The sequence below is a fragment of the Passer domesticus genome, chromosome 3 (assembly GCF_036417665.1).
Source record: "Passer domesticus isolate bPasDom1 chromosome 3, bPasDom1.hap1, whole genome shotgun sequence".
NCBI lineage: Eukaryota > Metazoa > Chordata > Aves > Passeriformes > Passeridae > Passer > Passer domesticus.
Window position 1 is genome coordinate 111,301,204 of NC_087476.1, and position 111,842 is coordinate 111,413,045.

General features: G+C 41.1%; 3 protein-coding genes and 3 long non-coding RNA genes across 9 annotated transcripts; 2 read left to right on the forward strand and 4 right to left on the reverse strand.

The window, feature by feature from the left end:
• Positions 1 to 4,447: 4,447 nt before the first annotated feature.
• LOC135297512 (uncharacterized) lies at positions 4,448 to 7,154 on the reverse strand. The gene is made up of 2 exons (XR_010359484.1): positions 6,673 to 7,154; positions 4,448 to 5,234 (listed from the first exon to the last, which is right to left on the reverse strand). It is a non-coding gene; the product is annotated as an uncharacterized LOC135297512 (long non-coding RNA).
• LOC135297513 (uncharacterized) lies at positions 6,728 to 11,565 on the forward strand. The gene is made up of 3 exons (XR_010359485.1): positions 6,728 to 7,287; positions 7,401 to 7,477; positions 8,274 to 11,565. It is a non-coding gene; the product is annotated as an uncharacterized LOC135297513 (long non-coding RNA).
• Positions 7,468 to 11,588, reverse strand: LOC135297514 (uncharacterized). Its single transcript, XR_010359486.1, has 2 exons — positions 10,327 to 11,588; positions 7,468 to 10,024 (listed from the first exon to the last, which is right to left on the reverse strand). It is a non-coding gene; the product is annotated as an uncharacterized LOC135297514 (long non-coding RNA).
• Positions 11,589 to 11,684: 96 nt separating this feature from the next.
• On the forward strand, positions 11,685 to 25,783 carry MSH6 (mutS homolog 6). Of its 2 annotated transcripts, XM_064415138.1 has the most exons (10): positions 11,685 to 11,912; positions 13,281 to 13,483; positions 15,871 to 16,043; positions 17,185 to 19,729; positions 21,040 to 21,305; positions 21,847 to 21,964; positions 24,108 to 24,197; positions 24,748 to 24,902; positions 25,070 to 25,269; positions 25,627 to 25,783. In XM_064415138.1, exons 1-10 carry the CDS (start codon positions 11,686 to 11,688, stop codon positions 25,706 to 25,708), a joined length of 4,059 nt encoding a protein of 1,352 aa, XP_064271208.1. In that variant the 5' UTR covers position 11,685; the 3' UTR covers positions 25,709 to 25,783. The 2 variants fall into 2 exon arrangements, with proteins under 2 accessions (XP_064271208.1, XP_064271209.1); XM_064415139.1 differs by lacking the exons at positions 11,685 to 11,912; positions 13,281 to 13,483 and adding an exon at positions 15,345 to 15,617.
• FBXO11 (F-box protein 11) lies at positions 25,750 to 96,231 on the reverse strand. 3 transcript variants are annotated; one of them, XM_064415142.1, is made up of 23 exons: positions 95,795 to 96,231; positions 61,250 to 61,377; positions 61,056 to 61,137; positions 55,312 to 55,453; positions 53,958 to 54,087; positions 52,856 to 52,939; positions 52,635 to 52,767; positions 47,634 to 47,740; positions 47,432 to 47,543; positions 42,423 to 42,529; positions 42,200 to 42,337; positions 33,981 to 34,198; positions 33,582 to 33,667; positions 33,406 to 33,500; positions 32,246 to 32,368; positions 32,058 to 32,143; positions 31,606 to 31,682; positions 31,347 to 31,490; positions 30,326 to 30,436; positions 29,068 to 29,175; positions 27,682 to 27,790; positions 27,168 to 27,266; positions 25,750 to 27,087 (listed from the first exon to the last, which is right to left on the reverse strand). In XM_064415142.1, exons 1-23 carry the CDS (start codon positions 95,904 to 95,906, stop codon positions 26,958 to 26,960), a joined length of 2,661 nt encoding a protein of 886 aa, XP_064271212.1. In that variant the 5' UTR covers positions 95,907 to 96,231; the 3' UTR covers positions 25,750 to 26,957. The 3 variants fall into 3 exon arrangements, with proteins under 3 accessions (XP_064271212.1, XP_064271211.1, XP_064271213.1); XM_064415141.1 differs by having other exon boundaries at positions 55,312 to 55,456; positions 95,795 to 96,230; XM_064415143.1 differs by lacking the exon at positions 95,795 to 96,231 and adding an exon at positions 90,101 to 90,265 and having other exon boundaries at positions 55,312 to 55,456.
• A 4,730-nt stretch (positions 96,232 to 100,961) lies between these two features.
• On the reverse strand, positions 100,962 to 109,556 carry LOC135297839 (uncharacterized). The gene is made up of 5 exons (XM_064415793.1): positions 109,549 to 109,556; positions 109,059 to 109,457; positions 107,881 to 107,974; positions 106,816 to 106,896; positions 100,962 to 103,204 (listed from the first exon to the last, which is right to left on the reverse strand). Exons 1-5 carry the CDS (start codon positions 109,554 to 109,556, stop codon positions 103,172 to 103,174), a joined length of 615 nt encoding a protein of 204 aa, XP_064271863.1. The 3' UTR covers positions 100,962 to 103,171.
• Between the last annotated feature and the right edge of the window lie 2,286 nt (positions 109,557 to 111,842).

A 111,842-nucleotide genomic window follows, 5' to 3' on the forward strand; every position in this document is an offset into this window, starting at 1 on the left:
AATAGCTGGCAGTGGAGTTGATCACGTCCGTGTGAAGCAGGAGCAGGAGGTAACAACTATCCAGCTGGGGATGACTGTGAGCACTGAGCCCTCCTGCCCTTCCCAGCCCCTCCATTAGATGATGTGCAGCTCCCCTTCAGGCTCTCCCTGCCTACAGGTACCTCCCACAGCTCGGTGGAGAGTTAATGGAAACAGGCTCTCCTTTGTCCACTGCTGGGAAGTTGATCCCTTTTTGTGAAAGAGAACTTTCTGAATTTAACACCAGGTGTCTGTGTGCACAACACCAACCCACAGGCACACGCAGTAAATGCACCCCAGGAGGGTGCAGGGCTGTCCTGTTGTGCCCTCCCAGCTGCACATCTCCAAGTCTCAGGGCTTTTTTTTCCTTCACAACAGATGACACCTTCTGTGAAACCTCGGTTTTAAAATCTCCAGGATTACCTGGGAATTTATTTGAAAGGAAGGCAAGTTCTTGACTTTCATTTTTCCAGGGAAATATTTGAAAATTAGACCACTCAGCACCTTGGATTGAAAAATCACCAGGCAAATTTAAAAGTTCATTATATTTTAAAGACTTGTTATTTTTTAATGCCCAGAGTTGGCAATGTAGCATAAGTCTGTTGTCAGCTCACAGATTTTACCTAAATTAGATACTAAAGGACTTCAGCAGTCCTTACAAAAAAAAATATGGGGCCATCTGTTACCAAAGAATTTCTTCTAAAATTACAAATCTCTGTTGCAAGTGCTGCCCAGCTGTAATTGGCTGTGAGGCAAGTAAGCCACCACCTGAGGGCAGAGAAAAAGACAGTGAACAAAAACTTCACCCAGAAAATTACCAGATTTTACTGCATCTATTTAGTTATTTTTCCAACACAAAATGCTTCAAACTAAAGACATGCATTTTCCATGCACAGAAAATAGACATGTAAAAATATATGCATTAAAAAGTACCAATTGAATGAGCTCGTTTAAGTGTGAAGCAGGATTTTCTCTAAGAGACCCTGTGTTAAGATTTAAGGAAGAATGTAGGAGGAGACAGCAGATGCTCAGAGACAAGTGAAAATTATTTAGGTGTACTTCTATTAATACAAAACCTGTACTGAATTATTACTATGAACACAGGATGTCCAAGACACGTGGTAACAGACAAGTCAAGCAGTGATGTGGGAGTCTTCCGGCTGAAGTTGCCTTCCTGAAACCAGGAATAAAAGAGAATGTGTCAAACAGAAGACCATTAAATGTGAAGCTGAAAAAAAAATAGTAATGAAAAGGAAGTGTGTAAAAATGAGGCCTTGTTTCCTGGTAACCCCGTGGAAAAGTCAAATTTAGTGATAGAGATTATACCTTAAATTATGCATGAATTAATGTCACAGCTATAAGGTTTAAATTCTGAAGTTCAGGCAGCGCTGACAGCAGCAGACTTGCCATGCAAGTAGTCTAACCTCAAATTTGTGAAAAGGAGAAATACAGATATTTGCTGTCTGGCAGACACATGAACTCCCATTTCTGATGAAAATCACAGTTCACAGGTTATGGAGTCCCATAGACAAGATACTTGTCATTCGTGGCTGCAATAGTTCTGTTCACAGAGAGATAATTATCCCACTACAATTCAGAAAAAATATCTAAAACCCTGCAATTTCTTTTCCCAGAACTATATACTTTGTATATTTTTGTCGCCTGTGTTATACATACAATGAACAGAGGTGGTGCCCATCATTTTATAACACCCAGCAATGCTGTGCCATCAGGGTTAGCTGGAGTGGGTTCTGCAGAGCAATGCAGGAAGCCCATAGAAATTACAGGGACTGCTACTTGGATGAGGAAGAGTGCCAGCAGGGTCATCCAGAATTTGAGGGGCTGAGCAGCCTGTGTGGGGTCTGGATCACACCAAGGGGCTGCCTGAATGTCAGCCTCAAGGTGAGCACGTGAGGACTGGCTGCACATCCCTCTCAAGATTTCACACACACCTGCTCTGTCCTGGCAAAAAGCCTGACACGTCTCTTCCAAATCCTCCACAGGAAAACAGACAAGAAAATACTGCAGTGATCCCAAAAAGGAAGCTTCAAATAACATTTTTGCTCAGTGCAGACCACCAGGGCTGCACCTGTCAGTGCAGAGTTCCATGGCAATACAAAGGCCACTGGATCGTGACTGGATTGTTGGCTTTAGCAGGCAGTTGAAGGAAGGGGTGGATGAGGACACCTTTTCATATTAGCTAATTTTAAATATCAATCAGTCATAAGAGTTTTTAAATAAAAATAGAAACTTGCTTGAGAAAGAAAATATTTTTTAGAGCTGACCTATAGAAAGTATTAATGTATTTGGCACTATCCCTAATTTGTCCTTAAGTTAAATGAATTCAGTTTTAAATTCTCTGCCTCTCCAAGGTGTGGATGCCAGCTGCACAAATAGACCCTGTAATTTGGTACTGTAGGCAAATTGTCCCCATGTCACTCCTTTCCTCACTGCTTCCCCAGCCTGCTAAACTGCCATATCATGAAAGAGCTGCCATCCAGGTACACCTCATGTAATTTTATTCTCTTTTTACCACTACAGTAGGAGATTATGAAACTGACTGCAGGTTGTAATAGGTTGTTACTATGTACCAAAACAATTATACCAGCAACTGTTTTCAATAATAATTAGTAGGAACCCACTAGGAGGGCCAGCTTTAGTATTTGACGCTTTGATATTTTTCCAAATATCAATAATGAGCTGGACTTCATATTCAAATGTGGTGATATTTGTCTGCAGGGTTTGCTGCCATTTCTGTTCAGTTATGGTGGTCAAAACTTTGTGAAAAGTCGGAGGGGAATGAGGACAGATTGATAGCCACCTACAGATCAACACCTTCCAGCATAACATTGTCCTCACGTCTGTGAACAGCAGCTCAGTGGAGAATATAATATCAGCACCCTGCATGGCTTCCTTCTCAATGAGAAGAAAAGAAAAGCAGTTCCAAGCAGAGCTCTTGGCAGAAACTGCAGAAGCTTGTAGAGAAAAGTAAGAGTTACAGGAAAAATTAAATAAAGGGAAACCTCGAGTCTGTAGCATGCGAAGTGAGATAACGGTGTATGCAGCAAATAAAGAGGCAACCACAGAGAGAATCCTGCTCTTGTGAGAGGTGGCAAAAATGGTATGGGCAGGAGCAAGTGAAGTGGCACACAGAGCACTGGCATGTAGAGGAAGAAGAGCAGATTTACCATCATGGGGATGAGCAGGATGAAAGCCCTGGTAATTCCATGGTGACCTCTCAGCCCCCACCTTTGCCCTGGTTTATATTCTACCACACACGCCAGGGAAGGATCCCTGCTCTGCCTTGGGCTAAGCACGACTTGTTTCAAGGACAGGTCATTAGTGCCACCTCAGAGATCTCAAGCCCTGTCTCCCTGGAAGATTTGTGTTTTGTGGCTCCCGAGCCCATCTGCTGAAAGATAACGTGATGGTGAAAACCAAGCTGCATTAAAATAGCAGTGTTATAAAACTGAGAAATCTTACAGAGTGAACTGCTGGTTACAGAAATGAGTATTGAACCAGCTCCCTAGTGCACCTACAAGCACAGTGAATTCCATGAAAACAAACTCCCATTAAGCATTTGAAATCATGTTTTGAGTACCTCTGCCCTTCTGCTTTCTGTGCTGCTTTACAAGCACTAACCTGGCCATTATGCGGAAAATTCATTTCTAGACTCACTTCAATCAGTGAGCTCTTGACTGTCACAAGCTCAGTGTATGCATGCTTAAAAATGAAGTTACATAAATACAAGGCTGCTAACAAAAGAGAAACTTCAGGAAAGAGACCTCTCAGAGCATCTGCACAAAGAAGTCTGCAATAAAGGGCTCAGAGTAGTAGTGCTAACGAGCTACTCATTTCCAGAAGGATGACTGGTTACCATTCCCTTCTAAAAGCATACTCATTCAGAAAAGGCTCACAGTTAAACTCTTTCTCTTGCTAGGAAAACCAGTTATCACCTGAGGTCTGGGTCAGAGGATGGATCTTGTGTGGACAGGGCTCACTGGGCACAGCACTCCCCCAGTGTGAAACTCAGAGCATCAAGTGATAGCAGAACAGGCTATGTCACCTCACCCTTGTCCCAGCCTGCACTCGCATCAGAAAAACAACTTTTGGAAGACATTTCTCCAGATCTAGTGCCAAAGTCACTTGGCAATAGATCAGCTCTACATAAGGAACAAAGTTATAGATTTAAAAAGGAAATAAAGAAGCCTCTTCTTTTTTTTTTTTGCCACATTTTAATTAGTGGGAACCAATCTTCCTTCGGCTCTCGGAGCAGTATCTGGCAGGGATGCAGGAGTGAAGCATTTAATGTGAGCATTCTGGTTCTTCATCACCAGCCTGCTTCCCAGTTGCCTCTCTCATGCATCACCAATGCTGATAGGTGACAACTCTGAAACAAGAGGACATCAGGAATGCAAAATACAAATAATTCCTTTTTGCAACACCAATTTATTGATTCAGTGCTGGGAAAAAGCTTGGAACTGGTTTAACCCTATCCATCCAGCTCAAATTTATGCCCCCTGCCCTGATAGCTGCAAATATCTGCTGGTACTTTATTATCAGACCATTGCCATTACCAGTCTTTGCAAACCTTAAATCAAAACTCTTTGTTTTCCACAAGAGATCATATGATTTAAACAGAGACTGACTCAGGAAAATTCAGTGCCAGGTGCTACACAGGTCAGACTGTTTGATTACAGCTGTTTTTTTCTCTGGATTTGCAAGCTACTTTTTCTTTGAAAATTGAAATTATCAAACTGCATCAGTGAAAAATCCACAAGTGTTCATACTGTTAATAGAAGCACAATAAAACAGAAGGCAGGAAACAGGATAACTGTGGGTGGCTACTACACTTTGAAATAGCAGGAGCATCTTGAACCCAACAAAATCAGCAGACGAATGTTCCTGTTCTGTGGGAGCAGCATGGAATCATGGAGAAGAGTTTGATCATCTTCAGCCCTGGCCCATTTTTATTTTGATTCCTGCCTTTTTTTTTTTCTTCCTTTCTATTTTTTTTAGGACATTCTATTATTATGCACAGATCTATACCATATCACATGAAAAACATCCGAGTTGGAGATGCAGTCTGTCTGCAGTTCTGGTTGAGAATTAACTTCACAGGTTATGTTTAGACTCTTCTTGATTTTTGAACTCCTGTTTCTGGTAGTTCTGCTGCATGCTGTTCCAACAGCTCTCATCTCACTTCAGATCTGCATCTATGAGAAGGCAAATATAAGCAAAGCATCCTAAAATGTCATTTATTCTGAAATCGTACAGTTTCATCTCTTCTTTTTGGTGCTTTGTCATGTTAAAAAAAGCAAAAAAAAACATTTGAAAGGTTTTAGTCATACAATGACACTAAAGGGACCCTAAATGAACATGAAGTTCTTGCTTCATTTCTCACTGCTGTGCAAGCTCTTCTTAAACTAGTGCAAGGAATCTGCCTGTCTGCAGATATGCAAAAAAGCAAGCAAAGAGGAAATTAATCATCCTCTGCTACTAAAATAAGGGTGGTTTCTCAGCCCAATTACAGGACATTGAGTTACTGCATGGACAGTTTCTGATTTACATATGTTGGATGCTGACAAGTGGTAAACTTAGCACTGGGAAAAAATGTCCTTTAAACACACTTTTAAAATAGCCTACATTTTTCCAGGCCTATACAAAATGAGTGTATTACAATATGTGATTTTTAGCAGCCTACCAGACTAATTATATTTAGGTCAGAATGACCTCAGTACTCATAAACATTTTGTCATGGTTATATTTTTCTAAAACTTAACAATTTCACTGGTGGCCTTATTTGCAGTGTTCACCTCATGCTTAAATTCTCCTTTGGAGCAACTTCTGAGGAAGGTCAGTATTGCCTTTAGACCTGTCTGTATCAGCATGATGAAACTGTCCCTGGGAATTGTTCCACCTCACAGTCTAAGGCTGGCCTGGCAGCCTCTGTCACCGAGGTAAGCCCTGCAAAGCCTCTGATCACCTCAGCTCTGTGCAGACCAAAATCAGCCTCAGAGAAAGGACACACATTAATCAAATCGAGCAGTGGACTCCTCTTCCCACTCTCCAGAACCTATTTGCATGCCAGAGTTATTTAACTTTTTTTCCCTAATAGTTAACACGTGTTTGCAACAACTCTATAAAACCAGTTAAATCCCATGATCTTTGTCCACAGTCATTTCTTGCGTCAAAAATGAAAACAAAAGATACAAAACTTTTTGAGAAAATGTGTTTAAAACAAAGGAGAAAAGTGAAAATCATTACATTTTTCACAGTGGGACAACTACAAAATATTGGGATAATGAAATCTTAACAGCTTAGTTCAAAATGAGAAAATTCTACCTATAATAGCTAGGCCTTTGGGATTTTTTCCCTCACTTTAAGAGCTTTCTGTTAGCTCTGGAAGCAAATTTGTCACTCAGCTCAGCAGACACATAAAGAGGGGTAGTGCACATAGCTGGTGCTTCAAACACACACCACAGTGAAGTTTCCCAGACTGCTCTTGACGTTAACTTCACAGATAACACTCTCTTAGCAAATGTCATCTGAAGAGCTATCAAAAGTTTGATATCAACGGTTTTTGTTTGCATTGAGGACCCAGCCCCTGCCTGGGCAGCTGTGCCTGCCTGCATCCCTTCCCCTTGGACTGACCCTGGATCTGATCCATGGCTGCCCCGGCCTGGGGCTGCTCTGGTGGCCGGCCCTGTGTGCTGCTCAGCGTCCATGTGGGAGCCAGGAGGGACTGGTGTCCCCCAGCCTGCCACCAGCGGCATTCACCCTTCACCAGAGACATAGGCAGTGACATGAAGTGCAGCAGCAGCAAATCGGCAGGTGGCACTAGGCCAGGTGGCTCAGCTGATGTCCCTGAGGGACAGGGTGACATCCAGGGGGCCTGGACAGGCTTGAGGCCCACGAGGGTCACACGAAGTTCAACAAGAGCAAGTGCAGGTCCTGCACAGAGGTCAGGGCAAAGGGGGATGAAGGGGTTGAGAGCAGCCCTGCCATGAAGGCCCTGGGGATTCTGGTGCATGAAGAATTGAGTGCTGTCCCTTGCAGCCCAGGCCATGCTGACATTCAGAGGCCGGGGGTCTGCATCAGCTGGGTCAGCAATGGCTCTGCCTCTGCCAGGAGCAGCCTCGCTCCTGCTGCTCCCCAAGCCTCGCCAATTTGCTCTCGACTGCACCTGGCAACTTCAAGGGCAAGACCCCTCACCCAAGGAATGACTTTTCCTTCCTGTTAAATCTATCTTCCAAAGAATATTGAGAGGTAACAAACAGTACAGAAGATAAACAACCAGGCACCCGGCTTCAGGGGCACTTTGCTTTTCTGTTGTAGCTTTTAAGTATCCTTCTTGATATACATGACTTCATTTTTTCCAGAAAGACCCTAAAATTACCTTGTAGCTGTCACTCTAAGACAACAAAAAACACCATGCGAACACGCTGCTGTTCTCAAGGTAAAAAGGGTAGTTTATTTTCTGACTCCAACATTTATAGATTTCCAAAAGTGACAGTGGATTGGGGGGTGAAAGTGCCACCTCTCCAATGACACTGGACAAACCAACAGTCCATCCAATTTCTCCTTCTCCATAAATGAATGCAAAACAATGAGTTATTTACAGAAAGTGTGTGAGGAAGTTCGTTACAAGAATGTAAACATCAGAAGGTTTGGAAAATCTTAAAAAATCAGGGTGACATGTAGCCTTTTCCTTATTCCAGCAACTAACAATATAGAAATGAATTATTCTAAACTCTGGATGAAAGCCTGTGTATAGCAGAGGGTCACTGTATAATCCAGAAAAGCTAGGTATAGCCAAAGTTGTTTCATTTCAAAAATTTTGAGGTATTATCTTGAAAAAAGACAAATCCTTGCCATTTCCACCGTTTCTAGAATGGAAAATGTTCAGAACCACTTCAGGAGCTAAAAATCTTGGCTGAGGGCTGTGTGGGAGTATATGTGTATGCATTGTTAAGGGGAGAGAGAGGAAAAGAATTATGATAAATACAGCATTTTTGGTGTTCAGATGAGTTTTTTGTGAAGTCTGCACTACAGCAACTTCATAATTCCCAATGGCTTTCTCTTCAAAAAATAGGAAATTTTAAGAAAGGGAAGAGGACAAAGTAGTTTGTAGAGTTTTCAGTAATAACACCTTTTGTAACCTCCTATTAAACAGCTTCAGACTTTCATGTTTTAATTATTCTAGAAACTGTTGAAATTGGCAGAACAACAAGTAGAATTATGTATTTTACTAGGGAGAAGATGGAGACCCTGTCCCAAAAACCCCCTCAGCTTGAATTAGCGTGAATGCCTCTACCAGGCACGGGTGTGGATGAGAAATTGGCACCAGGAACAAGCAGGCTGAAGAGAGGGGACGTGTGTGCCAAGCAGTAGCATCCGAGTGTCTGCCAAGAGCTGATAAACTCCAGAGACTTCACAGTCCTGCTGAATCCACAGAAACTGATAAACTGAGCAGAGACACTCTGCCAAATCTGTCCAAATCCACTGGCATCAGCCATGGGTGTTGTACAATGCAGGCTACATCCATGAAGCTGGCTATATGCAAAACTACAAGATTGCCTGTCTATCTACCTATCTGTTCATATGAATATATAAAACACACATATAAGTGACGAAGCAAAATTTTCTGGAGGGACTTCCTGAACATCCTGACACATCAACACACATCTCTGCTTTTAAGTAACCAGCTGGGGTTGGTCTTCCAACTCTTGCTCCACCCGTCAGCGCAGATGTTTGTGAACCACAGGAGGGAATAAATGAATGCAGTGTGCAATGAGTCCCTTGCTATTAATAACAGCATAGCAAAAGGCATCTAATAAATGCTGTTGTGTTCTGTGTTTCCCCCAGCCTGATCCCAGAGAAAAGGGGATATACAGCAACCCATTATTGCAAATTTAAATTTCTACATTTTTGTGGATATCACCTTAGCAAGGGTGTCTGATGTTGGATCCAGACTTTCTAAATGACAGACTTAGGTATGTTTCCAGTGTGATATTTTTCAAGTCACCATAAACGGAGGCATGCCCAGACACAGACACAGGGACACCCCAGGCCTGGAAAACTGGTATGGTGGAATGGCACAAATTAAAAAGTTGCCAGGCTCCTCACCCAAGCTTTTGGACCACATGGTCTGTAAAGTCTAAGGATCACAATCTCTTCTTGAGACATTCACAGAGTTACCAAATCAGTAACCTCTCCCTCTTCTAGCAGAGTCACCAGGACTGACTCGTGCTCCTCCCAGCCTGCAGAAACCCCAGGGCCTCCAAACTCGACCCCAACAATAAAATGACTTCTGTGCCACTCATACCATCTTGGCCCCGGAGGCCACCAAATCCAGATGGCCCTTCATGTTTTCCTGTCATCTCCATTCTTCATATGATCAGACAAGAGTCATCTCCAGGGTGAATCTATCAGGAGTCTGTCCAAAACAGTAATTCTTTTCAAAACTGGGCCTGCTTTCAGCATTTGCCCAAGTTTTCCCCCGTCCTGCTTCATCCCATCTCCCTGCTTCTACCTGCCAGATAGATGACCACCATCATTTTCCAGAAAAAAATTTCAATTGTGTTGTCTATTTACAGGAAAAAATTGACAAAAATGTGCCACCCAAACACTTGTGCAGGTACGGGTCCTGGTGAGTGTTTTTGGTAGGACCAGCCACACCTGCTGAGGGGCTTATCCTGCAGCGTGTACCACTTCCAAGCATCCCACAGGCCACAGGCAGTGGAATCTGCTGCACTTTTCTCAGGAAAATAAATGCCTTTGCTCTTGTGCTTCAGTTTGAGGCAGAGACCACATCAGATTGTTTCTGAATGCAAGAGATGACAAGTTAATTGGAAGTTGTGCTTTGATGTGAAAAGGAAGAAGTTCTTTTAGAAGGAACAGGTTTTCAAAATCCTTCCACATCGGCCGGGTTTGCAGGACCTCTTGTGGTTAAAGCCTTGACTTGCAGTTCCACGTTTCTGCTGTGTGGCTTTTTCTCCTACAGCTGTGCAGAAGGGAAGGAGAGGCTTTGACTCGAAATGTCAAGCAGCAATGTTAGTGAAAGGAAAAGCTGTGCTAACTGGCATCTGGTGACAAATAACAATTTGCAAAATAATAATAATTTTAATAATAATATTTGCAAATATTATTTGGGGTAACACAATTTTTATAATAATATTTGCAAAATAATAATAAGCAAATAATTTTTCTGCGGATTTAAGCTTATAAAGAAAGTTGGTTTTTTTTGGTTGTTGCTGCTGTATCTCAAGCATCCCAGTAAAGAACCATGAAATGGAATTGACTTACAGAGTCACAGAACCACAGATTACTCCAAGCTGGAAGGGACCCACATGGATCATCGAATTCCAGCTCCTGGCCCTGCACAGGACAGCCCCAAGAGTCACACCAAGTGCACCATGTGTTCTAATGCATCAGAAAATTGCTTTTAAAGGACATAGACTCACCAATTAGTATGGAAAAAAACCCAAAACAAAACAAAAAACCAAGCCATGGGAAGAGATTCTGTTATTTTAGCTGCCATTTAGCTCTGCTGTGCATCTGCCACTGAAACTATCAGCTTCTCCTCTTGCCACCACAGTGCTGCAGGGCAGGAAGGATGCTGTCCAAGGCCAGTGCCACAACTTCTCCTTCCCTGAGGATGTTTTTGGGGGGAGGCTCCCGCTCATGCCATCACACCATTGCCCATAACAAGCACTGTGGCCCCATGGCAGGCAGGGAACGGGGTTTGGAGGGCAGTAGCTGTGGTCCCAAAATGGGTTCTTTGACTTGGGATGTGAGAGGCCAAGCCACACACAGAGCTGAGGTATTTGATTTATTCACAGCTCTGCACAGAAAGGGGTGCTGGGTGGCAAAGCCACAATGCCAGCACGACAACTACCAAAACCTTTAAATAGTTATGCATTTTAGTAAACAAAGGCATTATTGTTCACTGGCTAAAAGTTACACAGTTCTCTTGTTAATTAGTATTCTGTCTTCTGCTTATTAATGATACTCTTGCTTCTCCAGCTAATTAGTCCCATACTCAGTCTTTTCCTTCTTTTGGGTCAGTGGGTTTCTTGGGTCAGTGAGTTGGTGAGATGGTGGTCACCATCTCCCCCTGCCAGAATTACATTTTATCCAATTGGAGCTGGTTCAGCACAGTTGCTGAGCTGTGTCTATTCGTTTCTTCCTGATCTTTGGGATCCTACCAAATGTCCTTGCGGCCCATAAATTCTGCATTCTTTGTATCCACTATCAGCTGCACATCCTTCTCCCCAAGCTTTGTTAACCTCCCCCAAAGCGGGAGATCACTGAAACACCTGGAGCCCTAAACCTTCACAGAGTAACCCTACCCACAAGTAATTTGTTTTTTTAACATCTGGACATCACTCAGGGATTGCTCATCAGCTGCTATTTCAGGGGTTAAATCCCCTTTCCTGTTGATTAGGGTTGGAAGCATGCGAAGATCAGACACCACCCAACCTCCCTTCACATGGAAATTTCCAGATATTCCACGTTTTGCACCAATTAGGCACAGCAGGGACGGACGGGCCCGGCCGCTCCCTCAGCGCTTCCCGCCAAATCTGAGGGGGGCGGGGCCGGGGCGGGGCCAGGCGCGCGGGTTTGGCGCGCAGGGCAGGGCGGCGCGCGCTTCCCGCCGCGGCCATGTCTCGGCAGAGCACCCTGCTCCGCTTCTTCTCCAAGGCCGCCCCGCCGGCCCCGCCGGCCGGCAGCGAGCCCCGCAGCGAGCCCCGCCGCAGCCGCGCCTCGGGGGAGCGGAACGGCCTCCAGGCGGCCGGCAGCCCCCCGGGCGGGGCGGGCCGGGCGGCGGCGCGGCGCGGCGAGAACGGCGAGAAGGGCGCGGGGGGCGGCGCGGCCGCCAAGGCCCCCAGGTACCGGCGGGACGGGGGGCGGGAGGGGGAGCGGGACGGAGCTGCAGCCGCCGGCGGTCGGAGCGGAGCCTCGGGGTGCCCGTGTGGTTGTCGGCCCGTGGCTGCCGCCGTGCCCTGGATGTGCCCGCGGGGCCGGCCCGCAGCGGCCCGTGCTCCCGGCGGGACAGTGGGACACCGCGGGCACGGGCCCTGCGGTTCGTGTTGTAAATCTGCTTTGCGTGCTCTGCCATAGAGGGACACTGGGGCATCTGGCCCAGCCTCCCTGCTGAGCAGCGCCATCCCAGAGCACATGGCACGGGATTGTGTTCAGACAGCTTTGAGTGTCCCCAGTGAGGCAGACCCCGCCTGTCCGGACAGTCAGTTCCAGTGCGCGGCCAAAAAGTTCTTCCTTGCGGTCTGGTGGAACTTTCTGCCCTTTGTCTCGTGTCCTTGTGCTTGGTGTTACCAAGGAAAGCCTGGCTCCATCTTCTTGGCCACCCCTCATTTAGGTATTTTTACGTATTGATGAAGTCCCCTCTCAGGGCTGAGCAGGCTCAGCTCCCTCAGCCTTTCCTCAAAAGAGAGATGCTCCTTTCCCATAATCTGTTTTGTTGCCCTCTGCTGGACCCGCTCCAGGAGCTCCATGTCTCTTTTGTGAGCACCATGCTGGCTGGTGTCCCCCATGTCAGCAGACTGAGTGTCCCAGCCATCATCTATGGAAGTGTGGCAGTGGCTGGGGTGAAATCTGTGGGAAGGACGAGAGAGCAAATAAAAGCTGCATCAAGAGCTTTGCAGTGCAGGTAGAGTTTTTTATTTATTCATTTTTTGTAGCCTGAGGGGTTTTAAAGTCTTCCTCTTTTCTTTAGGTGCCTGGTTGAAAATGAGTTCCTGCAGGAAAAGGGCACGTAGTGACAGGGCGAGAGGGAATGGTTTCAAACTGAAAGAGAATAGGTCTAATTAGATATTAGGAAGAAATCCTTCACTGTGAGGTTGGTGAGCCACTGGCACAGGGTGCCCAGAGAAGCTGTGGATGCCTCATCCCTGGAAGTGTTCAAGGCCAGGCTGGATGGGGCTCTGAACAACCCTGGCCTGTGCATGGCAGGGGGCTGGGACCAGGTGAAATTTAGGGTCCCTTTGAACCCAAACCATTCCATGATGAAGTGCTGTATCTTTGGGAATCCAGCAGAACTTGTAGGAGCAAATCAAAACAGTTTAGGAGGAGCATTGATGGTGGCATGGAAGAAGTGTGTAATCCAGGTTGCACCCCCTGGGAGGCTTCCAAAGACCATGAGAGGGCAAAATGCTCAGCAGCAGAGTGCAGTGTCTTCGATGAAGAGAGCTGTTCCAGATGTTTGTGTTCCTTAAATGACACATTTGTCCTCTCTGCAGTGTCTCCTGTGAGTATGCTGCTGGGGACTTGGTGTGGGCCAAGATGGAAGGCTATCCCTGGTGGCCGTGTCTCATATACAACCACCCCACTGAAAGAACCATAGTCAGAGGAAAAGGAAAGTCCACTCGTGTCCACGTGCAGTTCTTTGATGACAGCCCTACAAGGGGTTGGATCAGTGTTAAATACCTGAAGCCATATAAAGGTAAGAGGTAGAAACAAAGCTGTTTGAAATGGAAATATGCCACTTGTTTTGGAATTACAGGAGTATAGGATATATTATTCTCCATAGAGAAGGAGCAGCAAAACCAAGAGTAGAATTGAGCATTATTTGTGCTTTGTGACAAGTTTTTGAGGGTTACAGGTACATTTGTGTTTTTACAATTCTTGAAACATAAAACACTTTCATTTATTATATTAGAACAGCTAAATAAGCAAACTTAAAGCTTGCTAATGTTTGGAGATATTTCCTTTATTTCAGTATAAAAACGATGTAAAAGCTAAATTCAGTATTCCACTTTTAGCCCTGAAATCCCTAAAGTGCTAGGAGTGTCAAACCCAGTTTTTAAGCAGCTATTTAGGAACTGTAGGATGTCCAGAATTAAAAGGCTAGGCCCAGGATATTGGGTAAGTAAAATTAATTCTGCTGCAGTGTTTCTTCTCAGCCATGCAGCACTTTTGTAAATGAAATATACAACTTGAGAATGTTGGTGAGGGCAGTGCTTGTAGTTACAGATCAGAGTTGAAGTTTGTGACACTGAAGATACTAGTGAAAATCAGATGTAATCAAGAGTTAACATTTTGCATGATCTCACCATTTTAATAAACATAATCAGTTTTCCCCTTTTTTCGTAATTTTACTGTTGCTGAAAACTAAATCATTGGCTGTAAACTGTCTTGTTAGTCAAATACTTCATATGTAATAAAGTATTTCTGATGCTCTGTGGGATTTGCTTGTGTCACTGAAAAAACCTAAATTTAAATAGTTTCTCCTTTTTTACAAGTCAGAGTTCCATCTCGTGATCATGTAGCCACATTTTTGTCTCCTCTATACCTCAGTGTGCTGCACTTCAGCCATAGTTTTGAATTAAAGTGGTAATGTTATTGCCAAGAGTGTTAGCATAATTTATTGCAAGTAAATTGCTCCATGATTGTGTGTTTTTCCTAAAAGTATTTGAAAACAATCAAAATATTATGAGAGCTTGTAGTTGCACTTAGAAGCAAATACAGGTAAGGGGAGTTAATCTGTTTACCAAAAGAAAATGGCCAAAGTTTAAGCACAGACCCACAGATCTATCACAGGAGAAGTGTTGAATGCAAAACAGAATAAAAATATTTAAAATGCATTTTGTTTGAATTTAAAGCAGATAGGTGTCTTTATATACAAAGGAAGAGTCTTAGACTCTTAGGGTAAGAAAATGGATAAGTTTCTTGGTTGTGTTATTTTTTTGTACCTGAGCAAATGCAGACAGCACAGGGCCGGACCTGTAACAGGTGGGCATGAAGAAGTGGAGGTGCATAGCAGTTGCTTAGGTGAATGTGCAGGTGTTGCACTCTTGAGTGTGCTGCTCAATTATATGAGAAGATTTTTCTTCTGACGTTGTTCAGTTGCATTTAGTATTAATACAAAATATTTTTAGACTGCCTCATTGCATTTGGAAAACCAAAAGGGAGATCTGGATTGTTAATGTGTTGCCTTTGTGCTCTAGAAGCAGCTACTTGTAACTCTCTGCTTTGCTACTGCAAACTGGGAGTTGATTGTGAGTAAGAATTTAGTTTGAGTTGTTTCTGGGGTATTTGGCCTCCTCCGAGTCCCCTGCCTTTGTCTGCCACTGGTTTAGAGCTGAAGCTTCAGTCGGTAGTGGTGGATGATGGGATTCACAAGAGTGAGGAAAAGGACCTGAAATCAGTCTGTAGATTGGTTGGCTTTGGGTTTGTGTTGTGTGCAGGTGGTGGCAGGAGGGGCTGTGCAGGAGGAGGAGGGAATGGAGCAGTTATTAATAGCAGGCTTTGTTCTCTGCCCTGCAGAGGCAGGCTGAGTGGCCAGCTAATCTGGCTAATGGGCTGGGGCTGGGAGCCTGGCAGCACTCAGGGCAGCAGTTTGGAGGCCAGCAGGCTTTGAGGTCTGTGCCATAGGTGGCTTGTGCCTAGAAAGTGAAGATAACTCTGGTTGAACTTTCCTCTCATTGCTAAAGCAGCCCTGTGGTCTCAGTCAGGTCTGTTTGCTGCTCTTAAATCCAGTACTAACTACAGTCAGTGTGAGTCAGAGCTCAGCACAGGAGTGCTCACATGTGCTAATGAGTACAGAAATAGAAGCAATTCTTCAAGTGTTCATGCAGGTAGGCATTTCATTTGTGAGTGTGTATACTTTCCCCAGGGGCAGTTCATCAGGATGAAGGAGTGATAGGTTGCTGTATTTAAGATGTGCTGGGAATGAGTGGTAGCAGCACAGAAGTTTAGTTATCTGAATATGAATGCTAGTTGTCTGAATGCATTTCAAAGTGAACTAGGAACACTGGCTAAATGCTAGACTTAACAAATGTTAAGTCTAGCATTTAGCATTTGTTCTTAACAAATCTGTGTTTTTTACAGGTTCATCAGATGGGGAGACGATGAAGGGAGGTATGTTTTACAGCACAAAGCCTGAAATTAAAAGAGCCATGGTGCTGGCAGATGATGCCATGACCAAAGATAAAACCAAGAGGCTTGAGCTGGCAGTATGCAATGAGCCTTCAGACACAGAGGAGGAAGAGGAGGAAATGGAGGTAAAATGTTTCTTAATTGCTGTAATTTACAGAAATATTGCTTGAACTTAGAAGCTGTGACTTGGAGCTAAGCGTGGAATGTCCTGCAATTCTCTGGTACAGTAATCACAGCTTATCTCCTCATTAATCTTGCACACATATGTATCCATTTGTCTTTTTTTGTACTGCTTCTGTGTTGTCAGGTCATATGCTGGTCTCTCATCTTTTCTAGTTGGAAAGACAAGTCTCTTTGGTGTTCTGTATGGTAAGAACTGACCTCAGAATCTACTTAACTTCTCTGACTCTCTTCACTCATCACTCCCTGGCGACCTACTTTTTCACCCAGAAATGCTTTTTTCTGATGCATCATTTTATCTTCTCTATCTGCTATTCATAGTCCAAGTTGCCCTAAGATTGATCTGGAGTTTTAGTGTGTCTTTATATATATATTTATAGTTTTTTGAGTGTTCATCTAAGGCATTAAATTGAAATTTTGGAGCTCACCCTCATCTTGTGGAGTAGCATTAAAATATCAGTCCTTGCACTGTTAACAGCAGTCTTGGTGCAGTAACTAAAAGGTGATGATTTATTGTATTGTATTTGTGTTGTGTTAATTCAGCTATTATTTCAGTAGCACCATATGCCTTGGAATAGATTTCTTTGGAGAGGAATGGTGTGAGGAAACTGTCAGTGGCATGGTGGTTTCCCTTAGCTCATCTATTCAGTCTTCTGTGTGACAGTGCTTTGAGGGACAGGTGCCACTCCAGGCATTGTGTTATGTGCAGTGGCACTTTGTACTCGCTACACTGCTGGTTTTCCATTAAAGTTTGAGGCTGAAAAGGCAAATAATGGAGTTGCTTTTCTTTCTCTTACATGTGCCATATTCTTTTTTGTGTAGTCTTTGTTCATCAGCATTATGTATGCACAATAATGAATGAGTCTTTAAAAAACACAAATAAGAGTAATTATGCCACTGGCCAGTAGCAGTTACTTATCCAGAAAAAACCTGAGTTCTGTTAAGGTAGATGGAATTGGCTGTGGCTCTGCTGTCTCTTGCTTGAAGTGTCATAGGTACTGCATTATTACACATTTTTGCACTTCTTTATGCAGCAGTATCTTTGCAGCCAGAATTATCTACAGACAAAATAATTTATTTTTCCAGGAGGTGAGTGAAAATGCATCAGGCAACAGTGAAGACTGCAATAGTGAGGAGGATGTGAAAAGCCATAAGCGAGTGATGAGCAGGGAAAGAGCTGTAAAAGCCAAGAGAAGGAGAGTGTTGGATTCTGACAGTGACCACGATGGCTCTGATGTGGAGTTCAAGCCTGATGGGAAAGAAGCAGCAAGCAGTGAGGAAGCCAGTAGTGGAGTGGATGAGAATGAGTCTTCTGACACAGAGACAGAGGCAGAGAGTGTTGCAGAGAGCCCTGTAAAAGTCCCTTCTAAACGAAAGAGAAGAGAGGTGAAAAAGCCTGCTAAAAGGAGTAGCTTGGGAAATGAATGTTCTGAAACACCCAAAAGAGCAGCAACAGTCTCTTCAGAAGCCAAGTCTAAGCTGACATCCTTTGCAGCACCTGAAAGTTTTGAATCTCAAGCAAATGCTGGCAGTGGAGGCACTGGTGGCTTCTCAGTGTGGGAGCACGAGAAGCTTGACTGGCTGCAAGAAGGGAAGAGGAGAGATGCGCACAGGAGGCGTCAGGGTGACCCTGATTACGACCCCTGTACTCTCTATGTGCCCGAGGATTACCTCAACAAGTGCACGCCGGGCGTGCGGAGGTGGTGGCAGCTCAAAAGCCAAAACTTCGACGCTGTGATTTGCTACAAGGTCGGAAAGTTCTATGAGTTGTATCACATGGATGCAGTGACTGGTGTCAATGAGCTGGGCCTGATCTTTATGAAGGGCACCTGGGCCCACTCAGGTTTTCCAGAAACTGCGTTCGGCCGGTTCTCCGATGTCCTGGTGCAGAAGGGCTACAAGGTGGCGCGCGTGGAGCAGACGGAAACGCCCGAAATGATGGAAGCGCGCTGCAAGTCCGCGGGCCACTCCACCAGGTTTGACAAGGTGGTGCGCCGGGAGATCTGCAGGATCATCACCAAGGGAACCCAGACCTACAGCGTCATGGACTGCGACCCCTCCGAGAACCACAGCAAGTTCCTGCTGTGCGTGAAGGAGAAGGAGGACTCGGCCGGGACGCGCGTCTATGGTGTCTGCTTCGTTGACACCTCCATGGGCAAGTTCCACGTTGGCCAGTTCCCAGATGACCGCCACTGCTCCAGGTTTAGGACTTTGGTAGCTCACTACACCCCTGTGCAGGTGCTGTTTGAGAAGGGCAACCTGTCTGTGGACACGCAGAAGATACTGAAGGGCTCGCTTGTATCTTGCATTCAGGAAGGGCTGACCTCGGGTTCCCAGTTCTGGAATGCATCTAAAACACTAAAAGTCCTTCTTGAGGAAGGATATTTCAAGGAGAAGCAGAATTCTGAAAATGGATGTTCTCTGCCCTCTGTAATCAAATCTCTGACTTCAGAGAGTGACTCCCTGGGATTAACTCCTGGTGAAAACAGTGAGTTAGCTTTGTCAGCTCTTGGGGGATGTGTCTTCTATCTCAAAAAATGTCTCATTGATCAGGAGCTGTTATCACAGGCAAACTTTGAGGAATATGTCCCTGTGGATATTGCTCCTGCCAAAACCATGAATTCAAGTAGTTTGTTTAGCAGAACTGGCCAGCGGATGGTGCTGGATGGAGTCACCCTGATGAACTTGGAAGTCCTGCAGAATGGAACCAATGGAAGCACAGAAGGTACTTTGTTGGAAAGGATTGATTCTTGCTGTACACCATTCGGGAAGCGACTCCTGAAACAGTGGCTCTGCGCTCCGCTTTGTAATCCTAAATCCATCAATGACCGTTTGGATGCTGTCGAGGACCTCTTGGCAGTGCCAGATAAAATGTCTGAAGTCAGTGAGTACCTCAAGAAACTGCCTGACCTTGAAAGACTGCTCAGCAAAATTCATAGCATCGGGTCACCACTCAAAAGTCAGAACCATCCTGACAGCAGGGCCATCTTCTATGAAGAACTCAAATACAGCAAAAAAAAAATTGCTGACTTTCTGTCTACCCTGGAGGGATTCAAAGTAATGAATGAAATTGTCGAATTCATGGAGGAGTTTGCTGGTGACTTCAAATCCAGAGTCCTGAAGCAGCTGGTCACCCGCAAAGCCAAAAATCCCGATGGCCGCTTCCCAGACCTGAGTGCAGAGCTCACAAGGTGGGACACTGCCTTTGATCACAACCAGGCTCGGAAGACAGGAGTGATTACCCCCAAGCTGGGTTTTGACCCCGATTATGACGGGGCACTAGAGGATATCAGAACTCTCGAGGATGATCTTCGGAAGTACCTGGATAAGCAACGCAAGCTGCTTGGGTCCAAATCCGTGCAGTACTGGGGGACAGGCAAGAACCGGTACCAGATGGAGATCCCAGAAAGTGTCATATCCCGTAACCTGCCCGAGGAGTACGAGCTGAGGTCGAGCAGGAAGGGCTACAAGCGCTACTGGACCAAGGAGATCGAGAAGATGCTGGCTGCCATGGTGAACGCCGAGGAGCGCCGCGACGCCGCCCTCAAGGACTGCATGAGGCGCCTCTTCTACAACTTTGACAAGAACAGCAAGGACTGGCAGACAGCTGTGGAGTGCATTGCTGTGCTGGGTAAGAGCTTTGCCTCCTTCTGACACGGTAAAACTACCCCTGTGCTGATGAAATCTGATCTGGGGAAGCTCGGTGCCAGCTCTTGACTTGTTGTTTGAAAGCTCTTGATTGTGGTAAGGGCTTTGATAATTAGCAGTGATTCCCTGTTTCCTTCCTGTTGCTAAATAGCAGGACAGTTGCTGGGCCTTGTGATGTTTGCAAGCTGTTTCTTCATTCCTGTTGCACGGTTGTAGATGTGCAGCCAAGTGTTTCTCCCAGTTCAGTGTAGCCTGGTGGGCCTCACTGCTTCCAGAGCCTCGTGTGGGGATTAGTAGCTTCTTATTAAATGGAGCTATAAAAATCCAACCTGGTAAGTTTTGTTTCCTATCTGAGCAGGATGCTTTCTGATTATCCTTTAAAAACAAAAGTGCTCAGTGTCGAGCCTTGAAGAAGGTAGTCTACTAAGTAGGCTTCCCCAAATTGTCCTTAAAATTCTGGGATAGAACAATCTCCTGTATTCCCTTCTCAGGACTGGCATATTTCTCTCCTGTGGATTTTCTGCTAAGATGATGACTCTGGGATGTCTTTGTTCCCAGGGAAAATGAAAGCACTCTCTGAATGCCACTAGAGCAGAAAAGGGAGGGCAGGCAGGGGGTGTTGGCTGGGAATGGATTTGCTGGGAGAGCTGGGAAGCAGTCACATCAGCTACACCACAGCTCAGGGCAAGTGCTGAATTGATTCCCAGCAGAGAGGAATTCAGTGTCCAGGCTCAGCTGTAATGTGTGTACATAAAGCCTCTAAAATCATGAACAGTCTCATTGTGTGGGTGATCAGCTTTTAGAACCTCGGAGCTCAGCTAACTGAAGGGTCTTGTGCTGCTGTTTCCTGCTGGACACACAGAGTTTTAATATTTATACAGTTTTCCTCTGGCAGCTTTCAAGCACAATTAGGATCCTTCACAAAGTAATTCACTGTCACAGAAGCTGATTTCCTCCTTACTTGTTCTAAATTAAAAAACAGTGCAATAAAGTAGTATTTTATGCATGAACTTCTGAAATGAAATTATGTGGATTTTAAAGACTTTTGAACTAAAAAAAAAGCATAGGGGAGTATTTTTATCGTGATATCTGTAGAAATCTGTAAGGAATGAGGAAAGACACTGTAAATATTCCCACCTTTTACTTGTTCTGGAGTCTTTCATGGGTGTTTCCCTTGTGAGGAAAATGGAATAAAATAGAAAATTGTTTTTACAAAATTGCTGTTCAATGAGTAAACGAATTCCAGTCCATGAAGAAATTTGAAACTGTGACTGACTGGAATTTATTTTCTAGATGTCTTGATGTCCCTTGCTCACTACAGTCAAGGTGGTGATGGACCTCTGTGCCGACCTGTAATCGTGCTGCCTACGGATAATGCTCCTCCCTTCCTGGAACTCAGAAATTCCCGCCATCCATGCATCACAAAAACGTTCTTTGGGGATGATTTTATTCCCAATGACATCGTGATAGGCATCAAGGATGAAGGCAGCAGCAGTGAGGCCTCCTGTGTGCTGGTAACTGGCCCCAACATGGGTGGCAAATCTACGCTCATGAGACAGGTGAGTGTCCTGTGTCCCAGGGCACCTCTGGGGTTTGGCTAAGGGAAATACAGGGCCTGGCTGTCACAGGAGGTCCCAGAAGTGGCCTTCAGGGTGTGCAGCCCTTGCACAGGCTGGTAGAAAGTGCTCATGTTCAGAGAGATTTTCTGCTTTAGGGAGGGATAAGTTTTAGTTGTCCTAGGAGAGTTGGTTGGGAAGAAGTGATGGAGTACTGTTTATCTTTTTCAAGTGACTTACCCAGGACTTGGCATCAGCTGGCAAAAGATGCTTCTGCAGGTTGAACAAGATGAAACCAGAGATCAGTAGGGAGGTTGCTTTATAAACACTGCTTGCTATGATAATTTGTGTTTTGAAGGCTTTCAGAGCAGTTCAGTCCTGCCAGAGATAATGCTGCCGCAGCCTGGAGCTGTTAAAGCAGCGGGAAGCTTTATGTACTCCAGTCCCTGTTGTAGGGGAAGCACAGCATCATGCCCTTGTCGTGTGTGTGGAACTGAAGCTGCAGGCACCAGTGCCAATGTGAATGTCCCTGTTTGCTGTGCAGGCTGGTCTCCTGGTGGTCATGGCCCAGCTGGGGTGCTACGTGCCCGCGGAAGCCTGCAGGCTCACGCCCATCGACCGCGTGTTCACGCGGCTCGGCGCCTCCGACAGGATCATGGCCGGTGAGTGCCTGGCACGCAGCTGCACAGAGGGCTGCTGGCACCAACCTGCTGCTCTTGCTACGAGTAGCAAGCTGGAAAGGGGACGGTATTTTGCAGGGAGGGCTGTGCACTCTTTTCTCTTGTCGTTCAGAGTGGAGACAGGATTGTGCTTAGGCTTTATTTTTTTATGTGTGCGTCCGCTTGATTTTTGACAGACTCCCAGGATCAATTCCTAATTAATTTTAATATTAAAACCTTAACTCCCAGCTGGATGCAAGTCAGAGGAGTATCTTTTTTTAGAATTGATTATATTCTACTCTCACTGACACCTTTTTGTAAGTGTTCTGAAATAGGACAGTGATGCTGGGGCAGCTGTTGCACAGGACTTGTTTTTGTACCTTCCTGCAAGGACTATAGAAGTCCATTGTTTCAATCAGAATGACTTGTGTTTGAAATCTGATTTCTTCTCATGAGCAAGAGAAGCAGATGTCCTTTTTGGAAGCAGTAGTTGACAGTTTTTGGAGTATTTTGTTCCTTTAATGGAGAGGAAGACACAAGTGGAGGATGACACAACAAGTGGAATGGTCAAGTCTGCCAGTGGTGATGGGCAAAGTGCCACTGGGATAGAAAAATAAAAGGATTGTTGTGGTAAGAGTAGTATCACTGCTCATTAAGGAGGGCACAGGTTTTCTGTGATCTCTCTTCTGAAAAATGTGGGTCAGTGAATATGAAAGGAGTTAAGCCCACTGAACTTGTTGCACAGAAGGAATTTGGAAATGAATCATTCCAAGTTCTTAATTAAAAAAAATATTTACACTTCCCCAAATCAAGGCTTTTCTTCTCAGCTAGAGAATGATATTAAGGCTTTCTTTGCCCATTTGTCTCTGTTTTGTTTAATTTCAGTACAAGAAGGAACCAAAAGTGTGGAAGAATACTTAAATGCTTATGGTAGAGATGAGAAGGGCCCTTCCTTTATGAGAGATGGTCTAGCAAAATGTAGCATTTTCAATTTTTTTTTTTAATTAACTGGGGACTGTACTTCTGATTTGATATTTCACATTGTGAGGAGGGTGAACACTGCAAAGAATGAGCTTTGAAATCTGTTCTTGATGCATGTTTGCACACTGTGTAGCAGTGGAAAGCACAGAAAAAGTTGTTCCACAGCAGTCACTTTGTAATGGATGTCAGTAGACTTTTATGAAGTTAATTTTTTCAGTAATAAAATTTTAGGGCTTTATTTTCTGACGAGAATAAATGGTTATTCTTAAATATCATTGAAAACATTAAGTCCTGGTAATTTCTTTAAATAAATGCAGAAAACCAGGATTGGTGGACGCTGCTTAATAATTCATGTTAGAAAACTTAGGTTAGAGCAAAGCAGTGCTCGTGCAGCATGAGTACAGGAAATAAATGCTTGCCTTTAATGGAATAAATTGCATTAATTGCTGCTACTTGTGATTATTTGTAATGATCTCCACAAAGAACAAGTAAATCCTGACTTTGTAAGTGTGGGTTTATCATGTGGAAGGGTATGAGTAATTGTGTACTTCTGTTCATAATCTGCTAAAACCAATTTCAGGTGTAAATTTCAGGCTTTGTATTATCTGGGTTGCTGAAACTCCCATGAGATGCTTGAGCCTTAGCAGCAGAATATTGCTTTTGTCATACTTCATTCAAGGAGAGAACATACAAATAAAGCCTTTATTATCCAAATAGTTCCCTCCTGACATTACACCCAAACCAGTAATTCCAGTCTCTCAGTCTTTGATTTTTTTTTTCTGGAAACCCACACACCTTCAGCCTGTCCTGTGCATTCAGAGCAAGAAAGGGACACAAATTCTCCCCATTGTAGCCTTTGTGCCCCTATTTTTGTCCAGCTGTTACTTTTGATGGTGCTGTTATAAGTAAGTAGGTGTGTCGGCCTGAAAACATAATTAATTGTGCTTGTGTTTATACCTGTACTCTCAAGGAACCAGAACTTGTTTTTTCTGGCAAATGGGAACCTGCTGTTTTCACACTGGAAAAAAAGTGTCATGTTTTTGTTAATCTTCAGTTTGCTGTTGAGTTTCACTTTAGATTCTAGTGCAGATTAAATGAGGTTTTTTAGTTGTGGCTCTCAGATCTTTGACTATTTCCTGGCTTTTTTTTATAATTTCCTTTAAAGGTGAAAGTACCTTCTTTGTTGAATTGAGCGAGACTTCCAGCATTCTGCAGCATGCAACAGAGCATTCCCTTGTTCTCGTGGATGAACTGGGTAATTAGACTGTTTTGTAATAGATGGAAGCTAAATCTGAGGGATCAAAGACTGGCTGCAAGGTTTTTGGGCTGTCTGAATGGCAGCCAAGTACACAGGGCCAGTTTCATTGTAATGATGCTGGTGTTTAACTGGTGCCTCAGCCTCTCTAAAATGAACACATCTTGGGTGCCCTGGGAACTCGTCACCACCTCCCACCCCCAGTCATTATTACCCTATTTCCAGCTGTGGTTTCCTGCTTTTGCTTTGCATAATTACTAGCAGCAAACCTCAGGAGAGCAGAAACATCTTTTTTTCTGCAGTGCAGAAGAGGGTGATTGTTATGGGGCCAACACCCAGGTGACCTTCCCCTAGTGCTGGTGGCTGTCACCCCTCACTGCTGTTTGTTTGTCTTGCACACAGCGGGGAGGGGAACAAACAAACACTACAAATGCATTGCTGCATTTGTCTGTAGGGTGTCTGTCTGTCCAGCAGCACGTGAACTGTGGGTTGACTTTGCTGTGTCCCTTGTGCTCCCGAGTGTGCCAAAGCTGTCCCGTTGTGTCCCCAGGCAGAGGCACGGCCACGTTTGACGGAACAGCCATAGCGAGCGCAGTGGTGCAGGAGCTGGCCGAGAGGATCCGGTGCCGGACGCTGTTCTCCACTCACTACCACTCCCTGGTGGAGGACTATTCCCACTGCGGGGCCGTGCGCCTGGGCCACATGGTAGGGCTGTGGGGATGGGCTTTTCCCTGCTGGCATTTCCCTGCTGGGATTTCCCTGCTCTTCTGCCCCGAGAAATGGGTGTTTTGGGAACAGGACATGATGTCCCATGCATTTCTTAGGCTGCAGGTCAATACTGCAAACTCTAACTTGTGACTTGTTCTTCCCAGGCGTGCATGGTTGAAAATGAGAGTGAGGATCCAAGCCAGGAAACAATCACGTTCCTGTACAAGTTCATTGAAGGAGCCTGCCCAAAGAGCTACGGCTTCAATGCAGCAAGACTTGCAGATATTCCAGAGGAAGTCATTCAGAAGGGGCACAGAAAAGCCAAAGAGTTTGAGAAAACAACCATCTCACTGAGAATATTTAGGTAGGGCCCTGGGTTTCTCTATCTAAGTTGCAAATGGCTTCTAGGAACGCATTTTAATATCTGGGCAGTGGCTTTTGCTCAGTCCAGCACGAGCGGCAGTTACAACTACTTTTGTGAGCCTCAGATGTTCATGGGATGGAGGGAGGTGCTATGGGAGGGCAGAGATGACAAGCAGTATTTTAAGCCTTGGGTCACTGTGCCAGTCTGAATTTGCACACAGACGTGCTGGGGGGGGGGTGCCACTGGCAGCCTTTACACCAGGCCCAGCATCCCTGTCTCCTAAAGCTGTTGCAGGAAGGGCAGTCTTAAGCTCTGGCCCTCCATGTCTCTGGCAGTAAAGGTGGTTATTTCCCTCAGGTACCTGTGCCAGGTGCTGGATGGAGCAGCCTGTGATGCAAACGCGGTTCGGAAACTCACGGCGATGATCGACCGGCTTTAGGAACTCGCACGGGTTTCTCAAGAAGGTGGGAGCAGACAACATTATGATCTAATAAACTTTATTTTTTAAAAATGACCATTTTTCCATTGTCTTTCCTAGGAAATTAAACCCTTTAATTCATACCTACCCTCTACATAATGGTTATTGAGTACTCCACAATATATTAAGTCTAGATGTTATGGTACATGCATACACTTTCAGGCTGTTGATTACCCACTGTCACCAATACACATAAATGGAAAAAAGCTATGAAACTGTATAGGGCTGTATATATACTTGTCTCAGCTTCATTAGAGCAGGAAATTGCTGTGATTTCCAGCAGGTTATGTAAGTAATGTCCAGACTGTTCAAAAAAAACTATGAACAGAGTAAAAGTACAAGACTGTTTTGAGGAGACTTTCTACTGCGTACTTTAAAACATAGTAAAATTTCTTTCACAAAACTTAGTTACATGGGTACTTTGTTTTATAGTGCATTATAGTCTAGGAAGTCTCATTAAAACACTCGCTTTTCTTTCTTTTGTTAGGGTGGTTTGAGTACAGACTATTGCTGGGGCAGGGGAGGAGATTATTCTAACTTCAGAGGACACCAGAAAAATTGCTGGATATAATTTAAGATTAGTGTTTTCTCTTTCATAGAAAGAACGTACATACTGGGACATGAGTACAGTTACAGCAAGTCTAGGTGTGCTAACAAAACAGGACACATTCAAGTACAATAAGATTTTTTGCTTGAAATTAGAAACAAACTACATGAGATTAAAGCATTAAAATCATATTTCTCAATCTGAATAAATGTTAAAAAATCAAAAGAAATGCAGAAGTGCTAGCTCACATTTTTACCATGTTACAAAAGCGATTGGTACCCATGTCCATAAAGGCAGCAACAAAGAATGCTGCTTGTCTACAGAATAGTACTACTGCAAATTGGACTGCGTTTCAATGCTACTTGTAAAAACACCAGCTCTCAGAAGTTGGTATCTGTACAAAATTGCAGCTTATTTTTCTTCACTTCTGTCCCTTCAAAGTCTTTGTTTACACAGTAATGCTAAAACGCCCAGTTCTGTTATCCTGAGTCAACATATTGCCACTTTCTTTTTTGGTAGGTTGAGCTCCATAGTGTCAACACCTCACACATCCGCTTTAATACAGTCTCTTTCTGCAGAAATGGGCAAGTGTAACTTCCTCCAAAAAAAAAGTTTTAATAGTTATGATATTAGAATGGCAGGACTTTGTTTCTGAAAAGGAATTCAGTTGTGCTGCAATGTATTAGATTCTATAGGTGGAGCAGAGTCATATAGTGTATCTGTATCGTGTGTAGGCTCTCCGGCGAGCGTACAAGGATTGGACAGTGTTCCAGCACCACAGTCACAGAAAAACCTACAACACAGAGGAAACAGCTCTTAGTGGCCGTGCCCTCCTGCCCTGGGAGCAGCCCCACGCCCTGGCTGGAAACTCACCTATCATGTCTAATGAATTCTACGTCATGTCCTTGATGGCACTTCTTGATGCAGTTCACACAGATGGCGTTACGGTCTGTGGTGTTGCAGGTGTGACATCTGGAGGGAAAAGGAGCACGTTAGGCAGGAACCAAAACCTGACCAGCTCTCAAGGGAAGTGCTCCAGGAGGACGGAGGGCCAGAAATACACTGAAGGAAAGGGTAGGGTGCCCAGGACTGTCAAGCTTGAGAATTTTACACAAAGTTGGATTTCACAGCACAGTTTTTGTTACTTGTCTCACACAGTCGTGCTGTGCAATGCCCTGGGCTCAGATTCACAGAAACAATCTGTTTTCTTCCAGCCCAAAGTCAATTCCAGAAAATGGGAACTTGATAAATCCTCTTCTGTTTCAGCTGAGGAAGAGCACACATTTGTGTGTTCACCCACATCCAGTAGCTGTTCTAGGGGCCTTGCAGGAAGAGAAAGGGGGTTTATGGAAAGCCGTTCCGTAGGTGATGGGAAAGAAGCTGTTACCTGTAGAAGTCATGCATCGGGTAGCTGGTGTAGCTTGAGATCTTATATAAACACTGGCCTCTACTGACAGCTTTCTCTATGGCATCTTGATTGTTCATTATTTTGTTATCTGTTAGGGGGAAAAAAATCCAGGACTAATCACATCTGGATCATTGACTTTTTTTTTTCCTTGATGCATTGAAGCAAAGGGCCCATTAGGAACAATTAGTTCTATACCTGCGTTTCAGGTCTGGCATTTAAGAATGTAAAATCCTCAATGCCCAAATGCCCAGCTCCTGAAGCAAGTAACACTGTTCCTCTTTGCACACGTGGCACGAAATACCTGAGTCTCCATTTAAATACTATTTTTGAACTTGGCTGTTAATAAATGCTTAGAGACATGCAAGCCTTCCTACCAGCTGTAAGTTTTCTGCTGAGGAGCCTGAAACCCAATGTTTCAAAGCCTCTCATTTACCATAAGGCCTTTTATACATCCCTTAAAAAGAGGAAAAGAATGGCTCTTTCCCCAGGCAAGTTTAGGAATAAAGTACTTTCCAACACAAAGCAAGTGGAAATTAGGTCTGACCAGCTCCAGTACTTCAAAGATGTGTCCAAGGCACAGCAAATTTGATATTCCCCTCTATTACTCAACTACCTGATCTGTCTAGTCCCAAAGTGCACCTCAAAAAGTTTTGCCCACTCCCAGCAGCATCAGAGCACTGAGTGATGTCATCAGGAAGCCCAGGTGCTGGGAAGCAGGGACCCAGAGCCTGTGTTTTAAGAGGAACTAATCTTCCACAGGAAAGGGTTTAACAGCTTTGTGTACAGCAAGTACATAAAACTCCTGCAACATAAACCTTTTTCTTCTGAATAACCTCCTCAAGCTGTCTGGCATTCAAACCATCATTCCCATCTTGTCCAAGAGGATACTGTCTCATGCACACTTCCCCACTATACAAGGGAATTTTATGTATGTGAACTGTTCATATTTTCTGAAAAAACTTGTTTGGGATTGATAATGTTCATGCTTTTAGATCCTAAAAGCCAAGTGAGGCATGTTTCTTTACTGGACACTTGCTCTTGGATATGTGAGAAAAAGACTTTCCATTGTACAAAATCAGAGCTGGAGACTGAGATGGGCCAAAGATCAGGAACTGGTTCAAGTGACTTTGAGACAGAAGAGCTGATCACAGTTTTAATATAACAGCAAAACCTTAAGTTACCTTTGAACCCATCTGTTTGTCTAAAAATCTTAGCACATCTTAATGTGGCTCATAACCTTCAGCTGAAACTTAGTCACAACTCTGCTTAAGGTGGTACCAGCTGTGAGCCACCAAGGGTGCCATAAACCCAAGAGCCAGCAGCACCAAACAAGTGACCAAACAAGCCAGGAGGACTCGGGCTCACCTTTCATCGTGACATTGACACCAGATGCTAGAAATAAACCTCCAAAGCGGTTGTTGAAAATCTGATTGCCTTCTAATGTTGCAGTCGCATGATTTGTTATTTCAATACCTTTAGTGGGTCAGGGGAACAAAGGAGAAAAAAGAGAGTGGCAAAGTTAAATCCCTGGTGGTTATGCATTTGTACATCTCTCATCATCTACAGCTTGGTTGGTTGGTTTTTTTTTTTAAGCCATCATAAACTCAAGGGGAAGAAAGGAAAATGACATAGCTACAAAACTGCACTGTAATTTGTTATAAAACTGAGGTTCAAATGCTGCTGTTGAATCCTTTCAAAGAGCTACAGCTGGCATGCATGGTTTCTGGGAGGAACAACACACTACCAATTTATCTGATATTAAAATGTTACTATGATCATGTTTATTTTCAAAGGGGATAGGATTTTTGGGCACTTAGAGCTGTCATCTTCATGTACATTTGAAAGTTCTTGTGCACATACCTTACCCTTTTTAAAATATCTTTTTAAAAAAGTTCTCAAGATGGGCACCTAAAATTCATTTCTTTAATTCTTAGCTTTTATCAGTAACCCGTGTCTTCCAAGTCATTTGTCCAGGACTGCTCTTGACAGCAACCTATCCTTCCCCCCCACCACACTGAAACAACACCTTTAGAGGCTCTTCTCAGAAAACTTGCTTCTTCTGAAAGAAAGATGGGAGAAAACTCAAGAATGCAATTTTAGTTGAAATGGAATGGAATGCAAGACGTATGAAACTGTGATGATTAAACAGTAAAATTGCAAAAAATCACTGTCAAACATTCTTCATCTCTTTTGGAGAAAGAAACGCTCATTTTTACAATTTTTCAACTTTGTGGAGTGAGAAAGTTGAACTTGAGATGCAATTCAAATCTCTTTAAAACACGTATTTGCTCCATTTCCTAGGTTTTAAAGCAGTGATAAGATATTCATACCAGCATCCAGTACATCAACTATGAATATATCCTAGACAACTTTACCAATTGCTTCTAAAATAAAATAATGAAAAGTATTTCACAAAAAGTGACAAGACAGAATATGTGTCATTTCCCAACATGCTGTAAAATATACCTCGACTACAATTCTGAATTCTCAAATGACTTTTAGAATATACTGAAGGATATCCCAGTCTTTTTAAAACATCTAAATGCCATGGGGTAAAGAAACTCAGAGCAGGCTTTGTCAAGAGCTCACCCAAGCTTCCAAATTTGATTTAAACAGCACAAACCTGCAGCAAAACCATCGAATATTCGGTTTTTCCTTAGCACAGGGTGGCTATTGGTGCTGATAAGAACACCAGCTTGAGCATTCCTGAAGATATCATTCTCTTCCAGAAGACCTATGACAGACCAACAGATGTTACATTTGAGCTTGGGTGCATTTCCTGACCTGTAACCTTTCTGTGAAATATTTTCGAAGGATCTTATGTGTCACAATCCTGTTAATAACTCCCTTTATTTGGAGAATATGCACCAGTAGCACTGACATCAGTGATACCAGTTTAAAATAGTTCTCAGTGTATAATTTTGGAAGTGTATTTTTTCAGTGCACAGCATGGAATTTGTGATCATAGGCACCCGTGCAGAAAACTAAATCTTTCTGCTTTCCAAATTTTTCTTTAATTTTTCCAACACCTCTCTCTTCTTGTCTTTTAAAATGAACAGACTGCCAAAAGCCAAGCATTTTTTTTGTTATAGGACAGGATTACTTTAAAATGCTGAGTTAAAGCTCACTTACAGCAAGTGATTATCTACAGAATATCAGAAGCTGGTATCAGGACACACAACAGCCAGGGGATTTCAGACAGGGAACACTTCTGAATTTACAAGTGTACAAAAGATTCCTTAAAGATTCCTTAAATCTGTGGATTTTTTCCCCCTGAGTCTTGGACACTCTGGCAGAACCTAAACTGCTCAGATGCATGATATTCACTACGTGACTTGAGTCCAACACTGTGTTTCAGCCAAATGGCAAAGCTTAGAAAATCAAATGGGATAAAAGGACTGTCCTTAAGCAGCGATCTAACAGTTATCCTGGATGAGATTAATTACCTCTCTGCCTCCCACAGATTTCAGTATTACTAATGTAATTAAGGCTAAAAAGCATTAGGGTATGTTCACTATAACTATTTTATCACTTCAGAAGACAAGAGCTGTGTTTCTAAATAGCACTTTAAAAAGAACACTGCTTAAACTGAAATTTAACTCTTATCCAGAACATTCAGTGAAAAACACTAAGGGAAAAGTTACCTCTTCCCCCATTAAATATACAGATGCCTCCATCTCTTCCATCATGGATTTTATTTCTCCTTAGTGTAGGATTACTGTCTGTTTTAATCCATACACCAGCCATTGCATTATCAAAAATTTCATTGTCTTCTATAAATCCAAGCCCTAAAATTGAAGGAAGGGTGGAAAAAAAATAAAATCAAAACATATAATAAATGAGAAGATATTGTAACACCACAGAACACAAACGATTCTGGATAAACATGAAAAACAAACCTACCAGAATTATAAACAAGAATACCACCATTCTGACCACCCCAGATCTTGTTGCGTCTGATTTTGGGGTTGCTTCCAGTTCTAGAGTGAAATGTAAACAAGGAAGTAATTTTAAAGTCATTAAAAATAAGTCATTTATAGTCATTTACATATATATCCCAAGGCCAAACATCTCAAATACTTCTTCTAAAGAAGTGCCCCATGGATCTCACTGCTTAACAATCTTAGTAAAATACAGTTCTTTCCAAACATGCAAACATAATTTAGCTTCACAGACTTCAAGGGCCACACATTCCAGTCAATACCCAGGCTGTATTTTTGGTAACTTTCTTGTAGGTTAAAGCAGAGGGTACTGGATTCCAAAAAAGTTATTTTTACAAACAAAATGACAAAAAGACACAATAGAGCACATAACAAGCTATGTCTGTTTTGGCAGAAAATCAGAATAAATGTTACCTTATCTGAACCCCTGAGTACATGTGATTATAGATGTCATTGTCTTCTAACACGCCATGTCCATTGTCATAAAAATAAACTCCAACCTAACACATCAAGAATTATATTATTAGTTCCAAAGTAATGAGGCATAAAACCACAGGACTTCCTTTTCTGTGGCCCCCTTGTAACCACAGAGCAAAACTCACTTGTTTCCCACTGTGTATTCTGTTTCTCCTCAAGACTGGAGTGCTCCCTGTTGTCACCCAGACTCCAGCCAATGTATTGCTGTAAACTTCGTTTTCCTCAATCACACCTTGTCCTTTTTCATGCTAAATACAAGATGGTTTAAGAGTTAAGAAAACCTGCTAAACACCAATACTCTTTTTCCTGCTGTACCCATCCCTCCCACCCCTGGCTTCTTTACTGCAGCAAAGTAATTCCTTTCCATTTGAGTAAGCTTTTTCACCATTTTTTTTTAAATAACAGCATATCATGATTTTGAATATTTGCCATGAAACAAAGAACACCCTGCATGTAAATAATTCTGTTTCAAGGCTCTGCAGTGGTATTTATAAATGTCTGCTGGCTGTTGGTAGGAGAGGTGCCTCCCCAGTGCTGTCCACTCACATGAAAGCCCTGGCTCATGGTTCTTAAACCTACACCCAGCTCTGTCCCCAAGATGGACAAAAAGCTGGCATGGCTCTGAAGGTCACCACATGTCTGGACCCAGAGGTCAAACAATAGTTTTCTCAGTCAGGGGAAAAAGCTGTTCTGCTTAAATTGACTCAATGAAGAGATGAAGCTGCAAACTTGCAGCATTAGCTGGACCTTAGGTAACCTTTGGCAGAAAGACAGACACATATTTCTGAAAATCTGGTACTGCTTAAGTGAACCTGACAGCTCTTTCAGTTCAGTTAGCAGAGCCCTTGCACACGTTGGGAATTGGGCTTTATTTCTCACTTTTTCAATACAACAATTGTAATTTCTACTATCCGGAAGGCAGTAAAAAAAAATCTTCTCTGAGGTTAGTGGTAAACACATCACACTCCAAAACAGCTGAACAGACTTTTTTTTTTAAATTATGACATACTATGATAAAAACTAAGTCTTTTCAAAAAGCTTTCAACCATGCAACAATAAAATTCTGTAATCAATCCCATTTCTAAGATTTTACTCTGCAATAAGAATAATTTATAAAAACCTTCGTCTTTTAAATACCAGCACCAGCTTCAGTCGCTTACCATGAACCTGGTTTCTAACATAAGAAGCTCAAGCATTGTAAGCACAAACATTTCACACAGGGTACTTTCCCCTTTACATTTCTAAAAGAGAACACAAGTCTGTGCCTGTCCTAGGCTGCACTTACTACATAAATTCCTCCATGTTGACCATCATGAATCTTGTTGTGTCGAACGATGGGACAGCTGTTTGTTCGGATCTGTATTCCTGCTAATGCATTACCTGTCAACAAAAGTGTTATTCAATACAACTTACACATTCATTTTTCTCAGAAATCAATATGCAGCAAGCAAATCAGCTTACCATAAATGTCATTTCCTTCAATAAGGCCTCTTCCATCACCAAAGATATAAACACCACCTTGATTTCCATTAAAAATTGCATTGCCCCTAAGAAAAAATTGACATTATGAAATTATTCAAATACATTGTACAATACTACATATGTATGTAGTGGCCAGGACTATACCCCATTCAGATTTAAAATAAAGAACTTATGTTTTGTTAGTTTGAGAAACACCTACCTCTAAGTGCACACACAAATTAAAAATGCAGTTCAACTGAACGCAGACAGAAATTTCATTTCTACAGAAACAGGAATATTTACAGCTCCCCATAATTAAATTAAAGTGCACTTATCCCATCCCTATCAAATATCTTCTTCTTCTTCTATACAGTGAAATAATAATGAGGAAAACAATACCTTATTGTCGGGTCACTGTTTGAGGTAATCCAAACACCTGCAAAATTGTTTGCATAGATTTTGTTCTCTATGAATTGTCCTCTTCCTTTTTCATGCACATAGATTCCTCCAGTCTGGCCGTGATGGATTTCACACCGCACCACTGTTGGGTTGGCATATGCTTTCACTTCGAAGCCTGCTATCCTGTTTCTATGGATGTTGCAGCTTTCAAAATAACCCTTAAGACATAAAACATGCAGTTTCCTGTAGAAGTCCTTTTTTAAATGAAGGTTATTCCCTCCCCTCCCTCCCCTTTAAATTCAATCCTCATTTAAAAGCAAACAGTACCAAAATTGACAACATGTAAGTACTTATATAGCTAATTAAAATAACTACTGACACTATAGAATTTCGTTTTTCCAAAAATAAAATACTGTTTCAAAGCCACTGTGTTTGCACTGCTATTTATGACTACTCATGGAATACCAAGAAAAAATGGCAACTCTAGATATAGCACATTGAACAGGACTCAGTATCAGGTTTCCTCAGCAGCTCCTGAGACTCAGACTCCTTTCAAAGGCCACAAAGCCCACAGGCCCAACACAGAAAGGACAGGGCTATGGAGAAGACTACCTGCTTGTTTTCAGACTAGGAACTATATACATTTGGCAAAAATATGGTTTCTTTAGGAAGAAGTGTGCTAAATTCTTTGAAACAACCGATCAAAATAATACAAATGTAGGAACTCAGCAATTTTTCCAGGGTTGGATTGGTCTGAGTGGCCAAGTGGTGCAATTTTTTCCATTTTCCCTTTTTTAAAATGGTGTACACTGAGACGCTGTAACAGTACCAGCAGACCTACAACAGTACTGTGTTTTAAACAAGAGCATTATAAACAGTATTGCTGTGGGCAGGAAGAAAAAAAGCCACTGCACAAAGCCATGCCAGGCATGCTCCTTCCATGCCAACCATGGAGCAGCACCATGAACTGGCTCACCTGAAAATTCATCTGGCAAAATAACTGTTTCCTGCCCGATGAGTTCTCTGATTCTACTTCCAGGGCCTTGCTAAGTAACTGTGTCACCCCTTTCACAGCATTTTGCTGCCATGGTCCTAGAACATTTTAATATTCAAAAACAACCTAAGGTGAACTTCAATGGCATTTCATGCCCATTTTTTCCAACCAGAAGAATAGAAACTAAACTGAAAGACAGGAAGCATTTCTTATTGGAGATGGCAGACAACCACCAAGTGATGTGCTGTAATTTGTGGATGCCTTAGATGCAAGTTCCTGAAAGCTCTAACCCAAGACTGTCTCCAGCAGGCACCATTTTTCCTGCAGCCACCTAAGTTAGTTATTTAGACCTGCTCATCATGAGACTTGTTATACTTGTGTACTAAAAAACCCCCACCCAAACAACAAACAAACAAACCCCAAAACCAAACCAATAAAAAACCCCCAGAAATAAAACAAACAAACAAACCCCCCCCACACGCACACAAATCCTGCTACTGCTCAGAGTAACCAGATTCCATGCTCACATGATCTACTACCAGGAATGCCTCAGGCCTGGAGCTTCTACTACCTATCACATGGAAATCACTCAATTTACTGCCAGCCTAGGCAGTCAGCACCCTGTTTCACTGTGCCATGAATTGCTACGGGACCCCATCAAACGCTGAGTACAAAAAATCAGAAATACATCAGCTTAATGAGGAAATCAAGGCAGTATGCTCCTCTCCCTACTCTGAGGATTGCAGTCAGGAAAGGCAGTGCATGGATTAAAGATTCTCCAAAAAAGTGCATGTACATGTGTACAGCTTGGTTCCTCAGTCTCCTCTGGGTAACAAATGAAGTCAAATAGAAGATGCTTACATTCTGCAGATATTCACAGCAGAGGATGTTTTTATCAAGAACTTTGAAGAAATCCAATCCTAAGCGAGTCAAAACGGTTTCAGAGTTCTCAAGGAAGCAACACACTAACAGATAGGGGAATCCAAAGATCTCCTCAGAAATATGCCTTCATGCCAACAGGCAGTCTTTTGACTTATCCTGAAAGGAATCACTTCTTTTCCCCCCTAATTTTCACTTAAAATGAAGTTCTCAGAGAAACTTACCTAAAATGACAATTTGGTATATAAAGGCAAGCCTGATTCTCCTGATGGAATACACAATTTCAATTGAAATATTACTAAACATGGCCTGACATACTTTTAATTACTTCACAGATTATTCTCTGAGTGCCAAATGTTTTTTGACTACAGCACCGTGATGAAAGAAAAGGGGTATTTCAGGTCTGCTTCATCACAGTAATTTTGGATTCCAGGTAGAAGTTGCAAACAAACAGAACCTTTCTCATGTGGCCTGCAGGATCTCCATAAGCTTCAGTAAGCACCAGTATTTAACTTGAAAAATGTTGGACTGCTGATTCAGAAGAAAGTGGGAATTTGCTGTAAGAGTCTGTGAAGGAAATGCTCCTTCAAAGAGGGGGGAAAAAACCAGAATAAATCTTTATCTCAGATTCCTTTATAAGCCTGACTAGTGGTTTGGAAAGTCAAGGCTTTCTGCTGAGCAAGATCCTGTAACATTCCATATCCATGAAGACAAACTGCAGTAAAAAGCCCAGTCCACCTTAATCAGTCACCTCAAGCTGAAGGGCTGGCTTTGAGTTGATGCAGTTAAACCCAGCGGGTTTCTACATCTGTTGAGACCAAGTCTGACCATCACCTGTGTGCATCACTGTTAAACTCGAGTCAGCTACATCAACAGAGCTGCTGTTTGTCAGAAACACACACATTTCCACCATCCTGAGAAACCACCTCATCCCAGACTTCCTATTTCCTACGTCTCTGTTTCCTATGCCATTCTCTGTTGATACCAACACCTTTTCTTGGCCCAAATTCACACCCCCTGGGAAGGGCTAATACTGACTTCAGTCTTTAGGATGACCCCAGCAATCCCTGCTATCTTTTCAGCCACCAGAGCCACATCCCTTTGAAAGGCATTACTGTGCCTTTGAACTCCAGCCTCTCAAAGAGGTCTGGTGATGAACTTGTGGATCCCAAAAAATCACATATGGCTTCACGCAACAGTTTTTCTTTGGAACATTAGGGAGTATTTTTTTAAAACGGAAATTGTGTTTCCAAGTGTGCAGTTCCATGACCCGTTATCCACAGGGTCCAGCAACACTGCTAACACAAAGCTTACTGCCAGCTCCAGGTACAACCAGGTACCACCATCAGACACAGCTCCTCCTCTCAGCGCACTCGAGCTGCCCAAACCTTATGCTCTGTCCAGCTGTTGGGCAGCTCAAGCTATTGAGGTCAGGAAGTCTGCACAGAGGGACTGCAAGCCTCATATTGCCTCCACTTCCTTCAAAGAATGGTTTACAAGTGTGCTGGGTGTTTGACTTGGGATTTGTGGGGGTTTCTGGTAATAATTCAACAGCTAATGGAAGAAGAACCTAGAGGGAACAGCACCAGACAGTGCCAGGATTGCTAAGGGAAAAGAGGCCCCAATGATTAGTAAGAAGGAATAGAGGATGCATGTGGAAAAAGTATTACAATCTCACACAAAACTACCAAGTAGCTTTCTGCTTGAAAATCCTAAATATTAAAAAGCAGCTCTGTACATCAAATTTATTTACAATCCCAGGCAGAGCATTAGCTGTGGACACAAAATGACAGCTACACTGACAGCATGTGTGGGCAAGAACACTGCTGCAGCCTGGTAAGATCTGAGCAGGTGAAGGAATCAGAAACAAACACCACAGCAATGATAATGCTGATATTCCCACCTGGCTCACACTGCAAGAAAAAGATGTGATCACAAAGTCCTGCACAGCTGGAAAAACTCAGAAGACTTTTTATATCAAGACTAATTCAGTGATTGAACTTGGATGCTTTTTTCATTCTGCAAGCTGTCTAATCTAATAAACATGGCTCTGAAATGCTTTAGAGTTAAAATTTTTAACTGATGAGATTTTGTTGCTGCTTTTCTTCTCAGAGGATTTCTCCCCCCTTTATTTCTAAAATAACTTTTTCCTTCCTCTATCTTGAAGATTACAACATTACAGAAACACAGAGGCATTTAGTATTACTGTTTGAACCATGCATGTATTACCAGAAAAGAGATATAATTGTGTAAGATTTAACATTTCCTAAATATTTATTGACTCAGGTATTCTCAAAAAAAAAAGAAAATAAAAAAAGAACACAGGAAACCAATACAGAAAAAGAATATCTGCCTGTGCTTATAAAAATTTGCCTTCCAAACCCTGGAAGGGTCCTTATTTGAGAGTTAGTGCATTTTATGAAAATTCAAATGCATCATAAAGAATATCACATCCAAGATGCAAAACAAACCCTTTATTTTTATGCACAGCAAAAGGCAATTGAGTTTTTAATGTAGTCTTACAGAATCTGGCATATGCCTATTTTTTGGGGGGGGACTTTATATACACATTTCTTTAAAGTGGTCTGATTTGTAGTATTTAGAAGACAGAGAAGTAAAATAGGCATGATCACCCAACTTAGACACATGCTGCTACACTTTTATTTCATCAGAAAAAAAACCCAAACAAGCTTCTCATTTAGGGGCAATGAAAATGAAAACTGTTTTGCCTAGAGTTCAGCTTTAAACTGTAAAATTAGGCTTATTCTTATATTAAATTGGAACTTGTCCATTATGTGCATACAACTACAATTTATACAAAATACAATTTATGACAGATGCCTGGTAACCCATCTCAGGCTCCTGAGAAGTCAGGGTAAGGCAACCAGGGCTGTCAATGCCACTCTGTCAGCTTGTTATGTATTTGTCTCATCACTAAGGCAAACATCAGGATTTTGCCAATTTAGAAATAAGAGGTTAAGTTTCTACAAGTATCAAAACACAAAGAACAGTCTGAAAACACGAAACTGAGAAACAAAGCACTCTTGAACCTTTTGAAGACAGCACTCCAGCACAGAAACCCACAGGAAAAGAACGTGTAGGGTAGGAATTCAGCACTGGAATGCACTTATCCCACTTCACAGACACAAGTGAAAAAAACAAACTTACAGAAAGTAAGAGAAGTGAGAGAAGGCAAAAACACAAAATCCATTAATTTGTTTAGGAATATAGGATTTGTATCTGAAGGATACCATGTCACTTTGTCACTTAAGGAGCATATAAACATTGCCAATGATGTCATTTCATTGACTCTATCATTAGACATGATGCAAAAGCAGAAGATGCTGCCAAAGCAGACTGCCAAAGAGACAGGGGGTAACTGAATCTTTAAAAGGAATTTATGACTATGAAGTATTTCAATAATATTTGCAGCTGAGATAAATATTATTCACACATTCTCTTTAATGTGCTACTGTTTCCCTTAAACAAAAGGGAAACATTTATTTCTATTCCTTTTTGCTTGTGATACCACACTGATCACAGCTCTGAAACAGACATTTCATTGGTAAGAATAAAGATCAAATACACTTTTATTTAAAATTAATCAAGTGAATTCAACCTGGCTTTTAATTTTTTTAATATTTCAGTACTCACATATTTAATATTTATACTTCAGTACTTAAACATGAAGCAGCTCCTACCCAGACTTTCCAATTAACCCTCAACCCTACACACAGACACCTCCCCTGCAGGAGTTGATGAAGCATTTTCCTTTACCACTTTTCCTATAGCTGAAATCGCTTCATTCCATGTTTCCAAGCCTGCTTAAGTCTTGAAGGGATGTATGTACCCACTGAAGTGGATCAGAAGTGCTTGTACAGTATGTTAACACAGCTTAATGCAGTCCAAACAATGAGATAATATAAACCAAAGACATCTGCCACCACTCTACGCAAACCAGCCAAACATCATCATCTCTAGAGGACAGAAAATGATGTAAAGCCATCCATCAGAAGAGGGCTGCCAGCAGGGCATTCTCAGCTGCTGCAGTCTTGCCCAACACAGAATAACTATAATCCTTAGGATGTAACTAAGAAAGTGGAGAAGAGGCACCTACCAGCAGCCCTGTGACCTGTTTTCCTTCTATTGAAACCAGAAAACCACAAATCCAACAGCTACAACTAGCACTGCCTCGATCCTTTATCTCTGCCTAGCCAGCAACCTGGGCAGAGAGGAGACAGGCCTCACCAGATTGTACCCACAGTGGATCTCCTGTTAATGCTATTTGCAGTCTGCCAACTCTCATCAAAAAGCCTGAGTAGGTCTGGATTAGACTTGCTGAGCGTGCACCTGATCCCACTGTCTATATCACTGATGAATGGTACTGGTCCTAGTACAGACCACTGAGATGCCACTGGCATCTACCCTCTGGATGCAACTATCCAAACAATTCCTCATCCACTAAACAGTCTATCCATCAAACCCACATCTTTACCACTTAGGGAAAAGGACATTGTAGGGGATTGCCTAGGGAGGTGGTGGAGTCACCATCCCTGGATGTGATTAAAAAAAGACTGGATGTGGCACTTGATGCCATGGTTTATTTGAGGTGCTGAGGCATGGGCTGGACTTGATGATCTTTAAGGTCTCTTCCAACCTGGTCTTCTGTGAATGTGTCAAGGCCTTAGAGGAGTCCACATAAATAACATCCATAGCCCTTCCTTTCCCCACTGAGGCTGGTGAGGCAGGACTTGTCCTTGGTGAAGCCGTGCTGGCTGTCCCAGTCACCTCCTGTCCTCTAAGAGCCTCAGCACAGTTTCCAGGAGGAGCTGTTCCATGATCTTCCCAGGCACAGAGGTGAGGCTGACAGGTCAGTGCCTGCCAGGGTCCTCCTTTCTGCCCTTTACTGAAAATGGGTGCAATGTTTCCCTTTGCCCAGTAACCAGGGACTTCACCTGACTGCCATGACTTTTCCAATATCATGGAGAGTGGCTTGGACCCTACATCAGCCAATTCCCCCAGAACTCTGGGATGCATCTCACTGGGTTCCATAGACTTTCGTACATTCAGGTTCCTCAGGCAGTCACAAATGTGATCTTCTCTTACAGTGGGAGTGACTTTGCTCCCACTGTCCCTGCCTTGAGGTCCACCCAATAAAGAGGTGCGGGAAGACTGCCAGTAAAAACTGAGGCAAAATGTTGAGTACCTCAGCCTTGTCCTCGTCTCTTGTCACTGCTGTTACTCATGGGAGAGGTGGGGTGACGTGCTTTTTTTCCGCCATTCCTTTTCTGAAAGATACCTGTAGAAGCCTTCCCTGTCATTCCTTGCATGCCTTGCCAGGTTCAGCTCCATCCATGCCCTGGCCTTCCTAACCCTATCCGTACACAACTGGACAGTGTCTCTGGACTCTTCCCAGGTCACCTGTCCCTGCTTCCACTGCCTGTGCATTTCCATCCTGACCTTTAGTCCCAACCCAGCAGGTCTCTGGTCCTCCTTTTCCTGATTCCTTACACCTGGGGATCAAGAGCTTTTGCACTCTATGGAAAGCATCTTTAGAGCTCTGCCATTTTAAGAGTGACTAAAAGAAAACTTCTTGTTTCACCAGCTGGGGGCGTGGGGAATTGGGACTTTGTCATTCAAGCAGGAAAAAAAATGATTTGGCACTCTTTGGAAGATATGCAGAATATTTTCCTAAAACAAGTCAGCAATCATCTTTCATTTCAGAGACAAAAATGTCTTCTATTTCAAGGACTATGAATGCCATTTCTCACTACTGTACATATACATGGAAGCGATGAGCTTTACCTCACACAAATAGACATTTATGAAAGAAGGCCTGAACACTGATATGAAATTGTGTTAAAATTCCACAACTAACTCCCTGCTACAAAAGCCCTCTTCCCAGAGAAGGTGTACATACCTTATTTAACAGTTTTAACATTAAAATAAAGCTAAGTCTTCAAAAAGCATTTTTTTTTCCATTTCTAAATCATCCAGCATCTTATTTTTGTTCAATTTCAAAGGGAAAAGAATGAAGTATAAATGCAAGCCTGCCGTTTACATCCTGTTTCAAGAGGTATTTTGTCACTGCAACATAATACAATGTAACAGGCTGCCAATCAACTGCAAAAGCTTGCTTAAACCCCTTTCAGCCAAAACTGTCTTTAAAGTGAAGTCTCCCACTTAAGGGCAAGAAAACAACAGTAGGCATATTTTAAACTATCTGTTCATGACTAAATGCACTTTAAAATAAACCAAAACGTTTCTCCAGTAACAGGTAAAATTTGAAGATTTCAGTTCTACAACATGTATATTTTTTTTCTTCAAAAGAAAATATGTAAGTTACCATTCCATGGTCAAAAGTGAAAACGCCAACGTCACGTCCGTGGTGAATGTGATTCCGTCTGATGATGGGATTCCCGTGGTTTTTAACCCAAATCCCTGCTAACGCGTTATTGGATATCTCATTGTCCTCATATATTCCCTGGGAAATTAAAATGTAAATTAAGACAGGAATCCAGAACAGTAAACAATTTTATCAAAGTAAAGAAATTAATGTGGAAAATTACCTGTGCGTGGTCTGTAATATAAAGTCCAACATTTTCACAGTCGCTGATGTTACAGTGTTTAATAGTAGGACAAGCTCCCTGGCCACTAACACATACTGCAGAGCCAACTGGAAGAAAACAGTACAGTTACCATAGCTTCAAGGCATAGTGTATTTATAAATAGTCTGGCAGTGCTTTCACAAGAAAAGTTAGTGTGAACTGATATTTTAAAAAGATTTGCTGTTCACAGAACCAAAGCACTGCAAGCCACTGGCAGAAAAACACTAATGTCATCAATTTGCAGATGCAAAAACCATGGTAGGAGTCGCTTTAAAATCATCCTGCCAAGGTTAAACAGCTGCCAGGACAATGGTTTACATAATAATTCATGCTTATGAAAGTCCTCACTTGTTTATTTGCCTGTGTTAGGCCCACTGTATACTGACTGTTCACAGCAGAGCACAACAGAAATCTAACAAAATTCTCTGCTAATTACTGCCTTGTTGTGCTTCCCTTTAAATTTTCACAACTCAGTACATCAAAGAGGCCAAACAATAATTTTGTAGCATACAAAGACACACTGTCTACCCAATACTCAGCAGGACATAGACACACAATCTTGAGTACAGAAGAAACATCAGAAACCAACAGGTCTCTCCCCAGCTGAACTACAAAACTCCTTGAATGATTTCAGCTACCATACCATAACTCAGAAAATAAAACATCTTCCAGGAAACTAAGACTCCAACTGCTCAGGACTTCAGCATACCACCTCAATTCCCTGAACTCCATGAAGTGTGACAACATAAAATTCTGCAGCCACTAAAATCAACAGTGATTTCTGAAAGGTGAGAGCTCATCTCAGGGAACCCAGCCTACATAACACACGTTCCCCACAATTAAACATCACTAAATAAGCAAGCCAGTACCTGCTCTATTAGTTAGTTTTCATATATCCTTCTAGCAAAGCACCACAAAGACTATGCTTAAATAATTCACAGACTCATTTACAGAGAGCTTATTCTTTTTTAATTCCTAAAGAAATTATTTTGATTGTCTAGTCTGACCTTATGAATAATACAGGCTATACTAATTCCCTGAATTAAGTCCTGCTTCAATTCTAGTAGCAGCAACTTCAGCACATATCTTGTAGAAACATATTTAAATTTTGATAACTTTGACTTCCAGCAACTGAGAAACTAGCATAAAGCTTGTTAGCTGGCTAGAGGGCTGTTGTCCTTTTAATTTACACTTTAATTGCTCATCTGAATACCTCCAGCTTTGGCATCCAGTTCTTTTTATACCAGTGTATGCCATATCCAATGCACACAGACATTCAGTGCAATTTGCTCCTTCAGCCTTCTCCTTGATAAAGGAACAAATTACAGTCACTACAACCAAAGTTTTCTGCTTTACCTTATATGACTTTTCAGTGAACAGTTTCTAAATTTTCCAACATGTTGCTATGGACACCAGAAAAGAGCACTTTATTGTGAAGCAGGACTAAGCAGAGGCGTTACAGAGTCTCTCTACTTCTACTTGGTATTCCCACAGGTGTAACTAAGCATCACATCAGTTCTTTTGGCCACTTGACTACATGAGGGCTCACATTCAGCAGTTTATCCACAGTGACACTTCAAGCTTTTCCCAGCTTTCCAGGAGAGGGGTTTAGCACTTAGAAATAGGAACAAAATCAAGTTGTGTGTAACTCTGCACTTTGTCAGACTTATGTGAGTGGTGTTTGACAGTCCAGCTACCAGGAAGGTCATAGCAACCCATCCTCCTGGTTATTTTTAAGACTGTAGTTATATTACATTCATATTGTATCTATAATACTCTACACTAAAGTCTACAGGTCTCATTAATATGGATCTTATTTCTTCTCTTCAAGCCAAGAACTCATCTTTAAAATAACCACCAAAAAAAAGCCATTACAGTTACTCTGAAAGTTATTTGGTGTAGACTCTGGGGATTCCGTAGAACTCTAATATTTTAAGGCACTATGTGTTGATGTCAAACATTTTCAAGGATCTGTGTAATTATACTGGGACTGCTGCCTTCTTTTGGTCAAAGAAAGTAATCAAAATGCCAACAGTGCAATGCAACCATTATAATGTAAGTACACAGTAATTTGATTCATCATAAATTTTAAATTCTTGATTGACCAAACCCCTGCACTTATACCTCATCATTTTATCCAGGATCAACAGGCAGTACTCCTGCCGTACTTCATCCTGGGTAGTCTCTCCTCTCCCACCTCCCCCTAGGGAAAAAGACCATCTCATTGAGGTTTCAAGTTACCATTGATACACAATAGGAATCCAGAGAATCTCTTGGCCAGTTCTTTCTAAAATCCAGCATGATTTTAGAATGTCTATTTTCACAGCTGTTTAAATCCACAGTTACTGTCAAGAGTGGAACGTGTTTCATTATCCCTCTAGGGGATGAGGGCATTTATCATTCCTGCCTATTCTCATTAAATATGGAACAAAAATTACACAACACTTTGCCATTCAAATTTTTCCATTCTATGATGGATCAGCATCACTGCTAAAACTCCCTTTGTTCCCCAAATTAAGACACAAGCACTCTCTCTTCTAGACAGATGGTGCATCTTGTCTTGTTTATGAAGTTCTTTGTGGCAGTCAAGTGGTGTGTTTTCATTTTAGAGGGAGGTCCCCATAGTTTCCTTCAATTGCTAATTTCCTATTTGTATTAACTGTTAATAACTTATCCCATCTTGCATTTTTCAAGTGCTTTCACTCCCCTTCCTCTATCTCTTTCTGAGACTGAGGTGCTATGGATTTTTGGAACCCAGTGTGATGTTCTAAAAGCATACCTCTATCCCATTTTGCTTATTTAAATGAAAACAACCTTTATTCTGACTCACTCCACTGGACTTGAGTATTGATTGCGTGAAATTGGTCCTTTTGGAGTACAAAGCACATGTAGTACTGGTTTAAGCTTTATTTTGTTTACTCAGAATATAATGTTTGCACACACTTCAGCAGTATTTTTTTTAAAGGAACATTGCCATCCACTACTACTTTTATCCATCGAGGTGAGGGCTAACACAGACTTCTTCCACAATGGATGCAACACAACCTCTAGACTCTGGATCTTGCCATTTAAACTTTATTTGAAAATATTTCAAAAGATGCTTTGAACTGGCAGCAAGAACCTCCAGCTTAATGCATTTGCACTTACATAGCTCCCATCTTTACATATGACATACATTAAGAACTTTACATACAACATAATGTAGAAATATGCTTTAATGCAACTTGGAGAGCTACAGAAAGGATATCAAGCATGTGCTAGGGAAGAGGTTTTGAACGCCTATGGATCAATACTTCAGAGATATCAATTATCTGGAAACAGTAAATGCCTTTTCTGGCAGACTGCCATTCTTCCTCCCTTTTTACACAAACTCAGTACTTCCTGAGTAGGTAATAGCAAGGCTTGGTAGGATTAAAAAGCCAGTAAAACTCGGTAAGTGATGATAGTATAGCCTACACACAGCCTCCAAAATTGAACAGAAATTTTAATTTTGGAGAAGACAATCAACAATTCAATACAGTAAACATGCAGAAATCCAGAGTTTTGGAGGGAGCAAAACTTCAAAATTCTCAGAAATGAGAAGTGGACATGAAAAAAATAATCGAAACTTAATTTTCATAAACAACTTTCACAAAAATATCAGGATCTAGTAGCTTATCTATAAGCATGTTTCCATCTGAAATCATGCAGCTCTTCAAACTATTTTAATATTCAGGCTGAATGTGGTCTTATCTAATTCCACTCACTGGTTGTCCAGGTCCCCAGTATTGGTATATGCTAAGTTCCAGAACACCTTTTCTCTGTATATTTTGATTTCCTAGTGTTAGGATTAACACTGGGATACTGGGAGCAGCTCGCTGTCCTTTGCTCCTCTTCTGTCATTTTTAACACCTCCAAGTATTCACTGATGTGTCTCCAATAAAAGAGATGGTGATGCAAAGCACAGTGCTGCAAAGCACAGAACTGCCTTGACCAAGTGCAGTGGTTTATAGCCCAAAACTTTCAAGAAAGCTCATCTTCCTCTAGAAGGCACACACCAGGAATCCTTCCACCGCTCTCATCATGGTTCCCTGCAGTATTCTTCACAGGCAGTACCACAAAAATGTAGTTTTTATATCTAGTTGGAAGAACTCTTTTCTTTTTCCTTGTCTTTATGTTGAGCTGAGCAACACCCATGCACAGCCTGCTGCACAGATCCATTCTCTCTCCCTAGCTGACCTTGGGGAAGTTCAAATGGCCATTTCCACACGAAGACTCAGTATCTTAATTCTCCTGAACCTCTTCTGACAGTCCAACTCCAATTCATCTGGCTGTGTTCAAAGATGTTAAATTTGCCATATCTGTGTCCAGCGATTACAAACTGCAATGTCTTCCTGCCAGTGACTAAACTGCCATCCAGCTCCTCACTTCCAGACACTGACTCCTCCTTTCCTCAACCTAGACTACTGATTTTTCCCAGATCAGGTGGTATAAATTCCTCATTGTCTCTGATGGTAAAATGAGTCTTTCAACACTTCTGCCTGTAGAGCTACTACTCATCCTCTGAACACGTCAAATCATTCCACTTGGAATGAACTGAGCTTAGCAGTTACATCTTGTGACTGTTTAATGCCCTTGATCCCAGTACTGAACATCAGAACAAACCCCACGAACAACTCCCATGTGTAACCCTTTCAAATGCCCCATATCCTGCCAGCTACAACTATACACCAAACCCAGGTATGTTTATTTAACTGTCACTTCTCAACTTCAAACCAACTCCCCAACGAGTCCAAACAGATTAAAACAGAAAACCAAGTACACATTATCACAGAGGTTTTGGACACAAGGAAGTCACTCTAATAGTGATGCTCCAAGGCAATTAAGGCTTGCAGACCTGTATTGAATACCTGCATCAAAAAATAAAGATATGCCAATAGTAATCATACTCAATTTGTTGTGTTTCTTCAAACAATAAAAAGCCCACTAACCTGTACAAGTACTGCGGATAATACAGTGATCTATAATTGGACTGCAGTTCACTGTAATCTCTAAGCAGTGGTGTGCATTGTGGTGCTGAGCAGATTTGTCATCAGGGTTGAACTAAAAAGGAAGAAAACAGAAATGTTTTATTCAGCTGCTCACACATCAAAATACATTTTTTAGAAGATTGCTTACAGGTGAGATTCTTACCCTGATTGTCATATATCCAACATAGGCATCTTCAGAACCCTCCATAAAAACGAAGGTGGAATCTCTAGTGTTTTCTATTATAACTTTATCTGCTACTTTTCCAGGTGCTGCAAAGAGAACAATTAAAAAGTCTTAGTTTATGCTGCTGAAAAAAGAAATCTTCAAAATACTTACAGAATTCTGTTTGAAGCAACAAAGGAAAATTAACACTATTGTTGGCACATAAATAGTCTTCCTGTCAAAAGGATCTCAAAAAAGGAGACAAAGACAATGAAGAAACTAGTCTTTAACTAAGACAATCTGGCACCAATTTAGTAATATCTAGTACCGTGAGAAAAACCTCCTCTGTTACAGAGCTAGTTTTTGACTACCACTTGCAATGAACTGAAAGAACAGCTTAGACACGGGTACCAGGCTAGAGGCAGTTTAACTCTGCTCCAAGTATGATTTCTTCTGGTATTCCAAATCCTTGTATTACTGCTAAAAACATACATTCCATCACTGGCATGAACCACTATTTACTATTTACTAATCTACTCATGACCTACAAGTGACCTCCCCACACTTCTCTAATGTAGGATTCAGAGTTTTGAATTCATATCCTCATTATTCTTTATGAAAAAACCCCCAACTTATTGAATTAGATTGAACTATACTACTGGCATGTACAAAAGGTTAAGAAGTGATTCACTTGCAAAATGCTATAATGTGTCATTTGATTTCCTGTGTTACCAGTGAGGCTCTGCTCGATTCTTTACCCTTAATCCAAAGGCAGGTGATGTTTACGTTGGGATGGAATAAGCCAGCAGAGGGAGCACCAGTTAACCTCAGCCACTCACCGGAATAAATTCAATGACGCTCATTCACAAGCAAGATCGTCTGTCTGATTTAAACCTGCACATTAAACATGCAAGCCAGAAGCAGCCCTCCCTCAACACACCAAATATTAAGGTGGAAGTTTCACATACTACAGCAGATAACTTATCTGATAGTATTTTAAACTGTTCCCAACTCAACCAAAAGTGAGCAGGTATTTGTCCTAAATTCTGTATTTTATTGAAAAGCCCACGCACAGGATTCCTCATGAGCAGATCTTTTTCTGTTGTGTGTTGACATTAGTACAGACAAGCGGTATGTCCTGTTCTTTATCACTCTGGCACAAAGATGTCAGTCAGAATGAAGCAACATTTACATTATTATCCAGCTTGTTCTCACTATCTAAAGGCCCAATCTCCGCTTTCATTACTGCAGAGCTGCAAATATTTTAAGGTAGTCTGGCTCTCCTCTACACCAGTATTCACTTAGACCCAGATAACAACTAAAAGAGGCTTCGATGAGGAGTTGTGTCATCATACAAAACACGTTTCTGTGGTTTGGGGACATTTCTATATATTCACCATGGTACAAATGCAGTGGCATAAACCAATCTGTGTGTTTCAGCACATGGAAAGGAACAGCACCACAGTACTGCGCGTGCACCAAACCCAGGAAATAAACAGAGCCCCAAGGAAGATACGAGAGCCATAAATCAGTACCAGAAATTTCAGGGTGACAAGAAAAATTGCACTTCAAATCAAATGCTCTGAAACATTGGATGATGTTTTCTGCAGACACCATCCTCTCATCACACGAGTTCCTACACAAGCAGTAACTTCCGAGTTGGGAAGGTCCCAGAATGCCCATCACTGAACATGCCAGTTAGTAAGATCATTGCACTTTGGTCTCCCTAGGAAAATAGTGAACACTTCCTTAAGCATTTGTTTCATGAATGAAATTCTCTGTAACATTCTGCTTAATCTTTGTGAAATCATCATTCAGAGAAATATCTCTATTTCAGCTTTTGGCTTAGACCACTTTAGAATAAAGAAACCAGTATCAGAATTGGAAACGGAAGAAAAGGGCCATTAATTCTGCAATCAAGCAAAACACAGCTCCCAAGAATTCAGTTTGCTGGAACCTAAGGGAGTCATGTTCCCCAGGATCAGAATTCATGCTCAGCTTAAGGGCCATGGATAGACCATTTAGAAATAATGGAATGGAAAGCCTATAGTAAGGGACTGACTAAAGAAATATACATTAACTGGATATTGCCTCAGAATTACTTAATTCCTCACAAAGAATAAAACAATTTCCCTTTTCCTTGCATTAGAAGACAAAAAATCACTACCTTCTACAGGAAGTAACTGTGACCCTGTCCAATTGTACCAAGCAAAAACCAGATACTCTTTTAGATATTACAGTCTACAAGACGCAAACCACAAAGGTCTAAACCAGTCCAAAATAAAGCTTTCCATTCAAAGATGCAGAATGGGTATTTGAAGAAGTCAGGCATGTGAAAGTGCTCTTGCACTCTAAGTAAAACAATATCCAATTATAATAATTTTCTTACAATTTTTGATTTTTCCACTCTTAAAATGACAATGACTATTCCTATTGGATTTACTAGTTTTTTTTTTCTTGACCCAAGGATCTTTTGATAATCCATTTTCACTTACTTGCATATTATTTAAGTCAAATGGAAAATAAAGGGAAAAAAACAAAAGCTGTAGCTCTGAAAATACATATTAAGTGAAGATTCTCAGATCAGGACATGTCTGTACAACTGCTGAAACTCAGCATTTGAGAGATTTTGTGTCTTGAGATGAGCACTCCACGGAAGGCTCCTACTCCTGCAGCAAACACACCCCCCTCTCCAATCCTGGAAAACAGAATTCTTTTTAAAAATTCAAAGTTACTTCTGTCTGCCGAGCCAGATGCAGCCAAATTTTCTTACAGAACCTCTCCTCTTGCTTCTTTCTTGACAATTCAGATATGCCAGAGTACTAGTAGTACTTCCAAAGCCTTCCTTTTGAACCAACTCCTTCCCTCAGATTTAGGGGAAGGAATAAGCCCAAAATTAAACAGAACAAAAACTCAGAAAACCAGGCACTATTCTGTAAGCATATTTTGCTTATGTGACCAAGCAGAAGCTTCTTCCAAGCTCAAGGTATGTTAAGCTGCCTTTCTAATAATGTTGTGCTTCTTCTGAAGCCAGAAGAATAAACTATTAAAGAAATTTGAGTAGAAATGCAGAGAGATTTGGTGGTGCCTTAATCCTACCATTCTGAAAAGCATGCCAGACTGAACAGAGAAGAGGTAGTTCTCCAAGGCTTAGCGGTTCACTTTAATTTGTTTTCTTTTCCAGTCAAATGAAAATTGACTCTCTCTACAATGTCACTCACCATTCAGAAGAAAAAGTCTGAGGAAGTAAAGTCAGCAATGCCAAAAACTGAAATATAAATACATCTAGCATCGCTGCATTCCTCTTGGAGGTTTTGTTCCCCAAGACAGCTATTCTGTTACAAAAATACACAATAAAGATCCCTGGCTTTTAAAGGACTGTACTTAAGATAACTGTTTTTCTGAATAACTTATGTTAATTCCAGAGGAAGGGAAAGCAGATGGCTTTTCAAAACTTGAAAGGAGACAGAGAACATGCAGAAGTTTACTCAGATATTCAAGATATCATTTCAAGTGACATGAAGTGACTGGGAAATTTTATATCTTAGGACAGTGCTGATCCATTTTCTCTGGATTTTAAACACTTCATGAATATGACCTGCCCTATTTTTACTGTAATCCTCTCTTCTGTGAAACAGAAGCCAGGGGTTATTTGTCTGTGGCCACATCTCCATTAGCAAACACTGCAGAGGGAGCCAGTGCTGAGGATCAGCCACCCCCAGCACATGCTGCAGGACAGGGAGGGGAGAAGGGACTGACTCTGCACTAGTCCTCACCAGGTCCCTCTGACTGAACACACACTGGCTACTGAAGGGCAGTAAGAGTATTCCAGGAACATGTCTTGTAAATTAGTCTCATCCAAAAGGAATCCAGTTTGTCCTCCAAAAGCTCTCCACAACACAGACCAAAGCACTGTAAGTGGGCATGTTCAGAATGTCAGCTCCAGAAATACAGTCACAAACTGACAAACTCACATACTAACACTGCCACATCTTGCATATCTGTGGGGACAATTTTTCAGAATAACACTGGAACAATCTGCCTGCATTGCACAAAACCATTCTCCCTGCCAAGGCTGCAAAACCCAGGCAAGAAGTGCCAGAACAGTCTCACTCAAGAACAAAACAGTTGGTATGGAGAATAGTTAAATACCCAAAAAGACTTTGCAAAACAAAGAACTTATCCATAGGAAACACACCCACTAAAACAAACAAAAACCCCCACCCTTACAAACAAACAAAAAACCCCAAACCCACTGGGCCTTAATAAAACCCACAACCCAGTAAACCCAACCAATTCAGAGAGACAGCTTCTCAAACACAAACCAGCAGGTAATTAATTCTACATCACCACAGGAGCAAGAGATCTGAGACTACTTAAACAAAATCTCTACCTGACAGTAATACAGCCTGAATTCCTACCAGTTACATGCTACTGGGAATTAGCATGCTCCTAGTAGAGACATGAAAAGCAAGCAGCTCCACAAGTATCACAGTTTGCAGCCTGGTATATTATATTAACTTCCTAAACCCTTCCTATTCTTCAAGTCTTATTTCCTTCTCCATAAAGGTTTCTGTTCAGAGAACAGTTGGCAGAGAACAGAGGAAGAACCTCCAGTCTCAGAATCTTTCTGCTGGATGCTGTCATTTCCTTCCTCAAGATGGAATTATGATACTGAAGAAAATGGGACAGATACTAATTTGGGCTTGTTGTCATGTATGAATGTAAAAGTTTCAACTGCAAACTGAATAAGCTTTCTGACAAATTCCATTTTTTTTCTCATAATGAAATAAAAAGATAAGTTATTCTGAGAACTAGCAAGCAGACAACAGCACTTCAGTCTGAAGCATCAGCTACTTTTGAGTTAGTGACACTTGCACAAAAACCACTTATTTCCTATGCAGATGAAGGAAGATGGGCATTTATACCGGATATTTAATATACCTGAGTACCATGGTAATTAACACAAGTTTGAGACAGTGATGTGCCTAGTTTACATACCTGCACCAATCATGGTGATTGGAGATTCTATATATATCCATTCATCAGTATATATACCAGAGTGAACAAAGATAAGTCCATCAAAATGAGCTTCTTGAACTCCACCAAGAGCATCCTCAATGGTATCATAATACTAGAAGAAAATGAAAAAATTTAGAGTCATGTCAATTTCCATTTATACAGATATATAAATAGTTTTAAGAACTGCTTTCTAAACATACCAGCATATTTTCTCTTCCTTTGTATCTTGCAGGATTACTGTAGAAGTGTTCAGCAAAACCTGGCTTTACATGTGCTCCTTTGTACTGAAACAAGGAAGAGAGTTTGTGAGAAGCTTGCAGGCAGGTGGGCCTGAATACACTGACAGAACATCTACTAATTCCCTAATTAACAAGCCATTTGCTGATATCACTTTGTCCCAGGAAGTAAGGATCATATACTGATCTCCCACTCTAGGCACACCATTTAAAATGGCAACACAAAAAAATGTCTAAGGGAATGATCAACTAAGCCAGGAGTCCAACTACTTACACAGCCATAAGCCTGAAAACTGACTGAAAAAAGCCCCATACACCTGAAGCATTCCACAAGAGCTGTCCTTACTTCCATCTCTTCATTCTCTAGCACCTTGCCAAAAAAACTGCATTTATATGGTGAGGAAAAGAGAATCTCATACCTTTACTGGTGACTGAATACTCAACAAAGAAGCCAAGTTAAGCATTTGTCTTCAATGCACTTCAGAAATTCATTAACCAGCAATACATGGCATTGTTTGGTACACTCACAGTGATGTTTATTTCCCTTACGTATGTTTTCTTAGTATCATTCCCAGCCATTCCTTCAATACCTTTGAAATTCTGGATTAGAGGTGCAATCACATTCCTTAAAGGAGATTTGTTCACCTCCAGTCAGACCAGCTGTAAATCACTATTTAGCCCAAGTGGTATTACCAATATGTGTTTGGTTCACCAGAGGAAGATGCACACAAATCTGATAACCAGGCACACACACTGGTTTAGTAAGATATGACAACAGCATCTTTCACACTGTGAGTCTCACACCATGACAATCTTGTACACAAAATTTCAGTGATGCAAAACCCAACACAGCAGAGCTCAAGGACTCCACTTTACCATGTGGTGTCTCCCTAAAGAGTGCCTCAAAACAGGAAATAACTTCTGAATTCCCCCTACTGCACAACACCACAAGAATCTTAAAGTCTAAACCCAAGATAATTACTGTTTGTCAGCCACATTTCAGAAGTTGGTGTTTTTACTTTTATAAATATCCATGAATTTGAATATAAATGAATAAAACTGTTACCAGCTGCTGGAAGCTTTCTTTCCAGGGATTTGGATGTTCATATTCTTCTGGATTAATCTGATAAAATTTACCAGGTTCAGGATGCATCATTGGACGAGTGTACTCAAATACTTCCATATACAGTCTTTTCCTGAGCAGAAGAGAAAATTTATTTTAATTTTCCATTTTAATCTTCAATTTTAATATAAAACCAAAGGCTAAAACCTGGGGGTTTTTTTGAGAATAATTTGCTAGTGACAGTGAATACAACCAAGATCAGCACCTACCACTTAAAACCAATTTTTTTTGCTGTACTGACTTTTGTGTTTTTCTGACAAAAAATTGTGTGTTTTATAAGCCAAGAGAAAAACCGCTCAAAATGCAATTTTAATGAAGAAACTTAAGCAGTTACATATACTATTTGTGAATCAAACTGTACATTAACACTTACAAAAGCTAGTAGCACAAGTATAACAAAACTTAAGACCAAGCGTGTCACCACCTCTTCCTCACCTTGCCAAAAAAAGACTAAAAAATGCATTCACTGAGAACAAGTGATGCACTGTATTCCAAAAAGAGTTCATCAGTGAACAAATTACAGTGGTTTAAAAAGAAGAAAATGGCACACAGCAATTGGATTCTTTTCATTAGTGCCAGAATGCAAATAATTTCAGTGTCTGAGCCTGCTGATATTAAGCCCAGACTTACAGGATGACACTGAATCACAGGAGTTGGAATTAATCTGACAAGGCATCCCCAAATCTGTCTTTAGGACAGGAAAATGGGGTAGTTTTATTATGTTATTTTATGATTTTTCTTTTAGTCTTAATCTTTACTTTTAAAACAAAGCAGCTTAAGAAATATGTTGGTTTTTCTCTTATAGAAAAGTACAAATACAGTTCCCATTTATTACAACTCTCAATAACCCAGGGGTAGACCAGACTCATGTGAGAAAACAGCCCAAGTATCCAACCATTAAACAAAATAAACAAAACTCAAACCAAACAAAAACCCCATTTAAGTAACACTAGACAAAGCTAAAATCTAAGTTGAAGAACTGTTTTGTTCCTTCTGTGTGAAGTAACACAATCCCCATAGTAGCCTAAAAAAGGTTAAAGGGGAAAGAAGAAATGGCAACTGAAGGAAATGATTTTTTTTAAAACAGGCATTGTTTAACTATTATCTCCACTACTAGAGAATCAAGTTTTACTGTTTAATACATATAATACAAAAATAATGTTAACTAAACCAGACAAAATACAACTGATTTCCCTTCAACTAATTGTAACCAGCATTTCAATTTTCCTATTGTGCTGGCATCTTGAGCAGCACATCTAGTATTTCTCAAGATAATGAGGAATAGCTTTTCACTTACCACAAAATTGGATCATTAGCCAGCTCACTGAAGCGTTTACACACACAAGCTGCTCTACAGAGATCCTGCTCCAGCAGGTAGGAGAAGATCTTTAGAACCACTTCATCTGGCAACTTCTCCTGAAGATACTGCTCTGCAGGTGCTGCTATTAAACAGTAATCAATACAAGGTTATTGACATATCTAGGCGAGTTCAAATTCAGACTGCAAAAGATTACCAACTTGTCACTTGAAAGATTCCCATTTAAAATGTCAATTATCTCAAGCAGCCTTTTTTTAAAGCTTGTTTCTTCTAAAACCAAAGGCAAAAAATCTGACAGAAGTTACAGACTTCAAATCCTCTTTCCAAGCTTCTTATTTCACCTTTTCTATTGGAGGAATCATTCTGCAAAGAAGTGCAGATGTTAAGCAGGCTACTGTGCATGTTCCAGAAATGCTGGCTTCTCTCTGCTATTAGCTTCATTGTGGCTCAATTAACCCACATTATCTATACAATAATAATAATGCAGTCCCAAAGCCAAAATGTCTGCAAATGTTTTCAAACACAAAAGAATTTAATCAGAAATAGTCACTCTCTGGAAAAACTACTAGGAAGACTTCCTTGTTCTCCCACAATGAACACATTAGGGAAAAAAGACATCTGGGATGTAGGAAATCAACAGCCATCAATAACTCCCAAGTCTCTTCCTTTCACTTACTCCTGTTTATGTTCTCCCTTTTTAAATGAAAAATCTAAACCAGAAGAAGTAGTAGTCTTGCCAGATTCATTTCTCCAGAGAGGCTGGAGAAAGCTGTATTTCCATGCCATTGTGTGGAGACAGGAGTGCACTTTGTTAAACCCTGCCCATGGGCACTCCACATAGAACAGGTCCTTTGGGAAAGCCCTGCCTGCAGTTTGTGTTCTCACCAGACCCTCCTGGGGCAGGAACCCTCAAAGCAGGGGAGTTGTGCTTGCAAAGGTCACTTCTTTGGCTAATGCCCTCAGCATCCTCTCTATGATCCTAAAGGCACAACCACACAGCTTCCAAAGTTTAGAGCATTTTTATGCAAGGCATTCCAAGTTTGTGCCTGCTAAATTCACAGCACAATTACATCCATGTAATGCCCCCCACACCATATTTTCTTAGAACACCTGAGCCTAAAAAGCAACAGGACTGTCATTTTGGCTACTACAAGAAGCCTACTGAAGCTTTCTTAAGAAAGATGACCTACTAAACATGAGTGAATAACATTCTGAAAAATAGTATCCATGACAGATTTCACATATAAAAAAAAACAAACTGCCCCAGGATTCCCCTAGGCAAGACAGCACTAAGAAATTTATTATTTTCAGCTGTAAGATAGAGAAGAGGGAAATTGCAGGCACCAAACTGACTTTTTTACCCCACCTTAAACTGGGGTCTGCAGACCACATCACCAGAAGCTGTGTACTGTGACAGACGTGATTTTTGCAGGGTGCCATGCTTACACTGCTGATCAAACCAGGTAGTAGAAATTCTGAAATATTCCTGAGATTGCAGTACCTTCCCTGAAAGTATTCCTTATTGGGCCATCATGAGAATGTCCCCTTAGTGATTCCAGAGTACCAATGTCATCTCAGATGCCAGAGATGCATTTTATGTATTTATGCAGCTGACAGCTGCTCACAGCAGTATCACAGTTTACAGCCATAAACTATAGGTACTTGCCTCTTCAACCCAACAAAAATCTGTGCCCAAGTGCTAAGTGCCGTCACTCCACATGCCCACAGCTATTTGCTCCCACAGTATCCTATCCTCCTCCAGTTTTTTTATGACCAGCTCCTTCTTGTAGTCCATTGTAAGCTACAGAATTGCTAGCATGGGACACAAGGAAAGAAACAGGAATGAATGCCCAGAAGTTGGCCAAGACAGCTCTCTTCTGCAACAGCATTGATGGCAGACTACAAAATTATTTTTATTCAAGAAAAAACAGAACAAAGCCTTATGAGCCAGGCTGAATCCAGTTAGTTGATAAAACTTATGAAATACAAGTAGTCTGGAAAGGCCTTCTGTCAAGAGACACTTGGGGAGCCTGAAGCCTGAAGAGCTTAACAGCAGCCAATAAGGGGAACGTGGCTGGGCATCACCAAAAAATGTTACATGCACTATCAGTGCTGTTTTTTTAAAAGGTTTTTTTCCACTGGAGGTATAAAGGGTCCTCCCTGTGTCAAACAGGCAGGAGCAGTTTGTTCTACAGTCCTAATTACTCTTGAAATGCATCACAGAATAATTGGACATTGCTTCTGAATTAATACTTCTCTGGTAGCTTTCCACTTAGATGTAGTTTTCTACTGCCTTACTGAAAGCTGAAATGGTATATTGCAGATGCAAAACAGTAAATCTTCCCAAGTTTTCCACAACCTGTGTTCTCCTTTTAACACACAAATCCCTGAGGCATACAATTTAAGCAGTTACTTCCATAAACAAACTGCAGTTTTTTTTCTTCCTTTATCTATGTTAGGACCTTGAATAATTTTTTATTGAATGGAGAAGCTCACTAACACAGTGCCTTCCCACTGCTCCAAAGTTCATACTTCCCTTTTCCTCCCTATGCTCAATTTCAAAATGAAAACTGAAATCCAGATGTGTTTCCTTACCACAAGGGACAAGGAGCAACTTTGAGAATGTGTCAAAACACTTAAAATAAAAATAATAATAAAAGTTTTAAAGCCTCAATTAACCTTGTTGCCCCTGCAATTTTTTTAAGTTGCATTTTCTTGGAAACTTAGGCACTGCTTTCAAAATGAAGATGATGATTTTACAGGTGTTTGCTATCCTCACTCAGCTTCATTCAAAATCCTGTAGAAATGAGCAATTTAATTTAAATTGCCCTTCTGCTCAATTAAGCAGGGGTTGATTTAAGATTTCTCCACTCAAATCATTGATACAGAGCTTACCAGGTGAAATTCTCCAGTATAATTTGAAAAAGCTAATTTGCTTCTTAATGTGGAGACTTCTCTGTATCCAAGAGAGACCTACATGCTTTTGTTCTATAAATCCACACTTCACATCTTGGATATCTTTTAGTAATGTGTCAAAGCAAGGATGTAATCAATGTGTTCTTCCTCTCAGTTCACAAAAATGAGCCAAAACAGTTTTAAAAGGCTTATCTGGCCACCAGATCAGAAGCATTTATATGCTCCTACTCCTGACAGTTTCATGCCTACTGATGAAGTCAAGGTAATGGACAAAATGCACACTCGTATTAAAAGAACCCCAACCAGCTTTCCAAATAAGTGTCAAAACCAGACAAGAATAAAAATAAAAATGAAGTGCCCTAACGTGACAGTTGAACTACTTATGATTTAGTAAGCATTAATACACTGCACACCTGAAAGTCAGAAACACAGCTAGTTATGTCATTCAGTTTCCACAGGATATTCACGATGCTAATTCAGTTTCAGTTTTGATCATTTAGCTGATAGGGACTAGCAAAGTAATACCAAGACAAAGAGCAGGGAAAGCTGCTTGAAAGTGAATTTCCTTCTTTGTACAAAGACCAAGAATGCTATCCCAAGAATCCAAAATTGTAAATTATGTCTTATATGGTTGCCTTTTTTGTCCATTTTAGTGGAGAAGATGGACACAAATAGCTTTTGCTCTATAGGGATGTATTTAGTAAAAAAAAATCTTTTCTTGTTAAGAAGCAGAAATATGTCAGAAACATAGCATGTATTGTTCTTGGGAAAGGATCTTAGGAAATCAATGGGCAAAGAAAAAAATCAATTTAAAGAGTCAGTAAGTTCTGTAAACTTAGGCATGTTCCTAGTGTACAGAACAACCAGTGAGCAAGCCAATAACCTCGAGTCTCACAGTGTACTGCAAATCCATAGCTAAATGAGAAGACAAATTTAAAATAGCAACACACCCAGCAGAACTAACACTGAAATCTGTATTAAAATACACGTTTTTCCGACTCCTGGCTCCACTCCAGTTGGAAACTCTAGTTGACTGGCATTTCCTGAATTTTCCTCCACTCAAGAGTCTGTACAATGGTCTTCCACCAAGAAATTTTCCTGTATTTCTAGTCCCTTGCCATCATTTCATCTACAGTTCTAAAATAAACATCTGTATAGCCCAGATGACAATACACAGTCACCAGTCATGACAATCCAAGAAGTCTCACACCTACAACTCAGTTACAACAGCTATCATTACCTATGCCAATTAAAAATGTGAGGTGAAGGGGACTGTGTGTTAACATAAATCTCACCAGAATCAACATTTGTACAAATTTAGAGGAATCTCTTAGATTCAACAGGGAGAATAAAAAATAACTGTCACCCATACTGGGAAAGAGTTTAATAGAAAAAGGAGTGTCCTCCTCCAACCATTCTTACACTTCAACTGGTTTGAGCATGGTCTTAAAAGTAAAATTATAAAATCACTGTTTACAGTGATTCCTCTGTCAATTCCATGCTGGAGAAGCCTCCACAATCCCCGCATGAGCTCAAGAATCTAACAAATGGAATGCACAGTGAAAGCGTGGAGTATTCCTCAGGAAATCAGTGTCATTCATGTTGGAAAGTAACACACTTTCACTAAAAAAACGGGGAGAGTAAAAGCACAATGATGAACACAGTAAAGAGTGAAAGAAATGGAAGAAAAACTAAGAATTGTCAAGAGAAACAGAGTCTGTGACAAGACAACTCTGCACAAGGCTCCAGAGAGCCAATCAGGAAATGAATCAATGCAAAATGACACAGGATTATGTACAATTGGTTCTGGCTATTTCAAAAATATAAATCAGAAGTTAAATGGTTCTTAAACAGCTGCTGAAATCAGAGAGTTATCAAAGAGGGGGAGAATAAAACAGGGGGAAAAGGACAAAAAACGACAAAAAAACTATGCTATGGAGAAAATGAGAAGCTAGAAAGAGCAGATCTCAACAGAAGACATGAAAACAAGACCCAAAGTCTTGTGCCAGCTGCTCAGCTTTAATTCACAATATTAAGGGAGACATGGACTAAAAAAAAAAACAAACAGAAGCAAGAAAAGCAGGAGAAACCACATCGATGGGAGTTGGCAAGCACTGGTGTTGATTTTCGAGGCAAAAGTGACAGCAGATCTCCTGGAACTGAAGAGTGTGTCAGGAGACAAAAAATAATAGAAGCAGAGAGATTGAAAAACTACACAGAAAAGAGAAGCAGAGGGTGTGTGCACACAAAAAATACACACAAGACAGTTATATACACATGTATTGGATGTGTGTTTATTATACAATGTACATTTGTTGTAGATGTGTGCAAAAATCTACATACATTATGTATGCAAGTATATCTGGTTTTTATCTACAAACACACCAAGTCTCTCCCTCTCTCCACAATGAAGCGCTATGATGACATACCCAAACTACCCCTAAAAATGCAATGGAACAATGCCATTAATATGAGAAATGGTAATTAAGCATTGCAGTATTATTGCTCCTAACAGCAGCTTAGATACAACTACACAGCACTATGAGAATAAAAAATAACCAAACATACCTGCAGTGAAGCAGACAGAGCAAAGGATCAGATTCAAAAAGTTCTGATTAAAATCATGCTACCAAATTTGAAGATCAAAACAAGCTTATAGTTTTGTTTTGGTACTTTTTCCCCACTACTGTTTTTTAGTTGGAGAATACACAAAACTAGTACGGGGACAATTTGTGTGGGAGAATGTGTGACATTAAAATGTCTCTAACTCCTTCTCCCTTGCCCTTTTTTTGTACAAAAGTTATTACCTGATAAATCTTGGGATTTCCCAGATACTCTAGCACGTTTTGCTCGGTGACCAAAGTTTTCAGTAGCTGAAGTAGAGGCACCCTTTAATAAAATAAATTAGAATTAGTTCAGTCATTAGATAAGAATAATACTAACTAGTTTCATATTGTTGAAACAGTAACATTTCCTTTACAATTAAACCCAAAGAAGTTACCTCCATACTGCTCTTTGTAGGACAAGCTGTTCTTTTAGGTAGAAGAGTTTTTCTGCGAAGCTGGTATGGGCTGTTTTGTGCACCAGGACCTGATTCTTCTGCAACCATATCTGCAGGTACATCATCATCTGCAAACAAAAAAAAAAAAAAAGAAAGAAATTCAATAATTGGAGTTCTAGTTTTGCTTTATACCAGGGAAATTTTGAGGTAAGTACATAGTCAGAAGGGTGGGGAAGAAGTGCTAGAGAGCAGAGTACTTCTAGTAAAACAAAAAAGGGTCAGAATATCACAGCACACAAATCTAAGTTCCTTCATGTGCACTTTCTCCAAACACACACAGCAGCTACACCAAAAGCAGCTTAAGAAAAAGCAAAAACCTAGGCTTTTGGTTTCTCTGCAAGCATTTAATTTACTATGCTAACTCAATCACCTCATTACTTCAAATTTTTACCTAACACAATCAGCAGAATGAGGAACAGTAAAGTGTCAATTATTAACTAAATGTTATCAAGAAATCCTTTAGTAAACATAGCACTTAGTACAAAACTCAAGACTGAGTTTTCCTCAAACATTTTGGGAAAAGCTCAGGCCAGCACACAAAACCTTCTGTAAAATGGAGGTAGCTTTAAATACATACATTCTCTTCACCTAAATTACACTTGAAAAAGTAAGAGCATATTTTCTCCCTGCCCTTTAAAAAAGAAGTGCAGAAAGTGTCATGAGTATAATTCTAAAGGCTTTGATTCATTAGTTTCAATTTTCCCTGTTCATATATTTATGGAACATACTTGAAACAAGCAAGAAATAATTACTCATCACTGCATGCCCTATAACTAACATTACATTATAAAGCTGCACGAATTTTAAAAAGGCCAGAACAAAAAGCATCTAGAAAATAAATTAAAACCAACTCTACTTAAGAAAAAGATATACTTTCTGCAGATGCTTAACTATGAGAAAACAATTTTGCATTTCCTTTTCATTTTAATTGCCTTTTACTCCTTAAACTGGGCAAAATATGATGTGAAAATAAAAGTCATAAAAGCAATGCCACAGAGCCAGCAGTTTTCCTGAATATATTACGTTGAAGAGACTAATGTAAAAGAAACCAAAACAACACAACACAAAAAAGAACCCAATATGGCACCAATAAAACTCCCAATACTACAGTAGCCTGCTTAAAAAAACAAAGCAATGCAATTCTGAAGTGACTCATTCGCATTTCAAAATCTTAATCTCATGATTTTCTTAATGGTTTCTGGCTTGGGGTTTTTCGACATAAATTACAAAACATTGTGCTTATATTGGATTATACATACCATGCAGCCTGAGCTGCTACAGCAGTGAAAAAAACCACCAAAACCCCAAACTATCTGTGCTCTTTCCTTAGCAGATAGTTATAAATGGCAACCTTGCTGCATACCATTAGAGATCACAACACTGCCACAATATCCAAATAGAAGACAGAAGCTGTGCAAAGATGAAATTCACTGGTGATGTGTGTACCTAGACACAGACTTCTCAGAGCAATAGAAAAGAGCTTCATCAGCTCATTAATCCACCTGAAAATTAACCTGCAAGTACCTCCATGATCAGCCTTCAGCCAGCCCAGCAGCTGGTCCAGCTCAGCACAGCCACAAGACCACATGACTGGGAAGAACCACCAGCACAGGTCTTTAAGGACAGAAGTGAACTGTGAAATTTCTATCAAGATCCACCACTTTTTATAAGAGAGCCACCTCCAAAAGTTCAGCTGGAAGCTGGCTCACAGTCCCTGTCTGCTGCTTCCCAGGCACACCTCGTATCTGACCACCTCACTACCTAGGAAAGGCAAGTATTTATGAATTATGCAAAAAGCCTAAAGGACATTGACAGATGAACTGCAGTGAGTTTTGCTGTGAAGGCGTGTCTGGCCCAGCGTGGGGATCACTGCCTGTAGGAGGCCAGTGACCTCAGAGCAGACTCAATGCACACTCATGCATCAGTCACTTGGTTTTACACGTTTCTTTGCATCTCTGATGGAAAACACCCTCTCAATTTAACAAGGCAGGCAGAAGACAGAAGCTGCTACAGGAGAGCTCCCAGCCTTCCCTGGCACACCAGAGCAGAAAAGCAGCCGTGGGTGTGAAGCAGGCCCTGCCAGGAGGAATTCAGGCACCACCACCAGCCCTAAGGCTCCCCACAGCAAAACACCCAAATGTACTCAGACACTGCAGCAGGGATCGATTTTGCAGCCCTTGTTTCTATTTTAGATTTGATACAGTAACTTGATTACTGTTGCTGATATCCCCCAGAAACTACCTGGGGACTTCGAGCATGGTGTCTCAATCCCCCCCTGCTCCCCTGTTTTGCATTGAAGACACAAGATGACTGTCACAACAGCTGGGATTTTCCCCAGTTCTGGATGGTCAGTACAACGGTTCAAAATTGCCACAGAAAACACAGCAACAGCATAATAAGCAAAGATAACAGGGGAAAAAATAGAAGGCAAAGCAGATAATTTCGATCTCCCAGCAGATGATGGAAAGGCACAGATAAACCCCAATCAGGTCTTCACAAGAACACCCATGGAGGCCACAAAGGACAGAACACATTACTGCTGAAAAGAGACAGCAGAAGCCTGTGGGGTAAAATGGAATGAAAGATCAGTTTGGCTGAAACACTCAAGGACTGGCTAAGCAGAACAGAAATATATTCATTTTCTTGCAGTGTGTTGAGGAAAATGGCAGGAGTCCTACTAAAAATTGCTCTTCCAGCACAGATGACAATAAGGGATATGCACACACTCACAGCAGGTACCAGAAGAATTAAAATCTTCCTTTTTCCATCTGAACACCAAGGAAGACGAGGGAAGGATACCACAATGTCTCTCACCAGCACTTTTTGCCACACTTCTGAGGGGCTTCTGCATGGATTTCTGACACTTCAGGAATAACAAGATCCTATTTTTCCAGATGCAGCCTGTGTAGTTACTGCCAAGTGAAACCAGGAAACCTGAAGGTCTTCAGTGACCTCCTCAAGGAGTAGCCTTGGTGCTTGGTTTTCGCTTTCCAGATGCTCCCTGCGAGCCCTGAGCAGACTGAAGCAGCTACACTGGAAGCCTTCAGAAAGATGCTGCTCACCAAGTAATACTTCTTCAACACTGCACACTGCCCTTCCCTGAGCAAGAAAACTCTTAAACCAGACTGCCAGAGCTCAATTTTGAAAATCCTTCCCTAAAACACGCTTCAACATACACCTGCTTTAGAGCAGAAATATCTGTTTTAAAATACAGTGCCTCCAAAATAATTTGAGAAAAGTGTAACAGTATCAGCCAGTAACATACATAAAAAGCATTATAATCACATTTGTTGATGATAGAAGCATAAAAGTCAATAAACAAATTTGGAAGCGTGTGTGTGTAATATTAATATCATCATACAAACACCTGCTGAAATGACTGCCAGATGCTGTCACAGTCTCAACCAAGTCAGTATGTTTGCAGTTTTTTTAAGAGATTAAATTAAGCTGAGTCTGCTCTCAAATAAAAATATTTACCCAAATATTTTACAGCAATTATATTGTATAGTAAGATAAAAGAATTTCAAATAAAACCATGTTTACTGAACTTTGCAACTCTGACAGGTCAAAATCTAAATTTTAATTAAGAATTATCTCATCTGATAGTTCAAAACAACTCACAAACCTGAACTGCAACACTATAAGCTTTAAGACCCGCAAAAGATCAAAAAGGACAAATACTTCCAGGAGGGAAAGAAGAAAAATCTGCCATTCTAGCAGCTACTGTCTAAAGTGCTTTGTATTTCCACAGATGCTGTGGAAGCGAGTACATCAAAATAAAGAAAAAATAAAATTATACAATTGATTTCTTTTGTTTCATGAAGACATAAGTTACAGAGAAGTAACAAAGTGTTGTCAAGAGCTATGTATTAAAAAATATACACACCTAGGTCACTTCTAGAGAAAATGTATCATGTTCCAAAACACGTGCACGTGGTTGCGTTTCTACCTTACATGTGTTTAGATAATATTTCCCAAAAAACATTGCAAATATAATTGACAACTGTAAGGTTGATAAATTCTTTAAAATAAAAAGAAAAAAAGTTTCCAATTCCCAACAGACTCCTCATAAAAAAGAAAAAGCAGGGAGAGGGTCCCAAAGAAGGCAGCTCATACACTAATCTGTAGTGTTTGAACACTTAAGTTTTAACTCTTCAACATCACATTTTTGTGCTGGTTTTCTCCACCTTCCCCAAATGGGCAGGAGGAGCAAAACCAATCAACCAAAAAGATATGTAGTCAAGAGAAGCAGAGTCCTGGGGGTGGCAGATATTTCCAAACAAACACAGCACTGAAATTGCTCTGGCAGGCTGGGGGAAAATCTGGTGAGAAATCTAACCAACCAGTTTTCAGACAGGACTGTATCAAACTGAGAGCAGATCTAGAAGAGCAGCTCTGAAAAATAAAGGCAATCCATACTGAACCTGTTTGAATGAAGCCATGATTCATCTTGCCTATCAAACAAATTTTAACAGGAAGAGTTCCTTAAACAGTGTTTTAAGTAGAACCAGCACAACTTCAGAATGAAATAATAAATTATTAAAACAAAAAAAAAAAAATCCAACACTGTTCATCTTCATAACTAGAAGAAAACACAAACTAAGGCACTAAAATGTTAACTGATCATTTGCTCTGGATTGAGCTCATCTTGCCATAAATCTGGCAAAACCCTTATCAAGCATCCTGCCAGCCTGTAAGATGACAGCTACTTCATTGGATCCACTTCTGGATTAACTCAAAAATCAACAGAAAATACAGGATGACACAAATTTAAAGGAGTAGAAAGGAAGGAACCCCCAACAGAGCTAACAATGAAGGCAAATAATTTACAGAACAGAGATTCAAGGCAGGTCTCTATTTGCACTTACAGCAACATCTCTGCAACAAACTGCTGCCCAAAAAAACCAAGCAAACACACCCACTCACCATTTTTCTATAAGGAGCAAGTCTCTGGGAGTGAGCTGTTAAATAAATGCATGTATCAGCAGTGTGACTGACACTCATCCTGTGTCCTTGAAAACATTCCTAACAAGTGGCTGACACCTGAAAGCAGATACAGCACCAAAACATGAAAGATACTGAATATAGAATTTGCACATACTACTCTGTATCTCAGAGCAAAGGTTTCTCACACTAGGAGAGGCTTACACGTTGATTCCAGGCAGCATTTAAGGATTAGTTTAAATTATGGATGGCTTAAGGTTGCTTTTGAAATGGAGACCATTTTCTTCTGAGAGCTGTCTGAGGACCTCTCTGAAGAGAAAAACAACACTAGCTAGGAACACCACAACTAAAACAGCAAGTGCACCCCCAGCAACCCCCACCCAAAGCTAGCATAACCCCTACAAAACTGAGAAAGATGACATGCAAAGTTCACAGAGCTCAGATCCAACATGTCCTGAAAGGCAGAAGCATTGTGGTGGTCCTTTACAGTCAAATTCTACTTTGCCACGGTGGACTTGGAAAAAAAAAAGGTCCACAAGAAACAGGAGGCACATATACAGCTACTCCATATATACAGCTATACCATTTTATAAAATGCTGAATGTCAAAAACATGGTATTAAAATAAGTAGCTGCAAACTCATTTGCTACTATTATCAGAGACTTTAATAAATACTGTGATATATTTTTTAATTATTATAGAAAGAAACCCTGCAGTATTTTTCAAGCATTATCAAGAGCAGATCAGCTCACAAAAAGGTAAAATCTAAAAGGTAGCATTTTGTGTCAGGTAAACGCTCAAACTCTAGCTGTATTTATCCAGAAGCTCACGTTAATTTTACAACATACTTATAAGTATTTTCTAAAAGAAGAAAAGGAACTACTGATGGCACTGGTCAAGGAGAAGGATTAACCTCTGACTGCAGACAATGCTGTTTGGAGCTGGAAGAGACCCTCAAGAAAAAAATTCTGAGTCAGAACTGCTACTCAGAGTAGCAGGCTCTCAGATTGGAAAGGGGACAGACCTAACATTAAAAATGTATGCTTTCTTAAAGACTACAGAAAGATCAGACTTCCTGAATGCCATATGGAATAAAGGCATTCCTGCCTTCTGGGAAGCAACAACCAGACACAATAACCATTACTGACTACTAGAATATTTTAAATATACATACAATTTCTTACTGGCAATAAACCAAAGATATACAACAATATGCAAAGCACACTGCAGCTTGTAACAGTTTATCAAATAAACAAAAATTGTGTGGAATACTTTGAAATTTTCCTGTATGAGATTTATTTCTTAAATTCAAAGAGGGGGGAAAAATTATGCTTAAACTATAAGTCACAGCACTTGTATAGAGCAAAATTTAAGGATTACACACACACCACACCACCTTCCACCCAAAGAATCAAACAGCACTTTTTTCTGCATTTACATTTTAAGCTTTTAAACATCAATACCTAAATAAGACATCTTATTACTCTCTCTGGAAATAGGTCGTGCAGTCATGATGGCCTAAAAAGAGTAAGAATAGATCAGACGCTCAAACTCTATCTGTATTTATCCAGAAGCTCATGTTAATTTCACAACATATTTATAAGTATTTTCTAAAATAAGAAAAACAACTACTTCTAGCTACATAGAGAGTTTCTTAAAGCTGATGTAATTTCTCAGTGTTATTCTTAGATAAAAGTTAATTTCCATGAGATCCCAGGAATCTGATCTTTTTTCCTCCTCAGCACATTGTGAAGCCCGCTACAACAATCTTCACACGGGTCACTCAAACCAGACAGAGACACCACACCCCCAAAGGTCTGCTAGGTCAGCTGGCACCCCCAAAATGCTGCACAGGAAAGCAGGGTTTACACAGCACGGGAAAAAATTAAATTCTTAGAGCTGACACAAAACAGACTAATAGAAAAAGAGACAAATGGGAAAGATACACTGGCTGCAAGCCCAAAACTTGTCCTCATCTATATTTCTTAAAAAATTATCAGCAGTTACAAATAGCTATTCATATCTTTACACTTCATTCCCTAGGGAGCTCACAGTCCAAAACCACCTAGCACAAAAACCATGTGTTAACACCAGTAAAAAACCCTCCAGCTACAAAGAATATATTCCTTTTCAAAAGTGAGAATCAAAAAGTGATAACGAGGATTTGATGAAAAATTCTGGTTTCTTTCCACAACCATGACCCCAAAAGAGATATTTAATGTCAAGTTAAAGACTGAATTTCTAAAAAGAAAAAAAAAATCATTAACACACACATTTTTATTAAGACACGAATAATTGTGCAAGTACCTGCACACCTGAGCTGCTTGTTAAATAACTCATTTTAGAGAGGGAAAAAAATACCTTTTTCTTCGAACAAGCAGCTCTAATGATCAGCACTAGCATGTAGAACTGCTAAACTAGAATTAGAAGACCGTTTTTATTTTCTGGTATTTTTTTAAAATTACATTGTTTTCCCAGACTGATGATAACTGTATTACAACACTGTCTATAACATTTAGCAAAGTAATAAACAACTCTCCAGGTGGCTGCTGTGTAAGTATTAAGGGAACTTCCCTCCCTGCTTAATAGGCAGCTTGACTTCTGCTCTGACAAGCTTTCATTGAGAAGGGACAAGGGACCCTTTTTGGGTGCATTCCTCATTAAGAAAGCAACACTTTCAATGCCGTGGCCTTGCTGCATGGTTCCTTGGTGCTACAGTGAAAAAGCTGACCAAGGAGATTTTAAGGTTCAGAAATACAGTGCTAAGAGCCTCTCACTGTTACATTTCTGAATGACACTAAATAAAATAGACAATTACTACAAGCTGGGTTTTTTTTTTTTCCATTGTGACGATTATACTCAAGATTCCAAGTAGGACCAATTAAAATTTCTACCTGGCTGTATCACTTCATTTGTTAGGGCAGTCAGATTACCAGTCTCAAAGGTCATCTCCCTCTCTGGCTGAAATACAGCAACTTTCATCTCATTAGAGAAGCACAGCCGGTGAGAACAATAAAAAACACTGAAATAGGTTCAAGAACTGCCACCAAAAAGATGTTTCTGATCAATCCTCAAACTTCAAATTCAGGCAGTACTTCAAGGTGCCTGAGCAAAGATGTGAGAATGGAACCCTGTGACCACACCCTTTGGCCCTACAAAAAATTCCAAATTCCCATTTTGCCAGGAAGTAGTGTCTCAGACAGGAAGACATTACAGATTCTCCAACAGCAACAGCAAAGTCACCAGAACGTGTAAAGAGAGGATTTGTGGAGTCAGTCACTGGTACTTAAAAAAAAAAAGGCAAACACAACCCCCATCAAATCACACAAACCAAATGAATAAACCATCAGAAAAAAAAATAAAACAACCCAGAGAACTCACTTCCATGAACAATGTCATTCAAATCACTGGACATTAACAGGATGAAAACCAGTCTCCAAAATTCAGGAGGAAAATGCTCTAACAAGCATATGTAAAATTAATAGGAGATACTTATTTATGAGGACAGATTATTTCTAATAAGCAGAGAGTACCTAAACTATGAAGCAGAAGCCTTACCTTCTTTAATTAGACTAAGTCTGTATAGTCTTGATATCAATAACTACAGAAAAATAATTAGAAGTTTGTGATTTCCTCTTTGTATTAACTTCTGGCAGTAATTATTTTCAGCCTTACCTTTTTTAGCACTGCTGAACTGAAGAAGGAGCAGGACACTATTCATTTCTTCTCTAGCTGAGTTTCTGATACATTTGAAAAAATTTGGGGCAAACCCATAGTCTAGGAATGAGTAAATTCAACAAGAATGTAGAGATTTCACTTAACACATCCTCAATTTATACTTCAAGTTTTCTACGCTCCATAATTGATCCATTTACAGAAATTTTCTGTGATCCATGGGAAACCAAGAGAAACATAGCTCCTCTTGAAAGGGCCATAAAACAATTCACAAGTCTCATTGTGAATTAACACCATTGCAGATATTCAAGCATAACCCCTGTAAAACACCATCTCAGGGCACAATCATTTCACCCAATTTTCAGGAAATGAAAGCCTCCCACAGATTTTGCTGTCATGAGCCACATCTGCAGAACACTGTTGTAACACAGGCAGAAAAAGAATACACATCTCCTGCTACTAAGTGTAGTAGCAGATTTGGAGATACTTGCCATGCAAAGCCATCTGCCTTCTGTGGACTCTCCATGAGAAGTAACTGACATCTATCAATACATTGGCCCAGCTGACACCTCATTACGTCAAAGAGCAGTTTTGAAAAATCTTAGGAAATTCCTGGTTTAGGGCTTCAGAATTAAAGAGCTTCTGAAATGCCTAGCATGACAAGGAAAAAAAACAACCAAGATGAAAGGCCAGACAGCTCTTCTTGTGTGCTGGGTTGCAAGGGGTATAGTCAGTATCATTTCCTCTAAGAAAGAAGTGAGAGGAGAAAAATTATATTAATAATTACTGGGTTTGGCTGTCTTTCTTCCCTACTGTACCAAGCAAAGTTTCCAAGCTGATCACTAGTCTATGAAGAAGCAGAGAAACAGCAAACAGCCCAGAGGAAAAAATAGGAACCTTGTAACCTTGACAGATAGGAGGAAAACACACCTTGTGCTAACACTCCTCACAATTGTGGATATTCAAGAGCATCTCTCTAGAAAAAGACAACTGTGCAAACTGCAAAAGGAAAAAAACCTATTAATTCTGCTGCCTTTTTTGGCTATTTCCCCTTACTATTACACTGATATTAAGCAAGCACACTGCATTCTTCTGCTGCCCTAGTACTACAATCAACACTTACAAAGAATTTCAAAAGTTACAGCTGAAATGAAAAAAGCAAACAAAACCCAAAAGAAACTCCAGCACACACACCACACCCCCCCCCAAAGAAACTGTGAAATAGCACTATAAGAACACCATAACTAACAACAATACCCTGAAAACGTAAATACATTACACTGGCAAGGAAAAAAATTTAAAATCCTTAGTTCCTGCTAAATTATTGCTCTTGAATTCACCAAAGAGACCCCTTGTCATAAGACATAGTTATTTTTAACCTTTCAAAAAAGGCTATTAAAATAATATATATGTGTGTGTATATTATGCCAGAAACATGCATACATAAAAAAACAGAAAGCAAGCATTTCTTATCGTTGAACTAGGCAAAAATATGTTGTACCTAACATACGCCATAGTAAGGCTGAATTTTACAAGCCTAACTGTGGCAAGGTTTACATGCAGTCACTTATCTGATCCTTACTCTGAAAACTTCTCAATGACTGTTCATATTATTCTGTTCCTTAAATTACCAACTCTGAGGTGCCTGTCAAGAGAGGAAGGCATGGTTCTGTTTAGCTTCAGGGAAAAAACTGAGAAAACAATGTGTGGAACCATAGCAAGTGCCAAGTATCGTCGGGCTGCAGGAGGGAAATACTTATTTGCCAGCGTATATGTTATTAAGATGGGTTAAGAAATCTGTCATTAAACTATAAAACACCACTACTGCAATAGTCAACATCTGATTCAAAACTAAATTTGTTAAGAGCTACAGTAAAAATAAAAAACTGCTGACAACACCAAAGACTAAGGGCCTACCTAAACCCAAGCTGCTTTGAGAAAAAGTAAATCCTACACAGAGAACAAGTATAATTTTTCAAACCTATTCCGGGAGATAAAGGCTAAACAGCTTTTCTACCAAGTTTTACTGTATTAATACATTATTTAAATACAAGTTGGGAGAACAGGATCATCTGTTTTCCACTGCCAACATGTGTTGCAAAACAAACATGAGGAAAGCTGGAAAGAAGGTTTTGTATTATATGTTCAAGGAAATTGCAGCACAGGGAGGACACTCTGTTCTTCCTTGCCCTGTAGATTAAGGATGTCTCAAACACCCCACTCCAGAAGTTACTGCTCGTGGATATCTGGAGAGGAAAAAATAATAAAATTACACCCTGATTTTATTAGAAAACCAAATGGCATCATTTTGATACATTAATAAAGTTTTTAGTGTTTGTTTTTCTGCCTTTAAACAGAACTAACTTTTTAAAAAACAGGTTTATTTTTACAGACATACACCTTTTTCATTGTACATTAAGTTATCCAGCCCATTCCAGAGCACTGCATAAGTAACCACTCCTCGACACTCAGCTGGTTTTAACTTTCCTGTTTTCAACTGCAAGGAAAACAGGCTGTCACAGGCTGACTGAAGATGTATCTTTGCCATTAAAAGCAGTATCATGCACAAAATGCTGCATCAATGAACTTCTCAAAGCTTTTTTAAGTAGCTATTAAATCTCCATCAGTATATTTTATTAACACTGTCATTTCACATCATGAAGAACTGTTAGATATATATATATCTAACAGCTGCATATATGTACATTTAAACTTCAAAAACATGTTTTTAATGAATAACAACCGATTTTGATTTCTGCTTCTGGTAAAATTTCAGCGACTAAAACACCCGTAACTGTCAAGGTGTGTGGGTGGTGGTGGAGGGCAAAAATTTGTATTTGGCTGTTAATTATGTCTTTTGGTAATTAATTACACTATTTGCAGATACTTTTTTTCTGATAAATTCTGAAGTTAAATGTAATGGCTGCATAATTTAAGAGTTTCCAGAATGAGACTTTTTGCAGTGAACACTCTCAAGTTTAAACCACAGATGATGCCCTGTATCTGATGAACTATTTTCAATTACTGACAATTTCATCTAAAAATAAGTCTAGCTTCTTTTCTTAGTATCTTTCAACTGTTTTTCTTATGGTTCCAATTTGACTAAAACTCTATTACACTAAACAATATGGAAATGCCCATGTTAAAAAAAAAAGGCCTTATAGATACCTCCTTGACCAAAGTAAGATGCTTATTATTTCCATTTCAAATTTATTCTTAACAACATTAAGATGAAATAAAGTTCAAGCAGGCAGAGTAAGCTTGGTCACCTGAGAGCAAGCATAGGTCACAAAACGAAAAGAAACTAGTAAATTTTTCGCTTTTGTCAAAATTATCCAGAAATACAGTTTTCAATAGGGCTGTTTTTCTTCTTCCACAGTCTTTTTATGTCTAGTCTTTTTGTACACCTACAGCAAAATCCTGAACTTTTACCTTCTTAAACAGGTCCTCCTTCTCACACGCCTGAATTCCTATTTTTAGTTTCCCAAATTCTGGATATTCAGTCATTTAAAGACCAGACAGAAAGGGGGGTTTTGCCATTTATTTTCTCAGTTTTGAAGGTCTGAGCCACCACACTTTCCAGAAATGTGTTATGCCTCAGTATGGTAAATTTCTATTCAAAAAAGTGTTTTTAAATCATGTGCATTAATGGTAAAAGGCATTTGAACACGTGCAGCAAAAAGCAATAGGGAAACAATATGGTTGAAGAAGAGCCCAGTAACAGCCCCTTCCATCCAGACTCTCACAGCCCTTCACTACACACAGTAATGCTGTGTTGTGAGCCATGGAAAGACACTGAAACAGCCATCAAAAAAGAAACCCTATGCTAAAAGGCCACAAGGACCTAAAGAGGTTTTAAGAGGAATGCTTTTTCTCACTGTGCCAAAAAATCAAAGATAATCTAGAAGTCGCACATTAAGATGGCCAATTTTCTCTTTTCATGTCTGCACAGTTCTATCATTCTCCACTGACCTCAAATGTTTTCTCTCAGATATCTACACCCAAGAGTGCATTTACAGACCAAGGCACTTTGGAGAGTCAGTGGACAAAACACATGCAGAAAAAAGGGGAATCGATAAATTACTTTTCTGGTTATTTTACCTACATTTCCCAATTTTTGTTTCCAAAGAAAGATTTTTAAAAATTGAAAGACTGATTAGAAAGTATTCAAAGATGTCAAGATGTGGCATGACAGCTGCCCCATGGTGAGGTTCCCCTTCATGCCTTGACTAGTGCTGACTATCCAGTCACCCCCACATCCCCAATGAGCCTATGCAGTTTGATCTTGTTCCTTTCAATAATTTTTAGTGTTGATGAAAAGTTAAACAAGTACAAAACAGAAATGTAGCTCTGTGTGTATGCAGAGCTGTCAAGGCATTCTTCTGGAGACAAATTTGACATATACACAAAAACACACTGTGGGAGAAGAGTCAGAGGTGTGCAGTTCTGAACACACTGATACACTCCCGAACACAATGATCCACCAGAACAGAAAACACCTCTTGTTCAGCCAAGCTCATTTTACTTAGTGCATCAACAGACTACGTGAGTCACAATACCTTGGCTGGAGAGGGCTGCCATTTCACAGTACTAATTTATTGTGGTTTTTAGGTCATCTGACTATATTCTTAAAAAGTTGCAGGTATAAAGAGTATTAATGTTAAGAAGGAACATCGTATTACAAACAAGAGAGATGGCCAACAAACCTGCAGATAAGTTCTGTATGATCAATCTTATAGATAATTATCTCTTCTGCAGGACAAACTGCTCAAATATTGAAACTAAAACCAAAGACTTCCTTGGCCCAAAGCACTGAAGAAGTTCAGAGTCTACAGCTGTACACAAATAAGGTGAAAAAGCATTAGAGCACTGGAAGGACATCAGAAAAAGATTTCCATAAGGAGATTTATTTTTTTTTTGACTGTGAGGGTGACTAAGCAGCAGCACGGGTTGGCTGGAGTTTGCGGAGTCTCCCAACTATGTGAGCATCTTTCTAAGATGGCCGTGGCTTTGTTAACGTGGCAAAGGCAGAAGGCACCACTGGAGAACAATTCAATCACTGCTTGGCTCAGCATTCCCATCAGGTAAATGCTCTCCCATTCCTGCTTAACATACCAACACCTGAAGTATTTACCCTCCATTTTTCTATTACAAGGCCTTACCATTGGCCGTCACCAAAGCTCCAATCCAACTGTTTGCTATGAAACGTAAGTTTGTAGTACTTCAGCATCTCAAAAACCTCAGCCCATTTAATTCTGAGTACTCCACACTTCTAAAAATCCCAGACATGGTAACATTAGGACAGGACGACAGACCACAGTATTTTCAACCATTCACATATAAAACTACACTGCTACATGAATGTGGATATTTTCCACACCAGTGTTACTATGTTAAGTTGTCAAATAATCTGTATCAATGTATTTTGTCAGCAAAATCTATTGTGAAGAAATACTACTTTAAGTTAAATCAAAGCATCCTCGGCGCAGCAATTGGAAGATTTCATTAGAACTACTACTCGTTAAAGCAATAGAAACTGTGTCCTTCTCTTAGACTTCCATAATTCCTTCCCAACTGTCAGACTCAGTTTCATTTCATCATCATCCTGGTCCCAAAGGCTTGAGAGCAGAAAAACACCAGTGCTGTGCATTTTGACTGAGAGTTAGGCTGTAAAACATCCCAGGGCCCTTCTAAACACTTGACCAGGCAAGTGGAACATCACCAAGTCTTTATCCGTTTGTTTTTAAATAAACAGTGTTTTTGTAAAGGGAGAGCAACTGATAAGGTATTAGTAACAAAAAGCTGTTTTAGAGAAGCAGCAACATTTCTACAAAATTGATTGCTGGTGAGTAACTGATAGAAACATCCTTCCTTTTCAATTTCTTTAATTATATCTACAGAAAAAAATTCTAAAAGGTCAGTCTCAAAGCCAATGTGCAGAAGTTTTAAAGAGGAAGGCTCAAGCTGCTTCTCTCCACACCTTTCCATATTAAAGGCCAAAAGGTAATGAAGTATTAGTATTTAACTGGAAGACCAGCATGAAGTAAGCAAACCACTGCCTGACTGTGTGATCTTGTTTACACTGCTCAGACATGGTTATAACCAAAATAAAAGCTTTGATTACAGAGCTACAGGAGATTAACCCCTTACTGTTAGAGCTGAAAAGAAGGGAAGACAAACTCCAAGACATCCACCAGACCTTTGTTTAAGAGAATTAAGATTTCAAAATCTGCACTGCTAGGGTGGTAGCAGAGCAGGGGTAACCCCTACCTCTGCTCAGAAGTGAAGCTCCCAGCCACAGTGAGCTGAGCAGAGGCCATGGTCCTGCCAGGCAGGAACCCCTGGCTGTGCCTGCTGAGCCCTGTCCAGGCTCAGAAAGGACTCTGGGGTACCTGCAGCAAGCTACACTGCCTTCCTGCTCCTCCTCTCCCCATCTCATGCTCTTCCAGTCATTTCTGCTCACACCAGGAGGAATGACATACAAGTACCACCTACTTAAGGGTGATCTTCAAAATAGTATCTACCCCCACCCCCAGGTCTTTCACCTGGAATGAGGTAATACTTACACTATTACTGTACACCATCTTGGATAATCCTGTGAACGTCGCTGGTACAGAAAGAGATCAACCATTCTTCTTTCATATTATTAAGCTCTCAGCAGTTACAAAAATAAAATTAAAAAGAACAAGAAGTGCTACTGTGCCAATTCATGGTTTCAAGGACCTTTGCAGCTGTAAATTGAAGTATGCCGGAACACATGCTGGCTGAACACGCTGAAAAGCTCACCTGCTAGACAAGATCACACCAGCTAGAAAGTCAGAGTATTAATATATTCTACCTCCTACACCTTCACTCTAAATTACTGTCAATTTGCTAAAAGCAAAGCCACACACAATCACTCTCCCTTACAAAGTATGTTCCCAAACTAATGAATCTACAGGCTGCACCAAGATGGTTATATAACGTCAGCAAATTGAATTTATTTTCCAGGCCCTATTTTCTGTCAGTCTTTGTAATCATCACCTCAGTTTCAGCTTCCTTCATCAAGTCATCCTGTCACAGTTTCACCTGTTCTGAATTTACCAATCTGACACACCTGCAAACTACTCACTTGTTCCACTGTTATTAATGCACAGGAGCACCTGGAGACGCAGCCAAGTCAGTCACTTCAAACACTTAGAGCAGAGGGAAAAAACCCAAACCTACCCTGAAGAGCTCATGGACACAGCTGCAAGCAAGGCTAGAACAGGAGAAAGTAAGACAACACAGAGGCACAGAGAGTTTGTTTTCACACAGGCTTAGACTGGTGTGTTGACTGTGCAGTGCTTTGGGGTTACATGAACAACACTCACATCTCTTTCCCTGCTGGTCTGCTTGCAGCCATTCCTTCTCCTAACTGATAATCTGGGAAGAGATGATGGCACATTGTTTAAGAACTCTACACTCACAAACTTGCTTGAAACTGCTGGAGCCAAACCTCAACTAGCTGCTGCCATCTTGGCACACTCCACTCGATTCATGAGTTAAAGGATTAACATCTTTCAAATGTTAATGTAGGTGGGGAGGATTTAAAAGACATTGCTGTTTGTATTCTTTCACCTGCTGCTTCTTTCAGACATCACTACTGTAAAGCAACAGTAGAAAATGTATTTATGAACTCATTTGAATTTAAGTACTACCGAAAATTACTGGTGAAAACAAAGGAGAATCTAGTAAACCAGTTTCCAATCTTTAATCTGAACCACTTTACCTTGTGTTAGCACTCAGGGGAAGATCAATTCAGTACCAAAAGTCCTTAATTTCAATAACCACACTATCCCACGTTTTTCTTTACTGAACATTTTTCTTTACTGTAGTTTTTAACTTTACTGTAGTTACCCAGTTGTAACTACACAGTCACACTCATTACTGTGCAACTGAAATTTTCATAGAGCAGCCACAGCCTCCCTCCAACCCAAAGCTGCCAAAACCATCTCAGTGCCACTCCTCTGCTTCTGAAACACCACTCCCAAAAGGGCTTTGGGCAGCAGTAAAACTGGGAAGGAAACACCCAGCCCATGGCTTCTACACTCCCAGGTAAGGGCTGAAGAAGTGGGCATTATCCAAACCCTGTGAATCCAAAAGCTTGCAACCAGCACAGCCAGAAGGCAGGCAACAGAGAAACACACCTTGAAGAACCCTGTAGCTGTACAGGAGCTGCTTGACAATATTTTTTTCTTTAGATGTCAGATGCCACCACTGATGACTAACAAGTAAGAAACACAAAGAAATTTCGGTGCATCAGTCAAACCATGGTTGCAAAACTATGAGGCCTGACATCAAATCAGACTGCTATCTTTGAAGTGTACTACTTAACAGTCAGTGAATTATTTCATGCCAGTGCTGTGTGCATTTCTGATACTGGCATGAGATGAGAAACAGGCCAGTGACTGAACCATGATGGAATGAATTTTTACTTCCATATGACAGACAACAGACCCTCGTAGCAGATGGATGCACTGCCCTATCTACAGTGATACTGTGGGAAAATATTACGGTAGTTGCAATGTCCAGTTATAACCAGAAATCAGCAAGTAAACAAAGCTGACACATCACTGTAGAGATTAACTTCCCTTAACAGATACCTCTCATTTGCCACATGTAGGAAAATATTTCCAGAAAAAGATATTCTACTTTATATCTCAGACTCTCAAAGACTCACAGGAGGTCCTGTCCTTGGTGGAGGAAAGTTCAAGACTTGTCACATAGCAAGGGCTACACATGCGTGCGTACATGTATTAGCTAATTAAAAACAAAATAACAACCAACCTTAAAGAATAAGAGTCAGAACCACTTCATTCTGCTCCTGTCTTTTCACATTTCCTGTATAATTTAATCCTGGAGAACTGCAGTGCTTCAGGGAACACAGGTCAATGCCAACAATTCAGCACCAATCTAGTACTAAACATCACTTCTAAACACAAGAGGTTTTTTATTGACTATCTAGCATCTTTACCTTGAAGGGAGCCTCTGAAGTGTCTAAGTGTTCCTAGAGGAAAACCTTGCATGCAAAGCATCTACAGAGTGATGATGCTGTCTTTACACAGTCACTACACATCCACCTTCTCCAAAGACCAACATCTATCATGGGATAGCAAGACCATAGATGCACACTCAGAACAACAAATCACAGTGAGTTTCAAATCCTACACCTGCAGAATGTGCAAGACACTGTCCATTTGCAAGCACAAAAAGCCCCTCTTTACACGACTACATTTATGTAGTCTGTCAGATTTGAAGTGCCAGCACAGACACAAGCAGATTCAGTATCATAGAGACTCAAAAGAAAAGAATCCTTCATGAGTTGTTCTGAAATCATGAGCATTCAAAACATTTCTAGCAACTGAAATATATTTTCTGCACTCAACTTCAAGTATGCCACAAGGGTCATGAACACAGTTAAATCCAGCCTACTAAATAAATGGGTATTTTCCCTTACTGAACTAAAACATACAATACTTGTCAACTATTAATTATACTGCATCAAGTACAGCATTCTTACATCTCTGTTACAGAGGCAAAACTGCTTCTCTAGAGGCAAAACTGGGATATTCTCCATGTTCTAATATGTATCAAAGATAGTTTATAAGTGCATTGAGCTTTGCCATGTTCCCCTTGTATTTTGGTTGAGCCCATAGAGTATTAGTCATCTTTGTTATATTCATGCTCAACATAGCTAAAAAAATTGTCTTAAAATGTATTCTAAGCAACTGTCAGATTAAATTTTGGACATGTTTATTCTCAAACTATGGCTAATTTAAAAAACAAACTGTTCATATTCTATAGGTTAAAAGAATAAACTTAGACAAAAAATGCTACTCTATGTATTGAAATAATTTATGTGTAATTTTATGATTGTTTTACACAAAGTACATATTTTAAGAATAATTTTTTAAAATACTGCATTATGTCTCACCATTCTGAATGTAGTCAAGAAATTACCTACAGCAACCTTTACTTATTTTCCTCCACATATACCAACATCCATCCTACATCCAGATGCTGTAAATATGGTGGGTTGGGTTAACTTTATGAGGTTTAGTTGATTACTGAGGTTTTGTTCACAACTTCACAAACCAGTATTTTGGTAGGAACAAGTGCTGCTTTCAAGAACTTCTACCTTAATCGACATGGGCAATCTAGCAATCCATATTCCTCAAAAAACACAGGCACTCTCCAGAAGGAAAAGTCCACAAGCAAGCCCATGCCCCGAGGCAAGAGGCTGGTGGCTCCTATAAGCAACACAGACCTGCTCCTTTTAATTAAACATACAGAGAAGTAAATTGTGCAGGACCAGATTGAGCCCTGGTAGAAATACAGTGTACAGAAATAACAAATTACATACTTTCTGATCAAGTGCACTAGTTAAATGCAGTTATCAGAATGAAAAAAATTAAACATTTATAACAACCTAGACTGAGAGAGTATAAGTTATATTTAGAGCTCAGACTAGATTTGTTACCAGGCAGTAAACTGCTGAATACACATAATTAAGGACACAAAATCAGCATTACACTAACAAGACTTTAAGAGCAGCACTTAGGTGGAAAGACTAAAACCATCTTTCATAGCAGCTGAGTCTTCTGTATTCTAAGGGCAAGAACCATCTATGCTATACATAGTGCCATCTATTAGTCAGAAAAAGTCATCGTTCCTGGGAACAAAGTGAAGAGCTATGAAATAACAGGTTTCGAAAAATTTCTTAATAATATTTCACACTTGAGAACTAGAGCCTTCAAACTTAAGAAGAAAAATAAAATAAGTCATGTGTATCTGAAAATCAAAATCCAGTCTGGCTACTTAGGCTTAGATTTTAAGACAAAAGAAAACCCTTATTAAAATATGTTACGTTCTTTAGGAAACAAATGGAAAAGGAGAGAAGTTTTCCCTTAATGAAAAGAAATCAATTGTGGCTGAAGTCCTGAAAACCTTCAACTATGACAGTGTTGGGAAGAAAATCTTACTAAGTGAAAACGTATAGAAAAAACACAGCAATAAAACTGCCAATGACACACGTGGCAAAAAGATCTGTTTTGTGCCTTTACTGGACAAATACAGAGGTGCAATAATCTTCTGTACAGAGTAGATCAAAATTAATTTTCATTTTTTATAAAGCCAAACCTTACTGTCACCTTGGCTCACTGTAAACAGAGAAGACCTCTGGTTTCCCAACACAGAACAGACCTGAGATATAAAGGAGGGACACAGTCCCACCACCACATTCCTCCCCCCTCCATCACAAATGACACTGGAGACTGGAGGCACACATGTATTAAAACACAAGTTAAAAACACTAAAAAAATCCTAATAGCAGGAGTCCCCCCTGCAATGGGACAGGCTCAGACAGGAGGTCCCTACATAAAGTTGTCTCCGTTGTGTACCTACTGGGGAGCATGGCACCCAAGTAAAGATCAAAAGCAAGGCAATTAAGTCATGGACTTGAACATCTCAAAACACAGACAGTATCAGTCAAGCTCTTTACCAGAAACAATTACAGTGGAAGTAAATGTGTAAGTGCCACTGAACTTCATTTTGCCAGTACAAATGAGTACAATACTTTGTCAGTGCCCTTTCTGGACAGTTGTAACATTTTATTCCAAGTCATTACAACTTTATTTTCTTTGAAAAGTACAGAGAACTAAATATAATTTCCTGCAAATCTGAACCAATTATTAAAGTCAAATGTTTCCACCACATCTACAAGAAAAAATTGCTTTCCTCTAGCAAACAACATAATTTAGTAGGAGAGATATAAAGAAAATTTAAATTCCATACTGTTCTCTGAGCTACATGTAGCAATGAGGGGATGTCTCAGACATGTTCTATTGCACATTCATAAGACTTCACCTTAACAGGCTAGAAGCCCTACCATTTACTCCTACATGATTGTGAAAGGCACAATTAACACAGTGACAGATTCTGAGACCAAATTATGGATTCATACCAAAGCAATGCATATTCCCTTTAAAAATCTCTGGTCCAATGGCTGGAGAAGTGGACAAAACACCCATATGCCAGGTACCATCTTTATAAAGGTCCCTTCAGGGCAGCCAGTAGCAGGTTTAAGTTAGAGCAGAACATCATCTGTAGCAGTCCAGATTACCACTGAGCACTAGGAATCCATTATTTAATGGATTTAATGTTGCTTTAATGTAATTTAATGTTGCTTCCTAGCCTCTCCCCCCAGCATATCAGAGGGCTGCATGGCATGACCAAGTTAGAGTAGGCTGAGCCAATGTAAATGCTGGACTTGCTAGGAGTTTCCAGAACCACTAAACTATTAACTCATGCCTAGTCTTGAAAAAACAGAAGAGCCAACCACCAAACAAAAAGAGAGGTAGCAGTACTTCCCCTTCTAATAAAAATATTCAAAGCTTTTCAAATTAAAAGCCATATACTGTTTGACTGCCAACAGCAGTGTTTTCTACAACTACTTATTTTCCCAACAATTACCTTTTATAACTCACACACTCTTCCTCAGATAAAATGTTACCAATGTTTTTTCTCTTTCTATTCACAGCAATGTGCCAATATAATCAATACCATTTGGAGTTCCCACATCCCTCCTCAGAAGCCTATGCTGAAGTTTCTGAAGAACCAGAGAAAAATCTCAGTTTAAATCTTCCACATGAGCTGTAGGTCATCTCTCAAGGCACTTCCTTGGGTATTTGTGCTTTCACAATGTCACACTGCATTTTAGTACCAATGTGTAATTTTCTTGTGCCATACGTATGGTTCAGTGCACCCACAGGCACACCTATGGCTTCACAACTGTCACAATGTTGAATCTCAAAAGCACAAACAAGAGTCTATAAGGGCACAGAATGTGAGTTATAAGAACATTATTTATTCTCACAGAAATGACCACTGTTCTTAGGATTTTTTTTAAAGTTAATTGCACAAACAGTTAAAATAAGCCTTACTCTCTGCCTTACCCACAAAATAAGGGTTTTGACTGACACACACTGGAAAATAAAGAAAAAAAAAAAAAAGTCTGCCAGGCAAAGCAAGTTTCAACCCTGCCAGCTGCCCCTTAGAATGTAAGTTGGTGCCCCAATGACAGATGGCCATACAGCTCATGTGGCACTGCAAGAGCAGCTCCAGTTTTCAGCCCAGCATAATTAAGCCAACCAACTGCAACCCTCCTTTGCCTTCATATGCTGCCCTGAAAGATTAAAGCACCACCACAGCCATATCCTGAGCCATTCAGTGATCCCTGTCTTGAACAAGGATCAGCTGGGAGCACAGGACAAAGGGCGACTGAGAGCAACAACTGCCAGTACACCCATCCAGATTTTAGCCTAGGACAAGAGGAGCACTATCCAAGTCCAGAAAAAAAAAAAAAAAGGTATTCTGCTAAGAGACACTGTGTGGTTCACAACTGGAGTACCAACCACAGGAACCGAAGGACACCACGTTCAATTCTGTGCTTTGCCACAGATGTGGTTCCATGATAAAGATAAAACAATTTACGTGTATAATACTGCCAGAAAGGAGGGTGCAGACCTTTTCCCACCTGCTCCCACACACAGTGGGAGTGACTGTACAGGTACACAGTCATTAAAACAAAGGAAGGAAGAAGCAAATCACTGAGAAAATCCCTTTTGGTAGCCATTTGTAATCACACTGCTTAAAATATCAGTGAAACTGTGCCCACAGACTTCCCTGGCAACTTTGGGCAACTTATGCCATTTCCTCATGCTTTCATTTCCCACTGCTGATGTCAGAACAATGGTACATCAGAACATCCCAGGTGTGCAGTGATAGCTACAGACATGACTGAAGGCCTGCAAGACACAGGAGTTCTGCAGTACGAATATCCAAATTAGTAAAACAATGGGGATCCTTTACCAGTAGCTGAAATTACTCTAGGCAATCACTAGTGGCAGAATAACAGATATTTCCCCATGTTTACTGCAACCCCAACACAGGACCCTTCAGGCAGAAGGGAAGGATGAAAGATGAGTGCACTGATTGGCATTCTTTTTACCTCACTGAATGCTTGAACAGCTCTTTCCTAAGTAAAATCTGAGCACATACAAGAGTAAGGATTTCTGTGAAGAGATCAGTAAGTCAGGAACCTTCTGGACTAGAAACTGCTTATCAGTCTTACTCCACCCACTGCAGTGCTGTTACTAGAAATACTGAAAGAGGAAACAAAGAACCACTGAATTGGTCCTCTCACTTTAAAAATTAAATATGCATACATGTATACAAATCTCCTCTTAAAAGAAATTTCTTATTTAACTTAAACTCTTAAGGTCATTCAGTCTACTACAGTGATTGTCTCTAAGAGAAATTTTGCCAGCTAGGTTTGCAGAATGGGACACAAGAATTGTCTCCATATATCTAGTGAAAAATATCTGACAGAGGGGAGGAAGAGGCAAGGCTTGGGAGGAAATACATCACTTTTTAATAAAAAAGGAGCAGGTTGATTTTTTTTTTAACTGAGAAAAAACCTCAACACAAGCAGGATATCACATTCCTAAACCCTGCTGTTCTGATGCCTTTGCCCTTTCTCAAGCCATATACAGATTTCAAAAGCTAGACAAATTAAAATTAATTTTCTGCAATGTATTTGGCCATTTCTGTAGTACTTTTAAATTTGGGTAAAATACAAAATATGCCCCAAAAATCTTAAGGAAATCTTAACCAGGCCCAAGCAGTTACCCCAGCCATCATAATTCACACAGCATTTATATTATTGCAAAACATAATCCTTCTGCCAACAGGACTCCTTACATCTTACAAGAAATAAATCTTAGTTAATATTTAATACTCAGTATATATACATAATTTTACTGACTACATCTGCAGCAAAACATCATAAAGATAATGAGAAAAAAAAATTATCCATTTTACTATTTAAAACTTGCTCATTATGAAAAGTGGTAATTATTTCTACCATGCAAGTGACATAAAGAGTTGAAAATTTCTGCCTTTCACAGCCATTACAGCTCCCCTTCACCAGACTACCTGTTTGCTAATAGTGGTAACCCAGAGGAACAGCTCAGGGCCAATGTTGCTGATAGGGAAGAAACACTGGGATAACAACTGAAGTGTATTTAGTCTGAAAAATGACTCTGCCCAACTCACGATGATTCAGGTAACATTCTTGATGCTACACAATTGTGCAACAGTTCTAGATCTTACAAATACACACAAAAATATACTGGCAGCTTCTTGCACTCCTTGTGATACTGGTCATGGAGTCAACTGAAATTAATGAAAAACTGTGCACTCAGTCTGCTGGGATTTACCCAAGAACATGGCAATGAATCCACTCTCAGCACCAATGGATAACAGGTATTGTTTGGCATGCCTTTGAAAAAGAGGAATTAAAAACCATGCTTTTTCCACACACCACCTACTTTTAACTTCCATTGTATTAATCAGCATACAAGCAACCTACAGCAGAGAGATAACTCAAAGCTTCAGTTTCTAAAAAAAGTTATCCAGAAAAATACAGGCTGAAAAATTAATGAATTTTTGAAATGAATTAATGAAAACTGATCTTGAACTGGAGCACTCCATACTATTGAGACAGAAATTTTAAAATAAAAACTTGTTTGAAACTAATTTTACGTTCTCCCTCTTTTTCAAATTTCAATGTAAATTTTTACAAATTTAAAGATTTCAATGTTAGTATGATCAATACAATTTCCTTTAAACTTACATATTAAAAGTTAGGTTGTCTGTAACTGTAAAATCAGAATAATTTCACCTCCTCTTCTTTTCTGGCATTTAAAAAACAATTTTAGAGAAGATGGGGCTGTTAGTAAACATTATTTCCTGTTTAGACTTTTAAAGTTAACAAGCTCAGGTGTTCAAGCGTTATTTAGACAAAAAGGGAGATCCAGCATCACACTGACAAGTACTGTGACGAACTGATCTTCAGAACAGAGCTTCATTAGACAGACACCCACTGAACCTAGTGGGATATGCCTTTTTCAGTTACTTAAACCTTTCAAATTAAGGTAAAAATTGACAATGACTAACAACCATACTGATACTGTCAAGTGTATCAGCAGATTATTGATCACAAGCTGCTGATCAAAGAGAAGATACTTGGCAAGATATGAAAGGTTCTAAACTTGTTATCAAAGGCCACTTGAAGCTGCTCAGGTATCACCCATTATCACAATCACACCCATTCTTCTTCTAGTCATCCTGACAGCAACAGTAGCCCAAAGCACTAATCCTCTCTCCTCCCACTGATGCCTAGCTGGCCAAACAACTCATGTGTTGAAGGAGGTTCTCTCAACAGCAATCCAAGGCACATACCTTAGAGGCTCAGTTATTGTAGAGCTTTGCAGAGACTTAAAAATGGAACCAGAGGAAGCTCCAAATGGATCTTAACAAGAGAGAAATTAGAAACTGAAATGAGATGATTTTTAAGGTCTCTTCGAACCCAAACCAGTGTGTGGTTTCATGAAAAGTGATTCTTTGATGGAAAAACCACCACACACTTTCATACATGGCAATTGCCCTGGACCTTCGCTCTTCCAAGGTCATAGCAGATGGAGCTCAGCTTCTCTTGTCTCTACCCATGGTCTCATCTTGAACAGCTGCAGCCAACACAGGTCCAAAAAGAGCAAATGAAACTTCAGAGTAAACTGGTTTATTCTGAATAACTGCTCTTCAAAGACTCTGGATGAATGTCCAAGAACATGGTCAGAGATCTTACCACCTTCACAGAAAGGTGAGGCATCACATCTTGACAAGGATTAATGTAACAACCATCTAAGAGCTGTAGTCCTTCCGTCAAGACAGCAACAACTGAAGGAAATAGTAAACATTAATTTGAGCAGCCACTACACACAATTTACATTGATGACCCAACAGCATTTGGGTCACCTTTCTGGCCTCTTGCTCTCCCAATTGTCAGGAAAGGCTTATTTAGATAAAAAAGCATTCCATTTGGTCCTCAGCTCTTAGAAACAACGATTAAAATCTGAAGTTTTCCCATGCTTCTGCAGCATAATGTACTTTCTAAAGTACGTTGACAGACGTAACTTTTTAAAGGTATGTTGATAAACTTCCCAACTATTTATTTCTCACAGGACTACAAGAAGTCTGCACCAAGACTTAAGTCTCAAATTCCAATTGAAGAAGAAATTTACACATTTCCTCTGACTTTTCCAAGTACAAGAAGCTTGGGAACTGTAAATTTCACCCAATTATCTCCTAGAAAAAACACTTATTGACCAAATAGGAACAAAAAAATAGGAAGGATACTTTATATACACACAGGATCAGTAATGCAGTAATTAAGTAAGGAGATTAATCTGTGTAAGAGGAAATGGAATAGATTCAAGAGACAGCTCTGAGTTTCTCTTTGGGAGCCTTAAGAATTCGCTAAGGCAGCAAGAGAGGATGGCTGCATCACACTACTGAAAAATACTTTCCCATAAGCATTTAAGTAGTATTTTAGATTTTTAACAATTATTGATGAACCAGACTGGAGTGGATTTGCTGTTGCAAAATCAAATTTCAAATAATAACTAGGCACTAAAAAGAAAATCAATTGTTTTACCTTTCATGTCATTTCAGATCAAATTTAAGTGCCATTTGTAGCAAATGGGAATTTTTCAGTTAGCTGGGATTTCAATAGGCTTTTAACGAGAACATCGAAAACTGTTACTGCAGTATTAGAATTATTTCAATTACCAAACATCATCTGAGAGAAATCAAGGTAAAACATACTTCTTCAAAAACAAGAAAGATGTATACCAAGATACTGTGAAATAAACAACTTGTTTTACATGTTTATAAATGCACTAATAAAGCTTTGTATGTTCTGCTAAAGAAAAACACACCTGGCAATTGTAACATCTGACTGGTTTTCAGGGTAGCATTTTTGTAGGATTTATTTCTTCAGCAAGGTATGGTCTCAAAACCACAACTATACAGGAAGTTGGTGAAGTCCTCATCCTGCTGTTGCACAGATGCAGCCAAACTAGCTGAGAGACAGAAACTGCATTATTGTTTTAGCCAAGGCTCTTCAGTAGGTCTAACAATCCACATGGAGAAGGGAGTGCCTTGCAAGAGCATAATGAAAGAGGGTCAAGCTAACTCAAATTACCTTCCATTTGCCACAGGCTAAGAGCATACACATGAACAATTACTGTGAATCAGACACCCCAGATCAGCTGACATATGGTAACCTGTCATCCTACAATAACCTGTCCAAATACAAAGATAGCTTGAAATTTAGACCTGCTGTAGAGCTACAACTCACCCCTATTCAGAAAGCAAGGCACTAAACCCTGGAACCTTTACTTCTGGATGTGTAAGCTGAAAACAAGCAACAGAAGAGAACCCATAGATGAGATCCCTTAAGGCAAACAGGCTGTTTCCAAACACTACAAACTGAGATTACCAAAAGGAAATAGTTACTGTAACATGACCTATTATGCTAACCAGCCCTTCAGTACCATGACCATGAGACTGCAAATTCAGCTCTTCTGCTGTTGTGTACAGTGGTTATTTAAAATAAGTATAGGAATTTCAAGTACAATTGTTGATTTGGCCTTGTTGCCATATAGTGGCAATTCAAAGTAGGACAAAGCCCAACTTTTTGTTTTCCAATTTCATTCTCAGGAGTGCTGATCTCTGTATGCTGTGTGTTCCTACCAAGCTCAATGTAGTCAGTCAGCACAGAAAAAGTGAGGAAAAGCTCCACAGGCTCTACCAGCACTAGACTGGCACTCACATGGTACAGCTGAATCAGTTTTTTGGAACACAGAACTGGTTGTGCAAGAAGATAAACACGACTATTATTTTGATACTGGAATACCAGTGATATCCGGTATGTATGGGAAGCATATCTATACAGGCTTCTGTGGAACAACCTACATAGAGCCAAGGTACAGCCGCTCAACAGAAACAAACCTAGGAGCCAGAGTGACAAGGTTTCCAGGCAGAGCTCAACTATGCAGCAGTTTGAGCTCCCAGAACAAAGCAGTGCCTGAACTCACATATAAGACATCAGAGGGACCTGACAAACCTGGCAACGGAATGGAAACTGCAGGTTTCTGTTACAACGAACAGTAGGTTTCATTGTATGTGCCACAGAGCAGAGCACTGCCCCAGCAGCATTGCAACAGCTCCTCTCAAACACACAGGACTGGCACCAGGCACTGGGGAAGGCTCCAATCCCACAGGACAGCCCAGCTGATCTAGGGGTGACCTGCGAGGGCAAGGGCCAGTCGCATTGATGGCCAATTCTCTTACGCACTCACCCAACCCTGCAGTTAGAGAGCTCCAACAGCTAAACCAGCAGGCAACTACTCAGAGTGTTTTGGAGGCTTGGTTCCTGTGGTGATATGGTTCAGGGAGCTAAGGGTGTCAAAACAAGGCAAAGGCTGAGCACGAAGTTAGAAGCAGGAGAACCAGGACAACCTCTTTCTCTAACGAACAGGCTCTACAATTACTTAGCTCTCTTGGAAAAATGCAAGAAAAGGAAGTCTCTAAGAGGAGAGCACAAAAAATAGTCCCCAAAAGCCTACTGAAAGAACTCCAGGTTTTATAAATGTTCTTTGCCTGTTTAGCCTAGCTTCTACCCACAAAAAATAATAATTTTAAGAACAGGGAATTTCCTGATTTTTATAATCAGGAAAACTGTTATTGCAAGGAACCACAATAACTACTATTCAAGCTATCTTTCATGAAGGATTTCAGATTCATAGACTTTAATCACCTCAAGAAAAGTTAATTAAACTTTCTAACAGGAAGTACAAGGCACATAATAGAAGATGCCTCTAGAGCATCTTCTTTACTTAGGAACCCACATCTAGAACTTACCATTTTCTTCTATAAAATTTAAAAGCAATAATATACTACAAAAGCAGAATTCTGATGTTCTGTAACTTCACTACATGTTTTAATTTGCTTCCTTTCCCTTCCCGCTCCTTGGTCCCCATTTCACAAGAACTGAAGGACTCAGACTAAAAGCCTAGATTATATTCAGATACTACAGCTTAGCACCATGAACAATAATCACCAAGTTTTGTTCCCCTTCCAATCCAAGTGCTGAATGCAGAAACATCACACAAGTAAGAAACAAAAGGAAATACCTAATAATCTGAAATCATGAAAAGCTTAGGTAATGACAAATTTAACTGAACAAACCTTCCATTTTCTCAATTCCTGTTAGCTCAGTCAGTTCACCTCTGCTGTTTTTTTATCCATATGTTGTGCAGCTCTGGGTTAATTTTCCTATTGTATCTGTTGCAACATGCAAGACTAAATACCTTTAATCACTAATCAATGCAACTTAGAAACCTTACAGAAGCACACTACCTCCTCTTCCTAGCAGACCAAACAGTTTACAGGCCCAGCCTGCAAGAGGAAGTTTAAGTGTTGCCACAGGTGATGCACATTAACAATGCACCTGGTGCATCCTCCTTCCAATTACCCCAGGGACCCAGAGGAGAGTGTGGGCCAAAGAGTTGTCCTGGCTGCAGTAGCAGCCCTGGGATGCCACCTCAGTGTGTGTGTGTGTGCTCACTGTGCTGAGCAAACACAGGGCACAGCAGTGGCTCTGCACAGGCACTGCACATTCAGCACTCGTGAGGCACGCTGGGCTCACCGCGCTGCTGAGGGAGTTGCCCATGAAAGCAGGCTGCCAGCCTGACCTTCCCAGGCAGCTGCTGGCCTGACAGAGCCTTCCTAGTGCTCCAGTTCCGTGCATATACATCAAAGCCTCACATCCAGTGCATACAATGTTTATTTATGCTCAACAAATGAGATGCTTCATGCCTGCACACCTGCAGTAAATGCTTGACACACACTGCACAGCTCTGGTCTGCTCTGTAGCTGTGATTGTCCCAGGAAGCACCAGAGCGAGGAGGGGGGCACAGAGCATAACCTTCCCTCAAAGTACAAAGATACAAAATAGGCCCATGGAGGAGGCTTCATTAGCTCTTAAACCACTGGGCTCCAAGTTTTTGTAACACAGAAGGTAAAAAAGATTTGGTATTTCTGGGAAACTATAACTGATGCTAATAGTCTCATGATTGACTAAAATATACCAAGACTATCAGCAATGAACACTACTGCGTATGCCAAGAATAAATACACTTAATTTTGATCTCTCCAAGTGAAACAGAAAGCTTTAGCATAGGTTTAGCCACTTGTCCTATATGAAGGACAACAAAGGTAACACAGATACTCCCCTTTGTACTCATAATGCAGAATGAGGCTTTGAGAAACAGAAATTGTACTTGAAGAACCAAATTTATAGACTCTAAACTTGTATCTGTAAGGCAGACTTTGGAAACTTTTCATTGCAAAAACAAGAATTTTATTTCCATATCTGAATATATCTTTTCCCAGCCCATCAGTCACTTTCAAGAAATAAGAGAAAAGCCTTAACTAGATTTCTTTCCATGTGGAGCAACTGATGACTTGACTTCTCGCCCTAAGGGATGACCCTACAAAAACTGAAACCCATTTAGGTGCTTTGATGCAAGTCTGTGCACTTGCTTCAGAATAAGAATAATTTAATTCAGTTACTGTTATCGCCCTGCACTCACCAAATAAGCCTTTAGTACATACTAAAAAAAACCACCATATATAATCATGCATGTGCTTACACACATACACTTGAAACAGAGCCAAATAAAGACTCTTTACCTTTCCTAAGATATTTATCTCAACATTAAAAAATTCAAACGTTGTGAGCAAGAACTCTACTGGAGTTTAGTTTCTACATGTCTGTTTTACACAGCCTAACCCACTCTTTTTCCCAGTCCGTCAAGCCCTCGTGTCCCCTATACAGACAAATGACTAATTCAATTACCTTGTGTGCTGACAGGCCAGCTGGTTGTTGCTTCTTGGCATGGGTAGATGAGGGTGAGTTATAAATGTCTTTCCCTCATTGTCTTTGTCCTCTGCCCAGCCACAAAACTTAACTTCACACCCTTTTGTCAACCTTGGTTTAAATGAGCTAACAAGTTCAGAAGTTGCAGAGTGACACACAGACTATATGGGTGTATGTATCTTGTTTTCACTGGAAAATAGATTGGGGCTAGAAGGGGAAGCAAACTTGCAAGGTAGGTTTACAGCACGCATGTATTAAATTTGCCTCAGCTCCAAAAGTATTGACCCAGCTTAACCCAATCTAAAATGGAGCTGCCACAGTCCTACCACACCCACAAGCGTTCAGTGTTATCCCTTCCCTTGTAGCAGCACTCGTGCCAAAAATCAACCTGGGAAAAAAAAAAAAGGCAGTTAGCATTTGGTGCAGGCAGCTCGGAGGCAGCTCCCTGCCTTGTCACATGGACACCGCCAGCACGGAACAGCAGCACCGTGGCAGATGCAGCTGGGTACTTATCAGCACACAGGAGCCGACCCTAAGAGCACTTAATTCTGGACATGCAGCTCAGAACCTCATTAGTACTACAGCCAATGATGTGCTGGTTTTACAGAGGCACATATGCACTAATGGAGTTATTATTTTGAGAAGAACAGAAACAAGAAGAAAAAATTCATATGATAGCTTTGAGGTTGACAGTTTCAGCTGGATTCTGGACAAGATCTTTTGGTCTTTTAAAGTAAGTGTATAACCCTGTATCCTTCCCAGCAAAACTAGCCAAACCTATACAGTCAGGGAAGAAAAAACCAGCACTATAAGCAAACATGGGAATATTTAATCATAAACATTACCGAGTCCAGATTTCCTTCTGGGTAGACCTTTGTCCTAAAGAAAATAAAAGGACAGATCTATTCTGTATCATTCATGCAGAATGACAAAACCACTGAATAAACCAGTGGTAACCCCACTGGTGACTGGGGAGAGATCAGGAGGGACAAGGTAGAACAGAAGTGGCATAGTGTAGCCAGAGTGGCTAACTTAGATGGAGGGAGGTGTGAACAGCAGAGCATAAGGCAAAACATCTTGGGAAGTGTATCCTGGTGACATCTTATCTTGGCTGAACTACACAGTGAGTCTGGGGGAGGAAACATTTTTATCCACAATTATTTATGATCTCCCTTCCCCATTAATCAGAACACAGGTACACAGGTATTGTTCATCAATGCATATTATAGACAGCATGGTTATATATTCATCAGATTTGTTCCTACTACACACATAAAATGAAAATCACTTCAGTAGAAAGAACAGCTTTGTATGATTTTCAAATTCTTATAAGAAGCCTTTGAGGAAGGATTTTTAGAAAAGCATTTTTTTTCCCAGTGATCTATTTATTAACAATAGGCATCATAACTTGATTTTTACCCAGCAGTGAACATGTAACAGCTGTTACTCAGTTGTAAAACACTGTCTACTTACGCAGCATTAAATAATAAATAAAGCTCAAGACCTGGTACATGTTTTACTAAGCAATCTAATGATATGAAACAAGAAGTTCCAAAGATTAACTGTGAGCTGTATTATCAACTCTGTCCCATGATATCTGTGCCTATAAGTACACAGCTATAATATTAAGGAGGAAAGAAAATAACAGTAACAAAAAATAATTTTTGTTCAGTCACAGCTGCATTCCCAGTATCCAGTAAAAAGGGTTTTTTTACAAATTTAAATCTCAGTTCAATAGAAATCCTTTCCAAATAACTTATTCTTTTGTACAGCCTTTTTTAGGATGACCTACATTGCTTGTGAATAAAGGTGAAAAAAGTCAACACTGATTTGCATGGCATAGTCTAACCCCAGCATATTGGCTTTTAATTTAGTAGCATTATTCATCAGCCTTTACTGCAATAGCCCTGCACAAAGCGATCAAAGTCACAGGTAAAACTGAAATTACCTTCCAGATATAGTGGATCAGACCTTGCAAATCCTGAGACAAAACAGAAACTGCACTAGAGACACCCCAAATGCAGATGGAACACTAATGACAAAAAAAAAACTTAATGCTGTTGATACATTTTTGGGCAAGTGAGACCTAGCACAACTGACCTTCAAAAATGCAAGGAAAGAGCTAGCACTGATCCACATGGAACGGTAATTTCCACAAACCATGGAATCTGATTTTGTTATAATTTCATCACCACTGAGTGGTCAACCATGTGAACCAGAAGAACAATGTGAAAAAAAAAATTAGGTGAGTCCACAGTTCTAGAAATGTCAGAGTAATACAAGTACACTGCAGCCTCACGTTTTAACAGAGAAAGTTTCTGCCTGTATCTTTAGCAAATTAGTAACATATGAACAGTGGCAGTTTAATGTAAAACTGAATAATCACTGCATTTAATCCATAAGCACATCATTCTGGATGCCTTTTATAAGTTGTATTTTCATCTGTTTAAAAGGCGAAGTAAGCCATGGGGTTGAAAAAATGCCTATATTCTGCATATGGAACACTGATGATGAAAACCCTCCATGCATGTCTTTGAGAGGAAGTTCTTTTTGTTGTTGTTGTTTTGCTTTATTTTCTGTGTTGTTGTTTTTCTTTTAAATGTCAGTATACCAGAGAAGTCATTTTAATCATATAATTACTGAAGATTTTGGAAGGTTTACACAAGACCCATAATTGGGCATAAGACATCACATCCTCTGGTTATATACACAGCAATCTGGTCTGGGTAACATTCTTTGCTCTGACCAATGTGTGCGAGGGGGGGCGGGGGAAGGAAGGGGAGGGAGGGGAGGGAGAGGAATGGAGAATTAAAAATACTTCCTCAGATTAAATTTTCTTGACTTCATTTACTTAAAATGTTCTGATTGCATAAAATGCACTAAAATGTTTATCGCGACGCATCTCCGTCGTTAAAATACCTTGTTCTCAATGCGATATCCTAGATATTCAAACAAAAGACATTCAGCTGACAATGAAGCCTTTTTTTTTTTTTTTTGTAATTTTGAAAAGGCATTTGTACACCTAAGACCGCACCACTGATCAGTCTTCTTTATCATGCCGGAGTTGTGACAGGTAATGCATAAAAAATTAAAATCCAATCCACCAGATAAGACATGCAAAATGTCTCCTCCAATCCCACCCCCATCTCGCCTTCAAAAAAAAAAAAAAAAAAAAGCCCAGCCACCACCAGCCCTGCACATTCGGAGCACACGCACAGTGGCACCCCCAGAGCCGCCACTGGGGCGACAGCGACAGGCCCGAGGGGCCGCCACCCCCGAGCCCCCCCGCACCCCGCTCGGGGCTCCATGAGGGGCGAATCCCACCTCGCCGCTTCCTCATGCCCTCACACAATGGTGCTTTCTCCCGCTAGCTCCCAATTGTCAACATTTTCACGCTAGGCCGCGGCCGGGCAGGGCCGGGGTGCGGGCGGCCCGAGCCCCCGCTCGGCTCCGGGGCCGCGGGGGCGGCGGGGCCGGGGGGGATCAGTGGCCGATGGGCCGCGGCCCCCCCGCCAGCGCTGGAGCCGGAGCCCGAACTGCGCAGCAGGCGCGGCGCAGCGGGCCCGGCCCCGCGGAGCCTCGGCCAGAGCCGGGGCCGCCGCCCCCGGACACCATTTCGGGGAAGGTGCCGCTGCAAGCAGCCCGACACCATCGCCTCCCCCCGCCCCGCAGCCCCCCGGGCGCTCTCCCCCCGCGGCCCTCGGGGGCCCGGCCCGCCGCTCCCCGCGGGGAGACAGCGCTGTTCCCGGGGGGCGAGGGCGGCTCGCCAGCTCGCGGTCCCCGGGGACGGGGCGGGGGCTCGGGGGGGCGTCCTGTCCCGAGAGGCCGCGGGCGATCGGCTCCCCCCTCCCCGGCCGGGGAAGGGGCCGAGCCCCCGCCTCCCCCCGAGCCGGGGCAGAGCCCGAGCCAAACAAAGCGCGGCCTGAGCGGGAGCCAAGGGTGAAGCAGCCTGGGCTTTTCCTGCCGGTCCCTGCGCAGGGCGGGCCCCGAGCCCGGCTTACCCCGATCCCCGGCGGCGGCGGCGGCGGCGTTGTTCCTCTCCTGCTGCTGCTGCACCGGGCGCGGCCTGGACACTCGCCTGGGTCTCCTGTTGGCGGCTCGGACCGAGTTCATTTGCCGGCTCGTGTGGGCGGCGGGAGGGGAGGGGGGGAATCCTCCGGCAACCGGTGCCTCGGCGGGGACGGGGGCGCTCGGAGGGAGCCCCGGGGCGGCCGCCTCGCAGGCGCGGGCAGCAGGGAAGGGCGGGGGGGAAATCTCCGGGCGCGGGTCCCGCCGCCGCTGCCGGCTCGCTCGAAGGCAAAGGAGCCGCCGGCTCTCTCAGCGCTGCTGTGGGGGACGATGGCGGCGCGCCCCCCGTCCCGGCCCCCGGCGATCCCGCGGTCCTGCCCGGCTCAGGCCCGTCGCTGCTCCGTGGCAGGAGGAGCCATTGACACCGCCAGGGACGCGCTCGCGAGCGGGCGGCCGTTGGGCGGCCGTGCTCCGCCAATCAGCGCGCCCCACACAAACGGCCGGCGCCGGCTGGGCCAATCGGCGCTGCCGTACTATCGGTGCGCGGCTTGGGGAGGGGCGGGCGGGCGGCACGGCGCGGGGTGGGGCGCCGCGGTGCCTATAAAGGCCGGGGCCGCGCGTGTGGGGCGGCAATGGCGGCGCTCGGGCCCGGCTCTGGCGGCAGCGGCGCCCGTGAGGAAGCGGCGCGGGAGCCGGGCCCGGGGCAGCCCGGAAGCCGCGGGGCCTGCCGGCAGCACACGGGCGGCGGAGGGGTCCGGCAGGCTCCCCTCAGGCCATGTGTGGTGGAGGAGAGAGGGCGGGCGTCTGGCGACGGTGCCTTGTTGTGGTGCCGTGCGCCTTGGTAACCCTGCCTGCGCTGGGATTAGCCGTGCTGTGGGTGCCGGCTCCTTTCGGCTTCCTGGCTGGTTGTTAATAATTTTTCCCCTCTGGTTTTGTGTATATTCCTTGGCCGGTGTGCCCGCTCGTGTTTGTGCTGCCTTTTGCTAATACAACGATAATGCTCTTTTAGTTTGAGCTTTATAATAAAGTATACGAGGCTTTTCCTCCTTTATTATGTTTGTTGTGTTGGTACACAGCTGATGGCCTCAGAGCAGGGAAAAGAAGTAAACGAAGCTAGCTGTGGTGTTTTTCCTTTTCAGGAGTCACTTAATAAAATGGATGGCATAACCCAGGCAGTAAGAAAGAGATCATCTCTTTGTGGGGTTTCTCAGGAATCTGCTTCTAATGTTGTGAAGGTGGGTTTGTGTGGAGTCCTGCTTGAACTAAGCTCTGGGAGCTTCTGGAACCAGGGCCCTTGTCGATGCCTGAAAAGCAAAAGAGTGTTATCTGGTATAAAATGTAAATAAATGATGGTAATTAAAAACACATTAGGTAGGAGCTTGTTTCAAGCTGACAAATGAAGGTATAATATAGCTAAAGGAAATGACAGCTTTTAAAAAGAAAAAAGCTTTAAAAACACTTATGATTCTAAAGGAAATGACAGTGAAATTCTAATTCTCAGTTCATATTAGACCAAATATAAATGTATGAGAAAGCTCAGTAGTTGTTAAGGAACACTTTTTAGGCTTAACATTTTGTTGCCCTAAAGAATAACTGGAGAAACAGTAGAAAATGTTTTTCCATGTCCAAGAGAAATCATTCTTGCCAACTTCCCTGGTATTAGAGGAAGAGATAGTGAAGTTAAGCTTCTGTGAGAAGAACTTTGTAGGGAAAAATAATATAAACATCAGTCTGTTTGGGACTAGTTTCTGTCATAGTGATTGTTAGGCTGCTGTACTGAACATTCTGTAGAGCTAGATGTAAATATCATTAAAGTATTTTTATTTTTGGTCATATAATTGTGAAACTCTGATTTAATTCCTGAATGGGAAGAATAATTGTACCCAGGTATTGTGCTGAACTTGCTGTGTCATGGTTAAGGGTTTTTCTCCCTTCACTGGGAACTTCTAATCTTTAAACTGGAGTGTTTTGACTGTTTGAATCCATTTCTGTTCAGCTGTTCCAGTTGTGCTCTCTTCACCAAGCAAATGGATTCTTGGTGTCACAAGATTACCTGAAATTGCTCAATGTAGGTATACTCCAATTTTTTAGTACTCTGAATCTTTGAAGGCTTGTTCAAGGATGGATGACAAGCTGATTTTCACATAGAGCCTTCAAGAATCTAAAGGTTCTGATACTAGAATAAAACTTTATTTAATTGAAGCAAACTCTAAACTTCCTGAAGAAGTCTTGCACTAGTCTGGAACTGAATGGTGTCTTGGCCTACAAAAACACTTTCTATAATTATCTGCTTAAGGTCCAAGGTGTTCTCTCACTGACAATCAAAATACATCGAGGGCAATCTATAGAAGTGGTGCAGAAGTTTGGGATAAATGCTCTGAGTTGATACAATGAAAACCTCATGCTGAATTATACAGACTTTATTCAGTTGCTCAATAAATTACTGGTGCAGAAAAAGTGATTCCTGTAAGTATTTGGTGTTTGCTTACAAGGCATGGAGTAAAGAAATACTTGCAGTGCTCTTGTCTGACATTCTTCGCTGTACTTTAGAAGGCCAAACAGTAGAAAGCCTGAAAACTCATCAAAACATTATTGACTAAATCTCTGTATCTCTTCTCATAGCTGTTAAATGTATCCTGTCTGGGACTTGGTTATAATTTCAGGTGTGTTTGTCAGTCTTTAAACTGTTCTACTTAGCCTTCCTGTGTCTCCCTTGCTGCTGTAAAGCCTCTGAGGAGGAAAACACCATTCTGTGACGGAAATGGCACTGAAAGCCCAAATTAATAATTTGGGCTTCATTGTGTTGACCACTGTGGAGGTGCTTTAAGCCATCCTGTATGATGTGCTAATAAGCCATTCCTGAATGTGGGTGTGATTTATACTGGCAAGATAATTTTGCCTTTGTCAAGACAGCTTTTTCTTTATTTAAATTGGGAAGAGAGGGGATGGGAAGTGGAGCTAAACTGTACAGTGATCTTTTTGCATAATTGTCGACAATAGAAATGCTTGCTGGGCTGGTTATGTTGGCCACAAATCACCTTTTGGTGACCCTTGAACAGCCTCACATTATGAACAGAAAGGTGTAAGACCTGGGTGAAGAGCTTGCTTGGAGCATTTATAGCATAAGCAATTTGGACAGAGTTGTCAAGTGCTAGCTCATCATATTCAGACCATCTTCTAAGCTGCACTGAACTTCAAATGGGTGTGTATTTAAATGTTAATGATAACTGGTTCTCTGTTTCTTGAAGAGTTGGCTGCTGCTTTGAAGAGATCACCTTCCTTCCTGCATGAAGGAAGAGATGCCACAGAGTGCTTAGTGATAACAGGAACTTGTTAATTATGTGTTAACATAGAATAGTTAGAGATGAGGCAGCTTCATAGAGAGATGTAGTGCAAGTTGTCATGAAGGGGTTTCCTTTGTGAGGGTGATGTGCAGAGAGAAGAGCAACTTTGAGTCTGCTGATTTTCTCTAAAGTGAAGAAAGTTAAAACAACTTAAATATCAAGATAGTGAATCAGTATTTCTTTTCTAGAATCTCAGAGTATTGCTGTGAGATTAGAGGTGGTGGGGTTACAGAATAAGCAAGATTAGGAAATTACTACAGGACAGTGCAAAGTGGTAAGTCAACAAGGCTCATTGAGGCCAGGGTGATATGCAGGAATCACCACTTACTTTATTCTGTTTAATGTATATGTCTACTAGCAGCCTGAAAAGCCTTGCTTCAGAGCCTGTTAGAAATGCTTTGCGTGTGGGACAGATTAATTTACATTGTCATGATCCATCCTTACCCTGAAGATGTGGGTATTGCTTTAACAGTTGATCAAAACAAATCTAGGATAACAGATATCTGTCAATGCATCTGTGATCTGTGAATTACTTCTAAGGGGTTCACAAGATGTAAGTAAGGACAGCCTTCAACTTGTATATGATGGCTTAAAGCTCTACTTCAAAATTATTCAGGAACTAAAATTTTGAAAATTGAAAAAAAACCTAATACCCTCCTCCCACTGAATTGATGGCTTTTAGTTAAGTAACAAATGGACAGTATTCTCCCTAGCTTTTGCTTCCTAATATTTGTGAGAGAACAAGAAATATTTTGAGAACATGGTTGTAGTTAATTATACAAAGCCCACCACAGAGTCTTTACGTACAGCTTGTGGATTTGAACAACAAATACAAGGAGTCTTTTTTTTTTTTTTTGTACTTTTTAATAGATTCAAGTGGTTTTGCAAAGGAACCACGTGTCTCTCCCTCTCTGTATGGATGAAAGTGAAGCAGAAGGGGCTGAAATGACTTGTCCAAGAGCATTAACAGGGCTATGAACAGAACCCAGGGTACAGGAGTCCTTACCTAAGGCTTTCTCCACGGTGTCATGTTACTGCTTTTAGAAGTAAAAGAATTCTGTCTATTATTTTGAACCATCTCATATGCTGCTAATATGTCCCCAGACTAAAAATACTGCATTGAAGATTTGGTTCTGACCCAGTGTGAATTTCTGACTTGTAGCTCTTTAAACTTAGAGGGATGTTTCTCCTGAGATTGGAATATGTGGGCCTTTCAGAAATAGCTAATGATACCTAGAACTGGTTGAACATGCTTGCTGTGCAGCTCAAAAATTCCAATGTCATTTTGTTGCAATGTCTCTGACCCTCAGTTCCTCTTAATTGTGTTTTACAGCCCATCTCATGCAGCCAGAATCTTCCCACTCTTGCAGAAAAAGACTCTTAAATCTCTCCTTGTTTTACCTGGAATCCATGTCTCCTGAAATCCAGCTTGATGTTAGCTGACCTTCCTGGGTTGCCTTCTGGGTGAATGTCTGTGGCTGGGATGTTTTCTGTTGCTATACCAACCTGGTTTCTGCACTAAAAATAAAGACCTCAGGGTGGGGAATGTGTGTTGTTTCCTATAAGCTCACATGACTGTTGCAACATGTTTATCTAACATGTTAATTCTAATTCTTCCCTAACAAAAACTCTCTGGAAGCATGAGTGGTACTTCACTTCTCATTAATTTATTTTTTTTTAATAAAAGTAACTTCTAAAAAAAGTCCTGGAGGGATTGCGTCTGAGTTTTAAAGCATTATTAGCTGTCTTGGTAGCAATTTCATAGCTAGATAAATATCTACACAGCTGCCTTCTGGGTTTTTTGGGAGTATGTTCAGCAGAGGAAGAGAGAGTGGGAGTATGGAACTGTTTCAAGTATCCATACTATATTTTCAGCCCATTTTTCCTGACAGTACCTAATGAAATCCCCAAACTTGGTCCTCTGGATTATACTGAGTTTTATGTGTTTCAGATAGGTTTCATTTTTAAAATTAATCAAAATAGTTTGGGGATAAATTACATAATGTTTTGGGTGATGAGGTATTATTTTGACTTGGTGGGTCTAGTTCACTCAAGGTTTGCTTCTTGCTGCTCATTTTCAGACATGTATGTACAGAGATCAAGTATGGGCCTCACTCAGTTTTTATTCCTTGGAGCCTACTTTTGTTTGCACATTGCATCAGCAGTATGTCCCTGTGCTGAGTTCTGTCTTTAGAGCTGGGGTTTTCTGCCCCCCAGATAAGGCTGGTGTGGGTGTTATTTATATTGCCTTGGAGAGGATGCAGCCTGAAGAGATCTTTCAACATAATGAATTGAGTCAGGTCCCAAATGAGAAGTGTTTACAAGAAGTACATCCAATACTCCCAACTGGAAAAATCAATCATTTAATACCAGGAGGCTGGAGTTATATGAGGGCCTGGCTCCAGATTCAGACCTAGGAAAGGAAAAGAATGGCTTCTTTATGAATTTTTTTGCTGGCTTAGGGATGGTTCTTCCCTAAAAATATCTCAGTGGGATTCTGAGCTCCTCATTTTTACAAAGTACTTAAATTCCCTGAAGCTGGTCTATCACAGCCTAGAGGGACAGGAGCAGTTAGGGACACTTTGCTTCACCTTTGTTATGAACAGCTAATATGAAACAAGTATGAGGAATCTGAGTCTTCATTTTCAATGTGTCAAACAGTTGGCAGCATTGTAGAGCATCCAAAGGTGGGGTGCTTAAATGGGATTTAATATCTCCATACAGAAAGGGGTCAGCAGTGAGAAGTGATGCTGCTTTCAGTCCTGAAGGCAGGAAGACAAAAGTGGTCTCACCATCAGCACGTGAATACAGCTGCCTTCACTTCAAATCTGGAGAGCAGGTGGGTGTGGGTTTTATTGGTACTGACAGTTTTAACCCCAACAGCAACTGTTGTTGTTAACTGGTGGGAACAAGTTCTTCATGGTAAAAAGAGAGAGATTACAGTTTTTCACTTTGCTGCCTGGTAGACAGATGCCATTTTAAATGTCCTGCTCCAAAGTTCAATCCTTTTCTACTATAAGAGTTCTCTCAGTATAGAAAGATTGGACCTGCCCAGGAAAAAAGAGTGTGTAGCATATTGTGTACATATGTCTTGGCAGCTTGCTCCTCTAGTTGGAGCAGGTAGAAGAGAGGAAATTAGGTCCTTTTGCTCCATACTGCTGCCTCAGGTGGACCTCTTGGTTGTGGTCTCTCTGATAAGTGGGGGTAAGGTCTAATTATTCTTATGACCAAGAGATTTCATCAGAAAGCATTTTTGGATGCCCTGAAGGGTGTTTTGTAGTTGGGGTCCAAATTGCTGTTGCCCTTAAGAAGCAGTCTTGATCTTTACAGTCACATTTTTGCTGCCCCTACCCTGTGCCCTGTTCTGCCAACCAGCATTTCTGCAGCAGCACAGGTAGGCAGGTCAAGGAGGTAAAATGACTGCAAACTATTCTAGCTAAGGCACAGCTGTTTTACAGACATGTGCAATGGTAGTGCAGAAAAGTGGTGGGAAAGGATGGCTCCTCCATGAAAGAAGCTTGCAGCCAGATTGGCTCACTGTGATCCTGGAAGCATGCCTTTAGTATTTCCCTGGGCCTGTGAAAGTCACTCCTGGTTAGATCTGTTTTATTGGAATGCTCTCAGCCATGGCTGTGGGAGCTCTCTGGGCTGCTGCTGGAGCCCCACATTCTGCTCTGTGGTTGAGCTGTGTATCCAGGAAGGTGGCAGCACGTACTTCAGAGATGACCAACTCGGGAGCACACAGCAAGTAAAAAGACTTTAAGCGACGTAATGACTTTAAGCAGTTAATTTCTCTCTGTTGCCACGTGGTGGTGATGTTGGTTGTTGCCTTCAAGGAGCTTTGGACTTCTGCTGCTGAGGGCACGTGACAGATAAGTTGGGAAGGAACGTCTTACAGGCCAGTACCTATAGGTGACTTTCTCCAGTGCTGCATGGTTTGTGCAGTTATCCACATGGTGGTGATATGTTTGCTTCAATTTATCCTCCATTTTCCACGTACACATTCCCACACCTCAGCAGGGTCAGCTAATCAACAACAGGAGATGTTGAGATGTTTTCCTAGGAATAAGTGACAATATATAATAGATTTCAAGAGTAACGTGCTGCAGGTATCCCCTTTTGAGTCTACTCAGTTGTTATCTTAGGTTATTCCAGATCTAGAAGGTTTTCCTATCCATCTTTATCACATGAAAGGCTTGCTTGTGATCTTTTTGATTCCCTAATGACCCTGTTTCCATGGTAAATCCCTAATGTGTCAGGTTCTTATCATTATCTTATTTTATGCTGATAAGCAGGCACACAGGATAGATCATCCATTCAGAATGGATGTGTTTATTTAGTGTTTATAAATGAGATCAATGGCACTGTAAAATCCTCTCCATCAACTCTTGGTGATGAGCTTGAGTATGATCTAGGCCTTAATAAAATTTATATAGTATATGTAAATGCACAATAACTGTAAGGGCAGCTTACAGAACAAGTGATTTAAATATGTTAAATAAAATCTGGCTTTCTTCCACTTGGCTGTGTCCAGTACTACAAACTCAGATTTACTGAGTCAGAGTTCCTGAGTCTTAAATCTTGTTGCTTAAGTTTTTATGGTTTTTACACAGCAAATCAAAAAAAGAAAAATGGGAAATGAAGATTATCATATATTTTCAAGTCTCAGCTAAGATGAGAAGGAAAACTTGAGTAAGGCTGGTGTAATATTCTAGAGAATTTTCCTTTTAGGAGTTAGATAAAGGGAAGTGATGTCTCTATGCTGTTTTATGGAAACAGATTACTGACTGTCATTCTGAGTTCATGTTCAACGTTAGTAGAGAAGCTGTTACTCTAGAAGTTTATAAATGTTTAACCTTTATTGTTTGTTTTGTAATCTTCATTTCTTAATAGCTGATCCTTGTCTTTGTTTTTTATCAAACTGGCCATCTTATTACTGTGTGTGATTAAATGGATGACTTTGTCTTGTAAGCTTGGCAAAACCAGGCGTATTTTGATGCAAGTTGGGTTTTTTCAGATTTACGTCTGTGTAGGTGGCATTTCTTCATTTCTTCTGTGAACCACTTTGGGTGTGGAGTAATTAATAGTTGTTCACAAGAAGAAATGCAGTCAGGCTTTTTTTTTTTTTTTTTTTTTTTTTTTTTTTTTTTTTTTTGTTGTGAGGCAGAAACCAACTGAGAAGAAGAAAAAGCATCAAATAAAATTTTCGCTCTCTGTGCTTGGTTCCAACATGACATTAGGTGAGGTAGTCAGTGTTGGGCAGTACTGGGCTGTGGCTCCTCAGTGCTGGAATTTTGCAGAGTTCTGAACATGTTTGGGTGCAAAGGGGAGGTCCAGCTCTCCCAATGCCAGAGTTTCCACAGCCTGCGTGAGCATCTTGAGAGGTGACTGGTTCTGTTGCACCACACTCTGTTGGGTTGTGTGTGTGCAGGGTTTCCATACTCAGCCTGTGAGGTGTGGAAAAAGAAGGTGGCAGTCCAATCTATGAGTCAATTTTTGGAGGTGTGGAAGAGCAGTCAGTGAAGGAACATAAAAAGGTGAAGATTGGGGAATGGAATGTTTGGCGTTGGTTTTAATTAGAAACATCCTGTTCATCACTCATATGTGAGATAAAAAGGGAAGAATATCCATTATTACAGTACACTGACAGAGGAAATATCTGTATTATAGTGAGCAATCGTAATTGAGCTGCCAAGTATAATTGAATTGAAATACAGACCCTATTCCAATAATATTTCCCTTATTGTAATGTATGAGTGAGAGTCAACTGGCATTGTATTTATTCCTAATCTTTCTGCAACTGATGACTTTTGTCTAAAATCCAAAGTACTTCAGTACTAACTCAGTATTAAACTTAGCAATTACCTCTGTCAGATAAAAGATGAATACAGCTCAGAAAACAAACCTTTCTTTCATAAACCCAAGGGTTCTTGTACCTGTCCCCTCACACGGGTACAAAGATGGCACTGGTACCGTGACCTAGAAGAGCAGCTGTGTAAATCAGAGCAGGAAGCTGATGCTTGCAAAGCTCAGAGCTGAAGGTTCTTTTGGTTTTGGGGGGGAGCTTTGTTCTTGCCGAGGAGGAACCAAGCGCTGAACTGCTCTGCTCACGCTCTCCTGGGCGTGGTGCTGTGACTCGCTGAGAGAGGTATGTGCTGCCCGTGACTGCAGCTCATCACCTGGAGTGACCTCTCCCTTCCAGCACTGCAAACCAGCTGCACTGAGACTGTTACTCCAAGTGGTACTGGAAATTAGATTAAAGTCTGCTGCTCCTGGATTTGGGTAATTAGCTGGCAGTACCTTTAAAATACTTTTTTAGAGCATTTGGACAATGATGTGAAACATGCATCATTTTCAAGGCTTAAAGCTTACTAAATTAAGTGAAACAATCTGAGATCCTTCCACGTGTCAAATGGAAAAGTTTAAAGGTTTAAATTCAGGGTGTTCTACATTATAAAACTTAACAAATCTCAATATAAATGGGTACAAGTAGTCCTTCCACCCTCCAGTGATACAAAAGATTTTCCTCACTTTCTATGTAGACTGCAGCTTCCTCTGAACCATTTTTTTTTCACTTCTGATTAGAAAGCATGTGAAGAGATGTTGCAAAGTCAATACTTTGAATTACTGTAAAGCTGTGACATGTCATACCTAAAAACAGTGGTAGAGAAAACTCCTAATTTCTAAAATTTTTCTAAAATACACAGAAAGACATTTTTGACATTATTCTGTTCAGGTCGTCAAACTGTAACCAGCTATTGAACTACAATGTAAGACGTAAATTTTAGAAGAATGAAAAGTGCAGGAAGTTTGAATGATGCATTACCATAAATTTACTCATCTTTTATATAATGCCTTCTTGAGGTGCTGACATTTTCAGTACATTAATTGTTCATAATGAATACTCTTGCATAAAACATTCAAAGGTAATTTTCTGAGGCCAAAGAATGACTAAAAAGTTATTCACTAGAGAGCAATCAATAATCTGTATCCAAAAGAACACTGGTGAAATGTGAAATAAACTGATGTTACAGGTAGAGGAGTTTGCATTTATAAAAGAATCTGCCCTTTTTACAGGTTTGATGCCCTAAAACAGAAGCCATAGATTGGTGTGGACTGGTGCAGAGGCAAAATCATTATGTTCTAATCATGTTTTATTGAAGGCAAGGAAAAAACCAGCTTTGAGTAAAATATCCATATCTCTTGTGGCAGAGATCCAAGAGGTAGCCACTTCTGCTGCAGGTAATATATGATTGCTTTTGTGCTGTATACTTCAGGATGGATAATAACAATCAGTGAAAATATGTTTAAAGGATATACTGAAATATCAGGGAAATAAATTAATTGATCTATCAGGCTTCTTCCAGGCAATAGATTTTAAACAACTTGTCAAATATTTCTTGGCTGTTACACCCTTGCATAAGAGCTTTCCCTGGTTCATAAAGAAAATTAATGTGAAATCAATAATCGTATTTAAAAATTCACCAAACACTTCCCATCCAGTGAAAGTCTCACTTGCAGAGTGCCACTAATGCAACAGGCAGAGTGGGAAAACCACACAGACTTGACCTTAGTGGTTAAAACAGAAGCCAGTGCAGATGGAAAGTGCAGTGAAGAGATGCTTTCAGAAGCAACCAGGAGGATCTGCCTGCTTCCCCACAAGAACAAACCTCTAAACAGAGCCACTTGTGAGTATCAGCTTGCAAAAGTCTTGTTTGAAGATGCAGTCGAGATGCTGCTCTGACTTCCTGCTAGAAGATACAAAGTGGCCCAAACAGCAAGCCAAAAAAAACAAACAAACAAAAAAAAATCAACAAAACACATAAGGGTGAAAACCACAACAGAAGAACTGTAAAATAAGTTTCCTGTAGCATCATACAACTCTATGAGGCACCCAATTTCAGACAACAAAGAGGGAACATTTGATACTTCAGGTTGCTTCATTCTACTCTTGCAGAAAACTTGGGATCATTTTGGAAATGGGAAGAAACAAGGCATAAATTACATTTGTGTTTTGGTTTATAATTTTTAATAAAAGAACAAAGAGGAGTAATTCAGTACATGGTGGTTTTGTGGCCATATCTGCATTTAGGCTATTTTTCTGGTGAAGGAGGTACACTGTGTAACCATTTATGTAAATTAATACAATTGTAATTACCCACTGTTGCCACATTTGATCTGTGAAAATAAATAGGATTTGTCAGTATCCCCTCTTCTTCCCCTCCCTCCCCTAAGTGATTCAGAACTGATTTCCAGCCTCTTGTACAGGGTTGTTCAGCAAGGGCAGAAGGTGAAGAGCAAGCCTGGGGACTTTGGGGGTGGAGGTGTCTCTCCTGGAAGGCTGGTGTAGTGAGCTGCTGCATCCAAGAGCAAATTCCAGAGCTTGCTCAGTTTTGTCATCTCCAGGCATCCATGCCCACAGTCTCTCAATGACATTCACAAAAATTTAAAAATATACTGCTTTATTACTTGTGGTGGTATCTAGGTTTGGGGGTTCACATGTCTCATACCTCCCCAAGCTTTTTTATCTGACAGAGTTAAAATTTTGTTTTTCCTTTTAGGTTAGAATTCAGACTCAGGTGTAAGCACTTGACTCCCAAAGCTGCGTCCTCAACCAGCAGCAAGGAGCTGCACGACAGAATTGGCAGAATTGCACTGCTTTAAGCACTTTTGGAGACATATGCTGCTTTTCCCACTCCTGGAAGCAGTCCCACAGATGTCTCATGATTACTCACTTGAGTCATGGTTGCAGAGTTGACTTTTTGGTGGTTTGGATTCCCAGATTCCAACACGGCACGTTTGACAGAAGAGCAAATTCCCACTGCAGACCTGCCCGGTTGAAAACAGAGAAGATGCGTTTAACCAAAACCCAGTGTTTCGAACGCAAACTAAGCTGCCTCACGCCTTGGAACGCCGTTGGGTGAAAATGAGCCATTTTCCAGGAGAAAGAGACGCCGAGCGCTCGCTCGCTCGGTGTCTGTAGGAGTGTAGCCCCTAATGACAAGAGTGGCAAAGCTAGCCTTTGTCCCCAAGAAAAGGAAAGAAGCCCAGAAGTTTCTCTCAACGATTAGGTGAAAAGCCACCTCACAGGACCTCAGAGACTTCACCAAAAACTTGAGGTCATCTAATTGGATAGAAGCCAAAAAGCCCCACCTGGCCCATCAGGTAGAAAAGAAGAGAACAAAATAACTGAAGTGCTTTTGTGAGGTGTTTATACCAGGAGCAGACCTCTGTACCTGGCTCGAGTTTTTCTGTTTGTTATTTTGCCTTTTATTAAACCTTTTTTGTTTCTAACACTGCAGCAGAAGCCATCCTGCTTATTTTATGCCCCCAAAAGTTAATAGCTAAGCTATCCTTGGGTGTGTTAGGTTTCCTTTTGAGGGCTTATGAGAACTGGCCCAAGAAAAAGAAACCCAATAGGTGTCGGAACCCAGGACACCCCTCTGGGTTCCCTGAATGGCCCAAGGCCCTGGCAGGAAGCCAAAGACACTTGGGATTTCCATTTTAACCCATGGAGCAAATTACCAACCTTGTATGAAGAATTACAAGTCACAAAAGTTTAAGTAGCATGTTAGTAGTTGTCACAGGGTGAAAAGTAGAATTTTGGGATTTTTAGAACGGGGGTTTGGAGTCCCAAGATGGAGGAATTTGGGCGTTCCCTGTCCTTCTTCTTTCTCCTTCCTAACCTCCATGTTCTGGGTGATGCTGGCACATTTAGATTGGTTTAGAGTAGAGACAGACTGTCTAACATAGGTGATAGGTATTGGAAAATAATGGTAAATAAAGTACACGTAGTTACCAGTATAAAGAGATAGCACCGCCTCAGGGCAGTGCAGCGTGCCCTGGAGGGACCTGCAGACCAGGCCTCTGCGGGTCTGAGAGAAAATATTTTGGATAGGAGATAACAAACAACCTTGTGAACCAGAGCCGAAGAACCCCGGCCCTTTCTTCGGCCGTGGGGCTGGGTAAAAGGGACTCTGGGCTGATCCCGGCAGCAGGGACCCCGAGGGCCCGGGGCGGGTGTCGCTGTGAGGGGACATGGCCGCGGCGCCGGGCACCAGGTGGCGCTGGCCGCGGCTCCCGGCCCGCGTTCGCTCGGGAGAGGAGGGAAAGCCGGGAACAGCCGCAAGGCTGGACAGCAGCAGCGCTGGCCCGCCTGGCCCGGAGCGGATTCCCAGGGCGAAATGGCCGCGGGGAGCCTGGGTGTTGTTTTCTTGGCTGAGCGGGGCATCGCCTGCGTGCCGCTGCTCTGCGCCCGGGTTCGTGTGCTCCTGAGCAACGCGGGAGCGCTGAGCCCGTGCCTAACGCTGTTCTGCTTTAATATCTGGGGTACCAGCAGAATAATGGCTTTTTACCTCCCCCCCAGGTGTGCTGTTGCTGTTAAATAAATTATTATTACATACTGCACCATGAACAAATGTCAGACAACCTGAGAAAACTTTAATTTGCTTTGTCTTCTAAAAATTCCATCAGTTTGGTTTTTTGGATTGGTTTGGGTTTGGGTTTTTTGTTTTGCTTTTTTTTTTTTTTGGGGGGGTTTTTTTTGTTTGTTTGGTTTTTTTTTAATTTTTTAATTTTTTTTAAATTTTATTTTTAACGGAAAAGAAAAACAAATTCTGTCCACAACACTCCTTCACAGAGTTTGCAGTATTACATATACCCTGCAAACGGAGATTTAAAGATTCATTGGATACTAGAGACGGTACGAAAACGATAAACATTTCTCAGTGCTTTCTCTAAATTTTCCGCAAGGCTTCTCGAACGTTTGAATCAACTGAGTCTAAGTCGGTTCAGTTTTCAGGCAAGGAAAGTTGTTTTCTTTTTCCTGGCTGGTGGTGTTTTTACAAGAAGTGAGGACAAGATCAGGCAGATGGAAGGGGAAAAAAGTGTGAAGGAATTGTAAGATCAAAATCTTTAAAACTGCATTATTGGTTTGAAAAAATGAAGACATTAGTTGTGCAGCTTCTGAGTCTAAATTACAGAATGTTTTGAAAATGCCATTTTAGTTTTTTAAATTGCTGCATTTATTCAGAGACTGCTGAGAATGAAGAGTATTGATAAGCTCTACTAAGCATTTTCATATGGAATCTATTTTCAGCCACATACCAGAAAATGTCTTTGTTATTTTTTTGAATGAGACCCTAATCTCGGAATGACTTTTCATTTATCAGAGCCTTTTAAGTCTGCTATTGTGTTTCCAGTCAGATCCTTTCCACTCACTTCTTTTTTCCTGTGTCAGCCTCTTACAAACTTGCCATAGGGCAAAGTTCGCAGTTATTTTCCACAGGCACAAGGATTTCCCCTCTCAGGGGTGCAGTTGGGCTTTATGCAGTGGAAGCCAAGCACAAATTAATGCCAGCTCTAATAGCTTGTGATAAAGTTTCTTGTGGTATATCATACTTAATAGCAAACCCTACAATTTGTGATTTAACTTGTTAGCAATTCCAAGGCTTTTGTTTCTTATGCTGTTTAGTCAGGTGAAATGGCTTAGTGGTTTTTTGCATCACCAGCATTGGCATTTGTGTCTGTTGGTGTTCTTATTTAGCGTTGTGTTCATTCCCACTTCAACTATAATTTAGTAGTGTTCAAATACCACTTTCTAGAAAAAAAAGTAAGTTCTGGCATCTTGCAGTTGAGAAGTTGGACAACGTGTGTGGTGTATGCCAAAAAAACCCCAAAGAAATAATTAAACTCCTCTTAAAATTTTATTATTTTTCTGTGGTTTTTTTGGGGGGGAGAGGACGGGTGGGTTACAAATGTAGCACTTTAATTCCCTGAAATATATTTAAGTTTTTCCAGGGTGTTCAAGTTTATTTCTGTGTATTTTATGGGCAAGAAACAAAATTCTCTCAAGGGGTTAAAAAAAAAAAGCACAAAACTTGTTTGTTCTCTCCTAATTCACTGTTACAGATTTTACGACTCCTGGTATCAAGAAGGATTTGTGTTCCTACCCTTGACAGAAACTTCCACCTCCCCATCCTTCTGCAGTGAGGATGAGCCAGCTGTCAGCCTGGCTGCCATTTCCCACCCTCCTGCGGCTGAGCAGAGCTTTTAATCAGTCTTGGAAAGTGTTTTGCTGACCCTTCCCTTCCAACAGAGGCTGATGTTCGGGCTGTAGTTCCTCGTATCAAACGTGCTTTTGGATGTCTGCTGGGCATTTGCTGCCTTCAGCTGGAGCTGGGAGCAGCAGTTTGCCTGTGTCAATGACCAGCTAATAACAGGAGAGAGCAGAACATGCATGGATCAGAGAAAGAGCCAAAGCTGTCCTGCCCAGTGGCACCATGGGCCCAGATTGCTCAGCAGTGGTTTACCAAGTATCAGCATGGAAAAAATAATCAATCAGCTTGTTTAGTAACCTAACTCAGCTGTTAGGGGCAAATGAACATCTGCATCACAAAATGCAAGTAATGGGGAAGAAATCTGGGGATTTGTGCAAGTTCTGTTTTGGAAGGGCCAGCCTGGTCAGAGTCAGCTCTCTGGGAAGTGGTGCCAAGGAACCTGTGCAGATCAGCCAGGGCTCCAGAGACCTGCAGCCAGCACAGCCTGGCTTTGCTTGTCCTCCTGACACTGAGAGGTGACCTTTGGCTGATTCCCTTCCCATCTTGCTCTGGTCTCCTACTGCCATTTGGCTTTGTCCTGTTGAAGTTGAGCTCCTGGGCAGGGGGAGGCTGCAAGTTCCATTTATTGGGTGTGTGTG

What these genes read in the sequence shown, in the direction of transcription:
- FBXO11 (XM_064415141.1), bottom strand. Translation starts at nt 95,906, where the DNA reads ATGAACTCGGTCCGAGCCGCCAACAGGAGACCCAGGCGAGTGTCCAGG. An exon ending in GAAATCCCAAGATTTATCAG is followed by an intron (nt 55,457 to 61,055) that starts GTAATAACTTTT and finishes ACTGTTTAATAG; the next exon opens with CAGCACCTGCAGAGCAGTAT. An exon ending in GCTAATGATCCAATTTTGTG is followed by an intron (nt 54,088 to 55,311) that starts GTAAGTGAAAAG and finishes TCTTCTGCTCAG; the next exon opens with GAAAAGACTGTATATGGAAG.
- MSH6 (XM_064415138.1), top strand. Translation starts at nt 11,686, where the DNA reads ATGTCTCGGCAGAGCACCCTGCTCCGCTTCTTCTCCAAGGCCGCCCCG. An exon ending in GCGGCCGCCAAGGCCCCCAG is followed by an intron (nt 11,913 to 13,280) that starts GTACCGGCGGGA and finishes TCCTCTCTGCAG; the next exon opens with TGTCTCCTGTGAGTATGCTG. An exon ending in AGGAAGAGGAGGAAATGGAG is followed by an intron (nt 16,044 to 17,184) that starts GTAAAATGTTTC and finishes TTATTTTTCCAG; the next exon opens with GAGGTGAGTGAAAATGCATC.
- LOC135297839 (XM_064415793.1), bottom strand. An exon ending in ACTCTGCAACCATGACTCAA is followed by an intron (nt 106,897 to 107,880) that starts GTGAGTAATCAT and finishes TGTATCTTCTAG; the next exon opens with CAGGAAGTCAGAGCAGCATC. An exon ending in ACAAGTGGCTCTGTTTAGAG is followed by an intron (nt 103,205 to 106,815) that starts GTTTGTTCTTGT and finishes ACTTATTCCTAG; the next exon opens with GAAAACATCTCAACATCTCC.